Source organism: Protopterus annectens, chromosome 10.part0, assembly GCF_019279795.1.
Source record: "Protopterus annectens isolate FY-2018-M chromosome 10.part0, PAN1.0, whole genome shotgun sequence".
Classification (NCBI taxonomy): domain Eukaryota; kingdom Metazoa; phylum Chordata; order Ceratodontiformes; family Protopteridae; genus Protopterus; species Protopterus annectens.
Window position 1 is genome coordinate 781445970 of NC_056744.1, and position 144179 is coordinate 781590148.

A 144179-nucleotide genomic window follows, 5' to 3' on the forward strand; every position below is an offset into this window, starting at 1 on the left:
CGACACAATCCCTCACTCAGGAATCATAGATAGACTCACTAAACTAGGCATAAATCCCTATTTCATAAGATGGGTTGCCAAATGGCAAACTGATAGAACCCACACTGTGAAAGTAGTGGACTCCAATTCTGACTACCGACCAGTTGCAAGTGGTGCCCCGCAGGAATCAATCCTAGGTCCTCTCCTGTTTGGCATCTACTTCTCTGACGTTCAAGCCAACACAAAGTGACTCTGGCAGACCAAGTTCGCAGATGATTGCAAAGTGGGAGTCATTATTGATTCTCCAACTGATGTAGACATTCTACAAAAAGGCCTCACTGACACCAATGGCTGGTGCCAGAACCATGCCCTTAAGCTCAATGCCAAAAAGTGCACTGTCATTCCCTTTGGGAAAAATTCAGAGAACATGAACTACCACAAAGGCGGTAGCCCACTAAACACCGAAGGTGTGATAAGAGACCTGGGAACATAGGCTGACAGCAACCTCTCCTTTGATAACCACATTGCCACTGTAGTCAGAAAGTCCTTCTATGTGGCACATCTCATTACAAAAGGTTTCTCATCCAGGAAGAAAGAGGTCATAATCCCTCTCTACTCGTCCCTCATTAGACATATTATAGAATGCAATGCCTCATTTGGTATGTACCTCACTAGACACCTACAACAACTGGAAAGGCTACAAAAATACCTCACTAAGAGGATCTTAGGCCTTAGACACATGCCCTATATGGACAGACTCAAAAAACTCCAGCTATACTCTGTCTCTTATCACCTACTTAGAGGTGATCTCTGCTTGACCTACAAAGCCATGTCTGACCCAGAGTTGCTAGATATGCTACACCTAAAGAAATCCCAATCCCTCCGTGCCACACGTTCCAGGGACCTAAACCTCATTACCACAATAAACAGAACATGCTGGAGGGACAGGTTCCTAACCCAGAGACTTCCCATACTCTAGAACAAACTTCCCATTCATGTCAAGCAAAGCACTTCACTGGCCCTCTTTAAGAGAAATCTTGACGAGTGGATGTGCAATAGGAAGTTCATCCTGGGGATCACTTCTGTGACCTTGCTTGACTGGGGCACTGGAAACTAACTTTGGGTGGCATGATGCCAGGGAATCTTCTTGGGCTAGGATTATATAGGCTCCAGGGCCATTAGCCTAGTACACACCTATGAACCTATGGACATATAGGATAAAGGTGTGAGGCCTGTGGGACAGACCAAAACACACAAATGTCCGAGATGTTAACTAATCCATGCTATAGAACAACAATACCACGGTGATGTGGTACATAAATAAACCAACAGGGGCACCATGTCTTACCCCCTGTGCAGGCTAGCTGTGATGGTTTGGGAGTTAGCTCTAAAACACTGTATAACCCTACCAGCATCTGACACATTGTCAGGGCAAAATGTAGTTGCAGACAAGCTGAGCAGGACCAAGACAGAACCTCATGAATGGACATTGAATGAGGGTGTCTTTCAGGAATAGATCCAGTTATGCAGAGCACCATAGATAGATCTGTCTACCTCCTTTCAAAACAGACAACTAAGTACATTCTGCACCAGGACTCCTTGAAGGCAGGCATAGAAAACAGATGCATTTTCATTCCTATGGTCGGGAATGTCCTTGTATGCATTTCCACCCTTTCCACTTATATCCAGGCTCATTCAGAAGATTCAGAAGGAATCTCCAGAAATTATTGTGGTGACCCCCTTCTATCCCTGGCAACAATGATTCTTCTTTCTTATGGAATTTGCCAGGGCAATTACCATAATCTCTCTCTCACAGACTAGATCTACTCACACAGAGGGAGTTTAATAACAACTTCAACTGACTGCCTGGATAATTCAGTTTGTAATCTTTTTTTGGGCACTTTTTTTTCATGAGAACATGCAGCAGATATAAAGGAGGCAAGAAATCCTGCTACTTGAAAATCTTATATTAACCACCGGAGAGGAATTTCTAGTTGGTGCTTTACCTATAACCAGGGCCCTATCTGTGTCTATTATCTCTGGTTCTCAATCATTTGTGTGAATTAGTATCCTTTGCCAAGGGGGTATTTATTAGCCATTTCAGCATGCCTACCCGTGTGTCCTCCACTTCATTTCAGACATTGCTCAAGCTGTTCTTCAAAGAGGGTTTTCTGTCAATATGCAAGGTCAGCTGTTATTCAGGTGACACTTACTTGGGATCTGGACTTTTTGTTGGGAAAGTTATTTCAGTCTATGTTTAAACCAGTTATTCTCTCTGCTTCTGGTTCAATTTTTGGTAGACTAACTGGTTTAGTGTTCTTCATCTGCAGAAGCGTATCTGGCTTGCAGTCATTGATGTTGGGTTAATTCTTATGCTTTTCCATGCATATAAGGCTATCCATAGAAAACAATCTCCCATATATGCCCTTACTACTTTCAGTGTATACCTTGAATCTAGCCATCTATCTTCCTTATTTCTTTCATAATTTGAATAACAGGGTGAATAGAGTCTGTATACTTTGGTCATGCTTCTGCAACTCAGATGTGATCTTGGCAGTATTACGTCCCTTATGAAAGCTATGCAGCTGTGGAATTCCTAGTATTAGACTGGAAAAAGGGTATCCTGTGTCAGTTCAGACAATTCCAGTTGGTTGTTCTTTACTGTGTCTTTTCTTGTTATTCCCATCATGGTAAAATATTTCCAGGCAGAATTTATTCCTTTTTTAGGTCTAGGACTGGCTTTGCTGGGAAAATTCTCCAGGGGCTCCAGGAACATTATCCTTCCTCCCTCAGGCTGGATAAGTTTTGGTAATCAATTCAATAGCTAGAGGTTTCTGCAGCACTGAGAATGATGAACATAGTATACTTGTGTAAGTTGCATGTCCAACAGTGGATGTTTATATTCCTCACTGCTGCAGTGGCCTCACCCACCCTCTATACTGGTGGCGCACCACGTCCGGCCCTGGGGCCAAATCCGGCCCTCAACCCAACACTGTCTGGCCCCAAAGAGTAACCAAAAATGTTTTAAAAAAGTGAAAAAAATGCTGCGCCTTACTCCAGTCACAAAACTTTCCAGCACGTGATTACTTACCAAATTGACTGCAGTTGTGCACACCTCTAATTTTAGCTGCAGAAGTAACTATTCTTTGTTGTTAATAACTTGTAGTCTGTAAACTGTAGTAAGTTTCTGCAAGAGATTGTAATAAGTCATGGCTGCAAGCCAGAAGAAAGTTAAATGCAAAGTTGATGTAGAAAACAGACAATTTCATGACTTCTGTCTTAAGTAAAAATGCCTGTCACCTGTACCTATTGGTAACTCATAATGACTTACTATGTTCTGAGGTGGCCCGCAGATGCATTAAGAATTCGTGTAGTGGCTTTCCCACAAAAAGGTTGTGCACCACTGCTCTATACCCTACTGTACATAGTTTGTTGGGGGAATAAAAAGTTATATGTTTATATCTTTCTGGGGTTTCAGGATGAGTAAGCATTCTCTTTTATTCTGGGAAATAAAGTCCTGAGGTTGTCTACACTCAGACTGCTGATTTTGCATAAAGGGGCTGGCCAATAATCAGTCAGAATGTAGATGTGGGAGGGAGCCAGTGTTATTTGAAGACTGGCCAGTTGTATCCTGGATATAACACAAATTGCCAAAGAGTGAGGAATGTGTTTATCTACTGTTATGATAAGTGCAACTTACGCAATTCAACTTTCTCTAATAAAGCTGGAGGAAAGGCTTCATGGCTTTGAATTAACTGTACCCCTGTCAGCCAAAGCCTCAAAAACAAGAAACAGACCAGTTATAAAAGTGGGAATCTCTCAAAACTCTGACAAAGGAAAGCAGCTAACATTGCAAAGTTAGTTAATGACCATTGTAATAAGAAGATAAATGCAATTAGTGATCCCAGGAAGAAATCCAACTTGTCACAAGATGAATATCATGAAGAAAATTGCTGCTATATTGGACTATCCCAATTTTAAAGATTTCCACAGTGCCTGTTTGTTACTTTGTCAGTTGTTGTATTACTTTTTGATGGAACAAAAGCTTAAAGAATGACCATATCATTATATTATCAATAGTAAGAACCAAACCAAAAGGAAGACGGCTATGGCTACTTCACAAACAACAATTAATCCAACCAAAAAATGTGAAGAATAGTCCCCACAGAGTACGCTTTCCAGTTTACTTTTGGGGTCATTCCAGTTGCTGCAGGTGTCGGGTAAGGTACATCCCAAATGGGGCATTGTATTCAATTATGGGCCTGATGAAGGATGAGTAAAGGGGCACAATGACCTCCCTTGATCTAGATGTGAATCCCTTCATGATAAGGTAGGCTATATAGAAGGTCTTTCTAACCACTTTGGCAACATGATTGTCGAAGGAGAGATTGTTATCTACTTGGGTCCCCAAATCCCTAATTACTTCTTCCGTACTTAATGGATTACCACCTATGTGGTAATTTGTGGGCACTTTGTTTTTTCCAAAGGGGATGACTATGTACTTTTTGGCATTTAGTTTTAGGTCATGGCTTTGGCACCAGTTATCTGTCTCTGTGAGACCCCTTTGGAGGATGCTTGTGTCAGTTGGCGAGTCGATTATAGCACCCAGTTTGCAGTCATCTGCGAACTTGGTCAGCCATAGTCCTCCTGTGTTAGCCTGTACCTCTGAGAAATATATACCGAACAAGAGAGGTCCCAGGACTGAGCCTTGTGGGATGCCACTTGTAACTGGTTTAGAGTCAGACATGGCACCTGCAATTCTGACCATGTGGGTTCTATCCCTGAGCCAGTTTGCAATCTATCTTGTGACATAGGGGTTGATATTTAAGCTGATGAGCTTATTTATGATGCCCGAGTGGGGTATTGTGTCGGAGGCTTTTGTGAGGTCCAGGTAGGCTGTGTGGACTACCTTCCCTTCATCTATGGCCTTGGTGACTGTTTCAAAGAAGTCAACCAGGTTCAAGAGGCAAGATCTGCCATTAGCAAAGCCGAACTGGGTAGGATCCAGTGTTTGGAGGTTCCCAATGTCTTTGTTTATGAGTTCCTTGATGATATGCTCCATAGCTTTGCAGACCAGGCTAGTCAGGCTTATAGGGCGATAGTTCCCGGGGTCTGTTGTGGCACCACTTTTGTGGAATGGGACCACTGTTGCTGTACGCCATTCCTTGGGTACATATCCTGCAGTAAGGCTGAGATTGAACAGAGATTTTATGTGAGGGTTCAGTTCTTCTTGGAACTCATGTAAGACACAGCCTGGGACACCGTCCGGTCCCATTGATGCTGTGTTTTTTACTTTGGAGAGGGCAGCTCTCACCTGTGCATCTGTGATGTCAGTGAGGCTACACTCTGTTGGGATAGACAGTTGCTTTTTTGGGGGGAAGGGGGGAGAAGTTTGCACTGAACCTGTCTGCCAAGATGTTGGCAATGTCTGTGGGTTCAGAGTATTTTTTGTCATTTTGCACTAACTCCGAGCATATCTGGGAGTTGCTACCCAGGTTCCTGACATAACTAAAGAAGGCCTTGTGATTATCTTTAGCGTTTTGTGCAACTTTTCTTTCAAAGCTGATCTTAGATGATTTTATGAGGGATTGTAGTTTTTTGCTAGTACTGACCAGAGATGCCTTCCCTTTTTGGGATTTTACTCTATCATGTAGTAGCTTCCTCATTCTGTTGTATAGCTTATTTATGGCTGGGGTCCACCAGACAGGTCTTCTGCCTTTGGAGGAATGAGTTTTAGTTTTATTTGGGATAGCACGATCCATGCATTCATGTAGGTGTACATAGAATGCGTTAGTAAAGGATTCTGTAGTTTGGGCCATATTTTCCACTGGCCCGGGGGTTTTGAAGGATTCCACCTCTGTTTTGAGAAGTGTGAAGTCTGCTTTTGAGAGGTTCTTCACCGTGATTTCATTTGCTGGAGGTGGGGACGGGATATCGGTGTCCAGTGAGATTAGTTTATGGTCAGATCTTACCAAAGAGGGGTATACCTCTGGTATGGAACATAGATTCCCCATGTTGGTGATGATCAGGTCCAATATGTTTTCCCCTCTTGTGGGAGTGGTGACCAGTTGTTCCATAGCATTTGAATTTATAAATTCTAGGAACCGTTGGGCGAAGATGTTGGGGCTTGAGTAGTGCCCCCAGTCTATGTTTGGGTAGTTGAAGTCACCCAATATAATGGTGTTTGGAGAGACCTTCATATTCTCCAGTGTTCTCAGGAAAGCCGAGTGGGGTTCCTGAGTTTGGGAGGGTGGTCTGTAGCAGGCTACAATCTGAAAGGCAGTTTTACCCACTGTTAGTTGCACATGGATGGTCTCCAATGCTTCATGCAGTGCCACTAAGCTGGAGGTGTGGGTTCCTTTGATGAATATGGATACTCCCCCTCCTTTTGTGGTTTGGTCTGAGTTTTGGGGCCGAAATGCATGGTATGAGGTATAACCTGGTAGTGCTGGGGTGCTCATGGGAGCCTTGAACCAGGTTTCTGTTACTGCACATATATCGATATTCTCCATACTGAAGAGGGCCTAGAGTGCGTGAATCTTGAGGTTTAGACTTCTGGCATTGAACAGCATTACCCTTAGTTTCTTTTTCCTTGTGTTGTTTATGGAGGTGGGTTTGTCTTTTGAGCCTTGCCTAAAAAAGGCACTATGGGGGTGGCAAGAGCCTTAGCCAGTATTCAAAAGCCCAGGGGTGACAGGTGCAAGCTGTCCCTAGCAAAGCAACGTGGCTTGTCGAGCATGCCATCCCAGGCTGACAGACACTGGATCCCCCTCGAATGACACCAATACTTTAACCAATTGTTAAAACTGATCATTTTGTCTTTGTACTGTGGCATCATTCTTGGTGAGGGTAAGATGCTACTCAAGGTCAGGGTCATACCGGCCTGGGCTACATGATCAGAGAGCTCCTCTATGTCTCTTTTCATTGTAGTCCAGGGAGGTACGTATCCGGTCATTCACACCAGCATGGACAATGACAGAGTCATATTTGTACTTGCTTTGGAGTGACCTGAGTGCTTGTGTTACGTGGCAGATCCTGGCACCCAACAGGCAGCTTACAGTGACCTTCTCCTTGTTCAGCCTGGTGAGTGGGACGTCAGTGTGTCTGACAATAGAGTCACCTATTACAAGTGTATTAGGTGTGTTGTTTAGCCTTAAGGGCTGTGACTGTGTGGCACACACTGACTTTGTGAACTATGTGATACGTGGGTATTGTTTTGGGGTAGCAGCTGCTTGGATGTCTGCTTTGGAGGTCTTTGCTGTTTGGGCAGATTTTTATTTAGAGCCTCCGATTATGTTTTTGTGTGTTTATGGGTTTGGTTTGCTTTTGCGATAGGTCTATGTGAGACTGGCTTTGTGGTGTGTGTGGTTACCTTCTCCTCCTGACTGACTGTGCCAGTCCTGGGTTGAGAGAGCTCAACCTCCAGTTTGACTATATAGTTGCATCTCTCACATATATTGGAGCTTGTTGGAAGGAGGAGGAGGGGGTGGTCTGTGTACATAAGGCAGTTGTAACATTGCCTCAAGATTCCCAGATTCACCAACTGGACTGGAGAGTATACCCGAAACTGACCTTTGGACATGTCAGGATAGTATAAGGAACTACTTTTAGACTGATCAGAAAGAACCTATAGGGAGTCAAGTACTTAAAAAGAGTATAAGAGGGTGTAGTGCTTAAGTTTATTGGTGATTTACTATAAGATTACTTATCAGAGCAAGTGCAAGGCTTGAAATGAAGATAGAGTGCTTCCTTAGAGATTTAGATCAGTTCTAAGGAAAAAAGTGATGAGTAGACTTTATGGAGCCAGTAATAGTTTAAACCTGTTTAAGCAGCGCTGCCCGATGCTGCGCTATGCGCAAAATCGCTCAAACCCATGCTAAAGCAGGTTTTTAAGCAGGGGACTTGAAAGAGCTAGGAATTAGCCCAAAACGGCCAATAAATAACTTGTTTCTGGGCTGAGACCACTCCTTCAGGGACAGATAGGCTGCTCAAAGCTCCCCACTCCCACTGGTGAACAGAGAAGCTTCCTCCTATCCAAGTAAGGAAATGGGCAACACAGGAACCAGGTACTAAAGTCCGGATTCCAGCAAACCTGAAATCAGGACTATTCTAATTAGAAAAGGCGGGAAAGAAGAATATTTTTTTTTTCTTTTTTAAGGACAGATAGCAGGAAACACAGTAAAATGCTTAACACAGGCTAGCGCACTTGAGTGAGCAGCCTCTACAATCAAACTAAACAACAAACAAATGATTTTTGAGTGCAGGTAGCAAAAACTGCAAAAACAAGCTTTTCTAATTAACACAGCAGTTTCAGACTCGCTTTTCAGTGAGAACAAGCAATCGCAAGAGTAAAGGCAGTAGAAAATACTTATATCAAGTAGCAGTCACTCTTTTACATCTCTCTGCTGCTAGCACCACTCTGCAAGACCACGAGGAGCTTTTGCTGAGTAGGAACAAGCACAAAAACCACGCCAAGCGGGTTTTTAAGCAGGGGACTTGAAAGAGCTAGGAATTAGCCCAAAATAGCCAATAAACAACTTGTTTCTGGGTTGAGACCACTCCTTCAGGGACAGATAGGCTGCTCAAAGCTCCCCACTCCCACTGGTGAACAGAGAAGCTTCCCCCTATCCAAGTAAGGAAATGGGCAACACAGGAACCTTGTACTAAAGTCCGGATTCCAGCAAACCTGAAATCAGGACTATTCTAGTTAGAAAAGGCGGGAAAGAAGGATATATTTTTTTCTTTTTTAAGGACAGATAGCAGGAAACACAGTAAAATGCTTAACACAGGCTAGTCCACTTGAGTGAGCAGCCTCTACAATAAAATTAAACAACGAACAAATGATTTTCAAGTGCAGGTAGCAAAAATTGCAAAAACAAGTTTTTCTAATTAACACAGCAGTTTCAGACTCGCTTTTCAGCGAGAACAAGCAATCGCAAGAGTAAAGGCAGTAGAAAATACTTATATCAAGTAGCAGTCACTCTTTTATGTCCCTCTGTTGCTAACACCACTCTGCAGGACCATGAGGAGCTTTTGCTGAGTTAAATTAAATTCTGCTATATCCAGCCTCCTTACACCTGCAGTTAAACTCTTCCTAACTAAAGGACTATTTCTCCACCAGTCTGAATGTCCTTCCTAGCTTATTATATGTTTATAGGTGAATACTAGGCTTACTGCCCTCTGAGGTCAGAATCAAACTCTGTACCTTGTGTCTAAGAAGTAAAGACTATTACCATTATGCCACTCCTCCCCCATTTGTTTTCTCATCTAGTTCTAACTTACTTCAAATATATGTTAACAAAGGGAGTAAGCTATCCTTCCACTAATTATGAGCACAAATGTATGAGTCTGATAAGGAGCAACATTTATTTTACTTATTTGTCTTATGCTGACCAGGCTAATCCCACTTGACTTTTTTCAGGAGAGACCAAAGGTGATATTTATACTACTAGGTAATTTGGCCAGGGCAGCAGGAAACTTCCACTGCTATTTTCAATAGATGCCATGGGATATTTTGCATTCATCTGAGCTATTACCATGTCAAGCTGGAACCTTGGTCTAACATCTCACACACTCAAGAGTGCAGCAGCCCTTTATACCACACTACAGTTTCAGCAATCTATCTATCTGGTATGGGAATAGAACCCACAACCTTCTGCACTAAAGACAAGTGTGTTGCTTGTTACACCACTGACACAGTTCTTCCTTTAACTAGAAGTTTATCCGTATAACATGCAGTACAGCTTGCAAACTTCCAAACATAAACTTCTGCCTTATACTTACTAAAACTAAATGTCTGCCTACATGTTAATGAAACTATTAGGAAACATCATTTTCTTCATCTTTATCATCATCACCAATAATCATCAATACCATCATCAATCATTAATTAATAATCATCAATCAATCAATCAATCAATCAATCATCAGTTAATCTCCTTATTCTCCACAGCATTCACTTTACTGGTATTAAAGCCTTCAGTGTTCTTAACCCATGGTTATGCAACTTTCTCCTCACCACAACCAAGTCTTTCAGAAGCTCAACTCCTTTTTCATAATTCTTGTCTTAAAAACAAGACAACATGGGCTTGGTATAGTCAAAGCTAACTATGTCAGGAGAAGCAGTTGATTCTGTTACTACTCAACACACTGTGTAGCTGTCCGTGTTTTATACTGTATGTTACTAACACTAATTTATTACTATTTTCTATGTATACCCATCAACTCTGCTACCAGTTTGCCAACAGATAAAACTAAACAGATTTTTCAGACTGTGTCATGCAGAACAGGTCTATTAAATGGAATATGTAACTCTTCTACAAAACCTACATAGAGCTATCACCCACTCCTAGCTTTAAGCAGTTCCTGGGTAGCTGTGCTTGATACAAAGTATCTCTCCAATGAGACTACAGTGCCTTTGTTTCTATCTTGTACTGCTGAAAGTCAGACAGCATTAAGACAGTTATCTCCCAGTAATGCATTTGCCTCCAAGGAACAAGAAACTCCTGTTAAGACTCACAATTTTATTTTTTCATATTTTTATATTAATTTTGCCTTAAGTAGCTGATTTCATTTTGTCTGTCCCTATACAACTACTTAACATTTCCAATGTTTTTACTTCAGGTAGTTTTATAAATAATATTGAACATAAGATTGCCTTCTGTTCCTCTTTTGGAAGGACTCCATTTATTTGTGCAGTAGTGTCCTGTATTAGAACATTAAAAAGACACATCTTCTGATTATTTTAGCAAGAAACATTTTAGGTATTTCTCTAATTGTTGCATAAAGTATGGTTTCATATTTGAAGCCTTTTTATATAATAGAACAGAACAGACATGATTAAAATTCTACAACAGTGAGATCTTTGATTTGTAATGCTATAAAATACAATAATTTATATCAGTTATGGTATAGCTTGAATAGCAAAATCTCATGTTTATGGAAACAATCCCACATTTCCCATCTGAAGAGACAGAATACTATGAACAGATGAAACACTGATTTAATTTATGCCTTGCTGTACTGTAACAACATCTAATTAGGGCTGAGTCCAATGCAAACAAACACATTTTACGAATTCCTCATCCTTCTCTGTGAAACATGGAGTGGTGGCAACCTTTCACTGCAACTGGGCTGTATGGATCCCCTCATGCTAGACAAGCATTGTAGACTATGATAAAACACCGTGTGTATCACCAAAACCCACCACCATTGTGCACATGCACACACACACACACACACACACACACACACACACACACACACACACACACACACACACACACACACACACACACACCAAGATATGAGTATAATAACATGGCAATGTTTATATTTTTACTTCAGAAAGGTGGAAATGTCTTATCTGTGATCTCAGTGGAAAACATTCAAGATGAGATGAGTATCTTAAGATGTGTGCTTGCTAGCATATCTATGTCACTTAGTGTCACCTAGCATGAATCTACAACAGGTGTGGGCACATTAAACAAGTTAATTGTTTTTTAGTGAAAGTCCACTGATATCAGCTGATGACTTCAGTTTTACAACATTTTTTCTTAACAAAATGTTTCATCTCCCCACAAGACTATTCAGATGGGTACTGAAAATACTTTTAGAAACAGCTGAAATACAGGGATTTAAGTATAATTCAAAATATGCAGTTCACAACCCTTGTAGATAATACTGTTACCTTTCAGAAACACACTGACACGATCACCTATAAAGTACTGTAGCAATTTAAAATTTGTCGTCTGACTTAAAGTCTGAAAAAGAAAAAAAAGATCACCAGCAAAGGAAACTTTGTGGCGAGCAACACTCTTAAATGTGTCTGATTTTCACAGAGGTCTGTAAGTTTGCCTCACATGTCTGCTCTGTCGTTATTAATTTTGTGAGAGACATGTGAGAACTGTAGTAAACAATTGCATCCTTATAGTCACAGCTTTTTCCCCTTCTTTCAGAAAATGCATATTTATTCAGGTCCTCTTACTTACTATTGCCCACTCTTCAGGCGGTTTATAACGTTTAAATATTCAGCAGTGAACACATACACTACAAGAGAACTTTGAACCCATACATTATAAGAGAATGACAATCAGACAATTGTTAGACAATTTTAAATCACATTCACATTGAAAAAATGCCAGAAGACAAAAACATTTCAGTCATTTTTATGTAAAACATACAATATTATATGCTGAAAAAAGTATCCACTCATTTTGCACTGGGCATTTTTCCTTCTGCCACCAACTTACTAATAACAGTATTATTCTAAATGCTACAATCACCATAATGATAAAGATTACATACACGAGCACTTCAACTTGTATTTATGTATTTTATTTGTACTTGTTAACTTGGCTAGTGAAGTGGTCCTTGGATCATTTCCAGGCACAACCCGGATGCACATTCAATAACATAGGATCCACACAGTTCAATATTATAGCACAAAATTATATAAAAGACACACTTTTATTTCATGGCAAAGAGTTTGTATTGCATACAAGTAAAATTGCTCAAGTTTTTAACAAAGAATGCATAAACTTACTTACAGTATACCTATTTTATTGTTAAAGAGTTTACAACAGGATTCTTCAGGAGTATGTTCATACATGAGAAATTTTCACAGTGAGATAAGATATAGTCTGGCATACATTCAGAATATAAACTCTGCAAAGTGAGTCATTTATTTATTTATTTGTAACTTGGTTAACTAAGTAAGTGTACTACTTTGTGGATCCCTTTAAGGCATGACCAGGCCATAAGTCACTGAAAGACATTATTTAAAATTTGGAAACAACAACTCAGCATGCATTATTTACAGAAGTTGGTGAACAATATCTCATCAGAAAAAAATGCAGTCGTCATACAAGAAGGAGCTGTGAGGGTGTGTAAGACTGTATCTTATGCCAGTAAATGATGTGACTGCTGAAGATGTTGGATGCAAGCAATTGTTACAAAAATAATGAAAAAATCTTTGCATACAGGCATTATACATTTGAAGTATGGTGTGGTAGCTATTACTGGTTAAACAGAAAAGACTGATAATGCTGAACACAACATTCTAAGAAATAAGGATGTCCGGTCTATATGGATGGAAGATTAGAAGAATGCAAGGCAGTCATAACAGATGGATAATTACTTTTTGATTATACTGAAGGAAAGAAGTAGGTGAGTTAGAGTCCAATGTGGAAAATAAAGATTAGAAAAAGGCATGTTCAGAGGAAAAATCAAGACGTAGGTCTAAAGAGTAGATATGTAGGGGTTGTACATGCATTCATAGGTTTTTATAGGTTATTATTAAGAATGTCCTTGACCAGTATTAGGAGGTTAGCCATGACTGTCAAAGCATTGGCACTGACCCTTGCATGATTTAGCTGTTCTGATGAGTTAAATGTTGTAATGTCCATGGGTAGCTTGCTCTAATGTTCTAACGCAGCTCTGACAAAAGATATTTTGGCAATGATGATGATGTATGGCGGCCTACTCAGGATCATTGTCAGCACTTCTAAGGGAACATAACGTTTTTCTGAAGTGGAGGAAATTCTATGATGCCACAAGTATGCAGTGGAACATGATTGTAGTATACTATGAATTTAGGAAAATATAAATGAAACAGAGTTGTAGCAAGGGGGAGGGGCTTAGGATGCAAGGGGATAAATGCTTGGAAGGGACAGAATAGGATGTGGACTGGATGAAAGGAAAACCTATGAAAAGGTGAAGTTTAGAGTATTTGATGAAAAGGAGGGAGACTATAAGATACTCTTAATATATTCAAAAACATTGACACATTTGTCTTTGTGCATCAACATCATGGGGCTTTGATATGTCAAACTGCTCCAAGAACAGAAATCAGTCACAGACCTAAGGAACAATTACAAATTCCACAGAGACAGCACCCTAACATTACAGAGTTAAGTGCTGACATTACTGGTAGATTTGCACGTTTTTTTTATGGGTATATTATACTTGGAGAATAGGACTTCCCTATGTGGAAAGCAGGCTGTAGTATGTAGTGTATTAGAAACATTAGTAACAGACTTGTGGAAATAAAAGTGTGGACTTTGTTGGGGAGGTTCCCATTCAAAGAAAATCATTTGGTGTTTGCAAAATGCATATCTACCCATTTCTTATGTTTATGTATCACATTCATAACTTCATTGGTTTTGAACCTACTGCTTTTGTGGAAAAGCTGTTTCATGTGCTTATCACATTTCTTTTGAGCAAGTAAAAATGTTGCTTCACGCTGTCCTTGTAACTTCACACTTTGCTTCTCTTTGCTTTTCTACATATCAATCCTTGTCTTAGAACATTAATACTTTTTAGAGCAGTTCTATCATGTCTATGAGGAAATAATAGCAAAGACATTTTTTTTTACAGTAGGGCAATAACAGGCTTATATTACCTCTGTAAGTAGTACATACTTATGTTTTGTTGCAGCTTAGAGTTATTGGATCCAGGAACTGGAGGATTCTGAGCCTCAGGAATAAAGACCCAGCTAGAGTTGCTATTTGCATCAATTAGCTGGGCACAGGCAGCACATTTGTTCTGATTTATGACTGGAAATCAGTCATGTGTTAGCCATGACACTGAGGGAAGCAACATATATCAGGAACAGCTTTAAAGGAACAAGATTGCCCTTCAAAATCATTCATTAAAAAAACTTTCTGTGAAGATAATGCTAGAAGGCTAATGCTCTTGTAAAGGCCTAAAAGCCTACCTGTAGGAACATCCAGGTAAAAATCTAGGCATCTAATCAGCATATAATTTCAGTATCAAATATCATATAACCATTCCCGCTTTCAGTAGAAATGTCGGGTACTACACAGAGACACGTTTAAAAAACAGAGGGTGACAAAAATGAAGAAGAAATATAAACACATTATCAAATGCCTTCTATGGGCACCTTCAAGAATGCATGGATCATGCAATCCCAAATAAAACCAAGACCCATTCCCCCAAAGGCAGGCGACCGGTCTGGTGGACCCCAGCCATAAACAAATTTTACAACAGAAGGAGGAAGCTACTACATGACAGAGCAAAATCCCTAAAAGGAAAGGCATCTCTAATCAGTACTAGCAAAAAACTACGATCACTCATAAAATCATCCAAGGCCAACTTTGAGAGAAAAATCGCAAATGACACAAAAGACAATCACAAGGCCTTCTTTAGCTATGTTAGAAACCTGGGTGGAAACTCCCAGATATGCTCAGAGTTAGTCCAAAATGACACAAAATACACTGAACCCACTGACATTGCCAACATTCTGGCGGACAGGTTCAGTGCAAATTTCTCCTCCCCCTCCCCCAAAAGGAGAAATAACTATCCCAGCAGAGTGTAGCCTCCCTAACATCTCAGATGCCCAGGTGAGAGCCGCCCTCTCTAAAGCTAAAAACACAGCATCAATGGGACCGGATGGTGTCCCGGGCTGTGTGCTACATGAACTCAAAGAGGAACTAAACCCACACATAAGGCTGCTGTTTAATCTTAGCCTTACCACAGGATACGTACTCCAAAGAGTGGAGTACGGCAACAGTGGTCCCACTTCACAAAGGCGGTGCTTCTACGGACCCTGGAAATTACCGCCCCATAAGCCTGACGAGCCTGGTCTGCAAAGCTATGGAGAGGATCATTATGGAACTCATAAACAAAGACATTGGGGACCTACAGACATTGGATCCTACCCAATTTGGCTTTGTCAAGGGCAGATCCTGCCTTCTGAACTTGGTCGACTTTTTTGAACAGTCACTAAGGCCATTGATGAGGGTAAGGCAGTTCACACAGCCTACCTTGACCTTGCAAAAGCCTTTGACACAATACCCCACTCGGGCATCATAGACAAACTCACCAGCTTAAATGTAAACCCATATGTCACAAGATGGGTTGCAAACTGGCTCAAGGACAGAACCCACAAGGTCAGAGTTGCTGGAGCTATGTCAGACTCTAAGCCAGTCACAAGCGGTGTCCCACAGGGCTCAGTCCTGGGACCCCTCTTGTTCGGCATTTATTTTTCCGAGGTACAGGCAAACATAGGAGGATTGTGGCTGACAAAGTTCGCAGATGACTGCAAACTGGGCGCCATAATTGATACTCCAGCGGACACAAACATCCTTCAGAGAGGCCTCATAGAAATGGATAATTGGTGCCAGAGCCATGGCCTTAAGCTAAACGCCAAAAAATGTATAGTCATACCCTTTGGGAAAAACAAGGTACCGACAAATTACCACATAGGCGGTAATCCATTAAGTACGGAAGAGGTAATCAGGGACCTAGGGACCCAGGTTGACAGTAATCTCTCATTTGACACTCACATTGCCAAAGTGGTTAGGAAGACCTTCTATATTGCCCACCTTATCATGAAGGGTTTCACATCTAGATCAAGAGAGGTCATTGTGCCCCTGTACTCTTCTCTTATCAGGCCAATGATTGAGTACAATGCCCCATTTGGGATGTATCTCACCCGACACCTGCAGCAGTTGGAAAGACCCCAAAAGTTCCTCACCAAGAGGATAAAGGGTCTTAAACATATGTCATATGCTGCCCGACTCTATTCAGTCGCATACCGCCTACTCAGTGGTGATCTGTGCCTGACGTACAAGGCCATGTCCAATCCTGAATTAATGGACATGCTCCACCTCAGAAAATCCAAATCCATCAGAGCCACGAGAACAAGTGACTTAAACCTCAACACAGAAATAAATAGAACGTGCTGGAGGGACAGATTCATAACCCAGAGGCTCCCTACACTCTGGAACAGAATCCCAGTCCATGTTAGGCAGAGCCCCTCACTGACTCTATTCAAGAGAAATCTCGACGAGTGGATGGGAGATCGTAGGTTTACCCCGGGGGTCATCTCTTTGTCACTACTAGACAGAGGCATAGTAAACTAAACCCTAAAAGGGCATAGTATTCTCATCCTAAGGGGTGGTGTAAGCCACATACACTCTGGCTAGGCTTATAAATGCCCTAGGGCAGATAGCCTAGTACGAACCTATGAACCTATGAACCTAATCAAAGAGATGGTGTAAAATCTGTAGACTTTAATTATTTATTTTACATTTGTTTACTGGGAAAGTCCTACTGGATACACGTCCTTTTTCAGCGGAGGCCAGGGTAGAAAAACTCCAAATTAACAAGAAATACAAAGTACAACACTGAGAAGAGTACAGACATTAGTAAAGTACAAACAATAATAACAAAATGAAATCTTGAGAAAAGTACAGAATTGATTAGAGTACAGAACTGACTTCAGTACCTAAAAACATTTGCATTTGTAGAAGTCTTTAACAATGGTTTAGTTAGTATTTTACATTGATATGTGTATTTAATGAACTGTTTCGCAAAATTGTACCACACAAAATTATTCATTTTTGTCTCAAAAAAGGGAGTTGTAAGATGTGATAGCTTCAAAATCACATGTTATAAGCCGATTTAGAAAATCACACGTCAAAATAGGGACATACCTCAAAAAACAGGGACATCCTAAATCAGGCTTTGAGAGGTCTACCTACAAGAATTACTTTTGTGGTTACAATAGATCACAGTTCAGTATGTAAACAAGGGAACAGAGCATACTTGTCTGTCAGAAACAAGTAGCCCGCATCACAGATCCACTTTGCTTGTATGGTAGAGTGCTGGTTAACAGGAACAATTAGTAAACTTATAGTACCTCAACCCCCTGCAGATTATCTCCACAGATGCATGCATCAAGACTCAAAATCAGGCCTAATAAGAATGAGTCTGTCGTGCTGGATGGACAAAGATTAATATCCAGTGTGAACGAAAACAACAAGAAGGACTGGAACGAGCATGAGTAAACAAGGACTGGAATGAGCATGAGTAAACAAGGACTGGAACGAGCATGAGTAAACAAGGACTGGAACGAGCATGAGTAAACAAGGACTGGAACGAGTATGAGTAAACAAGGACTGGAACGAGTATGAGTAAACAAGAACTGGAACGAGCATGAGTAAACAAGGACTGGAACGAGTATGAGTAAACAAGGACTGGAACGAGTATGAGTAAACAAGGACTGGAACGAGTATGAGTAAACAAGGACTGGAACGAGTATGAGTAAACAAGGACTGGAACAAGCATGAGTAAACACCTGCAATTCAATTGCCGATTTTCTGTCATATAAGAAAAAAATGTTAACATAAAGTAGCATAAAACTTCAAAAATAAGAGGCTACTTAGTTAGGACAAACTAACTCTAGATTAAATCATTAGAAGCTAGAAAAAGTATAGCAGGGCACACCAGCATAAACATGGGGCGACTTGTTCTACTAGCAATAATGGGGTAGTATGTTAAAGAGGCAGTCCCAGCCCAGTATAAGAACCTATTCGTGCTACCCATATGGATAAAGCTTAAAAAAGAAAGAAATTTATCAGAATAATCTTGCTGGCAGTAGCCAGAAGAAGGTTCATTTTACTGAGAAGAGACTAAAACCAAGGGATAGAGCAAGTAGTCAGAAAGTGGGGGGAGATGAAATACAGTAATATGAAGGAAAGAAAGAAAGAATAACAATAAAGAGTGAATGTACACATGTCAAGGATGCAAGTCAGGAAGAATCAGCATATCAGGGCAGAAAATTAAAATGAAATGATACAATGAAGACATAGCAAGTACAGTAAATAAGTGATATTGCTACATCTAGATCATAAAAAATAACAGAGACACACCCAGAACTGTTGTGTGGCAAGTAGAGAAAACAGGAACACAAAGACTAGAAAGTAAGAAGTTGGTAAAATGTTTATTTCTGGCTAAAAATAAAACTGTCTGGTACAGGAATGTTTGCTGCTAGGGAACAAGCAAGCAAGACCAAATCGCTGGTGAGAAGCTATTTAGTACTCATGTTGATATGGACACAAGCATGTATGTTTACGGATAATGTTGGTACAATTTAACTGTTTCAAACAACCCTAGCAAGAAATGATAGCTGTATAAAATGACCTGTAATCTCTACAGATTTAGATCTCAACTGTCACTGATCTTGCAGAAAATCCCTGATTTTGCTTCATATTGTTGCCTGTCCCTTGGACAGTTTTTGACTTTATGGTAAATCATTAAGATTGCAGTCAGTCAACGACAGACATTAGATTTTCATATTTTTCTCATTCAAAAATTGTATGTTCATGTAAAACCAATTACCCTATTAGGTTTTTAAGTAAATTAGAGTAATATTTAAAAAAAATGTCCCTGATTTTTTTTTTTTTCTTTCATTATTTTATGACTTTGCCCCTGAATCTTAAGCAAAGAAGTTAAGAGCTATGTTGGAAGTAAAACAAGCACATTAAGTTGGGAGAAATAATGGAATTTCTTTGCAAAACATATGAAAGCTGTGCAGATATTCTACAAAGATTGTGAATCTTTATATTTAGAACTGCAAAGTAACAGAAAGAATTAGACAAAGAACAAAAACCTTTCCTGATGGTATTATGCAATTTTCTTCAGCAGAATATATTGTAATAAGAGAGGAATTCAGTGTGTAACAGGACATATTTTATGAAATGTAAATTTAAGGGAAAAACAAACAGCTGCAATAGTTACTTACCTGTAAAGTAATGCTACAATGTTGAAATATATGCCCGGTGGTATGGCATATAAAAAATAAAGTTCTGGGTATGACCTAGATGACATGAGGTTGATCCATAGACCGGGTCATGGAGAAGCTGGGTGGGGCAGGGTTGGAAAAGTGGCAGGTGCTAGTGGGCCTATTTTGGGGCAAGGACAGTGTTGCAGTTGATTGCTTGCCACCAGTATGTGTGGGCTTGTTGGCAACCAAGATATAGCTAAGAACCAGAGATGTTGGCTGGGCACTCAAAGGGTGGTGATTTTAACTCAATCTGCATATGCATGGGAACATGTCTATGCAAGCATGAGAGTAGGATGTCCTTCTGGAGATGTAGATGCTGATGTCAGCCAGTGGGGGGGGGGGGTTTAGGGCTTAATTAGAAATAGCTGAGCCATCCAAATTAATGAAGACATTTGGCTATGCCCTAAACATTCCACAAAAAGTTGCAACAACTGGTGCTGCCACAAGGAGATAGTTGATAGTCAGCATGGCCTACTTTGTTGGTTGTTAGTCAGGGTGGTCTAGGAAGTATGCAGTCCCATAGAAGGCTGATGGTCCTTGTAAGGCCATAGCACGTAGCAGCCTTCTTTGATATGTGGATAATGGCTCCCTCTAGTTAATTCTTAACCTGGGCCAGTGGGCACATTGCCACCAAGAGAAAATGCATGGGCTAATACTTATGGGGGTGCTGATGGTCATAAGATGGGAAGTCAAAAACCACCTACAAAAATGATCCACTGTAACAGAAACAAAGTAAAAGCTTGCAGTGAAAATGTTGCCAAAGATTAAATAAAATGGTTAAACTGCGAAACATGTATAGTTGTCTATTGTCCATTTTCATTTATGGGGACCTTGTGGATGTCTCTGCATCTTCCTTCTCTCTAGAATATACTAAAGACAAAAAAAATACAAAAATGGAGTATACTTGCAAAGCTTTATGCTACATGTTAGCACTTTAATTTACAACTTTAAGGAAATTTATCAGACAGCCATACAGTTCAAATAAACCTTAAACATTGCAAGTGTTGCACATTACTTTAAATTAGTCATTCACATGAACAGCTGAGTCATCTGTTTATATCAAATTCTGAATATATATTTTACTGGAAGTTTAACTGATGCCCAGAAGTGATTTCGAATGATGGCATAATACACTTATATTGTTTGAAGAGAAGCAATGAAGTATGCTAAATTTCCTAGTGTATTACATTTCTAAAGGCAAGAATAAAAGGAAGAGCTGGCAAAAATCCATCCTGATGGCATTCAGAGACCAGGATAAAACCTTAGAGACCTTTGGAGAAAAGATACAGTAGCAATAGCAATTCTTATCACGATACTGTTTATCTATTTGTGTTTATTAAACAGGGTAAAACACCATTCCATATGGACCTATCTCAGATTCAGCCTGGGAGCACTGGATGGTTAAGTAATTTACTCAGTGTTAAACAGAAGGCTAATGGAGACTGAGGAATCAAACTCTGGACTACAGGAAGCAGCTTATTAACAGCTGATAGCTGTAATGTTTTGAGCTAACTGTATTGCATTTCATTGCAAATGTATGTTTACCTTAACCGGATTATATTAGTAATTAACAATTTGCCACAACATGTTTGTAAAAAAGTGACTGCAATTTATGTGGGAATTTGTCTAATAGTGTTAATCATTGCAGTGGTACTCCAGATGAAGCATATGATAAAAAAAAACTTGTCTCATGATATATACAGAATCTTTTGCTTAGTTATATTCTAGGTACATCATCAAAAATTAGTATAATGTTCCTTTAGCATCGCACTGGACTGGACTGCAAAGGTTTGTGTAAAATCATGTTGATTGGTAGCTATTAGCAAATAAATGTGGAGTGAGTGAGAGAATGTAAAGTAAGTGTTGCTGCCAAAGAGTTTGTCCCAGCAGATTTGTAAACTAGGTGTGAATGTAAATTGTTTTGCTCATTTTTTTTACATTTTAAATGTGTATTAATGTACACTGCTCCGGTTATTTAAATGTCAAGTACATAGCCCCCCAATAATCTAACTCTAACCCTAGTCTCTAACCGTAATCTCAAGCCTCACTCATTAATCCTAACCCTAAAACTCCTATACCCTCCCTAACCATAACTACAAGCAATGCACCCTAAAACAAATTTCTTTGATGGACTGAGGTTAGGGTTAGGGACCACGTGAGAATTTCTGGGTTAGAATCAGGAGTTTGTGAAGGCTATGTATAGAGTTTGTAGGAGCAAGCTTGTGGGAGGTCAGGCACTTGCCATTTAAATATCTAGAACATTGTGCACTGATACCCATTTGGAATGCACTGGAACAAGAGCTTCGGTGGCAGCTCATAATTTATTAATGCAGCCTGATTCGATTCAGTAATTAAATCACTGGGATTGCTTGGTATTATCCACTTCTTGACAAATATCTATTACATATGCATTCATGTCACTTTGGTGCATGGAGAGATAGTGAATGTGGACACAGATTGGTAGTGCATATCTACAGGGCACTAAAGGTGCATTATGTTCAAAAGTCTATGTATATTGTTAGTGCATCTTAATCCATGCCATCAGTGCACCTCAAAACTACAAAATTGAAACGAAGTCTGATATATTTAGACTAATCACTAAAAAAACAAAGTAAAACTTCATACACTACACGTGCAAAACACAGGCAACTCAAATCTACATTTAGTCTTACAAGGAAAGCTTTATAAAATAAAAAAGATCAAACAGGGACTGCATTGTCCATTCACCATCATCATCCTCATTAACCTCTTTTTCCCCATTTTCTACATTGGACTTGTATGTCATATTAGCTGTCAGTGCCTTTCCTGAGTCTAAGCCATTCTCATACCTTCTTTGGCAGTCATCCCTGACTGCTATAGATTTTCTTTTAGCGCAGCCCATCTCTTTGCTGAGCATCCTTGTTTTCTCTTCTTCTTCACATGTCTCTCAAATCTCCCTCACCAAAGTCTCTTCTGCCTTCCTGGAAATGTGCTTGAACCACCACAAACTATTCTGACTATTCTCTTTGAATAATCAGATTATATGGAGGTCTGGTTTATATAACGCATGCAATAATTTGTACTGAATCATTAAAGAATTAATTTCAAGAACATAAAGTCATGCATCGTGAAACTTATTCTCCAAAGCTGTAGCACAAGATAGTTCAAGCACATCCCCATGTATCCATATTTAGCGAAGATAAAATAGTCAAAATTTTATTCTCTTTTTTTTTACAACATGCAGATTCTTACTATCTTTGCCTATGACTAAGATAACCTTCTCCTTTCCATTATGTCTATAAATGATTAATATGAATACAATATTTATTATTAAATTTATGAGAAAATACTTCATTTTATTTATAGTTAACATCATTGCACAAACTATGTTCCATTTTAACTATCAAAATTATTTATTGCCAATGTCCAAGACCATGTCAGGTGTAAGTAAACTAGTCTGCAGAATACACAACACATGCATATCTCTCAAATATAATTTAATGAAATTCAGACGTGAATCAAGATAATCAAATTTTAGATTCACATAGCCAATAACTTAATCGATTGTCACTAAACAAATTCAGCCTACTTGCCTAGCCTAAAACCTATTTCTAACAGCCAAACTTTCCAAAACATCCAAACAAAAACATTGAAATGCATACAGCTGTTTATCTCCAAATTGTAGTCCTCAAAAACATAGTGAACAAATCATATACTGCTAAACTAGTCATTGTAAAATGAATGAAACACTTTTCACTCCCAGTTGCACCAGTTTGGTCAACAGAATTGATTTTATACTTGCTGTGATGGGCAAGACGGCAAGCAGGAAAAGCAGAAGGGGGAGACATGTATGTCCCCAAAGCAGGACACTGTATGTGAGGGGATGAGCTTTTACAGGGATACACAGAACTATATGGCCACATTCTATTAAGAAACTGTACATGATGAAGCAGGCACTGACACGCACCTTCGCATTTGTTAATATATATGCTAACCCTCATTGACTCCACAGGGCTCTTTTCCATCATGCATGAAACTGCAGTGAACTTCATGCTCCCATGCCATTGTAGTCTTGGTACGTCATCATGGGAAGTGTGCTTCAAAAGGCTCACTGAAATGTGCCTTTGCCATGTAGTTTCAGACCCTGATTTCTCTGGAGCTTCACAGCATCTTTTATAGCTAAAATCCAAAACACCAAAAACTAGGAAAAACGCCACTCAAGAGACACCTGGTTGACAAGACTTCACAATTTATTGAGCGCTTTCATCAGTGAGTGCACATAGATTTCTTCAGAATAAGGAAGTATGACTATCACTTCCTTTTGAAATCATAAAATCACATGACAAGATCACATGACAAGTTACATAATACAAGTTTAAGATTTTAAAATTTCAAAAGGCTCCACACTTTTTTAAACCATTTTACTTTATTTTAACATACCCCAAAATTATACAAACGTGTTATTTAAAAATGTATTTAAAATCTGAATGTAAACACTTGAATAAATGTATATGTATATACACTCCCCACACACACATAGAGTTGGAGAGTTAATGCCACCACGACCCCGGGACTAAATGACATGGTATAAATTTCTAGTTATTTAAAGTTAAAAGCAGGTACCATGTGTAGTAACCTATTATCATTAGGTACTAAAAAACAAAATGTTTCTCAACATTTTGGGTGGAAGAAAAATAGATAAATAATAAATAACAATAATAAAAAACAAGAAATAAAAACTAAGGAAACCATGTGTGAATGGGTGCTATGTATTTGACTCCAAACAGTAACATTATTGTTGATATTATTGGTTCTATGTATAAACATAAATACATGAAACTTTTTAGTATAGAAGATTTTAGAAATGCAATGTTTTGTTATAAAAATGTGTAGGGGTGTGAGCACACATATTGTGTGTGTGTGTGTGTGTGTGTGTGTGCGTGCGTGCGTGTGTGTGTGTGTGTGTGTGTGTGTGTGTGTGTGTGTGTGTGTGTGTGTGTGTGTGTATGTGTATATATACATATACATTTATGCAAGTGTTTACATTCAGATTTTAAATACATTTTTCAATAAAATGTTTGTATAATTTTGAGCCATGTTAAAATATGGTAACATGGTTTTAAAAAGTGTGGAGCCTTTTGAAATTTTAAAATCTTAAACTTTGTATTCTGCAACTTGTCATGTGATTTTGTGATTTGAAAAGGAAGTGATAGTGCATACTTCCTTATTCTGAAAAAGTCTATGTGCACTCACTGACGAAAGCGCTCAATAAATTGTGAAGTCTTGTCAACCAGGTGTCTCTTGAGTGGCGTTGTTCCATCTTTTATAGTTTAAAGGCTTGTGAGGTGGCCAGCAGGCACCAAACAGAACATTTTTTGACTAATCCGGCTAAATTGGCCTCAGGGTTTTCTTAGGATACTTTACAGATCTTCAACATCATTGCAATATTTCTTACTGTGTTTCTTATAGTTTTACAATGATAATGTCTTATATAATCATATACAGAAGCATTGATTGCTTAACACAAAGGGACCCAGGTTGTTGAAAAGAGGCTATGAATACATTTTGACGTGTAGATGACATAGGAATCATCTATCATTATAACCTTACAGGGCATACCTAAAAATATTTAAATCCACAAAAGTCAAAATGATAGATGTCGACTTAAAATAATGAAAAATGTTGACTTAAAATAATCACCAAAAAGAAATCAATGGCATTACTTGAATGTGCCAAGAAAAAACTTTGGAGCAAGCAAGTAAAAATGAATGAATTTTACATGTTGGCCATTTGGGTTTAGATGTTTTATTGTGCAAGACTGCAGTAATACTGTTGTTGTGGAATAAGTCCTTTCTGTGGTACTGTGCAATCTTGGAATTAGTATATTTAATTACTGGGTGATGTAGAAGGTGCAGTGCACTTGCCCACCTGTAAAAACATTGTTTTTTTATTTGCAATCTCCAGTGTTTCATCTTGGAACGTGCAAATAATGCCTTATTTTTTTGTTGTTGTTTATTTTAAGTTAGCATTTTTCATGTTGATTTGTTGTTTTAAATATTTTTAGGTAGATTTACATACACACGCACATGTTTTTGTGTTTGTGTCTGTGTTTCTTTTCTCTCTCTCTCTCAAACGCACACACACACACACACACACACACACACACACACACACACACACACACACGCACACACACACGCACTGAGTACCTTTTGGCAGTGGTTGCTTTCTTTCATGCAATACTTAACTTTACTGATTATTTTGACTTTATCCCCAGTTTTAACATGCTTGATTACTTCGCATCCCCTACACGTGCAACAAGAACCGTTTATGATGTCTTGCATATGATCTATTGCTACACAGTAATGATCATCATTAAAAATTATTTTACATGCAAAAGGGGCACTCTTCTTTTTCTGTGTTCACATTTCAGTGACTGAGTTCACTGCTGCTGTAAAGTATATGTCTCTTTATTGACGATCAGCATTAAATGTTATTAGAGTCATTGAACCACTGATAGCTGTAAATATATAGCTATAGCCAACCTGCTAGCAGACAGGTTCAGTGAAAACTTCACCTCTCTGTCCCCCATCAGTTAATCAGAACATCCTAAGCACCTGCACCCCTCCCCTTATCTCTAGGGAGCAAGTCATCACTACCCTCTCAAAGGCAAAAAATACAGCCTCCATGGGAATCAATAACATCCCAGGCTGCATCCTACATGAACTCAGGCATGAACTTGCAGCACCATTAGGCAACCTATTCAACCAAAGCCTGAGTACCGGCTTCATCCAGCTGAGTGGAGGACAGCCACTGTCATCCCTTTGCACAAAGGTAGAGCTTCTACTGATCCAGTAAATTATAGACCCATCAGCCTAACTAGCCTGATCTGCACGGCTATGGAGCGGATTATTATAGACCTCATTAACAAGGACATTGGCAGCTTCCAAACACTCAATCCCACAAAGATTGCTTTTGTTAAAGGGAGGTCATGCCTGATAAATTTGGTTGACTTCTTTGAGACAGTCACCAAAGTCATGGATGAAGGGAAGATGGTGCACACTGCCTACCTTGACCTGGCCAAAGCCTTCAGTACTATTCCCCACTCGGGTATAATAGATAAACTCCCTCAACTGGGCATCAATCCATATATCCCCAGATGGGTGGCAAACTGGCTCACCTAGTCAAAATAGGGGAAGCCACCTCAAGCAGTCGACCCATTATGAGTGATGTACCCCAGGGATTGGTCTTGGGGCCTTTGTTGTTTATGGTATACTTTTCTGAGGTGCAGGCCAAAACCAGTGGGCTATGGCTGACCAAGTTTGCAGATGAGTGCAGGCTGGACACTATCAATTCCCTAGTGATGTAGACATCCTCCAAGAGAGTCTCACCTGAACAAATGAGTGGTGCCAGAAACATGGCCTCAGGCTGAATGCCAAAAATGCATTATCATCCCCTATGGGGAGAGTGACATCCCCAGAAATTATCACATTAATAACAAGGTCCAAAACACACAATCAGTCATGAGGGACTTGAGCATCCAGGTTGATAGCAAACTGACTTTTGACCACCATATTGCCTCCATTGTACTGAAAGCTTTTTACATGGCCCACCTCATTAGTAAGGGTATCTCATTCAGGGACAAGGCAGTCATAACATTCCAGTATTCTTCCCTTAAAAGACCCATTATTGAGTGCAATGCCTCTTTCAACGTCTACCTCACAAAGCACATGCAGCAGCTGGAGAGACCACAGAGGCTCCTCACCAGGAGAATCCAGGGCCTCAAACATCTACCCTACACAGATAGGCTAAATGCCCTGTCCCTATACTCAGTCTCCTACAGACTCCTCAGAGGTGACCTCTGTCTGGCATACAAAGCAATCTCAGACCCTGGCTTGATAGGACTGCTGCATATCCACAACTCAAGCTCCACTTGAGTAATCCGCATGCGTGACTCAACCCAGTCTGTGACATCAATAGGACTTGTGGCATGACAGATTTATGTCCCAGAGACTCCCCTTTCTGTGGAATAGACTCCTGCTCCACATCAAGCAGAGTACATCATTAACCCTTTTTAAGTGCAACCTGGATAACTGGATGGGGAACAGAAAATACACCACTGGGATTCCACCTGTGTCCCTGCTGGACAGGGGCATCGGGTGCTGACTGGTCAGAACATGGGCTAAATTCTTGGCTAGGCTTGTAAGGGCCTTAGGGCCAATAGCCTAGTAACTTCCTATGATCCTGCGATATCCTATGATTCTATCATCTATGTACAACATAGGATTTATCAAGCATTATGGAATGATATTTCAGAAAAAAAAGATAAAACAAGAGTTTTTCACCATAGGCATTTACGCATAACAATTACTTTTCAGACCAAAGTTTTAACCCCCCATTTACAAGATTTGTGTCAGCAAAAATTAAGTTAATTTGTAAACTGAATTCTCAGATGACATGCTTCTGTTGTGCAGGATATTAAGTCTACTGAAACAAAATACCTATCTCCTGAGATACCTTGGTAAACATATCTGTGAGTGGTGATGGAGCAATCCTGAATGAGGAATTTACATCCTGTAACATAGATCTGTATCTCCTGAGATACCTTGGTATACATATCTGTGAGTGGTGATGGAGCAATCCTGAATGAGGAATTTACATCCTGTAACATAGATCTGTATCTCCTGAGATACCTTGGTATACATATCTGTGAGTGGTGATGGAGCAATCCTGAATGAGGAATTTACATCCTGTAACATAGATCTGTATGTCTGAAGTATGTAGCAGTATTCCATCACATGGAATTATTTGACCAAATGTATTAGTACTGACTCATAATCTCTGAATGTGAGAGTGTGTTGCTGTGTATGAAGCTAACAAATTACAATGCAGAGATGAAATTCAAGTACAGAGATAAAATACTTCAATGACTATTATCCATGGAGTACACTGAAATCATTTTCCACTTAAAAATGAATGCAATACTATTTATGTGTTGTTACTGATAATAACAGTGAGTGCATAACAATACAAAATGTTGGCATAAGTAGAGTACCGTAATTTAGAAATTATTACTCTAGGGTTGAGTATGTTTTTAGACACCTTGCTAGAATGTGAATTCTTAGATGGATAAACCATCCAATTATTACTTGAATTTGTGAGGATTGTCTTGGACAATATATTTTTTTATATTTTGAGGGAGAAATATATCAACAGTTTAAGGGTGTGGCAATGGGCGCACCCGGTGCACCCATATATGCTACTATATATTTTTTAGCTTTTAAAAAAAGCCATATTTTTAATTCTAAATTTCTAAGATACATGAAAAAATATTTAAGATATTTGGACAATATCTTTATTTTATGGACTAGACCAATACATTTGGTCAAAGAATTCATAAAATTCTTGCATAATTGTATACATTTTTTTTAAATTTACTTATAATTTTAAATCAGATACTATTAATTATTTGGATATTCAGATTGAGAAAACCAAGGCAGGTTTTAAAACACGAGTATACAGAAAACCAACTTTTAGCAGTTCATATTTATGTTGTAATAGTACACACCCATTCTAACTCAAACATAATCCTCCCAAAGGGAATGTATTAGGGTGCCAAGGATGACTTTATTTATTTTATTTATTTATTTATTTTATTTTACATTTGTTGACCGGGCTAGTCTAGCTGGATATATGTCCATTTTCAGTAGAGGCCCGGGGAGATAAGCTCCAAAGTTTAAAATGAATTTACATTAAAGAAATACATGAAAATAAAAGAGTAAAAGAAAGCATTATAACTGGAGGCATAGTTATAAAGTGTAAAAATGCAATACTTATAACATAAATGGTAAAAATATTGTGACAAAAATATTGTTACAAGTGACATTCTGTGAGAATACTAGCATAATGTACAGTAATAAGAGGATAAAGGAAATTAAGAGGAACTTAGCAGTTATGTAAGTACATCTAGTGGTATTCCATGTGGAAATAATAATTATAAAAAAAAACACACTTTTTTTTTTTATATAAAGATAGTAGGAAGGAGAAATAGGTCAGTGGATGTAAATAAGAAGTAGATTTTGGGTTTTAAGGTATAGATTTTAGTCAGGTGTCAAGGAGCTAGAGTTAGTCAGGATTAGTACAGGGGCACAGCCATTGTGATTTGAGGTAGAGCTTAAGTCTCTTTTTAAAGAGAGATTTTGAGGGAATAGTAGAAAGTTCAGGGGGAAGCAGGTTCCAGTGTTTTCCAACAGTATTAGAATAAAGAGAATCTCCAGCCTTGTTGTTTGCTTTGTCAATATTTACAAGAAGTTTGTGTGCGGATCTTAGGGACTTTAGGTTATGGTAGGGGTAAATAAGAGTAGATAGTATAGGTGGACTTCAGGTACAGGTACGCAGTACCTAGAAAAAGATGCACACCTTAAGGCAAATGTTCTATGATAGAGCTTATCCAGATAATATGATTTTAAAAATAATAAGTGAAGTGACCAATGATAGAAGCAACAAATACGAACCCTTATATGGTAGAAAGAGGGATACAACAAAGAATACAATTAGAGGTGACAGTAGCTATGATGCAGTTTGAGCGGTTATTTATAATGAAAGGTCCAAAAACATAAAAAAAGTCATTAGAAGCAATTGGAAGTTCTTGGAAGGCAATAAGGAATGTTTGGATAACATTAATATGGAACCTGTTTTTATAAATAAAACCTTAGGAAATTTCAAACATATTTTAGAAGGGAAAGAAAGAATAACAACATGAAAAATAATGGGTCTAATATACGTGAATGGGTCTAATATGTGTGGTGGCTGTAAACGGTGTCCCAATATAAATGTTGAAAATGTTGTTATTTTGAATAATGGTCTACGTTCTAAGGTATTTTTCAAGTTGGGCAACTGTGGAACTGTGGGTTTAGTTTACCTGGTAACATGTAATGGCTGTGACACATTCTACATAGGGAAGACAGAGAGATCCCTATAAAAGTGAATTTATGAACATTTTTATTATGGTAAGAGAAAGAATTTTAATAATTCTTTAGCCAAATATGTAAATACCTATACCAATTAAAAAAAATTGTTTGATATTATAGATATTGTTGAAGTTAACCCAAGGAGTGGTATTTGGGAACAACTTATCTAACACAGAGAATTGCTCCAGCAATTAAGACTAAGAGCTGATAGAGCCCCAGGGCTTAATGAAACTATATCCTTACAGTCAGCACTTATGTTCTGAGCAGACAAATTGTGAAAGGTTACCATTTTGATTAATTTATTTGTGGTTACTGAGAATTTTACATTTTCCACTATTAAGTTGATTCTTAGGTTTTATAAGTTTACATTGTACTATTTATTTATTATTTTATTGTGGACGATATTATTCAATACTGCATTTTTATTACATGTTTTAAATAGAGTGTATTTTAAGCATTTCCTAGGAATGTTAAATCTAGTTCACTTTTGAGAACTGTATCTTTAAATGTGTAAATACATGAGATTCAATTAAGGAATAAGTTATATGAGAGAACCAGCTGATTTTTAAACTGTTTCTATTAAAGTCTCCTGAAAGAGACAAAAGAGCTTAAACTGTATAATAAAATGTTAATGTTTTTACATCATTCTCAAGTGTTAAGCTTTCTCCATACTGATTTGGATTTGGTTCTCAGTTGTTTTTTCTGTATGAGTCCATATTGATTGGTTATACAGATCAATTGTACAATGCACTCAAGCTGGAAAAAAGTCCAGGTTGTGCCAGTGAATAAGATTGTTGATAGCCTTCCTGTAAGCTCCCTTTTCAAACTTTAATAATGCGTAATCAGCAAAAAATGTATACCTTATTTACAGGGAGCACTTCTGCTGCTGCTACCAGAATGCTACTATGTTTTACAAGAGTGAAATGATACTGACACTTGATTTATGAAGATCACCATTCACATCTTGAATAAGTTGGTCAAAGCTTAATATGTCCAAGGCCTTTAGTGCTGTTACTCATGACCTCCTGATTTACATAATGGCTAAAGGATACAGGACTGAATGAAATGGGATGGTTTCTGGACTATTTACAAGGCAGTATTCAAGATATGAAACTACTGAGTCCGTTATCTCAAACTGCTTACATCAAGCTTAAGGTCCTCTCCTTTAACTATATCTGTGAATGAGATATGGGTGCATTGTCAGTATGCTACCAAAATGCAGTATACAGGTCACATTGTGCAGATAGGATTAGTCACTTACTCAGATGTGTGAGTTGTCTTTCGGCTTATCCCGGTTTGGGGTCGCCACAGCGGAACTCCGGTCCGCTAATGTTTGGTAGTGGATTTTTACATGCCGAGTTATCAGCCCTGACGCACAACCTTCAACAAAGGCATGCCCATTCACGCATGCCTCCACACAGAAGACGCTCTAGCTGAGAATCGAACGGGACAACATCTTGCTGTGAGGTGAAAACGCTACTGCAGCACCACTACCGCGGGTCTAGTCACTTACTCAGATGACTAGTGCTATATCCACAGCTGCATCATCATAACAGCTCAAAGTGGCAACTGGCTATGCTTCACTGAGTGCTTCACATTTGCAGGTCAGAATATTGGCATACCTGCAAGTTGTGTTTCATCCAAATTCAGTGAAACCTGAAGAAACAGTGAGTCAGGTGTTGCACTGCCTGCTAGTGACTACTCTTTCAATGAAGTAAAGCAATCACAGAATAAAAAAGTAAGAGGAGTAGGGTGGTCAATGTCTATCCATGAGGAGTACAAGGGGCTTATATCCCTGCAAAAAAATACTTTGTGTCACATTTGCTCATACACTGACAGACCTGAGTTCATGCTTTATGCAAATGTGTATAATGGAACTGTCATTACATGATCTTGAGTATGAGCCAATGTGATGCATGCAGATTGCATAGGGCCTTAAAGGGACAAATGCAAGAACTCCAGAATGTCTTTAGTAGGTCATAATAATAATAGTTATCTCAAAACAACCCAATGCTAAAACCTGGGAAGACCAACGTGTGGCCTTCAGTGGTACTGAACTTTCTACAAAAGAGATGTAGTAGAAATGATACCAAACTTTAATTAAATACCTTAGCTTTCATCCTGACAAACAATGGAACAGCTCATCTTGGTATCAAAGCTCTCCAGTAGTTGGTCTTGCTCTGCTGTATCAAGTGTTACCATACCCTGAGACAAATTTACATGTTGCAAACAGGGTATTTGGTTCTGCCTGTGTTATCATTGTCAGTCCTAAAACACTGGAATATTCTTTTTGAAATGCTAAATAGCAGCCTTTCCCTGTTTGCTTTGGAAATGAAAAGATCTTTGAATCATTGTAAGACTTAAATCCACTGGGCTAATTGACTGATACATCATGCTTCCTGTAGGCATATGGTTTGCTTAATTCATGACACATGCCTGTCAGAGATGCTCACTCCTCTGATATGGCTCTAAGATGCAATCAAAAATAAAACTTTATCACCTGTCATTGATTCTGGAACACATTACCAAATTATATCCTCCTGTGCATTTCACATGCTTTCTCTTGAACAATACACCAGAAAAATACATGTTCATATTTTAGTAATATAAACTGGTGTGCACATGTCCATGCACAAATGCTTTTGTGTGGGCATGCATGTGTTTGCATACTTGCTCATGTGTGCCTGTTATGTGTATATGTGTGTACATGCTTACACTTGTGTGCATATGTACGCATGAATGCATGTGTGTGTATATGTGCCTGTATATTTGCACACTTGTGCACATGTGGGTGTGCACATGCAGTCAAGTTAAAATGTGATTCCAGGCATTGTGTGTGTGTGTGTGTGTGTGTGTGTGTGTGTGTGTGTGTGTGTGTGTGTGTGTGTGTGTGTGTGTGTGTGTGTGTGTGTGTGTGTGTGTGTGTGTGTGTGTGTGTGTGTGTGTGTGTGTGTGTGTGTGTGTGTTATGATGTATAATAAGGAGACATTCAAACCTTCCAAACAGTACACTACCTGATTGTTCCACACATTCAAGGTTACACTTTTGAGTTATCACTTTTATCCCTTCTTTTCTTTCTGTTCCTTCTCCTACACTTCTTCCCCATACATTCACAATTCTTTCTGTGTTACAGTAGATGCAGACCTGGTAGTCTTCTCAGCAGTAATGAAGACATCATCTATTTAAATTGAAACTACAAGCCTATTTACTTTATGTCATCTACTATGTGTGTGTGTGTGTGTGTGTGTGTGTGTGTGTGTGTGTGTGTGTGTGTCGCGTGCATGTGTATGTCTCCCCTTGCAACCATGCATGTAAATATAAAACCACAATATGTATACATTATCAAACAGTATTTAGTCAATGTGAGATTAATCAACTAAGCTACATTTCACCAAACTCCATTTAGTCAACCACTAAACAGTGCAATAAAACTACTTGTTCCCACTGCAAGATCCATGGTAGAGCCTTTTCTGGTGAGTCAGCATTTTGTGATTTGCTAGAACAAGGTTGATATTTGGAAGTTCAACTTACTGGCATTGAAATACCTATATATATATATATATATATATATATATATATATATATATATATACACACACACATAAATAAAATGGAATACATTCAAATCAGCTAAAGTCGAGTCGAAGCACAGAAAACTGAAGAAATAAGCTTGAAACATGGAATGTTAAATACACCCCAAACAAAAACACATACACCACCAAGGAAAACAGCTCCCACCTCCAGAAAGGAAGCAAACAGCTGCAGCACTCTCTAAGTAGTAAAATCAGTTCAATTTATTCATCAAATCTAAACAAGCTGTTTTCTTTGGTGGTGTATGTGTTTTTGTAGATGTTTTCCTTGGCGGTGTACATGTTTTTGTATTCACTGGTTGTTTTGTTGTACACCTACAGTTTCTTTGGACTAATGTTGAATACATGGCAAACAGCTTCTATGTAGAGGGACAAATACCCCCTGTACTCCATATCCTCCTGCTAATTATATAAATACCAATTACAAGATTGGACTACAGTGGTGGAAGGGCAAAAAAGCAATTCCAGCTGCATTGAGATCTTATACAACATGCCTCAGGCTTTTTAGTGCTTCTAACTAAGCCAGTAGCACATGGCTTCAGCATTCTCTGTTTTGACCATATTTCTTCAATCTTTCATACTAAATTCAATCTTCTGAATATAGTCTATGTATAAGTGTGTGTGTGTGTGTGTGTGTGTGTGTGTGTGTGTGTGTGTGTGTGTGTGTGTGTGTGTATATATATATATATATATATATATATATATATATTTATATTTAAATGGGATCCGCACTCTTTATCGAATGGCAGTTCCACCGAATGTGAAACGGCCGAGCATACTTTCGCAAAAGTGCTTTTTGCCAAAAAAGCACTTTTGCAAAAGTGTGCTTAAATAAGGATGAAAATGTGGGGAGATGGCTGTTGTTGTGAGATCATAGCACAGTGGGGATAAGGGAATATTCCCTTTTCCTCATTGTAGTGCAATTTTGGAGTGAGAATATTAAAGTGGGGGGTGTGGGGGGTGCAGGGGGGCTTGCCCCCCTGTGTAAATGTGAGTATTGTGTTTGTTTTTTTTTTATAGTTTTTTAACACACTTTAGCGAAAGTGCTTTTTCGGTGAAAAGCATTTTGCTAAAGTGTGTTCAGCCGAAGTGGTTTCGGTTGTTTGAGCTTTCTCTCAATAGTACAAGATCCATTTAAATATACATACATAGATATATATAGATATATATATGTATATATATATATATATATATATATATATATATATATATATATATATAGATATAGATATTACAGGGTACCTAAAATGATTGAAACAACATAAGATCAAAAGTAAAAAGACTGACAGAAAGAGTGAGAAGTATTAAGACTGACATTGAAAAAGACTGACAAAATTAAACTTATACTAGAGAGGGGTTTATGGCCTTTCCCCACTGCTGTGCAACCTCAGAGTTGATATATATAATTAGCATGAGTGTGGGGGGTGCAGGAGTGTTTGCCTCCCTGCAAAAACATTGAAAAATGTGTTTCAACATGGTCAGATTTTTCATTGGTTTTCCATGTACTTAGATTTTGTTACAGAGTCCTCTAATACACTTCCACCATATCATTCAGTAGGTCTGTCCCCACCCCGTGAAGTGTAGGTTATTTTTTGTGAACATTGGTTTTGTCAAATTTTTGTTTTACTGAATGCCCATTTTGCTGAAAGAGGTAATTGGGTTTGTATTAGGCATGGGAATATTAGGGTTGGAGTAAGGGCCATGGTAAGGTGATGGAGCTAGTGCTGTATGCCTGCGTGTGTTTGTGTGTGTGTGTGTGTGTGTGTGTGTGTGTGTGTGTGTGTGTGTGTGTGTGTGTGTGTGTGTGTGTGTGTGTGTGTGTGTGTGTGTGTGTGTGTGTGTGTGTGTGTGTGTGTGTGTGGTCATGTGCATGTGTGTGTGTGCATGTGTGTGTGTTTGTATGTAGTGTGCATTCAATCTGTCTTGTGTAATGGTGGTGTTATAAAATTATTTTTCCTAAGGTAAGGTAATGGGATAAGGTTTACACTCATTACTTTGGTAATGCTGAAGGGGCTAAGTACCGTTCCCCACCTTAGTAATGTGTGCTGTACCTACTCCTAAACCTGTCCATAACCCTGAATGAAACCCTACACTTACCTTGGAAAAAACCTTTCTGCAGTACTGCCACTATTCAAACAAACTATCTGAATATTGTGGTAGGGTTTTGGTTTACAAATCACAAAAAGGAAACTGCTTTCTTTTGTGACCTTTTGTACATTCAGTATTTGAATATTCAGTAATTTTAATGTTCAAAATGTTTTTATCAATCTTATAATTTTGACAGTCTGACATTTTTTCGTATCACCTTTCAGCTTTTTGCTTTCCGACTATCTCATTCATCACTTGGTCTTCCAGCTCCTCCTATCACTCATGGACTTTTTCCAAAACAGAGCTAGGACTTGCATGGATTTTAAGGGCATCCTGGGAACAGGTCTGGCCTTAGCAACTATAGTGTCCAGTGTGAGACATCTTGGTGGTCCCATAAGTCACATCCCACTCATCAATCAACTCCACTCTTACACCTTATGCCATAACCCTCTCTTTCCCCAAGCCCCAGACATTCTCTGCAGCCTACTGGAATTGTTCTTATTTTAGATTAGGTATTAAGACTACAGACACTTCTATGAGTGTGTATACTTCAGACATATACTTGAAATCAAATACATGAATAAATACCAAAATAATAGCTGAATTGTCATCCTCTGCCCTCTCAGATTCTTAGCAAGAGTCAGACACAAAAAAAACAAGATCTAGAACATATTTTAAACATTGCCCTTATATACTTAGAATACTGATAATATATGAAACAGCATATAACTGCTCTGTCTTCTAGTAGGATTGTGGGATACTGCACAAAAACACACACTTAAAAAACTGACAGTGACAAATCTGGTATAAAAATATACATTTCATGATGTTCTTATTGCAAGATGACATCATTGCAGAAACACACCAAAATGCATGCACTTTTACAGAATAATTTGTGGGACATAATTATGTCTTAACTGGTATAACAACAGGAAATATAAATAAAATAAAAAATTAGCTGTCCCTGTCATTGTCTCAACAAACTGTGCAACACAAACAGCACAATATCCACTGTAACAACATGATTAAACAAACAAAAAAAATACATCAGATATGATCAGTAGGATAAGAAAGAAGCAGAGACCCTAACCAAGTTGGCTATCACTGACTCCAAGGTGATTTGTACTGGTAGGTGCACAATGAGGAGCTGTAAGGGAGCTATCCTCCCTTTCAATGGTGATGCACTTCTCTGCACCTTGCCTTTTATGTTAACTAGATAATATAGCTTTTGTCTGACTCCAAATCTTCACCAGAGGCCAACAGTGAGTATGCTCCCAAGCATTCCTCCACCTCTGAGAATCTCCTGTCCCACATTGGCTTCTTCAGCAATTGTCCATTAGCTGAACTTGGGACATAATCAGTGCTTCATCCCTCTGTGCAACAGAGCTGACAAGATGTCGTTTTTCTTACCATAGTCTGCAGTCGCTGTGTTTCAAATGAACCATCTCAAGAAGAAACTGACTCAAAAATAAACAAATTTTACTTTCCTTAAATCTGCCAAACCTACTTAATGGAATTACTATATTACTTGAAAAAAAATCACTCACTACACTCATGTTATCTCTGTTATACCGTTTACGCTTTTCACATTACTATCAGTGGATGTTGGGGAAATTCTGTATTGTATTTTATATTGGTTAACATGTTGGCACACTGATTAATATTTAACATTTATTGCTAAGATTTTCTTTCTAGATCTTCAATGAAAATGCACTATGCCTAACTGAACATTTCCTGGTACGATACATTAAAATAAAGGAAAACACTGGCACATAATTGTTGTAGTGGGGCTATTATACCACGGTGAGAACTGAATACTGACCATCTAGGTCACACTGCTTTGCACAGTGGTTATTCACATGGGTATCAGCTTGCAAAAGAATGGGTAAAACAAAAGTCTGCATCTATTATTGCAGCTAAAAGTGAATTTAGTCACATTCATCATATTCTGCTCAGGTCAACATCTACTTCACACATCATTGATTAACAAACTTAAATTAAAACTTTCACTGTTTGTTAAACCAGCAAACAACTGGCACCAGACCAAGCACCAAAACCAAATTAACTAGTTGCTTAACCATTTTAAAGCCTAGAATGATTTATGATTAGCTGAACGGCCAAATCTGAACAAATGTTGAACACTGAAACTTCCACTTCAGTGATACAATAATAATTTGTTGTATACAGTCTGCTTTTATCCTTTTAATGAGGTATGCAATGTGCAGTCAGCATAATAGTTTATCATATCCTTTGTATCATTGCAAGTAGAAGCTGTTACCTGCCTGACAGTTTGACACACAAGTGGTGATGTCAACAGGAAGGGCGTTGGAGGACATTTAGCAGCAATATATTATCAGATTTTTGACTTCCACAATTACACTGTCTTGGCTGCTGGTCTGCCTGTTATCTCGTCTAGCTGTACGCTCTGGCTCCCTGTCTGCTTTGTAGTCATAGCTAAACTATGACCTCGTCAATCCTCAATGGCACTCTCATTTGGAGGTGCTTTTATTATTAAAAAGATAATGCAAAATCTGGAAAGCAAAATGATGCATAAACTGTGATTGCCTCTGAACTTGTTCACATCGCTCTCAGTCACTAACCTAGATATTTTATCTGATCTGCCACTCATAATTCTGTTATTAAGTATCACTAATCTCTCCTCTCAGCTCATTGGCTGTAGCCTACTGTGCTCTGCTTGTGTGATATTTACTGATTAGACTGTATACAAAAAGTGTCCATAGTGAGTTCTTCTTCTTCCTGTTTCGGCTTTTCCTGTTTAGGGGTTGCCACAGCAGATCACCTTGTCCACTCATGATTGGCAGTCGAGTTTTATGGTGTCGAGTTGCCAGCCTGGCACCCAACCTTCCACAGAAGGTACACATACGTACACACTCACACCTAGGGCCAATTTAGAGTGTCCAATCAACCTGCAGCATGTCTTTGGGATGTGGGAGGAAAGCGGAGCACCCAGAGGAAACCACACAACCACAGGGAGGACATGCAGACTCCGCACAGAAGGCACCCCAGCCGAGGATCGAACCAGAGAACCTCTTGCTGTGAGGCGGCAACACTAACCGCTGCACCACCATGGCCGAATCTTATTTAAACTAATCAGTATTTCTTGACAGTCTCTAACTCAAAACTGAAAATTAGTATTTACAGCTAAAAGCAGTACAATTGAGAGGTATTCTAAGAGCAGTAATTGTAGTGACAAGCACAAGGGCCCCATAACTGCAGGGCCCTATTGCATGTAATTGTCCCAATCTGCTTAAGGCTGGCCCTGCCTTGAGTGTTGTGATGATGACTGCTTCTGCAGGGGGAGTTAATAATAATAATAATGATCTACTTTCTTTAACCATCCCTCCCCTATATTTGTCTAATAAGTCCGAGGACATCTACTCATTATGGACCAGGCCTCTCTTCAGAGACCACCTTAGACAAACACCCTTTCCAAGGGATGGGAAGACTGATCCTTCCCTGCCAGTGCCTCCAATACCAAGGTCGCTAATAAAACCCAGTCCACCTGGGCTAAAGTTAGAGATTTATCCCTCCACACCCTGAAGCTGGCCTTGACATTTTGACATTCTGAACAACTGCACTATAATCTTGTTTATGTGTCTATATATATATATATATATATATATATATATATATATATATATATACACACACACACACACACACACACACACACACACACACACATGTATATTTTGTGTGTGTGTGTGTGTGTGTGTGTGTGTATATATATATATATATATATATCTATATATATATATATATATATTAAATGTATAGATATATATATATATATATATATATATATATAAAAATACATACACACACATATATATTAAATGTATATGTGTATATATATATATATATATATATATATATATATATATATATATATATAAATAAAATGGTTTACTATCAAATGCCTGAAAGTTAGTTTACTGTAATTCAGATGGTCGAGGGTACAGGTGCAAAATTTGAAAATCCCGAGTTAATATTACGTTGCCTCTGGAATGTCAAGACACAGTGTGCATTCATGGTTTTGAGTGTCGCTGTTTACAACTGCATCACACTACAGTGGGAACTGAAAATATTACTCTTTTCCTCACTGTAGTGCGATCTTGGAGTTGGAATATATAATTAGCAGGGGTGTGAGGGGTGCAGCCCTCCACATGGGGGTTCACCATGTAAAATGTGTGTAGGATATCTCCAGACATCAAGTTAAGTTGGGTAATGTCAATAATGTAGACTTCGACATTACCGCATTCAATGGTATGAGGAAACGATGGTGTAATTTTCATTCATTCAGTTTGCGTAAGTCATTACTCAGTGAACAGATTTCCAGAATTTTGATAGTAAACTGTATATAATATCTATATATATATATATATATATATATATATATATATATATATACACACAAACACACGCACACACACATATATATATATATATATATATATATATATATATATATATATATATATATATACATATATACTAAATAAGTGTTTTTCGTAGTGGGGGCAAGCCCACAAGGACTTCACATCCCTTGCTAAATACTGCTTTATACTAAGCCTGAGACTGCATGATCCCTGGGGAGGGGTCATTTTCTCTTTCCCCAGGATCGTAGTTTATTGCACAGCTGTCGAAAATAGACTGTTTTGACCAAAGGAAGTCGACCATAAGCAAACTGATCTTAGCCACAACCAACCAAACTGATGTGAACCACATATAGATTGATATATATATATATATATATATTGTAGTATATTAATGCATCAAAGTCTACACGTTTATAAAATAATCAGGTTTATTGTAAAATGAGACAGAAGTCAGTGGTACGGACTTTTCTCAGGCAAACAAGTGCACCAAAGAAAATTAATGTTTGCACTTATAACTGAGGAAAATCACACAAAGTACAGATTTTCTTTTAATGTCTCATAGTCCCATAACCAAACGAGTGCAGTCTCTCACACAAAGTCTGGTAATTCCCTTTTTACAGGAATTACTGTCCACAGCATGTGGATACCTCCAGGAGGGAATCACAAGATCATAGGAGAATACTAGGCTAACAGAACTAATGGCTGTTTCTTAGCCTACCCATGCTTCCCAGAAATATTTAAAAGATGTTGGTCCTTTAGGTGTTGTGCATGTGTGTGGGGAGGTGCAGGGGGATATATAAACTTAAGCATGAGTGTTCAAGTTTTTGCACATTTCCTCTCTCTAAAAGAGACATAGGTACCAGCCCTAGGATAAATTTGTCATTCCCCATCCACTGAATCAAGTTTTGCTTGAATAAATGTAGGGGAAAACCTTGCTTCACATGGATGGGAAACCTGTTTTAGAAAAGGGGTATCCCCTGAGATAGGTACCTGTCCCTCCAGCATGTCCTATTTATGTTGCAGGTGAGGTTTAGGTTCCTGGATTGGGTGTTTCTGATGCTATTTGTTTTGTGGATATGCAACAGATTCATTAAGGCTGGATAGCTGGACATTTTGAGGCCAGATAAAGGTCACCTGTCAACAGCCTGTAGGAGACTGAATATAAAGTCAAGGCTTTGAAATAGTTCTTATAGGACTTTTTTTTTAACCATGTACTCTTTTTTGAGGGGAACCAGTGTGGATGCTCTAGTTGCTGCATATGCTTGGTAAGATGCATGCCGAATGGGGCATTGTACTCAGTGACTGGTCTTTTCATGGCCGAAAGATGACGTCTTTGGTACTGTGTGTCATACCTTTGCTTATATATTGTGCAACATAGAATGATTTCCTTACTGCTATAGACGCATAATGGTCAAAGGCCAAGTTGCTATCACCATACTTTCCCAATCCCAGACTACAGGGTCTACTCTTAGGGGTGTATTATCACTGTAGCAATATGTGGGGGTGGCTGACTTACTGAAATATATTCTTATGTACTTCTTTGCATTGAGTTTAAGGCCATGACTTCTGCACCAATTCTTAGTCTGTGTGAGGCCTTCTTGGTGAATATTTGTGTCTTGGATGGATTTAATGACTGCATTTAATTTCTAATTGTCTGCAAACTTGATCAGCCAGAGGCCTTTGACATTAGCTTTGGCTTCAGAGAAGTAGATGCCAAACAGGAGCAGCCCTTACACTGAGTCCTGAGACACTCCACTAGTGACTAGCCTTTTTGTGAAGGTAGACTCCCCTATCCTAACTTCTTAGGTCCTGTCTGTGAGTATGTTGGCTAGTCAGTGTGTGACACAGGAGTTAATACCTATTTCATTGAGCTTATTTTCAGTACCTGGGTGGGGTATTGTGTCAAATGCTTTGGCCAAGAAAATGCAGGCAGTGTGCACCACTTTGCACTCATCCGTTGTTTTGGTTACCTTCACGAAGAAGTCCACCAAACTGGGCAGGCATGGTCTTCCCTTGAAGAAACCAGACTGAGTTGGATCTACTGTGTTTAGTTTTTCTATGCTGTCATTTAACCCATTCATGATTATTCTTTGCATGGCTTTACACAGTAGACTAGTCAGACTTATGGGTTGATAGTTTCCTGATAAGCTGAATGGCCCACTGTTGTGCAGCAAGGTAACTGTTGCAATCCTCCATTCATTTGGCACAAAGTTAGTTCAGACGCTATGGTTAAATATTGATGCTACTGGACCCAATACTTCATATTTAATGCTATTAAAAAGGCATCTTGGAATATTATTGGGGCCCATCAATACAGTGTTCTTGGTCTTGCAGAGTGCCTTGAAGTCCTGTTCCATAGTGGTGGTTAAGTGCGTTATGGCTGTGGGTGTTTCCTTAGAGGTGCCTTGGGGGTAGGGGGGTAAAACTGGAACTAAATTTGTCAGGTCAGTAGATTTGGTATATCTTCCATCTCAATACAGATGGCTGTGTTTCCAATTAATGCAGTACATTGTTGTGTATTACCTTTTAGGTTGAAAATAATGCTGAAGAAAGCTTTGTGATTGTTCTTGTTCCATGAGGCTATTTTTACCTCATATTTGGCTTTGGTAGACTTGATAAACTCCTGAGTTACTTGTTCTGATTGGTAGATTCATAGGTTCATAGGTAAGTACTGGGATAGCTGCCATTGTGGGACATTTTAAGTCTAGCCAGTTTTAATGTTTGTGCTCGAAATAACCTATATCGTTTGGTTATAGACTGGCCTTACCCATGCCATGACTGATTATTATATATTTCCCCTAATAAGAATTACTGTATTCATGCCATTGATTTGATGTCATCTATATATGATGATATACATGATGATATGATGAAGTTTTTACCTTGTTGGGCATTGCAATTCCTAATTTTCACCATGATTTTCTTCCTGTTGTTGTCCAGCATATTGATATTTGGATTCTATTAAGCCTAGTCATGCCTCCCAAATCTCTGACAAGTTTTGGTACCCTTGATAAGTGTAAACAGGGGCTTGGGAGATGAAACATTTACAAGTGGGTCTGGGAGATGAACCATTTAGAGGCTGCCTGTGTCCAGTAGAGACATAAGTGTCAAACCATGATGAATTTTTTGTTCCTCATCCAGTTATCCAAGTTACACTTGAATTGGGTTATGGAGGAGCTTGTTCCAGAGAAAGGGTAGTCTCTGTGATAAATACCTGTCTCTCTAGCAGTGCCTGTTTATATTACAGGCAAAGTTTAAGTCTCTAGAATGGGTAATTCTGGTGCTGTTCATTTTGCGGCTATGCAGGTGGTCCATTAAGGTGAGGTCTGACAATGCCTTGAATGCCAGGCATAGATCTCCCCTCAACAGCCTGTAAGAGACAGAATACAGGCTTAGGGCTTTGATGAGATCTGCACAGGACATATTAGTTACACCCTGTATTCTTTTAGTGAGTAACCTCTGTAGATGTTCTAACTGATGGATGTGTCTGATTAAGTACATACCAAAGGTGGCATTGTACTCATTGACAGGTCTGATGAATGCTGAATACAGTGGAACAATGATTTCCTTGGACTTAGATGCCATACCTTTGTTTATAAGTTGTACAGCATAGAGGGATTTCCTCAGTACTATAGACACTTCATGGTCAAATGCTAGATTACTATGTATGTGTGTCCACAATGACTACTGGGTCAGCTCTTAGGGGTGTGTTGTCAATATGATACTTACCAGGGGTAGATGACTTCCCAAAGGACACTGTTATGCATTTCTTGACATTCAGTGTCCATAGCTCTGACACAGGTTATTTGTCTGTGTCAGCCCTTCCTGTCAAACACATTTGGTGTCATATAGGATTCCAGTTAACAGGATGTATAGCATATATAAATATATCTATATCTGGTTTAAAAGCCCAAGTTGCACTTGTTTCCCACCTTTCCTGTAACCAGTCTAGACCAGATACAGATTTGCTGTATTCAGGACTGTTTGTAAGCTCCTGAGAGGTGCCAAAGTCTGCTCTTCAATTTTTCCCTTAGATCTGCTAGTTCTCCCCTCTCTTGTACTTTTACTAGCTTATGAGTCTAGCACTTTACCATACCGGACTTCTTGTAGCACACAAAAGTGCTACCAGCACTAAACGTTCTACAAGGAAACAGCTCCAGTACTTCTTATTAATTCCCACCCCTCCAGGCATATCTAAAGGTCAGTTCCCTGTGCTTACTCCTATTAACCTGGTGAACTTGGGTATCCTGAGGCAATGTAGCAACTGCCTTATGTACACTGACAACCCTCTCCTCTTACCTCCCAACATTCAGACTTGCGGGAGATGCACTTATATATCCAAACTGTAAGCCATGCGCTCTCCAGCCAAGACCAGAATAGCTGGTCAAGAGGAGAAGGTCAACACTTGCACCACACCACATGGAACACATAGCCCTCCAGAATAGACACCAGCACTGCTTTCACATAAAAACACAAGTACACACCCACCTTTGTGAAAGCTCTCAATAAAAATCTACCCAAACAGCAGAGACCTCCAAGCAGCAGAAACACACTCCACCACTACAACACAACACTAATCATGAGACACATAACTCTCCTAAACAACCAAAGCCCCTAAGGCAAAAGCCCAGCACACTAGTCATAGGTGACTCGATAGTGAGGTACACTGATGTCCCACTCACTAGGTTGAATAAGGAGAAAGTAACAATCAGCTGCCTGTCAGGTGCCAGGATCTGCCATATAACACATGCACTTAGGTCCCCAAACAACAGGTACAAATATGACTCTGTCATTGTACATGTGGGTGTGAATGACCTGAGATGTACCTCCCTGTACTACATGAAAAGAGACATGGAGGAGCTCTCAGATTATGTAGTCCAGGTGGCTATGACCCTAGCCTTGAGCAGCATCCTACCATCACCCAGAATGATGCCACAGTATAAGCAGAAAATGATTGATTTCAACAATTGTCTAAGTTTCTGGTGTCATTCTAAGGGGATCCAGTATCTGTCTGCCTGGGATGATATGATTGACAGACCTCAATGCTTTGCCAGAGATGGCCTGCATCTGTCACCCCTGGGCTTCCGGATACTGGCCAAGACTCTTGCCACCCCTATAGTGCCTTTTTTAGGCAGTGTTTCAAAGACCAATTTTCCATCGTAACAGCTATAAACAAATGCAATCTGAGGGTCATGCTGCTCAATGCTAGAAGTCTAAATCTCAAAATGCACTTGCTCAAAACACTCCTTAAAATGGAGAACATCGACATCTGTGCTGTAACAGAGACCTGGTTCAAGGCAGCAGAAAGCAACCCTGCACAACCAGGCTATAACTCATTCCACACCTTTCGGCCTCAGAACTTGGACTAAAGCTCCAAAGGTGGTGGTGTTTTCATATTCATAAAGGATGTGCACACCTCCAGACTGGTAGCCCAACATAATGCATCAGAGATACTTCAGGTGCAGCTAACATTGGGTAAGACAGCAATTCAGGTTGTATCCTGTTATAGGTCCTCAACCATGTCCCCAAGACACTCACTCCACGTTCCTAAGCACCCTGAAGAATATTAGGGTCCAACCTATCACACTCATACTGAGTGACTTCAACTACCACTCCATTAACTGGGAAAACTACTCATGTAGTACCAATACACTTTCCCAATGTTTTCTGGAATTCATTAATTCCAATGCCCTAGACCAGCTCGTTCTTACCCCAACTAGAGGTAGGAACATCCTTGACCTGGTCATTACTAACATGGGCGTCCGTTGCTCTACACCAATAGTCACCTCCTCCCTGGTTAGATCCCACCACAAACTAATCACCTTGGAAATCCACATCCCCCCTGCAAAGGTAACCACCATGAAAAACTTCTCCAAAGCTAACTTTGGGCCCCTGAGAATAGAGGTGGCTAACTTCACGGCACCCATGCAAATGGAGAATAGATGCATGACCATCAAATCGTACATCAATGCACTGTAGGAACACGTACACAAATGCATGGATCTCGCCATACTCAATAGAACCAAGACACTGTCCTTCGAAAAAAAAGAAGCCAATCTGGTGGTCCCCTGCCATAAACAAACTCTACAACAGAAGGAGGAAACTGATGCGGAATAAGGTGAAGTCCCAAGACTGGAAAAACTCCCTTATCAGCCTCAACAGAAAGTTGAGATCCCTCATCAAATCCTCTAAAGCTAGCTATGAAAACAGAATTGCAGCAGATAGTAAAGACAACCACAAGGCCTTCTATAGTTATGTAAAGAACCTCCATGGCAATACCCAGATTTGCTCTGAGCTACTGCACAATGGTATCTCCAATACCGAGCCAACAGATATTGCCAATATACTGGCCGACAGATTCAGTGCCAGTTCCCCCCCCCCAAGAACCAATCACAATACCAGTAGATTGCCAGGCACCCAGTATTACTGCTGCACATGTTAAAACAGCACTGTCCAAGGCCAAGAATACAGCCTCTATGGGACCTGACAACATCCTTGGCTGTGTTCTACATGAACTACAGAGTGAACTGGCACCTCACCTGTGTGCCCTGTTCAATCACAGCCTTATTTCAGGCTTTGTCCCTACCAAATGGCACACTGCTACAGTCATCCCTCTCCACAAAGGAGGAGTGACTACAGACCCTGGGAACTATCGCCCCATTAGCCTGATAAGTCTGATATGCAAAGCTATGAAATGCATCATCATGGACCTAATATACAAGGATATAGGGAATCTCCAAACTCTGGATCCCACACAGTTTGGTTTTGTGAAGGGTAGACCATGCCTGCTCAAATCGGTCGAATTTTCTGAGTTAGTCATCAGAGCTGTGGATGAAGGCAAGGTGGTTCATACAGCCTACCTTGATCTGGCCAAGGCCTTTGATACCATTCCCCACTCAGGAATCATAGAAAAACTCACTAAGATGGGCATCAACCCCTATATCATTAGGTGGTTTGCAAACTGGCTCACAGATAGAACCACAGTGTGAAGGTAGCTGACTCCCAAGTCAGACTGCTGACCAGTCACGAGTGGAGTCCCATAGGGATCAGTCCTGGGTCCTCTCCTGTTTGGTATCTACTTCTCAGAAGTCCAGTCAAACATGTAGGGACTCTGGCTGACAAAGTTGGGAGCTATTTTTAACTCCCCAAGTGATGTTGATATCCTACAGAAAGGCCTCACTGAGACCAACAGCTGGTGTCAGAACCATGGCCTTAAGCTCAATGCCCAAAAATATATCATCGTCCCCTTTGGGAAAAACCCAATTCCCATGAACTACCACATCGATAGTAGTCCACTGAAAACAGAAGGCGTTATAAGAGATCTGGGAACACAGATTGACAGCAATCTCTCTTTTGACCACCACACTGCCACTGTGGTCAAAGTCCTTCTATGTGGCACATCTCATTATTAAGGGTTTTACATCCAGGAAGAAAGAGATTATTGTCTCCCTCTACTCTTTCCTCATTAGGCCAATCATTGAGTACAATACCCCATATGGCATGTACCTCACTAGTCACCTGCAACAACTGGAGAGGCCGCAAAAGTACCTCACAAAGAGGATCCTAGGCCTTAAACACTTGTCCTATATGGACAGACTCAAAAAACTGCAACTATTCTCTGTCTTATATTGCCTACTTACAGGTGATCTCTGCTTGACTTATAAAGCCATGTCTGACCCAGCTCTGTTAGAAATGCTACATCTAAAGAAATTCCAATCCCTCTGCACAACACGCTCCAGAGACCGCAACCTCATTACCACAATTGACAGAGCGTGCTGGAGGGACAGGTTCATAACCCAAAGACTGCTCATGCTATGGAATAGACTTCCCATACATGTCAAACAGAGCACCTCACTGGCTCTCTTCAAGAGAAATCTTGACGAGTGGATGGGAAATAGAAAATTTACCCCGGGGATTACTCCAGTGTCTCTACTCGACAGAGGCACTGGAAACTAAGTTCGGGTGGCAGGATGCCAGGGTAATCTTATGGGCTAGGCTTGTAAAGGCTCCAGGGTCATTAGCCTGATACATACCTATGAACCTATATATATATGTTTACTATTGAAACCTTGAAGCTGCATAGGTTGACCGGTCAAATGATCGACCCGAAATCATCAATCTGGAACATGAGAATTGCAGCCAGGTTGAAACTGAATACATCGACACCCATAGTTTAATGTATTCGACATAGCACAATACAAAATAAACGTTCTGTAAACTGCAGAACCAACAACGAGTGAAGAACGCTATTATTGGATATGATGTCACTGGTATTAGAACATAATTATATACAGTATGAGGGTGAATTTTTCAGGCAAACCAGAGGTGTAGCTATGGGAGCAGCATGTGCTCCCATATACGCTAATCTGGTTATGCTAGACTGGGAGGAAACTAAGGTGTTTAGAAGTGAATATATGAAATACATCAAATATTATTCTTGATACCTGGATGATATTTACATTTTATGGGATGGTAGTACAACATTACTGGATCAATTTCTTGATTATTTAAATCAGAGTAGCAACTATCTAAAATTCACTTCATCCAGTAACTATCAAGGTATCCCTTATCTAGACACTTATGTCTCCAAAGGAGAAACAGGTATCAAATCAAGAATTTACAGGAAAAACACATTCTCTAATAGTTACTCAGAATTCACCAGTAACCATCCACGGAATAAATTTACCAACATCTATAAAGGGAAAATTATACTGTATATGCTGATATGTTAGTGGAAGTGGCATTTATCACAGCATTGTTCAAGGACAGAGGGTATGATGTCAAAATGATGGCTAAAGTCAAACAATCATAAAAGAATGGGGACGTAGGTACAAGCCCCTGTTGGGATACAATCATGAGTATGCGACTAATGCTGGTAAAACTGATCACATCCTTGTTGAAAGTGTATCATATGGTAGAAGGTGTGTTTTGGAGTATGGACCATATATAGGGAAAGTAAAGAAAATCCTGATTGACAATTGGAACATCATTTTAATTGATCAGGATTTAGCCAAAATTCTAGGGACTGGACCACAGTTTGTGTTTAAGATGGGACAAAATATAAAAAATTACCTAGAGAGAGGTAATTGGAATACAGTTTCCCATAATACACATACTAAGAAATGTGGAAACTGTAAACAATGTTTTACAATTTTTCAGGAAAGTAGCATAGTGTTAGAGAATACAAATAGAACTAAAATTAGATTCAAACAGGGAAATTGTAATACTAGAATGATTATATACTTGGCAAAATGTATGGTCTGCTCTGGATTTTACATCAGAAAAGCAGAAAGGAAATTCAACAAGCGCATTTACGCACATTTATACAGCATTAAAATCAAAGATGAAAAAAATGCATTGTATAGACACACAAAGAAGTGTGGTGACAGGCACTTTTTCAATTTCGCAATAGTGGACAGTGTCCAAATAGATCCTGGGGGGGTCGGGGGGCTACAAAAGATTGTTGGCATACAAAGAATACTGGTGGCAAATATATTCCGATTCTTCCACCCCACCAGGATTAAATGATGTTATTTCCATTAAACCCCTGTTAGCAATGGAATGAATGTATACTATTATTTTAATACTATATGTAGGTACATTTAGTGTGATGTACGGCATATTAATTGTAAGGTATTTATTTTATTTTATTTTTTCCTATTCGTATTTAATTTTATACATATAGGAACAGTATACATATTTCTTACATATATATATGAGCAGTTTCTATATGAGGAGGTATTAATAAGAGTAGTTTATAATATGTAACTTGTAGAGTGCAAGTTCTTTTATCAGCAACACATATATTTTTATAGTGGTTTTTCACATTATAGGATTTATTCAAAGCAGTATTCATATATTGGAATGTTAAGTTTTTTATTTAATTTATATTTGCACATGCATTGTGGCATCATTTTGGGCTTTGCAGACATGCCTAGCATTATATTTTAGTATTTCAGATTCTTGTGTTTTTGTTTTAATGTACTAATTTTATGTTGTTTTACAACAAATGTCATATGTCTTTAAATGTAACATTTTTCATACAGCGCTTTTGGCGCCAAATTGTCTATATAAATGCGCAAAGGTCCGTTTATCAGAGTTCTGATAAAGCTTGCCGTGGAGCAAGTGAAAGTGCTTAACCGTTGGATATTTTACTGTTGATTTTGTTCAATAAAATAATTTTTATGTCAGCGGACCTTTGCTGAGATTTTTTCTGATTTGAGCTGCTGGCTAAAGGGATTTCAGCGTCTCAAGACACAGAGGCAATAAACGTTCTTTACTCGTTTATTCGACATAGCAGGAGGTGAAGTCAGTCACCCATGCTATGCAGCTTACTATATTGTGACATTCCATAGTCAACAGTACGTATATTTTATTAATTTGCAGGAGGCAAGCCCCTTTGCGCCCCTCCACACCCTCTGCAAATTATATATACTTACCAACTCCAAGATTGCACTACAGTGACAAAATGGGTTAATTCCCTGTTCCTCACTGAACCCTGCTCTCTACTCAAACTTATGAACGTAAATACTCAAACTACACTACCCATTCAATGCGGTGTAGTCAATATATTTGTGTTTGCAAAACTGCCCAGTGGAAAACTGCATTTCGACAGTGTCACTCTCGATCGAATGCAGTTCGCAATGATGAATGCAAACCTATACATATACACATATATAGATATGTATGTATAAACTCAAGGATAAAAAGGATATGGAAACAAAACAATCGGTAAAAACTGTAAGAAAAACTCAGCAAAGCTAGAGTTTTTACTGAGTGATACCTTAAACCTCCTGTGGTGGAGGCCCATGGAATATATGCAAATGACTCCTTAAGAATATCAAGTGTTTCAGCTATATGGCTTCTGAATGTCCATGACTTTTTACTTTTTATGTCTTTATGGTTGCATTCAGGCCAATAACGGGATCCTTTGGGAAGTCATCCACCCCTGGTAACTATCATATTGACAACACACCAGTAAGAGTCTACCCAGTAGTCAGGAATGTGGGGACACATATAGACAGAAATTTAGCTTTTGACCATCACATGTCTACAGTAGTGATTGAATCACTCTATGCTGTGCAACTTATAAACAAAGGTTTGGCTTTTAGGTGCAAGGGAGTCATTTTATTGGCCTGAATGCAACCATAAAGATTTAAAAAGTAAAAATTCAAGGACATACATCCTGCACCATCGGAAAAAGGCTGCTCATAGCTTTGTCTAGTAGTTGGGTAATGACTCTCCTTGTAGTTGAAACACTTGATGTCATAAAGAGGTCATTTGCATATACCCCATGTGCCTCCACTCCCGGAGGTTTAAGGTATCATGTAGTGAAAACTCTAGCTTGGCTGGGTTTTTCTTGCAGTTTATATATATAGATAGGTAAATATATATATATATATATATATATATATATATATATATATATATATATATATATATATATATATATATATATATATATATATATATATATATATATATATATATATATATATATATAAATAAGTATATATTTGTATAAAGATGTGTCTACTATGATTCCTTGCCACTGCCTGCCTTAATATACTATTTCCCAGCTAAAACTGCTGGAAACCATTATAACACATGTAACATAGGGTAATACTGCCAGCCCAGCTAGCTTGAATTTTGTAAATAAGTATATATCATTTGAGAATATTAGTATAATCTGTATAGAAATGTAAGAAAAGGAGACACTGCCAGCCCAGCTATCTGGAATGTTGTAAATGATCATATGTCATTTGTGAATATCAACCTAATTCATATGCTTGTCTTACAAATGTATGGAAACTATTGTAATTGTGTGACTGTATATATTTTTAATAGTAGAAACTGGAACATACACAGCTTGCAGAACTTCAGGAAAATAAGTTGAAATTAAATTGTTTTATGAGTGTACTATAAAAGTTAATGAAGCAAGCAGACACGATGTCTAGAACTAGGGTGCTTTCTGCATTGTTTTTTAAGTGTTTTGTTGTTTTATGTCTTCTAGCAACCGCAAACATCTGAAGGCGATGGATTTTTCACAAGGAGATGTCACATGCCACAATGGGGGGAGGGTTGGCTTGGGATATTAAGTCAGGTGACAAGTGATGTCATCCAAGCTACCCCAGCAGTAATATTTGATATTAATTTAAGAACTATCTCAGAGAGAGACTGTGCATTTTGTATTTTGTCTATGACCTGGAAACATCCACTCATCATCATCATCATCTGCATTTGCCTTTGTAAGTAAGATTTAGGGCATAGTATCTATTTTAGCTATAGATAGGAATATAGTTAGTTTGGATGTTTTCTGTATTTATTTGAGACTGTCCGGCAATGTTGTTTTAACATATTTCCTATGATTTTGAACCCTGAAGATACTGTGTTTGTGTACTGAGTACTGTCTTGTTATTTTATTATTTATTATTAAATATATTTAAACCTTTATGGCTGATATTTGTGAGACATATTTAATCTGTTACAGTACTTGCATATGTATTTGGTGACACTCTGCTGGCCACTCCTAAATATCCTTGCTCTTGGTTAGACTACCATTTGGATTGATAGTAACATTACACAGTAGGATTGGACATCCTTTGGTAAGGGCCTTATAGAAGCTGATAAGGGTGTCTGGTGGCAGCTGGAACTACTTTATAGTCTGGGCAGAAGGCGTCATAGGTAGTAAACCTTTGCAAGCCTTTCCCAGGTGCATGTGTGTGTGTATAAATCAAACCTCAAAGTGTGTGTGTGTGTGTGTGTGTGTGTGTGTGTGTGTGTGTGTGTGTGTGTGTGTGTGTGTGTGTGTGTGTGTGTGTGTGTGTGTGTGTGTGTGTGTGTGTGTGTGTGTGTGTGTGTGCGTGTGTGTGTGTGTGTGTGTGTGTGTGTGTGTGTGTGTATGTGTGTGTGTGTGCTGGAGGTTTTGATTTGGCCACTCAGCTGAGATCTCAACCCTATAGCTGTGCCAGTGAGGAGTCTTATTGGGGATCTGGAGAAAGAGGGAGAAACCAGCCCCAGACTATCTGTGACCTCTATGTGCTCTTAAGTGAAATTGCACTTTACTGTGTGTGTACTTGTAATCCTCCCAGTGTGTATGTCCCCTAGCTGTTGCCAATGGTGAGGATTGAGGCTCCTTGATTACTGGGCCAGTGCAGGGGCATCACAACATGTATTTGTGACACTGCAGTAAATAAGAAAATTCACCACAATATAAAATTTATAAGAACATGGTTTTGCATGTGCACAAGCCTCCTACTCCACCTATGTGGTAGCAGTACCCCTTCTACCTCCCTTACTTTATTATTCTCACTCTGTGATTGCTAACCCTTGATTTATGTGTGATTTCTAAATCAGAAATTATCACTTATCTCACTCTCTCTCTCTAGGATGCTTTGAGATTGGAGGCCTTACGGAGTAATACACTTTAAACAAAAAAAAAAAAAAATCACTCCTGCAAGGAATGAAAAATGTCACATGAGCAAATGCCATTATAAGCAGTTATGCTAAGCGACTGTGATATGAAATATTATACTGGCATTTTACCATTTTAAGGAGGTGCATTTTCACCTAAGAACAGAATTTTAGGTAAAAAGATAAATTTTAAGTGAAGTATGAATTTCCTGATTTTGGGACATAGTTCAGAAAAGCAGTGCTTAGTACTATGAAGTTTATTTTGAAAAACTTGTAATATGGGTACAGAATGGCCAAGGTTTCTAAGGTTATAGATTGAGGAGTCTTGCTTTAGTCTAGAAGCTAGTAGAGGGAAAGTGTACTTTTGTGGTAGTTTAAACAATTGTGCTATGAGAAAGAGTCTGCACTGTGTTTACAGGAAGCCATTTTGATTTACAATGGTGTTCTTTTTCTCGTAAGTGTGTGATGAACCTGCATATTTTATTGGTGAACATTTGAACTTACACAATATTAATATAGAATTAGACAGCAGTTTACTACTTAACATCTTTACTGACAATTTATATATTATGAAGGCTTGGGTAGACTACCAAGTCATCAATCCAGTGGGTATGCAGTTTTGTTCTTCCTAAGGAAAAATTTTTTTGCTTTTTGACAAGTCCATGATATAAGTAAGAGTATGTCTTTCTTGCATAGAATGTCTAGAAAAGGTGGTAAGAAGTTAGTCTGAAGATTTCAAAGGTTTGCTTGTTTCCTCTGATAATAGGCACTGGAGGAGGTTATTTTGCAGAACGCTCTCCAGACATTTGAGGTGTATCTGGTTATAAATCATGTGGAGATTTCTTCATTGCTCAGTGAATCCTCCATTTTGGTTTCCTCTGATAATAGGCACTGAAGGAGGTTATTCAGCTGCACCCTTTCCAGATATTTGAGGTTTCTCTGGTTATAAAATATGTGGACATTTCTTCACGGAATCAGAACTGTTCGACCCCGGAGTGTTCACCCCCAATGCATTTCTATACAATTTCATGTATAAATTTATATGTATTTTATATGTGATTTTTTAGTGGACAGTTCGACCCCAGACTGCTTGACCCCAAATTTATTCTAGTAAGTACTTATCATTATGTTATTATTTAATGAATTATTCAGTAATAACACTGTTAATTTTTCATTGTAAATATATATATTTTTTTACTTTAATATTTTTATTTAATTTATTACATTGGTTAGTATAAATATAGCACAAACTTTTAGCATATAATAACTAGTGATATGTTTTAACATATTATGACTAGTGTTACTTTATAACATACTTTATAGCATATTTTTATACTAAATTAAACACATTTTTTTATTTTATATTATGTTGATATTTTAATCAATCTATTATGTATAAATACATTAAATGAAATCAATATGATGATGGGTTGGATATTTTAAGAAAGACTTTGCACACACACACACACACACACACACATATATATATATATATATATATATATATATATATATATATATATATATATATATTATATATGATTTTAATAGAAAAATGATTGGCAGTGTATGTGTAATTATGGATCTTGTACCTCACAATTTTTTTGTTCAAAGACCGACATTTTCAGCAAAAAAGAAATAGTTATGGACACAGTTGTAGTACTGATTTATGCAATTATTATTTAAATGTGTGGTGTTGAAAAACATTTTTAATTCTCCTTCAAGTAAGTACATACATGTGTAGTGTTGTTTTGTTGATGACTTTTCATTTTCTGGTCATTAAGGGAGTCACAACTAGAAGAATTTATAGAATATTTCTGTTTTACAACGGTTTGCTAACTAATCCGGATGTTCACAGCATTATCTAGTCCTGAGTTTCTGTTCATTGATTTATTGCATATATGTGTTTTTACATTTTTGTTTTGGGTTATATTTGTAGGAATACTTTATCTTTAATGCCTTAATTGTATTTTTATTGCTAATTTTATTTATTTTTATACAATGTTAATTGTACCGTTATACGGTAACTCCAGACTAGTTAGTGCTGGAAACGTCTGGATGGTATTGCTACTGCTTATCTCCTCCTTGTTTTTGCAGTTATTGTTTTTTTCTATATAATTCAACTAATTGCATTTTTTGTAAAGTAAGTCTAGTCGAAACACATAAATAGAAAAGAAAAAGACTGTCTAAACCAATTTTAAGAATGTTTAAACAGTCTTTCTTTTCTATTTATGCTTTGATGTGCTTCGGCTTCACTTACATTACTTTTTTTATTTGGGTCCAACCATCTGGGGTCAAAATGGTCGGGGGCAAATCATCCGGGGGTGAATAGGCTGAGTCCAAACGTCCTGTACCCCTCTGTGAATCCTCCATTTCTCCTTAACGTTCAAAGACCAGTACAGACTTTCTGAGTCTAGATGTTACATTTTCCATACAATTTTTCCTCCATACCTACCTGTAATCCTGGGGATTCTCCAAGTGGCAGGGGAAATAAACGGGTTTAAGATCAATATGAGAGGGCTAGTTGATGGTGGGAGAATCTCCAGGGGTACAGGTAGGTATGGAGGAAAAATAGTATGGAAAATGTGACTTGAAGGAGAAATGGAGGATTCACAAAGCAGTGAAGAAGGGTACAGGACGTTACATTTTCCATACTATTTTTCCTCCATACATACCAACAATCAACTTGCCCTCTCATATTGATCTTGAACCCATTCATTTCCCCTACCACTTGGAGAATCCCCAGTGCAGGGGCAATAATCAACAGGAGGGGCCAGCATACAGGCAGTCATAGAGGAGTTTCTATCCTTATTTCTATTGATTGGATCTAGCAATACAATCAATTAATGCATTTCTAATTAGGCCCTGACCCCACCTCTGGTTGATGTCAGGGTCACAGTGAGGGTGAACTATGTGTGAGCACTCCCGTCAGCCAGTAATGTGGGGTACCATCACCTCTCAGCAGCTGCAAATTTGTCTCTTGAAAGTCTTCACTTACACATAGAAAAGCAGCCAACCAGACTACGACCATCTCCCAGGGTAGCTGAGGCAGCATTAGCCTGTTGCTTCTACCCCTTCACCTGGCTTTTCTTGTAATCAAGCCATGATTTCAATTCAGATTGTCTGGGTTATAGCCTATGCCACAGAGATGGGCACTCTTGGTCTTATCTGATTATGTCTCTTCATTGATAAATCATTACTTTTGACCACTCTATAAGATGCATGTTCCCTGCAAGTCTCAGTTACTCCTGTGTCTAGATCCATTAATTGCCATAACTGTAGATGTGGTATGAAGAGGTAGGAATAAGTTCACCCTTGCCAGTGGTAAGAGTAATGCCTTTAGGCATTAAGCAGAGTAGCATCTAAACCTTTACAAGAATATTTATTTATTCCCATTTAACAGCAATGCAAAAAGGTCTTCTTCTCCAGATTTGGTTTAGCACCTGTCAAAGCAGAAACAGTAGAGGAATGGCCCTAGGCTACTTTTCATATTTTTCAAAATATATGAGAAAATGTTCAGTTTTCTCCTTTCAGTACACATTTACTTGTTTTTTATTCCCCGTGATTTTAAAAAACAATTCATGCCAGAACAATGTCAGAATTGTTCAAACTATCAGCATGTATATGAAGATGTCTTAGTGTTTTATTATTATACTAATGTAGTTCTTCTATCTAATTGTAGTGTGATACTTTTCTTAATAGTGGGAGATTTTCTCCCCGGGCCTCTACTGAAAAAGGACATGTATCCAGCTAGACTAGCCCGGTCAACAAATGTAAAATAAAATAAATAAAATAAAAATAAATGTCAGAAATTTCCATTGTTACTTATTTTTAGTTGGTTTGACTTCTTTGACACCTCAGGTGTATTTTATATCCTTGTCATTCAGCATTTTTCTGCTCTACGGTTAAATTATTTTTGTTGCTGAAGGAATTCATAGTTGTTTATTATTTGATAAATTTTGAATTGCAAGTGAGATTTCATTTAAGACTGAATGTGAAGCTTTCAAAAAGTGTAAATGCAGCCATAAAATGCGCCTGCAAGTCAGACATTCTTCATGTGTATATTGTTTGGGTGAAGAACATTTTTCTACTGTTTATGATATTTCTAAAGGAATCACTCCCACTACAGTTAGAAAGTTGTTGTTTTTCTTTCGGCTTTTCCTGGTTAGGGGTCGCCACAGCAGAACTCCGGTCTGCTAATGATTGGCAGTTGATTTTTACCGTGCCAAGATGCCAGCCCGACGCCCAACCTTCAACTAAGGCACGCCCATTCACACATGTCTTTTGAATGCCACTCAGCCGCAGAGAGGACATGCAGTCTGCACACAGAAGGCACTCCAGCCGAGAATTGAACGGGTGGACCACTTGCTGTGAGGCAACAATGCTACCACTGCACCACCACGGCTTCCACTACAGTTAGAAAGTAGAAGTTGATATTGTTTAGAACGAAGCAAGGTTCAGCACTCACCCCTGATTCACCTCAAGCTTTGCTTCTGCATTGCCTTCCTTGACTTCCCAGGCTAAACCAGATGTTGTTCAGAATAAGTCACACTAGCACAAAAAGAAACACAAGACTAAATGGGTTAAGTAATCTTCTCCAGCTCTTCAATGTAAAAAAAAAAAAAATGGAGGAAAAACGGACTTCTGCTCATTCACTGGCTACTGCTTCTCCATTGTCTTTAAGATTGTTTTAAGCTGAGTACAATTGAAAGTTTGCCTTCTTTATCAGACGTAGTAGGGCATGATATCATGCGGTCTAGATTATTGTTAGCAAGGTCTTTAATACAGATTGACTGTGAAGATCTGATGGAGACGTTTTTGAGTCCAGAAAACATGGTCTACTTTTTTATTTTCCTCAGGTCTTACAGCAGAGAGTCATATTTTCGGTTCCTATTATTTCTGCTAAATCTTCCAAAATGTAATCATCTATCTCCACGCAGGTGCTAGTTCCAAACAGGCCAGTGCTGAACCACCAGCCAACAGAGACAACATCTTCAGACCTGTTAATATCAGCTGTGATGTTAATATGAGGACTGTAACTTTCAATTTCTTCAATATTGACTTTACGCTCACTGTCAGTGGCTTTGACAGTGATGCTGTCAGCATATCCATGTGTTTTTGCTTTGGGATCAAGCTTTATCCCTTCAGGGTTGACCTCAGCATTGAGTTTACTGCTTATTTTAATACTAATCTCATAAGGGTTAGTCTTCAGGCCTTCAGGGCTGAGGTCCTTTATGTCAGGCTCTGGATCAATGTGTTTGTTCATCTCACAGTCAAGAGATCAGATGATTTGTGTAATCCTGGTGCTGATTCGATCAGTTTCAGTGCCATTTTCAGTTGGCTTCTATTACTTGCAGTGGAGGGTGATACCCTTAGCTTTGAGTGCTCTTTCAACATCACTGTCACCACCGATGTTACAAACTGTTCTACATATTTCACCCCTTGTGTCTGATCAAAATAAGCATCAAATGCAGACACTTCTTTACCTAGACCTCTGACCATCCAGAGCTGGATCCAGCACTAGGCAGCATAGGCATTTGCCTAGGGCCCTGTGGCTGGGGGAAGGGGGCCTACTCGGGCCATGAGGCTTAAACAATGGGAAAACAAAACCAATTCCAACTGTGAATGGAACCTGAATTCCAGAAAGGCAATGAACCAAGTCCAAAGCCACCACAAAACACTATTCAAGGTGATAGACTACACATTAGCTTTTTGTCTTCCGGTTAAAAGACTTCATCAGAATACCACCCATATCAGCAACCAGTTTATATATACACATATTAAATGTTGTTAGTAAATACAATAAAATAATTGGGTCAGAATTAATCATATCTTAAAGGCACATAAACATAAAACCATTAAAATGTCATTTTAAGTCCAGGCTTATGCTACTGAGGATCGCTTATCTGTGATGAATAATGGCCCGTTGCTTTGGAACACTACCTGGGTTTCATGATTTTTAGAAATTATTGTGACTGAGCTCATCAACGAAGTTTTAAGACCACTAGTTTCTCTATTTTTATATTTTTATTTTGTGTATGTTTTTAAAATGCCTCTCAACTGTCCAGATTTAGCCATATAAATTTGGCCTGTTTATCATACAATCTGTGATTTTCTGGCAATTCAAGGAGAATTTATTACATTGGTTGGTATAAATATAACACAAACTTTTAACATATAATAACTAGTGTAATGTTTTAACATATTATGATTAGTGTTACTTTATAACATACTTTATAGCATATTTTTATAATAAATTAAATGCATTTTTTTATTTTATATTATGTTGATATTTTCATCAATAAATTAAACGCATTTTTTATTTTATATTATGTTGATATTTTAATCAATCTATTATGTATAAATACATTAAATGAAATTAATATGATGATGGGTTGGATATTTTAAGAAAGATTTTGCACACACACACACACACACACACACATATATATATATATATATATATATATATATATATATATATTATATATGATTTTAATAGAAAAATGATTGGCAGTGTATGTGTAATTATGGGTCTTGTACCTCACAACTGTTTTGTTCAAAGACCGACATTTTCAGCAAAAAAGAAATAGTTATGGACACAGTTGTAGTACTGATTTATGCAATTATTATTTAAATGTGTGGTGTTGAAAAACATTTTTAATTCTCCTTCAAGTAAGTACATACATGTGTAGTGTTGTTTTGTTGATGACTTTTCATTTTCTGGTCATTAAGGGAGTCACAGCTAGAAGAATTTATAGAATATTTCTGTTTTACAACGGTTTGCTAACTAATCCGGATGTTCACAGCATTATCTAGTCCTGAGTTTCTGTTCATTGATTTATTGCATATATGTGTTTTTACATTTTTATTTTGGGTTATATTTGTAGGAATACTTTATTTTTAATGCCTTAATTGTATTTTTATTGCTAATTTTATTTATTTTTATACAATTTTAATTGTACCGTTATACGGTAACTCCAGATTAGTTAGTGCTGCAAACTTCTGGATGGTATTGCTACTGCTTATCTCCTCCTTGTTTTTGCAGTTATCGTTTTTTTTCTATATAATTCAACTAATTGCATTTTTTGTAAAGTAAGTCTAGTCGAAGCACATAAATAGAAAAGAAAAAGACTGTCTAAACCAATTTTAAGAATGTTTAAACAGTCTTTCTTTTCTATTTATGCTTTGATGTGCTTCGGCTTCACTTATATTACTTTTTTTATTTGGGTCCAACCATCTGGGGTCAAAATGGTTGGGGGCAAATCATCCGGGGGTGAATAGGCTGAGTCCAAACATCCTGTACCCCTCTGTAAAGCCTCCATTTCTCCTTAAAGTTCAAAGACCAGTACAGACTCTCTGAGTCTAGGTGTTACATTTTCCATACAATTTTTCCTCCATACCTACCTGTAATCCTGGGGATTCTCCAAGTGGCAGGGGAAATAAAGAGGGTTTAAGATCAATATGAGAGGGCTAGTTAATGGTGGTAGAATCCCCAGGGGTACAGGTAGGTATGGAGGAAAAATAGTATGGAAAATGTGACTTGAAGGAGAAATGGAGGATTGACAAAGCAGTGAAGAAGGGTACAGGACGTTACATTTTCCATACTATTTTTCCTCCATACCTACCAACAATCAACTAGCCCTCTCATATTGATCATGAACCTATTCATTTCCCCTGCCACTTGGAGAATCCCCAGTGCAGGGGCAACAATCAACAGGATGGGCCAGCATACAGGCAGTCATGGAGGAGTTTCTATCCTTATTTCTATTGATTGGATCTAGCAATACAATCAATGAATGCATTTCTAATTAGGCCCTGACCCCACCTCTGGTTGATGTCAAGGTCACAGTGAGGATGGACTATGTGTGAGCACTCCCGTCAGCCAGTAATGTGGGGTACCATCACCTCTCAGCAGCTGCAAATTTGTCTCTTGAAAGTCTTCACTTACACATAGAAAAGCAGCCAACCAGACTACGACCATCTCCCAGAGTAGCTGAGTCAGCATTAGCCTGTTGCTTCTACCCCTTCAACTGGCTTTTCTTGTATTCAAGCCATGATTTCAATTCAGATTGTCTGGGTTATAGCCTATGCCACAGAGATGGGCACTCTTGGTCTTATCTGATTATGTCTCTTCAGTGATAAATCATTACTTTTGACCACTCTATAAGATGCATGTTCCCTGCAAGTCGCAGGTACTCCTGTGTCTAGATCCATTAATTGCCATAACTGTAGATGTGGTATGAAGAGGTAGGAAGTTCACCCTTGCCAGTGGTAAGAGTAATGCCTTTAGGCATTAAGCAGAGTAGCATCTAAACCTTTACAAGAATATTTATTTATTCCCTTTTAACAACAATGCAAAAAGGTCTTCTTCTCCAAATTTATTTTAGCAACTGTCAAAGCAGAAACAGTAGAGGAATGGCCCTAAGCTACTTTTCATATTTTTCAAAATATATGAGAAAATGTTCTGTTTTCTCCTTTCAGTACACATTTACTTGTTTTTTATTCCCTGTGATTTTAAAAAAAAAATCATGTCAGAAATTTGCATTGTTACTTATTTTTAGTTGGTTTTACTTCTTTGAACTGGTTGTCTTTTACACCTCAGGTGTATTTTATATCCTATGTCATTCAGCATTGTTCTGCTCTATGGTTAGATTATTTTTGTTGCTGAAGGACTTCATAGTTGTTTATTATTTGATAAATTTTGAATTGCAAGTGAGATTTTATTTAAGACTGAATGTGAAGCTTTCAAAAAGTGTAAATGCAGCCATATAATGCTGCTGCAAGTCAGACATTCTTCATGTGTATATTGTTTGGGTGAAGAACATTTTTCTACTGTTTATGATATTTCTAAAGGAATCACTCCCACTACAGTTAGAAAGTTGTTGTTGTTTTTCTTTCGGCTTTTCCCGGTTAGGGGTCGCCACAGCAGAACTCCGATCTGCTCATTATTGGCAGTAGATTTTTACGGTGCCGAGGTGCCAGCCTGATGCCCAACCTTCAACGAAGGCACGCCCATTCATGCATGTCTTTCGAATGCCACTCGACCAGGGGTAGGACATGCAGATTCCACACAGAAGGCCCTCCAGATGAGAATCAAATGAGATAACCTCTTGCTGTGAGGTGACAACGCTACTGCTGCATCACTGCGGCTTCCACTACATTTAGAAAGTATAAGTTGATATTGTTTAGAATGAAGCAAGTTTCAGCACTCACCCCTGATTCACCTCAAGCTTTGCTTCTGCATTGCCTTCCTTGACTTCCCAGGCCAAACCAAATGTTGTTCAGAATAAGTCACACTAGCACAAAAAGAAACACAAGACTAAATGGGTTAAGTAATCTTCTCCAACTCTTCAATGTAAAAAAAAAAAAAAATGGAGGAAAAATGGACTTCTCTTCATTCACTGGCTTGTTTCTCCATTGTCTTTAAGATTGTTTTAAGCTGAGTACAATTGAAAGTTTGTCTTCTTTATCAGACTTAGTAGGGCATGATATCATGGGGTCTAGATTATTGTGAGCAAGGTCTTTAATACAGATTGACTGTGAAGAGCTGATGGAGACGTTGTTGAGTCCAGAAAACAAGGTTTACTTTTTTATTTTCCTCAGGTCTTACAGCAGAGAGTCATATTTTCTGTTCCTATTATTTCTGCTAAATCTTCCAAAATGTAATCATCTATCTCCACGCAGGTGCTAGTTCCAAGCAGGCCAGAGCTGAACCACCAGCCAACAGTGACAACATCTTCAGACCTGTCAACATCAGCTGTGATGTTAATATGAGGACTGTAACTTTTAATTTCTTCAATATTGACTTTACGCTCACTGTCAATGGCTTTGACAGTGACGCTGTCAGCATATCCATGTGTTTTTGCTTTGGGATCAAGCTTTATCCCTTCAGGGTTGACCTCAACATTGAGTTTATTGCTTGTTTTAATACGAATCTCATAAGGGTTAGTCTTCAGGCCTTCAGAGCTGAGGTCCTTTATGACAGACTCTGGATCAATGTGTTTGTTCATCTCACAGTCAAGAGATCAGATGATTTGTGTAATCCTGGTGCTGATTCGATCAGTTTCAGTGCCATTTTCAGTTGGCTTCTATTACTTGCAGTGGAGGGTGATACCCTTAGCTTTGAGTGCTCTTTCAACATCACTGTTACCACCAATGTTGCAGACTGTTCTGCATATTTCACCCCCTGTGTCTGATCAAAATAAGCATCAAATGCAGACACTTCTTTACCTAGACCTCTGACCATCCAGAGTTGGATCCAGCACTAGGCAACATAGGCATTTGCCTAGGGCCCTGTGGCTGGGGGAAGGGGGCCTACTCGGGCCATGAGGCTTAAACACTGGGAAAACAAAACCAGTTCCAACTGTGAGTGGAACCTGAATTCCAGAAAGGCAGTGAACCAAGTCCAAAGCCACCACAAAACACTATTTAAGCTGATAGACTGCACATTAGCTTTTTGTCTTCAGGTCAGAATACAAAACCACCCATATCAGCAACCAGTTTATATATACACATATTAAATGCAGTTAGTAAATCCAATAAAATAATTGGGCCAGAATTAATCATATCTTAAAGGTACATAAACATAAAACCATTAAAATGTCATTTTAAGTCCAGGCTTATGCTACTGAGGATCGCTTATATGTGATGAATAAAGGCCTCTTTATTTGGAACACTACCTGAGTTTCATGATTTTTGGAAATTATTGTGACTGAGCTCATCAACGAAGTTTTAAGACCACTAGTTTCTCTATTTTTATATTTTTATTTTGTGTATGTTTTTAAAATGCCTCTCAACTGTCCAGATGTAGCCACATAGATTTGGCCTGTTTATCATAAAATCTGTGTTTTTCTGGCAATTCAAGGAGGATTGAAGTCACTAAATAATGACATATATATGCGTTTGACTTCATATGCTTCATAAAATGCAGGATAACATAAATCCTGTTATTCTAGCAACTAAGATAATAAGAGCAATATTTAAAATGTATATTTTGGGACATTGTGTCCCCATTGTTTCAAGCTTTGTTCAGATTTCTTGCACTAAGAGGTTGAGAGGTATGTGTACCTTAACTGTCCAGATTTTTGCCTAATATTTTTGGCCTATTCCTCATAAAAGTTGTGGTTTTCTGGCAATTCACAGACAATTGAAGTCACTAAATAATGACATATATTGAGTTTCAGTATTCATATCCTTCAGAAAATGCATGCTAACACAAATCCTGTTATTCTAGCAACTTTCTATGTTTGTAAGAGCAATATTTAAAATCTGTCCCTATTTTTGGGCCTCGGTCCCCCTGTTATTTTAGCATTTGTCCAGATTTCTTGTGCTAAGAGGTTGAGAAGTATAAAGGTATGGTATGTAATGCCCTAGTTGGGGGGGGGGGGGGATTAGTCAACTGACTTGATCAGGCTTGACTCTGAAACTTGGTTAGAGGAGACAAGAGCCTGAATCCTCTATACCAACTGCCAGACTGCAGAAAGAATTGTGAGCTTCAGTGAAGACAAGAGGCCAAATCCTCTGCTCTAACTACTAAACCGTTGAATGAATTTTGAGCTTCAGTGGAGACAAGAACCTGAATCATCTACACCAACTACCAGACTGCTGACAGAATTGTGAGTTTGAGTTTCAGTACATTTTCAGGGAATTATGACTTTCAGTGCATTTTCAAGGGATTATGAGTTTCAGTACATTTTCATGGAATTGTGAGTTTCAAGGGAATATAAGTTAACTGGTTCTCATGCTATGTCTGTTTTCATGTGCAAATAACTCTTGTTTAGCAAATGGTAGGCATTGTTTGTGCTGTAGAATTGGATTTTACTCATACCATGTAGATGGAGTGCTGGAATTGCAGTGCCCTTCTGATTGCTGATTATTTGGTGCATTTTAAGGGGGATGGGGTTCTGAACTCCTGAGTGTTCCCTCCTTTGTAAGAGATGCCTATTAACTATGAACCTGTCAGTTTGTCAGTCATTCCTTATTCCAATATTACCAGCTTACCAATTTATTTTTAATGTAACATCAGCAACTTAATTCTTCAAGAGCAGCAGGCACTGAATTTGTAGATGAAACACTGAAATGTAAAGTTGTTTGCCAGTAGCAACCTCTTCATTAGTTACAGTTCTCTTTAATGTGGATATATTCAAATGACTTTTACTTTTGCAGAGACTGTGCTTATTGACTGATATTGGTGGATTGTAATAACAGATGTCTGAATGGCCTTTTATAGTTGAAATTTTCTGAAATGGGTAGTTTGTCATTATTGGTTCATCCATTTGGTTTTATTGCTTACTGACAGAATATTCAAAACTACAAATTTAAAACACACTCTAACAAGTGGTGCAGTATTATACAAAGAATATAATTTAATATGATCAGGAAGGTGAATTAATGAAGACATGCATGTATGCATGGCCCTAAAAATATGTGCAAGGAGCCTATGGTTTGAAAACAGCTCAAAGGTAAACTTAATTCCCCACTGGCCAGATGCATTTTCTTTGAATGTGAGTGTTAATGCCATTTCAATGAATGTGAGTTTCAAGGGCAGAGAAGTTTACTACTCATGCTAAGTCTATTTTCATTGTGAGACTGTACTGTTTGTTTAGCAAATGGCTATCAGTGTTTGTGATACATTATTTCAATATCTGTAATCATTGTAGAAGTAAATAAGAAAGCAGTATGCACACTGACAGGTTTGATCAGTGTTTATGGTAACTGTGGAGAAATAGCCAAGTAATGGAACACTGGAATGGCTGTGGCGGGGGCTGCTTTGGGGGGTAGGGGATTGCCACAGGAGCGTCTGTTTTGGGGGGTGATCTATTACTCTGCCTAGGGCCCCATTTGACCTTGATCTGGCTCTGGGTGCAAGGGAGCTTTAGCAAGACCATTCCCAGATATTTAGCCTAGTTATTTTTCCCTTATTATGGAGATTTCAACTACTTCACCATTAAGTGGGAAAACTACTCATGTACCAACTCCTTCACACAACGTTTTCTGGAATTCATAAACTCCAATGCCCTGGGTCAGCTTATCCACACCCCCACCAGGGGCAAAAATATCCTAGACCTAGTCATTACCAACATGAGTGACCGGTGTTCCACACCTGAAGTCAACTCCTCATTGGTCCGATCCAACCATAAGCTAATCACCCTTGATATCCACATCCTGCCCTCACCTCCCATTAAGAAAACCATGGTAAAAAATTTCTCCAAAGAGAGCTTCATGCTTCTTAAGACAGAAGTGTGAACTTCATGACACCCATGCAGATGGACAGTACAGTTACGACTGCTGAATCCTACACAAATGCACTCTATAAGCACTTACACAAGTGCATGGATTGTGCTATCCCAAACAGAACCAAGATGCTATCCTCCAAAAAAAGGAAGCCAATCTGGTGGTCCCCTGCCATAAACAAACTGTACAACAGAAAGAAGCAATTGTTGCAAAAGAGAGTAAAATCTCATGAGTGGAGGAGCTCCCTGGTCAGCCTCAGTAAGAAGCTGAGATCCCTTATAAGATCCTCCAAAGCTAGCTGAGAAAACAAAAACACCACTGATTCTAAGGACAACCACAAAGCATTCTATAGCTATGTCAAGAATCTCAATGGCAACACCCAGATCTGCTCTGAGTTACAGCACAACGGCACAAAAATTACAGAGCCAACTGATATTGCCAACATCCTGGCAGATAGGTTCAGTGCTAACTTTACTCCCCCCCCCCCCTAAAGGGCCCATATCTATACAGGAAGAATGCAGAGTCCCTGTAATCACAACTACGCATGTAAAAGCTGCACTCTCTAAAGCCAAAAACATAGCATCCATGGGACTGGACAACATCCCAGGCTGCATTTCACATGAACTTCAGAAGGAACTGGCTCCCCACCTAAGCACCATGTTCAATCATAGCCTCACATCAGGCTTTGTGCCTACTGAATGGCATACACCAACAGTTATCCCACTCAACAAAGGGGGTGCCACCACTGATCCCGGGAACTATCGCCCTATTAGCCTGACGAGCCTGGTCTGCAAGGCCATGGAACGTATCATCATAGAACTCATAAACAAAGACATTGGTAACCTCCAAACTCTGGATCCCACCCAGTTCGGGTTTGTGAAAGGCAGATCATACCTTCTGAACCTGATCGACTGTTTTGAGGCAGTCACCAAAGCCGTAGATAAGGGTAAGGTGGTTCACACAGCCTATCTTGACCTCGTCAAGGCTTTTGACACAATCTTCCATTTTGGAATTATAGCTAAACTCACTAAGCTAGGTATAAATCCCTACATCACAAGATGGGTTGCCAACTGGCTCACTGACAGAACCCACACTGTAAAAGTTGCACACTCCAAATCTGATCTCAAACCATTGACAAGTGGAGTACCACAGGGTTCCGTCCTGGGACCCCTCCTGTTTGGTATCTACTTCCCTGAAGTACAGGCTGACACAGAAGGCCTCTGGCTAATGAAGTTCGCAGATGACTGCAAACTAGGAACCATAGTTGAGTCCCCAAATGATGTGGAAATCCTACAGAAGGGCCTTGCTGAGACAGATGCCTGGTGTCAGAGCCATGGCCTCAAGCTCAATGCCAAAAAGTGCATTGTCATCCCCTTTGGTAAAAACTCTGTACCCATGAACTACTACATAGACAGCAGTCTACTTAACACTGAATGTGTGATAAGAGACCTTGGGACCCAGGTGGACAGTAGTCTGTCCTTTGATAGTCACATTGCCACAGTAGTCAGGAAGTCCTTCTACATGGCACACCTCATCATAAAAGGGTTCTCATCCAGGAAAAAATAGGTCATTGTTCCCCTCTACTCGACACTCATTAGACCCATTATAGAGTACAACGCCCCTTTTAGAATGTACCTCACAAGACATCTGCATCAGCTGGAAAGGCCACATAAGTACCTCACAACGAGGATTACTGGCCTCAAACAGATGCCCTACACTGACCATCACAAAAAACTCCAGCTTTACTCCATAGCATATCACCTACTCTGAGGTAATCTCTGCCTAACATATAAAGCTATGTCAAACACAGAGCTGTTGGACATGCTACACCTAAAGAAATCCCAGTCCCTCTGAGCTACACGGTCTAGGGACCTAAACCTTGTCACCACACTAAACAGGACATGCTGGAGGGATAGATTCCTGTCCCAGAGACTTCCCATATTCTGGAGCAGGCAACCCATCTATGTCAAGCAAAGTTCTTCATTAGCACTCTTCAAGAAAAATCTTGATGAGAGGATGGAAAATAGGAAATACACACTGGGGATCACTTCTGTGTCTCTGCTCGACAGTGGCACAGGAAAATAACTTTCTTGGGTGGCATAAGCCAGGGAAACTTGTTGTCGAGGCTTACATAGGCCCTTGGGCCGATAGCCTAGTACCTACCTGTGAACCTATTATCCTCAGCTCTATTATCTCTGAGGACTGGTAAGAAGCATATGTGAAAGAGGAAGTGCCCAGACTCTACTCTTCAGGTTCACCTTCCAGATATCAGTGACAAAGAGGGCAGAGATTCTCTCATCCGTCCTGTTAACTCCATGTTTGGGGAAGTAATTAAAATGATGAGGTAGATAGGTAGGGGAGTGGCCCATTGATCACACAACCTTTCTGCAAAGGATCCTGTAATAGGTTTTCTGATCCCTTCAGTCTTCCTTCTGGGTGGCTTCTCCCAAAGACAAAAATGGTTCATGTCATAGCTAGAGTTCTGCATGGGAGAACCCTGATGTTGGACACCTATAAGGCAACTGTACTGGAGATAGGGACTTAACATGTTATCGCTGCAGTTGTCCTTAAAAATGGACTCTGCAAAGTAATACTGGGTACTGTTCATCCACTGGATTAGGAATCAATATCCATGGACAGATTTGGGAAGTGCAGTTATGAGTCCTTAACTTTTCCCAGTGGGTGGTAAACTATCCTCTGTTATATGTTAAGATTTACTGTCTTTGTCACTATTTTCAATTCTTGCAGGTTGGGAGGTATCATGGGGCATTCTTTCAGAAGAAGATTGCATGTGCTTTTTGGACTTCCAAGATATCTACCTCCATGTGAATATTGCCATGAATGCCAGGAAGTTTCTCTGCCTTGTAGAAGCCAGTGATTACCTGTTCCAGACTCTGCCATCTGGTCATACCTCAGATCCCAGGGTGTACACCAGATGCATGTCAGTTGTTGCACCAGTCTAGGGGTTGCAAGGGATGAAGGTGTGTCTTTACCTGGATGACTGGATCCTAGCTGATCCCATATAGAACAGATTGATTTCTGATTTGGAGAATCTTCTCAATCTCTTCCAGTCTTTGGAAATTACAGGAAACTCTACAAAGTATCAGTTGGAGCCCTTTAAAATGCTGACAATTACTGGAAGCACCATGAACAGACTATCTTGCAGAGCTCATCTTCCCATGGGGAGGATACTTCCATTGTAAATCCTGGTCTTGCAAAGAGTTTGGTTTCAGCTACTGAAAACATTTTTATGTTTAAAGACATTGGCCTTATAGCAGTTGCCGTTTACATGAAAGCTCTTTGTTGTTGTTGCTTAGTCATTTAATCAAGCCCAACTCAACACTTTGTGCCCTCAAGGACTTTGTCATCTTTATCATACAAGGCCTGTCTGTCAAAGAATGTTTCTTTTAGTTCTTGTAAATTCATTTTCACTGCTTCTGTAATATTGTCTACCTATCTTAGCCGGTGTCTTCCCCTTCTACTTCTTCTTGCTTCAATCCTTGCAGCATCAGTGTTTTCTGTGGTGGACCCTCTCTTCACATTACATGGCCAAAGTATGCGAGTTTTAGTTTTACTATCAGACCTTCCAGTGAACAGTCTGGGTTTTTAAAGGTTTATAAGTACTTATTAGGCTATTAATTTTTGAGGATCTTAGAAAACCTAACTTTACACACTCCTATTGTAGTTTTAGACCTTCTGTTTTGCATACAAATAACACAAAGATGGGCTGAACAAGGATGTGTTGTGACATGTACACACTTGTCCTAACCATTAGGGACAAGGGTGCTAAACCTGCAGGTGAATTTGTGGATACTCATCCATTCATCCAAATTACATTTGAGTTGATTAAAAAAAGCACTATGCTTTACTTGGAATGAAAGATAGCTCAATACAAGCGGTATCCTATCCCTCCAACACGTTCTATTTATTTTGCAAAAGGCTGAGAACAGAATCTGTTGAATCTCTATATACAAGTCAGAGGTCACCTCCCCCTAGTCTGTATGATACTGAGAAAAAGGACAAGGCTTTGAGATGGTCTGCATAGTTTTTATGATTTAGGCCCTTGATTTTTTTTTTTTTACTGAAAAAACATTGTGTTCATTCTAGTTCTGACAATTTTATTTCCTTAAGTACTAACCAATTTGATCTTTTTGCTGTCCAAGGAATTCTCAAAAAAATTCTCCAACAGCACAGTTCAAAAGCATCCCTTTTTCAGTGCATAGCCTTACTATTCTATAGTATAGAAACTATAGACTGGACAGCGCAGTGGTGCAGCGGTAGCATTGTCACCTCACAGCAAGAGGTTCTCCGGTTCAATTCTCAGCTGGAGTGCCTTCTGTGCGGAGTCTGCATGTCCTCCCTGCATTCATGTGGGATTCCTCTGGGTGCTCTAGTTTCCTCCCACGTTTCAAAGACGTGCGTCTGGAGCATTTCTCTCTGGGCCGCTGCTGAAAATTGGCTTCGTTTCAAGTCAGACTTTCCCAGTTAACAAATGTTAAATAAATTAATATTTCAAATCTCACAGCCATATGTTATTACTGGGAAACCCACAGCATTGACTATAGAGACCTTTGTTGACAATATATATTTACTGTTTAAGCTGTTATCCAGATTTGCCATCGCTTTTCTGTCACAAAGCAAATGCCTTTAAATTTCATAGCTGCAGTCACTATCTGCAGAGATCTTTGAACTAAGGAAAATGAAATCTAAAACTGCCTCCACTTCTTCCATATATTTTTTTTCAAGAAGTCTTTATTGAACTTTAAAAGTTCAGTGAACCCATTAGGTAGATCCTATGACTTTACACATCAAGATTTCTAGGGCTTGCAGGTTGCATCACAAGTTGTGGCCTACAGGCCTAACTTAACTCTGGAAAGTCCATTCCAAGTCCTAATTCCTGTCCTGACAGTCATGATGGATACTTTTGCATGAGGGTGATGAGATCGTTAAGAGCAGACTTCACAAAGCATATTGCCACAGCTGAAGGCCAATTTGCACATTGGTGCACTAGAGATGAGGGCAGTCCTCCCAACCTGCAGGCCTTCAAGGACTCTGCCTGAAGATGTAGAGTCATGTACACCACTAACATGACTGCTGTTTGGTATGTAAATAAACAAGGAAGGACTAACTCCTTCCTCTTCTTTTGAACTATGGGGATATGTAAATAAGATATGTCAGAGAAACACTTTTTCACCAAACCACATTTCTGGAGAAGCCATTTTTTTTCTAGAAGACGTGTTCAGTCATTGCATGCTGCTATCTTGTGAGTGGTACCTCAGCACATCAGTGGTGTAGAAGATCTTCCATCACTAGCAGAATCCTTATTGCATCCTCCTTCCATACCTGATCAACACTAAGTGTAACAACTTCTTTTTACTGTTCTCACCAAGAAATATCCACTAAGACTACTTTACACTTTTCTCCCATTTCCACTTATTCTGACATTCATACAAAAAGCAAAATAGAACAAGGTATTCTCATAAGCTAGTTTTGACCTTGACAAGTTTATTTTCTTTGTGCTGGCCTGATTTTATAAAAAAGTGAATGCTTTTTGACCCATTCTTCCAGAAAGCCTCATTCACTCCATTTAGCTATGTACATGGTATCTCCAGTTTCAAGAACTCTTCACATCCCATGAGGCTAGTCCATATACTTATTTCGGACCTGAGGTCTAATACTAGGAAAACTTACAAGAGTAAGTGGAAACTTATTTCTATATTAGATATTGCAAAAAGTTTATATCATTTCACAGCTCCAGGTCTTTCAGTGCTAGACTATAGTTCTCAGATTTCTGTTGCAGAACTAAGCTATTCATTCATAAAATGCTCAGCTTGTTGACATTTCTAATTTTCATTAGGGTTCTAACCCTCCATCATTGGCATCTTTGAAAGTATGCAAAACCTTTTTCCAGACTTCCTTTCTTTATCCAGCCTCCCGTCAAATTTCTGCCCCTCCATGGGATTTGTACTTTGTTTCAGAAAAAATTACTTTTCCTTTTTTTGAAATAATACCTGCTGATGAGTAGAAACATTTATCTTGGCAAGTGTTGTTTCTGGTAGCCATTACTTCAGATAGATGAGCTTTTGAATTGTATGTGTTAGGTGTCAGCCATCCATAGTTTATTTTTCATAATGATTAGATTGTAAACAGACCCATCATTTATACCTAATGTGACCACTGAGGCAAACTCAAGACAGCCTCTCAACGTGTTTCATACTTTCCCAACTGTTTTAATAGAGATGAGCATTTACTACACTGTACGGATATCCACAGACAGCTTGTATTTTATGTGCACTGAACTAAATCTTCTTCTAAAAGGAAACTGGGATCTAAATTTTCTAAAATTTGTCTATCCAGATGGCTGGCTGACTGTATTAAAGTCTGTTATAAAAAGGAAAATGCTTTCCTTCAGACCGTATTGCTCTGTCCTTCAGGCCAATGGCTATGTGTCATTTATTTCCCTGATATGCATTTTAGATGATATTTGTACAGCAACTAGATGGGCTTCAGTAAATAATTGTGTAAGAAACTACAAGCTGTATTTTATATCTTGGTCAACATATTTCTTTGGGAAAATGTCAGGATTACATGGAGAATGCCTGACTATGTAGTATTTAGAGTCACTAACCAACATGAGATCCATTTCTACAAGGCCGCTTTCACTTGGCAAAGTGGAGGGCTTCATGAAACCTGCTTTCACCTCTGAGACCACTATTGGAAAATCAAATGGAATAAGATGATATGCATCAGGAATCAGCTGTGACTTGACTGATCTCTCCCTCAAGTTGGCTAGAATCAGCAGCATCCCCTGCAACACCTGACTCCATGCCCTTCTCAGCCACAAAGAGGCAACGTGAATGAGTTTCAGTCTTTCAATTGTGAGTTGTAAGATAAGATGTAGAATTAACATAAGTGCATACAGAAGCCTCTTGTATGACATGAGAGAGTGTATGTCTGCAGCTGCCCTTGCTCTGTAGAATCAGATAGATGAGGGGAGACTATGTTCTCCTGAATGACAAAAAAATGGTCTACAGAGCACACAGCTTCTTAATTTACAGCTCCAGGAGAGGACTGGAGACCCAGTTTAGAGCACCTGCCAGATTGTTTACCTGAATAGGTGTTTGAATTGCTGAGAGAAGGCTGCTCCTGCCTGTGGTTTAATGCTAGCTGAATTCTGCTTCCTTGCATAGGGGGTACAACCGTGTAACCCCTTGTTTGCATAGATTCTACAAGGCAGACTGTTGTCTGACTGACTTAGGAGAACATTTTGTAGTAGCTATTTCTCCTAGACCCTATAGTCAGGAAAACTGCTCTAAACTTTAACTGGTTGATATGAAACCCATACTCTAGGTTGGCTTCTCAGCTCAAAAATTAAGCATCCAAGTGAAGATCTGCAACAGGTCTGGCTGCAGAAAATGAATGCCAACAAGGAAATTGATGGGGAATATCTACCATTCCATGGCTTATCAATAACAGTCCAGCATATGATTGCTGTGTAGTCATTTACATCTTACTGTTTATTGTAAAACACCATTTTCAAACAAGTGAATAGAATCATGGCATCTGTAGCCACTGTCATCTTCAGAAGGTATAACACAGTGCAGGCCTGGACCACACTGCATGTCCACAGTGGTGCTATGATTATGACGTCTTGAGCCTTTTTCAGGGAGGAACAACTGACATTGGAGGATGTTCAACACCACTCCAGTGAAACCTTAATGTGATCCATGATCAAAGAGGAAAACTTTAAATTTATACTTATCTCACTGGGACTGTATCCAGGGGACTATCCCAAGGAGGGAAACCTTAAAAGAGAGTCCATTGACAGAGGAACAGTGGTCAGTCATCCATTTAATAAAACAACAAGAAACTATTTTTCTGCTATATTTCAGACATCATGGCCAACAACCTGGTGAAGGCTCTAAGTGCTGAATAAAGCCCCCATTACAATATTTTGTACTGGAAATGATGCATACACAGAGCAAACTACACTACACAGTGCCAGGAAAGACACCAAAGTTGATGAATTTCCTGGTTGCTCAACCCCAGTCTGGATTCTGGTTTGTGACTGCATTTTTTAAGCTCATCCTACCTTGGAGAACCATCACAAAAGTAGCAGTAGGTTCTAGATGTGGTCATCTTCAGCCATGTCTTAGAGCTAATCAGTCTTCTACTAGGAAGAGTTCTGCTGATGGATCAGTCCAATTCAAAGGAACTCTTGAGACAGGCGCAGAATATACTGCTCATACAGCTGTCCTGGTGTTGAAGAAAGGGTGAGGGCTTTACTCTCATCCTTTTATAATCTCAAAGGAAACAGACAATTTTCATCAAAAACACACTTAGCTTTGGCTTCAGCCCTGCTGACTAATGTATTACAACTGCAATGTTACATTAATGTCTAGCTGTCACTGATGATGCTCTTTTATACTATTGTAAGGCAAAGTTCAAAAAGATGACACCCTCAGCCAACACAAAGTGGGCTCCCAGATCATTTAGTATCCCTGATTAAAGTATTGTTAAAATCAATCAGGATGGAAATCTTACTGCCCTTCATATTAACATGGACTAAAGTGCTCTACTCTGCAGAACACTTCTGTGCTAAGTTACAGACATTGCATTAAAACTTATCATACATTGCTGCTTAAATACTATTGGTTTGTTTGAAATGACAAATTTAAAAAATCAGACGTGGAAGCACAGAAATCTTACAGTTAATGTACAGTGAAATAAAGTGCAGATGACCTAGTAAATGCATCAGATTGGAATGATCTGAAAAATACATGTTTTTCACAGAGGCCAGTGAAATAAAATTAAGAAAGACTTTAAAGCACATGATGCTTTGCTCATTAAGTTATGTACTATAATATAGTTTGTTCAAGTTTCAGAGGTAAATCATGCTACTGGCCTGCTGTGTTCTAGCCCTTCCATTTTATTTGTTTTATATATTTTTTTTCTTGTCTTTTTATTGCAAATTAAAATTGAACGTTTTCTCCCATTCTTGAAATTCAGCACAGGTTGCAGTTTTTACTGCATACACCTAGAGTTCTTACTTCTTTTCCACTAAAAAAAAATGAAAAGTTTAGCTGGGCTGATTATTGAAACAGCCTCGCATGTAGACATATTCACCCATACAGAATAAGACATGTACTCTGTCTTACCCATCTTTGTACCTTTGCAGGGTTTTTAGAAATGTCATCTCAATGAGGAATCATTGCCCGACTGCTAGACAACGCTAGAAGCAGCCTTTCCCAATAGTCCAGGATGTATAAGATTAATGGTCCCTCAGGTAGCCTGAAAACTAAAAGTGAAAGAATGCTTAGTAGTTTCTGTGCTTAATGACTTGTTGTGGATGGAATCTGACAGAACAAGGAAAGGAGTGAGTGCAGGAATAAAAAAATTATATGTTTTTGTTTTGTTGCTACATTTTTATTTAACAATAACTTTTGAATTTCTGCTTAACTGTGATCTCTGTAACAGATTCATTATGTTCATGTTGCCACTGTCTGCCAGACTTTAGGATGATATTTATTTTTTTATTATTTTAATATGAACGTTAGTGCATTTAATGATGTCTTCCTGGTCTATATTGATCATAGCTTGAAGGCTTTTGTGAAGACAAGTTTTCATTCTGTTTCCTTTGCATGAAGTCTAGCAATGCCAGAACATTGGGGGGCAGCAACAATGCCGTAAGTTTTCAAAAAAACAGTTAAAAATATTATTCTCTTTTATATAATACCTGGAAATGTATCTTATTAATTTCCTGACCTAAATACTAAGGTGACCTAATTACCATTTAAAAATCTTGTTTTAAAACAGTATTAAGGATTACTAGGATCTGTAGCAGTTCATATTACGGCTATGTGTGCATGCAAGTGTGTGTGTGTGTGTGTGTGTGTGTGTGTGTGTGTGTGTGTGTGTGTGTGTGTGTGTGTGTGTGTGTGTGTGTGTGTGTGTGTGTGTGTGTGTGTGTGTGTGTGTGTGTGCATGCAAGTGTGTGTGTGTGTGTGTGTGTGTGTGTGTGTGTGTGTGTGTGTGTGTGTGTGTGTGTGTTACAAACAGAGAGAGAGAGAGAGAAAGTTAGAGAGAAAAAGGGGAGATTACATTATCTAAACACTTAGCTACAATTAATAGTATGACATTTAAAAATTAAGGATTATATCGAAGTATAACTGTGTGATTGAAACTTATAGTATGAATGGACTGTTGAGGAGATTATGGCTATTAAAGGAATACAAGGTGCTGCTGACTTAACTTGGTAAATAGTATAGATTCATCATTTTTTTTAAGCTTATGTTCCAAAGTTTCCATAGAAAATCTTAGTAATATCACCAAATACTTGTGGGAGACTAACAATGTCCCCCATTAAGTAGAATATTTTGATTATGACCCTGGTGAAAATTTGGGATTATTCACTCCTGGGAACCTTCTTTTTTCTGGAAATGAATGAGGAATATTGTTATTAAACTCTCTTTTCTATTTATACCTGTGCCAGAGCACTGTGAAATCCAAGTAGACTGTGATATGCTTGTGCTTTATAATAAGGTGTAAATCTGGGTATGTCTGTATATAGGTGTATATGTAAATATGTATATATGTATGTATGTATGTATATTTTCATAGGTTGGTACTAGGCTATCGGCCCTATGGCCCATACAAGCCTAACCATAACAATTCCCTGGCTATTTCTTCCCAGAACATTTACTTCCCTGTATGATATGTATGTTTGATTGTATGTATCAATACGTGTTTTTGGCACATTCTTCTCTTTAAGATTATCAACCTCCTTTCCTATTGACATTGTTCAAGGAATCATAGGTATAAACTGAGTGTTTGAGCCAGACTTAAAGAAATCCCAATCCTTCAGAGCCACACACTCCAGGGATCTAAACCTTGTCATCACAATGAACAAAACATGCTGGAGGGATAGGTTCCTGACCCAGAGACTCCCCATACTCTGGAATAGACTGCCCATACATGTCAAGCAAAGCGCCTCATTGGCCCTCTTCAAAAGGAACCTTGATGATTGGATGGAAGATAGGAAATTCACCCTGGGGATCATGTCAGTCGCCCTGCTAGACAGGGGTCCAGGGAAGTAAATATTGTGGGAAGAAATCTCCAGGGAATTGTTATGGCTAGGCTTGCATAGGCCCTAGGGCCGATAGCCTAGTACCAACCTATGAACCTATGAACCTAAGATTTGCACCCACTAATGATGATACACTGCAGTATAAAGCAGACATGAATGCATAAATGGTGACAAGCTGTAGTGCTGAGCAGGTGTGTGTGTGTGTGTGTGTGTGTGTGTGTGTGTGTGTGTGTGTGTGTGTGTGTGTGTGTGTGTGTGTGTGTGATAAAGTACAAGGCTAGAGCATGCTGCAGATCAGGCAGTCTGAAGTAAAGCAATGGCCACAGGGTGGCTAGTGGGGATTTCGCAATACAAGTCAGTGCATGGTGGAACAGATTGTCAACAGGTGCCACGTGCTGCTAACCTGCATTATACTGCAAACACCTGCTGTCAACTGTCCAGCCACTGAGTTACTGGGTCCATGAAAGAGGGGAAAGGGGGATTATATGTCAGTAGGAAATGGGGGAATACAATAAGAAGAGGTGCATATAAAAGGGAAACATAAAGCCAAACATTTGGAATTAGAATCAGAGGAGAGACTGCAGTGTTTGGAGGCTGAAGAAAAGGGAAACAGATGGAATAAGAATCAGCAGAGGGACTGTGGTGTTTGGAGGCCAAACAAAATGAGAAGCAGCATCAACATGAGAGGGAGATGCTGACTCTTTGACAGGGTCATGGAGGTAATGGGGAAGGGAATAACCAAACCCCAGAAGCAATAAAAGTCAGTAAATTTATTCCACAGTTTACAGAGGGTGATAATTTTGATAGTTTTATTCATATATTTGAAAGAGTATGTAAACAGTATAATGTTGACCAAGGGCTCTGGATATGGTTCCTGACCCCCTTACTCCATGGTGAATCTGTAACTGCTGTTTCTAAATTGTCTGATAGTGATTGTTTAAACTATGATAAATTAAAACACTGTTTACTGGAGTGTTTTAAGTCAACACCTGAAGCTTACAGAAAAAAGTTTTGTGAGCATAGACACAAGGCAGATGAAAGTGTATGATTATACTGCTAAGTTAAGCACTTATTTTCATAGGTGGGTGAGTGGGTGTCATGCAACAACTTTTGAAGGCAGGCAGACCTTTTGGTGAGGGAACAAGCCCTTAGCACTTTGCCTGAGGACATGAGAATCTTGTTGGCAGACTGGGAGTGTAACTCTGCAGATGAGGTGCGGAAAAAGGGGATCTCTACTTAGCAAGTAAGTCATCGCTGCACAAGAAGGGGATACCCAGTGCTGCACATGGATATAAGGGAACCACCAGTAACAGGGGAAGCCACTAGTTCAGGCACATGGCCAGGATCAAGTGTTACATGTTTTAAATGCAACCAGTGGGGCCATGTTTTATATAGATGTCCATGGAAGCAAGGTGGGGAACAAGAGGTGGGGGATCCAGCTAGTGGGAATAACATTATTCCAGTGGTAAGTTGACTAGGGACAACAGGGGTACCAGACTATCACCGGAGTTTATACCCTATCTTAGTGGATGGAAAACAGGCCGCTGCTAAGAGAGACACATCCTCTGACATAACCATTGTGAAACCTGCAGTTTTTTAAAGAGGAGCAGTAATTGCTGGGAGAAGTCCATTACAGTCAGAGCTTTAGGAGGGACCCCATTCCAAATGACTTTGGCAAGGGCTCACCTTGACTAGGAGGATAGAAAAGGAAGCAAGCAAGTAAGTGTGTTTGAGGATATCCCTGAAGATGTCTTGCTAGGGAATGATTTGATAATGCAGTACATTGTGTGCATGCAGTTACACACAGTCAGGCTTGGAGACAGGCATGTGGGTCTGGTAGCCTGTGAGAGACATAGACACTTCACCTGACACCAGGACTGGTGAAGTGGCTATATCAGGGAGGGAGCTACCCTGTAGCATTGAGCCTGAAGGCAAGCCACAGCTGCTGGTAGGCACTGATGTTCCCTTGAACAGAGTGACTGCAAGGGCAGAGGTGAGTAGCAGTACTCAGGCTGACAGTGAGGCACCACTCTCAGAGGATACCAGACTTCCTGAGGAAAGGGAGCTGGGAAGGTTCACAAAGACAGAGTTGAGATAGGCTCAGCTTTCAGACTCTACACTGTGAGGCTTGTGGGAGGTAGCTAGGGAAGTGCCTAATTATCAAGGAAAAGGGGAGTCTGTATGCTGGATCAAGCTAACTGTCCAGAGAATGGACCCCTGAAGGAGGGCTAGAGGGTGAGGTAATACAGCAGTTGGTAGTGCCTACAGCCTATTATCTGGCACTTCTAGCTATAGCCCATGACATTCCTTTTGCAGGTCATATGGGCATAAAGCATACCAAAAGACATATTATGCAGAACTTTTATTGGCCTGGGATTGCAAGGGATGTAACAGGGTACTGCAAGACCTGTGAACAGTGCCAAAAAGTAGACAAGGCAGGAGACAAGGTCAAAGCTTCTTTGATGCCTTTGTCTATGACTGAGGAGACATTTTAGAGGGTAGCTATGGATATTGTGAGGCCTCTGATTACCAGTTCCACAGGGAAGAAGTATATCCTGGTGGTAGTAGATTATGCTATGAGATACCCTGAGGCCGTGGCACTGTACTCCATTGAGGCAGAGAAGGTAGCAAATGCTTTGTTAGAGATTTTCAGCAATGTAGGTTTTCTGAGAGAAATGCTGACTGACAGAGGTTCCAGTTTCATGTCAGACCTGCTGACTTGTCTGTGGGATCTCTGTGGGCTGAAGCACCTAAAAACCACCCCCTAGCACCCCCAAACTACTGGTCTTGTGGAGAGGTTAAACTTTGCACTAAAGACCATGCTACAGGCATTTGCAGGCCAGCTTAAGAGAGAGTGGGACATATATTTGCCCCATCTGCTGTTTGCATTCAGAGAGGTACCCCAGGAATCCAAAGGTTTTTCAACCTTTGAGTTGCTGTATGGGCAGGTGGTGAGGGGGCCTTTAGATTTGATTCATGATGAGTGGGAGGGTGAGGGTGAATCCCACAAGGAGTCTTTTGTGGCACATGTCCTAAACCTCAGGACAAGGCTTAGGGAGCTCATAGGCTTGGCCAAGGAGAGCCTGGCAGGGGTCCAGCAGCAGAAAAAGGTCTGATATGACATGAATGCTTGAGCCTGAGAGTATGCTCTGGGACAGTAGGTTATAGTGTTCATTCCTGTCAGATACAATAAGCTGCAGGCAGCTTGGGAGGGACCCTTCAAAGTGGTAAGGAAGGTCAGTGATGTTAACTACATGTTAAACATGCTAGGCAGGAGGCAGGGGCACAAATTGTACCATGTTAACATGATGAAGCCTTACCATGATAGGGAGGCCCTGGTGCAGAGTATTTGCAGTGGATAGCAGGAGGAGTCTGAGGGGATCTATGCCTACATCAAGCCAGCCAGCAAAATAAGGTGGAGCCTGGGGTTGCAGGCATATGACGTAACAGTGCAGCACCTTAGTGGGTCAACAATGCCAATTCAGATGGATTCTCAAGACAGAATATGGGTTAATGTATTCCCAGACAGGCTTATTCCTCTCAAGCAACATTTCTCCAGGGTCACTTAAGAAACTAGCTTGAGTCTTCAAAGGGGGGAGAGATGTGATGATATGAGGTATTGCCAACTATGCCAGGAGAAGTAGACCAGTGGATGTGTAACATATGCAGAGTTCTGAAAATAATTATATGTCATATGTATATCAAACTGATTTGTACAGATCCTTATGTTGAAAAATGTATTTGTAAAGCTGCTTGTGTTAAAAATATACCAACACTGTGTCCTGCTGGACAGAAAAAAGAAATACATCTGTATATCAGACTGTATTATAACTGTTAAAATTAATATTGTAACAGAGGATTCTGGAAGAGAAGAGGTTCATCTCAGTCCAGCTAACTTTGAAAAATAGCCAGAAATTAAATTAACTAGTAGGCCATAAAGATTGTACCCTACAGTTCTGATTGCAGACAGAGATGAAATGTCTGTGAAAACAAGGACTAGGAATCCTACTGTATTGTCCTTAGCAGTGAACTAATTGTTACCCTGGAAGAGTGGAAATGTTGAAATGGTTTTATGGTTTCCATATGCTATAACACATCTTAGCATAGCTCTATCTGTGTGTATGGTAATGCATATGTGCAAGATTATGGGTCAGTTTCTAGTATGGGAAGCAGAAGTCAGATGACCAGATTATGTGATGTAATTCTGTAATCTAGTACTGGAATTATGTTTTATGCTAGATGAGGCAGAAGTCTCAAAGCAGTCTGTTTTGGAAGCCTGACATAGAAGGATCACTTACTCATTTCTTCTTGCCTTGCTTTAGTAAGTAACCAGGGAATAGTAATTCTTTAGATCAGTCAGGAAAATATAGTCAGATTAGTTAAGTGCTGATTTTCTGTATATGTGTGAATCTATTCATCTGTGTTATTTAATATTTATTGAGCTGAAACTCTGGTGTTTATTGTAAATATATATTTAGTATTTTCATTGTTCTTTTATTATTCATATTAAATATATTTAAACTTTTCATTGTGGCTGGTCTTTTAGAGAATATTCTAACTTTTGAGAGTAGTTATATTTATTTGGTGACACTGTGGCAACTCCTGGAAGCCTTACTGCATTAGTCAAACACTACCATTTGCATTAATATGAATTTTACTCAGTATAATTGGCTTCTCTTGTAAGAGCCTTCATGTAGCTGGCTTTGTAGTGTCCTGGTGGCAGTATCTACCTTACAGTCTGGGCAAAAGGACATAGCTGGTAAATCTGTGCCAGCCTTTCCCAGGTGTGTGCATGTGTGTTTGTAAAAATCAAATCTCAAAGAGTGGGTGTGTGTCTCTTGGAGCAGGGACACAGAGCACTGATTTCAAAGAGAGGGTGGTAGAGGACATGACCTAGGACACTCAGCTGAGGTCTCAGCTCTATAGCTGTGCCAGTGGGGAGCATTACTGGAAGTCTGGACAGAGAGGAGGGAACCCAGACCTTGGAATGAGTGTGTTCCATGTGTGCTCTTAAGATAAATTATGCTTGGTGCAGAGAGCTGCATCTGGAAATACTGTGTGTTGTTTTAAGTGAACATCCCTCATCAGTGTCATTGGTGAGAATTCAGGCTCCTTGTTTAGTGGCCCAGAGTGGGGATGTCACACAGGATAGTAGGCTGATGCCAATATCTATAAAGGGTCTGACAATGATGCCATTGCCAAGACACTGATTAAATCACAGTCAGGTGACATACAAGTACTTTCTGTTTCCCTCCTTGGTGATCCTATACCAGTTGTACAGTGTGAAGGTGTGACCTCACCCACAACTAAACTACATGCTGTATAGAATGAGCATCCACCATTCCTGTCAGAGGAGGGGTTCTACAGTGACTGAGAACAGTCACACTGCTGCCTGTGTGTCAGCAATGGCAGAGGAGTAAGTAATGGCAGAGGAGTACATTGCATCCAACATGCATTTTCCTACCATACACCAATCTATCAGGTGATCCTTAAGCCATTCCATGACGCAGATGGACCTTGATATTTGGGAAGCACTACGGCTCAATCAGCAGACAGGCAGGACTATCATCTGAGCACAGTCTGCTGCTTCCCATGCAAAAAGTGGAGTTGATAAGTGTCATATGGCTTCTGTGAGGAATTCACTCCCTCATTGCCAGTGTATTGGTGAGACCACATTGGCTTGGGATAGTGTCATGCTATGACTCATGAAGACCGTAACTGTTTACAGGGATTCCATATCCACCACTGTGCATAAGATAGTGAGCTCCACATTCACTGCCTTGTCCTGTCCAGCATTGTTGTCAGTGGTTGGAGAGGTACATAGCCAAGTTGGTCATGTAGGTAGTGTATGGTCTACTCCACTGAGTCTACAGGATCACACTTCACCAACCTATATCATGGGTGGTGATGACTACCAGCCTATAGGAGCAGGACACCTTCTTAGTGGACTTGGTATGGGTCCTTTTTCCCAGTAATATGACAGCCCTCTCAAAGGAGGCCTGCATTACCACCACTACAAGTCAGCGCAGTATCTGCAAATCATGTTCACTTAGTGGGATTCCCACCCAGTCATGATCTTATAGTGCCACCTCACTGCCATCATAGGATATTGTCTATGACACAGTGTACCTCTTGCCATATGGCTATTGGCACCACTTTTGGTAACATGCCACCAAGGTTGTGTTGTCAGCCATGTGCCATTGTGTTCCTTGTCACCTGTGCAAATGTTGATGTTTGTGACACCCTGCACCCACACTCCTGTGTAATATACACTGAGATGTCTGTTAAACAGTATGACTCAGTCAAGAACTATCCCACATGGTCTTTAACTAACACAACATTGTATTGTCACCATATGATCTTCATTGGGACCAAAAAGATGGACTAGGTATCACCACTTCACCTGCACTGCCATGTAGTATGCAAGTCATTGCCAAGGGATGTGTTGTGCTGGTGGTAGCTCCCTGTCTCTCTCCCTCACTGCCATTGTTGGATGACAGTGGAGTCCTAGCTGTGACAGGGGGAGCTGTAATAGCTCTGAATGATCCCAGACTAGGTAGCTGGTCTGCCTGGTTCATGGCAACCATGGTGTGAACATTTTGCAGAAGGTGGCAGAGGTGCACTGCAGAGTACCCACAGGCATATTTAGGCAGAGGAACCATATGATCAATAGGCTGAACACATGCTCAATATTCCTGGTTGCACATGGGAGGTGTTATGCTGCAGTGTAGTGATGATGCATGGCTTCCTTTAGGCATCATTAACCAGTGTGTCATTGAGTGTCCTGCATCACCTGAAACATATTAGTAACATATGTAGTGCTTGAGACCTATGCAAACACTGTCTTTTATATATACATATATATTTGTATGTGTGTGTGTGTGTGTGTGTGTGTGTATGTGTATCTATTTTCTACAGTGCCTGCACTTACCAGCTAGGTGACCCTGCGCAATTTGTCTGTGAGAAAGTGGTGATATTGATGGGGTGTTTGCTATAAATGAGAATAACTGACACTACCAGAGTGCTACGCTGACATTTTGGTTAGCAATCCATCAGTCCCTGAGCATTGCACACTACCTTGCAGGTGATGACAAGGTAATCTTTTCTGTTGATATGCCATTATTCTCCAACATCAGGCAGTTCTTTATTGTCACATGTGCAATCTATAACACCCAGTGCTTCAGGGAGGCAGACAAAGTCATAGAAACCATGCACAGTGGTGGGTCTCCCCTGAGATGCTGATATGCTTATCCACACGTAGAAGTAATGTATCAAGAAACATTTAGGGTATTCTGCAGGATTATGCCTGAGATGCATCCAGTGTGACCTCTGTTTGTCTCTGAAAGGTTCCAGTAGCAAGTATGGCAAGAGACATTCATACCTTGATGTCCACCATTAAAGGATATAAATGCATTCCTCCTGTTCATTCTTGTGGATGATACATAGACTCTGAATTACAATCTGCTTTCCATGATAGCAATTTAGAACTTATTATGGTGATCGCCTAAGGTGCCATGCTTATTGTGATACATTGAAGCTGAAATACCTAGCAATATTTTTGACGCCTGCCAGACCTTGTACTGTTTAAAATGTGATTTACTTTGTGGTGGAGCTGAGCATTACCTGCCTGGGTCATCTGATGTTCCTGGCACATTTTCATCTTCACTTGAGGTGTGGTATTTATTTATTTATTTTTAGAGCAAAGAAACATTGCTCTAGAAATTAAATAAATAAACAGAAAATTAACACTTCTACAGGATTGGCAAGAATGTCCAGCACAGCGAAGCGGGTCATCACCTAGTTCACTCATGCATAAGTCCGTACTGGTTTTTACCTTCTAGAGACAAGGTATAGAGCTTGACTCTCACCTTAATTGAGGGAAATTGTCTGGGCTGAAAATGGTCCACAAAGCCAGCTAGTCTAGAACTTACAAGTCATTAGGAGACTACCCTACATGTGAATAAGGAGCATATGGCTGAGTACATATAGAACAGGAACATCTAAGTATACAAAGGTGCAATGAATGTACATCTATTCACAACAGTAGACCAAGAAGGCAGAAAAGAGGCGGGTTCCTATCACGTCATCGAACTTTTACAAGTTTGAACCACATATGGTCGAGACCATATGCTCGAATTTGTAAAAGTTTGAGCGTATGAATGGAAATCTCCATAGGCGGAGGTTTCCATTCACTTCAGTGTGGTGCGATCTCGGAGTTGGTATATTTAAGTAGCAGTGGGTATAGGAGGTGCAGGGGGCAGTTTATTTTGTTGTCCGTTGTGTTATTTTTTAGGTAGTCAAAGTTATGTAACTTCAAACATATGGGTTCAACCATTAGGTGTTCGAAGTTACGTAACTTCAACTATGTGATATAGACCCAAAGAGGAGACTTGCTCAAAAGGGTATACTGGAACAGATTAAAAACAGTCCACCAAAGGTATTATTGATATAGCACTTAGAAAAAGTACTTGGTACTACATTTGGAACAATAGATTAAAATGAATTCCACTGAAACTTTTACCCTTATATTACTTAGAAAATAAGTTATTAGCTTGGCACCTATAAAGCACTGGCAACCTGGAAATGAAGCATAACAGACAGGTTGTATGGGAACAGTCAGTAAGATAACAGATCAGAAGTGCTCTAGGAAGTTAAGAACCACTATTAGATGCATGAGAACAGAGTGCAATGGAGAAAGGTAGCATGCCTGTTGACATGCATGTATTGGTCAGAAACATGCAAGGGATGCAAAGCAACTTTAGTTTAGTAGTCCAGTGCATCTCTTTGACATTAGCAAATTATCTCAGATAGTTGTTATTAATGCTGCTGTCCATTGTGACTGAGAAGCAGTCACAATAGACAGTGAGGATTGGTATGATGGTTAAGACCTTTACCTTAGATACACAAAGTACAGGGTTTGATTCTCATCCCTAAAAGATAAATTATCTAAGTGTAAAATGGCTCACAAGGGTAACTAGCCTAGTTCTTTCCTGTGAACTATGAACAAAGAAATGGACAAGTATAAAGTGTGGTACAATTTAACGTCATTCTTAGTTGGCATAATGTTTAAAGTCTTCACCTCTCAGATACACGACAATGTAATGTAATAAAAGGAAATTAGTGCAAAAGGTTCATAACAGAAATTATTTGAGAAATAGTGACTGTGTGTATGCTGCAGAAGAAACATTATGCTGCAGGTGGCAACATAAAGTTGAATACCATAGAAATGCAAATAGCAGGGACAGTAGACTGCAGTCAGTCCACCAGTCATAGTAATGGCCATATATTCCAAAAATATATCTTATTGGATAAAAAGAAGCATCATAAAATATGTGTCTTCCTGACACATTAAGTGGTTTACTGGTGCTCATTTCCTGGACCAAGAAAAGACACCAGGCTAACACAGCTTCAGCAGATGTGCTGCTGCCCTAAGGTAGTCACCTGTGCTGAGGTTACTCATACTTATCTGCCTCCATATGCATTGCTGGGGGAGGGCAGTAATCCACAGGCAACATTTTTACAGAGAGCAGTACAGTTGTGTGGTCCAGCTTCTTGCACAACACATCCAGCAGCTCTGGTAAACCAGAAGTACGTGATCAGCAAAGGGACTGTAAATGCCTTTACTGCCCCTCAGTGTTGTTTTGTGTATGAGGCAGCTCACCTACAGACATAAGTATTGCAAATCCTTGTCCCATAACATCAAGGATGACCTAGCATACACCTCTCTGCAAACCAGCAAAATGGTGAGGCTGACATATTAATATTAGACATACTCTCCTCCAGTGTACTGAATACATCTAGAATATCACCTGAAGGGAGAAATGCAAATGTGGTTAACTTGTTAACCTGTAGATGACAGTCCAGGAACATTACAAGTCCACATCACTGCATCTGATAACATATATAATGGAAAAAAAATATCTGTGCATTATATGCTGCCCCTTGAAATCCATCAATATGTTATGCAGCACCAGTTCCATACCTTCTTCTTTTGTCATTGTGTGTAGTTCCTGTAAGGGGTGATAATATCCTGGACAAGGTGAAGATAAACTTAAAGAAAGCTTATAAGGCAGTGCAACTTCCACAAATGGGAAACTCTGACCATTATACCATCTTGCTATTGCCAGCTTACAAACCTGCACTGGATAGAGAGAAACCCACAAAGAAACAAATCAGGGTATGGCTATGGAGGCCCTCCAAGACTGCTTTGAAAGAACCAACTGGGATATGTTCAAGGAGGCAGCAACAGTGAATCAGCATCTGAACATTGATGAATACACTGAGGTAGTGATGGCATACATTTCAAACTGTGTTGATGCGGTAACAAATACCAAGAGTATCACTATTAGACCTAACCAGAAGCCATGGCTCACCCCTAAGGTATATGAGCTTCTGAAGGAGAGAAACAGCTTACAGGGCTAAGGACAAAGCAGCCCTAAGTGTAGCAAGAAGTAATCTGAGGAGGGGTATAAAGGAGGCTATGAGGAAGTATGGCAGAAAGGTACAGAGCCACTTTGAAGATATGAAGGATGCAAGGAGACCAAATGTCTGCCATTATTTTTAACTCAGTCTCTTTAAAAATTTGCTCTAATTTGCCAGAAAACCAAGGAGACTATGGAAAGGCACACAGGAGATCACTGACTACAAAATCAGGTCAGCACAATGTGAGGACAGTATCAAATTCCTGGACAGTTTGAACATCTTCTTTGGTAAATTTGAGGAAAGAAACAGGTTGGCAGTACAGGTACCCACTGATGAGAAGGATGCAGTACTCAGCCTCAGTACAGAGGAGGTGAGAAGAGAGCTAAGGAGAGTGAACCCCAGGAAGGTTGCTGACCCAGACAACATACTGGGCAAGGTGTTAAAAGGCTGTGCTAATCAACTATGCACAGTGCTCAAGGAAATATTTAACACTTCTCTTGCCATGGCAAAAGGACCCTCATGCTACAAGGAAGATAACATCATCCCTCTACCTAAGAAAACCACTCTTTCCAGCCCTGATGACTACAGACCAGTCGCTCTGACATCCATTGTTATGAAATGTTTTGAGTGGATAATCAAAAAGCATCTTTTGTCATGTCTACCTTCTGGTTTTGATCTTCTGTAGTTTGTGTATGAAGCTAACCGATCCACGGCTGATGCCGTATCAGTAACACTACACATCTCCCTTGAGTATTTAGAGGGCAAAGACTACTATGTGAGGATGGTGTTCATAGACTTCAGCTCTGCATTTAATATGGTGGTACCAATGCAGCTGATAGAAAAACTGGCACATCTGGGAATCAGTAAACATCTCTGTAACTGGATCCTGGACTTCCTGACTGAAAGACCACAGAAAGTGTGTTCAGGTAAAAACACATCAAAGTGCATCACGATTAACACCAGGGTTCCACAGGGATGTGTTCTCACCCCACTTTACTCACCATCCTGACCCACGACTGCTATGCTAAGACAAGTCCAACTATATCATCAAGTTTTTGATGACACCATAGTCATGGGGCTCATCACAAGTGAGGATGAAAGAGCGTAAAGAGAGGAGGTGGCATCTCTGATCAGTTGGTGCGAGGGGAACTGACTTGACCTGAATGCAAGCAAGACCAAAGAGATTATTATCAGCTTTAGGAAAAGGAGAACAAACCGCCCAGTGGTCAGGATCAATGGTGAGAGTATGGAGAGGGTTAAGAGTATGCAATTCCTGGGTCTACACATATTGGAGGATCTCTCATGGTCAGGAAACACCAGCCAACTGGTCAAGAAAGTGCAACAATGCCTCCACTTTTTAAAAAGGCTGAAAAAAGCTAAGCTTCCTCCTCATATTCTCTTCACCTTCTATAGAGGTACAATAGAGAGCATCCTCACCTGCAACTTCACAGTGTGGTTTGGAAGCTAAACAGTTACAGAAAGGAAAGCACTACAAAGAGTGGTGAGGGTTGCAGAGAAGGTAACAGGTTCCAGTCTTCCATCGGTACAACATCTTTATTCTGCAAGAAGCATCTGAAAGGCCACCACAATAATACAGTACAACACGCATCCTGCACACAGACTGTTTAAGCATCTGGCATTGGGCAGAAGATATCACAGCATCTTCTGCAGGACTACAAGGTTCAGTAACAGTTTCTACTTTGCAGTGATTATATTTCTGAACTCGGGCACTAGTCCCAGGGGTCTGGATACATAAGTACATTTTTATTTATTTGTACAATATATACTTACATATATTCCAAGTAGGTGCAATATTTATTTATTATATCCATGATCAGTATTAATTAACTCACTCAAGTGCAATATTAGACAAATAACTTAGGCATTTCAATCTGTAGTGTGTTTTGTTTGACTTCAAATAGGGTAGTTAATTTAACTCAGGGGAGGGCATTCTTTTCATATATGAGTGTTGGTAAATGTTTCTGCTCTTTCTTGCATGTATCGGGAGTAGTATTTTATTTGTTAGTTATGTTTATTTCTCTACTTATATGTGTTGTTTCACTTTCCTTTGTAATCTCAAGAATTGAGCTGATGCACAAAATTTCGTTTAGGCTACACGTATGTAGTTCTAAATGACAATATAGTTTACTTTGACTTTGACTTAGTGATTCCACGACTGTCTTATGTCAGGACTGGACCTTTTTGGAAGAGGAGAATAAATGTAAATGGCACATGCTGGGTGCCAGTGGTGCAATCCAGATGATCATGGATGGTGTACAGCTGGCAGCACATGGTCATCCAGATGAGGAAGGTGCCTTCCATCAAAAGGATTGAAAATCCAAGTATTAGTATATGCTTGGTGCTGAGGATGATGTTTGTTGTTCTTCCCTCATCCGTGGATTCATATACAAACAGTAATCTCTCATACTGCAGAGGCATATCATCCATGGTAACATCTACCAATGTTGGGAATGCATTCCTTTCCTGTGGATGCAGATGTTCTTCGTGTTTCATTGTTGCAGTCATCACATTTGGGTTATCCCTGCCAGGGTTGCCCTCGGCCGACCCGAATACCAGATACTTAGTATTTGTGTGTCAGTTGCTGTCGCTTGAGGACTGACGTCAGGTCATCAGTAGTGTAAAGTAAGGCAGCCGATGCTATTACATCCGTCTTTATTGCCGTGGAGCCCAAAGCAGAAGCAGTTCGCATGAGTGCCGGTCGGCCGCTACTTGAGTTTTCGTCTACCGAATTGAAGTTGAAGTCTTCCAAAGCTAAGTACCCCGTTGGGCTGCACTAACCGATGTCAGAAAAAGTTAATAATTGTCTCGCCTGTGGAAAGCAAATACCACACCGAGACTTCCACTCTTACTGTGTCACTTGTTTAGGTCCAGACCACGATGTCCCCCGTTGTTGCTTCTTTGCTTTGTTCAACACCAGAGCTATCCATCGTTGGGCCCTTATTGTAGCCATATATTTTCGCTTACAGTCCTCGAATTCCGATATGGCTTCGATAAGCCATCTGACAGCAGATCTTCCGAAAAGACATAAAGATAAAGACAGAAACAGACTGCACAGGTCCAAACCTACCAGTGATGCTTCTGTTAAGCTAGTCATCCATTCTCCGGTACTCAGTGAGGTGCTTTTGCAGCTCCTGATATACACTTCTGTTGATTCACAGGCCACTACCAAGACCCTTTTGGAGTCTGGTATGCCGCAAAACTGTTCTTTGACTAGGGATTCTGCGGTTGTCTCTACCTTGGATGGGTCTGGAGCTGCTGAGCAGGCACCGGCTTCCGAGGAAGTCCTTCATACTACCAAATCTCGACACAAACCAACATCTTCTTTCGCGACTACCATTCTTTCAAAAATGACTGAGTTTCTTAGGCCCAGGGTACAAACCACACCCAAGAAACTGACGACCCACTCTCAGGCGCCTGCTACTTTGCCTCAGTCTCAAATGCTTAAAATGGCGGAAGACCTTATCATGCTGATTAGGGGAAGCCAAGCTACCCCTGCCAAAAGGAAAAGAGGTCTGTCCCCTGTAGCTTTGTCTGAACAAGAGTCAGATGAATCGGATGCATCTGAATATGAAGACATGCAACCCCTCTCCACTTATGAGGATTCTGATGCAGAGAATTCCATTCCTTCAGCCTCTCCCCCAGAGTATTTTTCCTTTGGGGAAACCCTGCAGACTTTAAGGGAGCATTTCCAATTGGAGAGTCAGGACTACCCTCAGTCTAAAAAAAAGACATAGGGAATACCTAGATCTTCCACAACACAGACCCTTGGACATCCCCCCAGTCCTGGATGTTGTGGCGGATGTTTTCCTCAAATCCAACTTGACTCCTGATGCCCTTCCTCCAGCACCCAGAAAACCAGACAGATACTACAGAGTCCCTGATTCACACAAATATCTTTTTAAAAATCCTACAGTTGACCCTGAGGTCATGTCTCAAAGGCCAAAAGGGATTAAAACAACCTCTGCTAAGAATCCCATCCTCTCAGACAGGGATTCCCAAGCACTGGACAGATGGGGTAAAAAAAGTGTACACCTCAGCTACTCTTGCGATAAGGGCAGTAAATTGTCAGTTCCATATGCTGAAATTTCAGCAACACATCTTGGAACTCCTTAAACAAAAAATGTCTCCCTTTCCTGCTTGGGCAGAATCTAAAGATTTACAGAGTTAATGCATTCTGCAAGTCAAGTAACTAAACACATCTTGTACTGTGGTTTTGATGCCCTAGAAGCTTCTTGCAGGGCAGCAGTCACTGGATCTGTCAATAGAAAGCATGCATGGCTTAAGGAACAGCCCCTTCCAGACCATGTCAAATCTAAATTGTTGGATGCCCCCTTGCACAAAGATAACTTATTGGGTACTAAGGCAGAAGAGGTCTTAAAAAAGATGGAAGAAAAAGAAAAATCTATGCAAACAGTTAAGGATTTCTTGCAGGTCTAGACCCCTAGGTTCAGCAGGCATTGTCCCTACAAACACTGGTCCTTTCCTGCTCCCAGTAAACCAGCCCAGCCTAGGCCCTGTGGAAACTGACCCCCCCCCCCCAGACAGCAGCCACAGGGAATGCAGAGATCTAAGCAGTGGACTACCTCCACTTCAAAATCAGTGAGTTCTAAGCCACCCCCTTATGGTAAGAACTCACAATGACTCACCTCCTCCATCCCCTCCCTCTGCCCACCTTCACTTACCCCTAGGAGGAAAACCCTCCTTTCACTCAAGCACCTGGGCCACCATTACCAAGGACCCCTGGGTTATGAACTTTGTGTCTCAGGGATACAGATTTTCCTTCCACACCCTTCCAAACCCAAAAGGGTTCCCAGATCTACCACCAAATCAATGGGCAGAGGCTCAAAAGCAAATCCTTTCCCTGCTGTCTATGAGGGCAGTAGAGCACATTCCTGCAGAACAGATAGGCCAAGGTTTCTACTCCAGAATATTTCTGGTACCCAGAAAAGAGGGGACCTGGTGCCCCATCCTTGATCTATCCATTCTAAACACCTTCCGGGTGATCCCAAAATTCAAAACGCTCACCCTCCATTAGCTGCTACCCATGCTCTCCAAGGATGCTTGGCTAGCCACCCTAGATCTAAAAGAGGCCTACCTCCACATTCCTATCAGGAATCATGCAGGAAATATCTCTGCTTCAGGGCAGGATCTCAACACTTTCAGTTCTCTGTGCTTCCCTTTGGCTTATCTACTGCTCCTAGAGTTTTCACATAATGTCTGGCTCTGGCCATTGCCTTTTGCAGACAAAGAAATATTCAGATTTACCCATACTTAGACGACTGCCTTATTCAGGCAGACAGCCAGGAAAAGATGCTCAAGTACCTGGATTTTGTAAAGACCCTCCTAACCTCTCTAGGGTACACAATCAATGAAAAGAAATCCAAGCAGATGCCTACCCAAGGGATAATCTTCCTGGGATCAAGTCTGGACATAGCATCCCAGATGGCATACCTTACACCAGAGAAACAAATTTTCTGTCAACTGGCTCACTGACAGAACCCACACTGTAAAAGTTGCAGACTACAAATCTGACCTCAAAGCAGTGACAAGTGGAGTACCACAGGGTTCCATCCTGGGACCTCTCCTGTTTGGTATCTACTTCTCTGAAGTACAGGTTAACACAGAAGGCCTCTGGCTAATGAAGTTCGCAGATGACTGCAAACTAGGAGCCATAGTTAAGTCCCCAAAAGATGTGGACATCCTACAGAAGGGCCTCATTGAGACAGATGCCTGGTGTCAGAGCCATAGCCTCAAGCTCAGTGCCTAAAAGTGCAGTGTCATCCCCTTTGGTAAAAACTCTGTACCCATGAACTATCACATAGGCAGCAATCTACTTAACACCAAATGCATGATAAGAGACCTTGGGACCCAGGTGGACAGTAGTCTCTCCTTTGATAGTCACATCACCACAGTAGTCAGGAAGTCCTTCTAAGTGGCACACCTCATCATAAAAGGGTTCTCATCCAGGAATAAAGAGGTCATTGTTCCCCTCTACTCGTCACTCATTAGACCCATTATAGAGTACAACACCTCTTTTGGAATGTACCTCACAAGACATCTGCAGCAGCTGGAAAGGCCACAGATGTACCCCACAAAGAGGATTACTGGCCTCAAACAAATGCCCTACACTGACTGCCTCAAAAAACTCCAGCTTTACTCCGTAGCATATCGCCTACTCTGAGGTGATCTCTGCCTAACATATAAAGCTATGTCAAACCCAGAGCTGTTGGACATGCTACAACTAAAGAAATCCCAATCCCTCTGAGCTACATGCTCTAGGGACCTAAACCTTGTCACCACAATAAACAGGACACACTGGAGGGATAGATTCCTGTCCCAGAGATTTCCTATACTCTGGAACAAGCTACCCATCTATGTCAAGCAAAGTTCTTCATTAGCACTCTTCAAGAAAAATCTTGATGAGTGGATGGGAAATAGGAAATAAACCTCAGGGATCACTTCTGTGTCTGTGCTGGACAGTGGCACAGGAAAATAACTTTCTTGGGTGGCGTAAGCTATGGAACCTTGCTGGCTAGGCTTACGTAGGCCCTTGGGCCGATAGCCTAGTACCTACCTATGAACCTATGAACCTATGACAGCCTACTTCTCTCAACTAGCCACCAGGCCCCAGCTGACTCCAAGGAAGATCCTGCAAGCTCTAGGGGTTCATGACATCTTACATATTACTCATTCCATATGCCAAACTGCATATGAGGAAACTTCAATGGTACCTAAAGAGCCTTTGGTGTCAACACTCTCAAGACCTGGAAACTCTTCTACCTATAATTCCTTGCCTCAGAAAAAATGTTCTTTGGTGGGAAACAGCATGCTCCCTCAACAAGGGACTGCCTTTCTTCCCACCACACCAGCACAGACCCTCACCACAGATGCATCAGACTATGCTTGGGGTGCACACCAGGATGGCAGGTGCATACAGGGCCAATGGAGCCCACAGCAAATCCCTCTGCATATCAATCAAAAAGAGATGATGGCTGTGCAGCATGCCTTGATAGTTTTCAAGCCCCTTTTCTCTTCAAGGGCTCTCCTGATCAAAACAGACAACACCACTGTGATGTGGTACATCAACAAGCAGGGAGGGACACACTCCTACCCTCTATGCAGGTTGGCCATGACCCTTTGGCACACAGCCTCTGACATGCAACTACACCTGTTAGCACAATTCCTACCAGGCTCTCTCAACTCTCTGGCAGACCAATTAAGCAGAAATCTTCTGGACCTGCATGAGTGGCAACTCAACAGAAGTACTTTCACCCTAATAACTCAGAATTGGGGAACCCCAAAGGTCGACTTTTTGCCTCCCACACCAACCATCAGCTCATCAAATTCTGCACCAGGGAGCATCACTGCATGGCTTGGAAAGTGGATGCCCTGTCCTTCCCCTGGGTCAGTCTATCAGTCTATGCCTTTCCTACCCTACCTCTCATCCCCAGGGTATTGCTAAAAAATAAGGGAGGAAAAACAAAGGACCATTCTTATAGCTCCAGACTGGCCCCAGCAACACTGGTACCCCTTGCTGCACAGGCTGTCCCCACTGCCTCCATGGCATCTTCCTCAGATTCCAAACCTCCTGACCCAGAGGGTAGGGGAATTCATGCATCCGCAATTGCAGACACTCAATTTGGCAGCTTGGCTTATTCCCTAACCCCAAACCAATCTGCCAACCTCAGTAAACAGGTGTTGGATGTTATCCATGAGGCCAGATGCCCTAGCACCAAAATGTCTTATGCTGATAAATGGAAAAGGTTCTGCACCTGGATCCAGACTAAGGGAGCAAATATGGCACAGCCCTCCTTCCTTCTCATCCTGGATTACTTAGCTGACCTACTACACAGTGGCCTCTGTTTCTCCACTATAAAAATTCATGCCTCTGCTATTTCTGCTCATTTTCACACTGAGCAGCCCCTTTTCTCACACCCTTTGATCAAACAGTTCCAAAGAGGGGCTAACAACTTGAGGTCACCCAGAAGGGCACCAACACCAGCTTGGGACCTTAACTTTGTATTGCAAAAGCTCACCCTGCCTCCTTTCAAACCAACTTCTTCTGCAGGGCTACAATTTCTCTCCTGGAAAACAACATTCCTTCTGACCATCAGTTCAGCCGGAAGAGTCTCTGAGCTACAAGCACTCATGGCTGTGGAACCCTTCATCATCTTCCATGCAGACAGGGTATCCCTCAGAACTAACCCATCATTCATGCCCAAAGTGGTGACCAGTGTGGCTCTCAACCAATCCATTCATTTGCCCACCTTTTTTCCTAATTCCCAGAACAAGGGAGAAAGGATTCTTCACTCTCTAGATGTGCACAGACAGCTCAGATACTATCTGGACAGAACTAAGCCCTTCAGAAAGTCTGATCAATTGCTGGTTAGCTTTGCTTCAGGGGCATAAGGCAACGCCATCTCCAAGCAAACCATTTCCAAATGGATAGCACACTGCAGCCAATTCTGCTACAAACAAGATGGCAAGCCTCCCCCCAAAGGGTTCAGGACACACTCTACCAAAGCAGCCTCCACCTCTGCAGCTTTCCTCAGAGGAGTCCCCACCAGGGACATCCTGGAGGCTGCCACTTGGACATCTGTTCATACTTTTACCAAACATTACCACCTGCCTCTCTTCTCCAAATCCAGGGCAGGGTTTGTCTCTGCAGTCTTGCAGGGCATGCTAGCCAGCCCCTAGCTTCCTGGACTGCCTCCACCCTCCCTCAGCTTTGGGAATCAACCCAAGTGTGATGACTGCAACAGTGAAACACGAAGAACATAGTACAGTTGTGTACACTTAGCATAAATGTAGCTGTTCAAGTGTATTCACTGTTGCAGTCCTGGTTTCACTCCCTCCATCCCCCTTTCTCTTTTTTCTTCCTTGTTGTTCTCCTTTCCTTACAAGGGACATGTTGGTATTTATTTTCCACTGATGGGGTTCTACCACCAGAGCCTGGCCTCCTACTTTGGGAGCTCCTGACAGGTTACGGCAGGAAAAACTGATGTAATGGTGTTGGATGCCTTCCTTTATACCACTGACGACCTGACATCAGTCCTCAAGTGACAGCAACCGACACAGAAATACTAAGTCTCTGGTATTCAGGCCGGCCGAGGGCTACCCTGGCAGGGATAACCCAAATGTGATGACTGCAACAGTGACTACATTCGAACATCTACATTTATGGTAAGTGTACACAACTGTACTTTTTGTGGGGTGGCTTCTGATAATCTGATGTAGAGTTCTCTTTGTTTGCAAATGTAACTTGTCATCCAGAGAAGTCCCTGTAAAACATCATTGCACAAAAATTTCTAATGGATCTTGGGACACCACTGCCTCCATTTTTATTTTGCTGACAACTGTTGCTGTTGTACATACCCTTCATATAGCGAGTGGTGGTATACATTAATTTGTTTAAGTTACTTTCCATCTGACGTACATAGGGTGATTGCATGCACATGACACTTTTCTACCTTTATGAGTGGTCAGATGCATTATGTCCTGTTTTTGGTGCTTCTCTCTCTCTGTAGTAGGTAAAGTCATCTATATCCAGCATTGCCTTTTCTCACTGGCTGTTGCTTGTTTTAGATTAACCCACTCATCCATGGTGCATGGTCTTGGGCTCCACCATTAATCTCTTCTTGGGTCGGTCTTGTATCTGCCATCTCTGTTGTCTGTAGTACATCTGGAAAGGTACATCTTTATTGATATTTCCCCCCATGCTATTCTACAAGGTTTGTCCAAAGTTACAGAATTCTGCAGCTGTCAGATTAAATCTTATAGGAGGGAAAAACATCACAAAGAAAGTTTATTGAGATTCCAGGATATCAAGATACAGTTTCTAACATACAGTACAGTCTACTCTGTGAATATCAACTGAGCCAAAAAACAAGTACTAGACACACTCACAGAAGCTTTTTTATAGGGGAAATACATCTTCTAACTTGTATTTACTAACTCTAACCTCACATAACAGCAAAATAAAGTGGCAAGTAAGCTATATACAGTACAAATTCCCACTGCAAATTAGACCACTCATGTTTAATCACTGCCAGCATACTAACACCAGGAGTGATTAAACTGCATACTGCATGCAACATATTAATACGAGATATTGAAAAATGTAGCCTTACTAAAAACATATTATAATAAATGTCACATTCGATAAATCAGCACACTGTATCCCAAACTCTGCAACCTTCATTCTCGACAACTTTAAAAGATCCCAATCAACCACACTTGACTATGTTCACTCTTTTTACATTTCTGCATGTAGCACAGGGTAACAGTCTATTGTCTGAATAGTCAGACATTACATTTACATGTGGCTTTGCTCACTTGTAGAGAAAGTAAAAACAGGATATAAACACAGCAAAGCTAGGCACTGATATGGTTTGATACATTCATCTACATAATTGATTTATATGTGCATTTACTAAATATACTTAAATTAATGATGTAAGAAACATATAAACTGAGATGATCATTTTTATTGATTTTTGAATCAGAACTGAATATACATTAAGAACATCAGAAATGATCAAAGATAAAGACGCTGCAGATATTGCAGAACTCTGGCTGTATTTCAAACCTGGTTACAATGGAGACATTTATGCCCTACGTTTTTATTTAGTACAGTGCTAGAGGAGAAGTATTTTAGCCACCACTCTGATTATTTGTGCGAATGGATAAACGTATACCAGTACCCCTTAGAATGCTGTTACTGTTTTCTAGTGAAAGTGTAGATTTTTATCCACTGAGAAAGTTTAGCATAATTCTACCATCATTATGCACAAACAAAGGTGCACAAATGTATAACCTTGTTTAGAAACAAAAAATATTCTCTGCAGCAAAATGCTGTAATTAATTCACATCTTATGGATCAATAGGACAGTATAGTGGGATGGTTTCTTATTCCAACTTGTAGAATGCTATTCTGTAAAACTCTCCTCTGAAACGTGTTACACAATGTAGTCAGCTATGCTTCTGTCTCTGCATGTGAAAAATGCATGCAGGCAGAGCATCCAGTTAGCTGAAAGGCAGCATCATAAAATGCAGAAAACTCCTTGTGAGGAACAAAGTCGTGTGAATTGGTTACTGAAGTGTAGGTTTTTTTTGTTATTTTAGAGAGTTCAGTAAAAATGAAGGAAAAAAATAATATGCACATCAATTTCTTGTGCCTACAAATTGCTCAGTTGGTGCAGTTTGGTCAGTCCATGTGAGTGAAGTAAAACAAATGACTAATAAGCACAATGTTGCAAATATATTATGTGCTCATGATCCCTGTTTCCATTATTAGAATTAGTTATGCTCTTTTTCTGTAGCTTGCTTAATACAAGAGCAAAAATAATAGAAGGTCAGCATCAAGCAATTCTTTGTTGTGAAGTCTCTTCAGTTAACATCCCTGAAATGCTGTAGTCACGCACAAGGTTTTTTTTTAAAACACAAAACACACAGAGTAGATTTATAGAATAATGTTATATTTGATTACTGTATCAGTGTACTTGCTCAATAAGAGGAAACCATTCAGGAAATGTCCCCAAAACTGAAGTGACAAGTCCCTGAATATGTATGAATATTTTAAGCGGTACATTAAAGCAACTATGTATTGGTTTATGGGTAATAAGAACTGACCAGACATAGCTCATAGAAAAATCCAATATACAGAAGAAAGCTCTGAACATATGCCAAGAGGATGCATGCACATTAAACAGTGGTGATAATATATTCCTGTAAACACACCTGTGTATACACATAATTTAAAATAAGCAGTGGATATCAGAGACATGCAGATTAATGTTGCAGCAGGAACATACTAAATGACATTTTATTCAAGCTTTGTTTTTTTCTTGATAAAAAATGAATATGTAGAATTAAATCTATATTATACAGTATATACATCAGGTATCATGGATACAAATAACTCCAATTTCCAAAGTTCCTAAGCCCAATCCATTTCTGACTTTAGACATCATATTTTTTTCCAAGACTGGGCAGCCACGGTGGTGCAGTGGTTAGCATTGCCGCCTCACAGCAAGAGGTTCTCTGGTTCAATCCTTGGCTGGGGTGCCTTCTGTGCGGAGTCTGCATGTCCTCCCTGTGGTTGTGTGGGTTTCCTCTGGGTGCTCCGGTTTCCTCCCACATCCCAAAGACATACTGTAGGTGGATTGGACACTCTAAATTGGCCATAGGCATGAGTGCGTGTGTGTGTGTGCCTTCTGTGGAAGGTTGGGTGCTGGGCAGGCAGTTCGACACCGTAAAACTCCTCTGCCAATCATGAGCGGACAGGTGATCTGCTGTGGTGACACCTAACTGGGAAAAGCCGAAAGAAGAAGAAGAAGATATTTTTTCCAAGACTAGGCAAAATTCTAGAAAAAAGTCTACTTGAAAATGTCAACTTACCTGCAAACATGCATCATGCCTTCACCACACCACCATGGGTTCTGGGGCAAGAACCATGACAGCACTCTGCACTCTAGCTGATTACATTACTCTAAATATTGGCAAGGGCTACCTCTCTCGAGTTGTGTTCACTAGCCTAACTAGAGAATGGGATGTAGATAACTACTTCCTTGTTCTTAAAGCCCTCATAAATGCTAACTTCAGTCTAATTCTTCTATGTCAAAATCAATACCTCAAAATCAGAATATGCACCACTCTAAGAATCTCACAGAGATCAATCATTTCCCCATTTCTGTTTTTACTGTTCCTTAACCAACTTCTTGCTACAGTAGATCACAGCCGTCTTATCTTTTATGCAGATTACATACTGCTTTACAGAAACAGGCCAAATTCTTAAGCTATTGAACAGTTTCTTGGCAAGATCTATCCCTTTTGAATAGAAAACTTGGGAACACATACACAATGTTTTAATAAACTTCTGGCCCTGTTTGGTCCAGTTTGGTTTTAGTTCTTTTCTACCTTTTGTATTTACATTGGATGCTTGAACATGGCAACTGTTTGGATAACCTTTGAATAAGAAAAGAAAGATATATATCCAGAGCTGCACAGCCAGGATTTATTTTTTTTTCACCAGTGTGCGTCAACTTACCAGCACCATCCTGAATTGGAGAACCTTTTGAATAGAAAACAGAAGTCTTATTCTAAACACAACCAAAGCTAAGGCAATGATCTATGGGGTCCTCCACAAGCTCAAAACTGTCCCCACTGACTGTCAGATAGCCAGAAAGGAGAACAAACCAATAGAAACCAGCAATCACTTTTGCTACACATAAATATGATTAAGAGCCAAACCTTGACTTCTAATGTCATATAGAATGAAGGTTGCCTAACCTTGACTTTTAATGTCATATAGAATGAAGGCTGCTTAACCTTGACTTCTAATGTCATATAGAGTGAAGGCTGCCTAACCTTGACTTTTAATGTCATATAGAACAAAGGCTGCTTAACCTTGATTTCTAATGTCATATAGAATGAAGGCTGCCTAACCATGATTTCTAATGTCATATGGAATGAAGGCTAAGGTAAACAAATTCCTCTGCTGGGCATGATCAGTTTCTCACTTCTATGTTGCAGAAAAGAGAATTGACATAGGTAAAGGTCTAGTCCTCTCCCAGCTAGATTATTGGCTTCCTCTAGTAGCAGCTGTCTCCAGAAAAAAACAAACCTCACCACAAATAACTGCAGTGTAGGAATCTATTGCTTATTTATCATTGCTCCTTGTGCCATCCCTCTACTGTCATTACAAAGGCCATATGGCTCCCCGTACAACAGATATGTGACCTACCCCTTGATTCCCCACTGTACTAGTTACTAAAACTGAAATTCTTTATCTTCCAAGATAACAAACCTTCAATAAGACAATTTAAAAACAAAATAACATCTAAAGCCTTCAGTGCTCCCTCCAGTCATACTCCATTTTTCAAACTCTACCAAGGCAATCACAACTTCTTTTTACTTGCTATTCCCATATCCATCAGAATTATTAAAACTTGCTCTAAATTCAGAAACTCCCTCAAAAGTCACCTCCTTAAAATTGCTACTTGTAAATATTTCTTAAATCATCCAGCACAAACATCACTCACCACTGGAAGCTTACGATCTCAGCTTCATGAAGCTCTACACTGTTAACACTTCTTTCAACCTTTTCAGTCATTGACTTATTATATTATTTATTCTCTCTACAACCATCCTTTACCCTCTTCCTCTTCTCTACATCTCTTCCCTCCACCTATGCCTTTCCTTTTATGCTCCTTCAATGTACAAAGTATAAATTTCACAGCATTGTTTATTCTTAAACGTGTTTTAGACTCTAATGTTTAGCTGCATCTTGTACATGAAATTATTCAGTTGTACTTTCATTAAGTAATGAAATGATTTCTTAGCTTGCCTGCAGAACAGCAGCAGGAAATAATTTTGCAACAACTAAAGCAGTATCACTACCCATAGAGTTCAGTACAAATTACAAGTGATCTTTAGTCTGGAGGCTTGGCTCAAAGCTGCATAGCTAGCACAACTAGCAGAGAAACAATAACAGTTAAAGCAAGTTGCTGGGAACCTAAAATGCTTATGGATGTGAGCTTGTTCCACTTCCCTTTTTAATTATCATGATTTAAAGATACAACCAGACCCTGCACCATCTTACTCATCTGTGCTAACCCTAATCCGAACCCAACCCCTACCCCTGATCCTAACCCTAACTATAAAGCTGCACATTATGTTACTAAACCCCTTTCCCTAGCTGTACTAATCAAGGTAAAAAGACAAAGAACATCCACAAAATCAAACAGGCAGACACTAAATGTGTCCCCTTTCCTAACTGTAAACACTTGCACATACATACTACCAGTTGTAATGCAATCTCGTACATGTACATTTTCACAACACTATATAAACCTTGAATTCAATCAAATGTGATTCACACAATTGTACACTCACTCATTTGTGATGTCACTCAATTTCTGTCATTCATTTGTATGTTCCTGAATTATATTGATAACCAAATGAATGGCAATGAAATATAGTCAGAAATCAGTACTTATAACTTTGATTCTGAACTTTCTTTAGAAGTAAATCTATACAAGAGGAGGATCACAATTATTTTCATGACTGTCCTTGTATATAAGTAGAAATTAATCATAGGCACTATACAGCCTATAATTGCAAAGTACCTTGCCAAGTTAAGGGAAAACAGCTCTTGTACTCAACAAAAAATGCCAAACCAGGCATGTCCAAGGATCAGCTTCCGGAGATTTCTCCTGTCCACCTAGTGAATCTGGGCTTACTGGGGCAATGCAGCAATTGCCTCATGTACACAGACAACCCTCTCCTCCTACCACCCAACACTACAACCTGTGAGAGATGCACTTACATAACCAAACTGGAAGCAAAGCTCCCTCCAGCCAAGATTGTGCTAGACAGTCAAGAGGAGAAGGTTAACACCTACACTATACCTCAAGTAACACATAGCCCTTCAAAACCCACACCACCAACACCCACACATAGTAACACTAAACCCACATATGCGGAGGCCCTTAACATTAACCTGACCAAGCAACAAGGACCTCCAAAGCTGTTACGCAAACAAAACCAATCACAACCAAAGTGACACATAACTCAAAACATCAGTGTGCCACCCAACAACAGCCCCTAAGGCAAGACAACGTAACCAACACTTTAGTCATAGGTGACTCCATAGTCAGGCACACTGATGTCCCACTCACCAGACTGAACAAGGAGAAAATCACTGTCAGCTGCCTGTCAGGAGCCAGGATCCACCACATAATGCATGCACTCAAGTCACTCCACAACAAGTACAGATACAACTCTGTCATTGTCCATGTTGGAGTGAATGACTTGAGACTTACCTCCCTGGACTACCTGAAAAGAGACATGGAGGAGCTCTCGGATCATGTGGCCCCGACAGGTATGACCCTAGCCCTGAGTAGCATCCTGCTTCGCCCAGAATGATACCACTGTATAAGGGCAAAATGATAGACTTCAATAATTGGCTAAGCTTCTGGTGTCATTCAAAGGGGATCCAGTATCTGTCTCTTGGGATGACATGATCGACAAACCATGATGCTTTGCCAGAGATGGTCTGCATCTGTCGCCTCTGGGATTCAGGTTACTGGCTAAGGCTCTTGCGACACCCATAGTGCATTTTTAGGCAAGGCTCAAATGACAAAACTACTGCTGTAACAGATAAAAGCATGCAAAATCTGAAGGTAATGCTACTCAATGCTAGAAGTCTAAACCTCAAAATGCACTGTCTCGAGGCAGTAACTGAGACCTGGTTCAAGGCTCCCGAGAGCACCCCCACAATACCAGACTACAACTCTCACCACACTTTTTGGCCACAAAACCAGGACCAAAACACTAAAGGTGGTGGAGTGTTCATATTCACCAAGGATATTCACACCTCCAGGCTAGTTGCCCAACACAATGCATCTGAAATACTACAAGTGCAACTAACACTAGGTAAGACTGCAATCCAAATTGTAGCTGTCTACAGATCCCCCACCATGCCCCAAGATTCTCACTACACCTTTCTAAACATACTGGAAAATATTAAGATACAACCTAACACCCTAATACTGGGTTATTTCAACTACCCAGCCATTAATTGGGAAAATGACTCAGGTATCAACACCTTTGCCCAACGATTCTTGGAATTCATAAATTCCAATGCCCTGGATCAGCTAATCCATAGTCCCACCCGGGGCTCAAATATCCTTGACCTGGTCATTACCAAAATGGGAGATCAATGCTCCGCACCAGTGGTCATTTCCTCATTGGTCAGGCCTGACCATAAGCTAATCACCCTTGGCGTCCACATCCCACCCCCACCCTCCCAGTAGCAAAACCTCCATAAAAAAAACTTCTCCAAAGCCAACTTCATGCTACTCAAGTCAGAAGTGACAAATTTCACAACACCTATGCAGATGGTAACTGAAAGTTCGACTACCGAATCCTACACTAAGGCAGTGTGCAAACATATCCACACGTGCATAAATTGTGCCATTCCAAATAGAACCAATATGCTCTCCTCCAAAAAAAGGAAGCCAATCTAGTGGCAAGTTATACAACAGAAGGAAGAAACTGTTGCAGAAAAGAGAAAAATCCCAGGATACAAAAAACTCCCTTACCAGCCTCAGTAAGAATGTGAGATCCCTCCTAAAATCCTCCAAAGCTAGTTATGAAAATAAAATTGCCAAAGATTCTAAGGACAACCACAAGGCATTCTATAGTTTTGTCAAAAATCTAAATGGTAATGCTCAGATCTGCTCTGAGCTACAACAGAATGGCACTAAATATACTGATCCCAAGGATATTGCCAATATCCTGGCAGATCGATTAATTGCCAACTTCACCCCGTCTCACCCCATAAAGGGCCCATCTCAATACCAAAAGATTGCCAAATACCAGAAATCACGGCCACACAGGTAAAAAATGCACTTTTCAAAGCTAAGAATACAGCATCCATGGGACCAGACAACATCCCGGGCTGTGTACTACATGAACTTGCACCTCACCTAAGTGTCATGTTTAATCAAAGCCTCATCTCAGGCTTCGTGCCCAATGAGTGGCGCACAGCTACAGTTATCCCACTCCACAAGGGGGGATCCAACTTGGACCCCGGGAACTATCGTCTCATCAACCTGACGAGCCTGATCTACAAAGCCATGGAAAGCATTATCATGGAACTTATAAACAAAAACATTGGCAACCTTCAAACACTGGACCCCACCCAGTTTGGTTTCGTGAAGGGCCAGTCTTGTCTCCTCAACCTGACTGACTTCTTCAAATCAGTCTCCAGAGCCATGGACGAGGGTAAGACAGTCCACACAGCCTACCTGGACCTCACCAAGGCCTTCGACACCATCCCCCACTCTGGAATCATCGATAAACTTACTAAGCTGGGCATTAATCCCTAAATCACTCGAAGGGTCGCAAACTGGCTTACTGACAGAACCCACATTGTAAAAGTAGCCGACTCGAAATCCAGCTCCAGACAAGTGACAAGTGGAGTACAACAGGGTTCAGCCCTGGGACCGCCCTTGTTTGGCATCTACTTCTCCGAAGTACAGGCCAACACCAAGAGACTCTGGCTAATAAAGTTCGCAGGTGACTGCAAACTGGGAGCCATTATCGAATCCCCAAATGATGTGGATATTCTACAAAAGGGCCTTACAGAGACAGATGCTTGGTGCCAAAGCCATGGGTTCAAGCTCAATGCCAAGAAATGTATAGTTATCCCCTTTGGAAAAAGACATGTACCCATGAATTACCACATAAGTGACAGTACACAAAACACCGAAAGTGTGATAAGGGACTTAGGGACACAGGTGGACAGTGGTCTCATCTTCGATAACCTCATCACCACAACAGTCAGAAAATCCTTCACTAAGGGTTTTTCATCCAAAAAAAAGGAGATCATTGTCCCACTGTACTCATCCCTCATTAGACCCATTATAGAGTACAACGCCCTGTTTGGTATGTACCTCACAAGACACCTGCAACAGTTGGAAAGGCCGCATACATACCTCACTAAAGAATCACAGGCCTAAAGCAGATGCCTTCTGCTGACCATCTAAAAAAACTCCAGCTATACTCTGTCGCATATTGTCTACTCAGAGGCAATCTCTGCTTAACATACAAGGCCATGTCAAACCTAAAGCTGTTGGACATGCTACACTTAAAGAAATCCCAGCACCTCAGAGCCACGTGCTCCAGGGATCTAAACCTGGTCATCACAATGAACAAAACATGCTGGAGGGATAGGTTCCTGTCTCAGAGACTCACCATACTCTGGAATAGACTGCCCATACATGTCAAACAGAGTGCCTCTTTGGCCCTCTTCAAAAGGAACCTTGACGACTGGATGGGAGATAAGAAATTCACCCCGGAGATCACGTCAGTCACCCTGCTAGACAGGGGACCAGGGAAGTAAATGTCCTGGGTAGAAATAGCCGGGGAGCTATTATGGCTAGGCTTGTATAGACCCTAGGGCCGATAGCCTAGTACTAACCTATGAACCTAATAGATACACTCCAGTTTTGCATTTTACCATCTGTGGGTGACAGGGTCTAAGCACATAATTACTTCCTGTTGGGTGCTTGGCAGGTTGATAAATGTGTAATCTTACCATCTGCATCCATGACCCCCACTGCCTACTTCATAGGTTCATAGGTGTGTACTAGGCTAATGGCCCTGGGGCCTTTACAAGCCTAGCCATAAGATTACCCTGGCATAGTGCCACCCAACCTTAGTTCCCAGTGCCTCTGTCGAGTAGAGCCACTGGAGTTAACCCCGGGGTGAATTTTCTATTTCCCATCCACTCATCAAGATTTCTCTTGAAGAGGGTCAATGAGGTGCTCTGCTTGACATGTATGGGGAGTCTATTCCTTAGCATGGGCAGTCTCTGGGCTATGAATCTGTCCCTCCAGCATGTTCTGTTAATTGTGGTAATGAGGTTGAGGTCTCTGGAGCATGTGGTGTGGAGGAATTGGGATTTCCTTAGATGTAGCATTTCTAACAGAGCTGGGTCAGACATGGCTTTGTAAGTCAAGCAGAGATCGCCTCTAAGTAGGCAATATGAGACCGAGAGTAGTTGGAGTTTTTTGAGTCTTTCCATATAGGACAAGTGTTTAAGTCCTAGGATCCTCTTTGTGAGGTACTTTTGCGGCCTCTCCAGTTGTTGCAGGTGTCTAGTGAGGTACATGCCAAATAGGGCATTGTACTCGATGATTGGCCTAATGAGGGAAGAGTACAGGGAGACAATGACCTCTTTCTTCCTGATTGCAAAACCCTTAGTAATGAAATGTGCCACATAAAAGGACTTTCTGACCACAGTGGCAATGTGGTGATCAAAAGAGAGGTTGCTGTCAACCTGTGTTCCCAGATCTCTTATAACGCCTTCTGTGTTCAGTGGACTACCATCAATGTGGTAATTCATGGGAATTGGGTTTTTCCCAAAGGGGATGATGACATATTTTTTAGCATTGAGCTTAAGGCCATGGTTCTGACACCAGTCGTTGGTCTCAGTGAGGCCATTCTGTAGGATGTCAACATCACTTGGGGAGTTAATAATGGCTCCCAACTTACAATCGTCTGTGAATTTTGTCAGCCAGAGTCCCTTCACATTGGCCTGGACTTTAGAGAAGTAGATACCAAACATGAGAGGACCCAGGACTTAACCTTGTGGGACTCCACTCATGACTACTCAGCAGTCTGACTTGGAGTCAGCTACTTTCACACTGTGGGTTCTATCTGTGAGCCAATTTGCAACCCACCTAGTGATATAGGGGTTGATGCCTAGCTTAGTGAGTTTTTCTATGATTCCTGAGTGGGGAATGGTATTGAAAGCCTTGGCCAGATCAAGGTAGGCTGTATGAATCACCTTGCCTTCATCCACAGCTCTGGTGACTGACTCAAAGAAGTCGACAAAGTTGACCAGGCATGATCTACCCTTCACAAAACAAAACTGTGTGGGATTCAGAGTTTGGAGATTCCCTATATTCTTGATTATTAGGACCACGATGATGCATTCCATAGCTTTGCATATCAGGCTCATCAGGCTAATGGGATGATAGTTTCCATGGTCTGTAGTTGCTCCTCCTTTGTGGAGAGGGATGACTGTAGCAGTGCGCCATTCGTTAGGGACAAAGCCTGAGGTGAGGCTGTGATTGAACAGGTGAGGCACCGGTTCACTCTGTAGTTCATGTAGAACACAGCCAGGGATATTGTCAGATCCCATAGAAGCTGTATTCTTGGCCTTGGACAGTGCTGTTTTAACCTGTGCAGCAGTAATACTGGGTGCTTGGCAATCACTGTTATTGTGATTGATCCTTTGGGAGGGTAAAGTTGGCACTGAATCTGTCAGCCCGTATACTGGCAATATCTGTTGGCTCAGTATAGGAGGTACCATTGTGCAGTAGCTCAGAGCAAATCTGGGTATTGCTGTGGATATTCCTTACATAACTATAGAAGGCCTTGTGGTTGTCTTTACTATCTGCTGCAATTCTGTTTTCATAGCTCGCTTTAGAGGATTTGATGAGGGATTACAACTTTTTGTTGAGGCTGATAAGGGAGTTTTTCAGTCTTGGGACTTCACCTTATTCCGCATCAGTTTTCTCCTTCTGTTGTAGAGTTTGTTTATGGCAGGGGACCACCAGATTGGCTTCCTTTTTTTGGAGGAGAGTGTCTTGGTTCTATTGGGTATGGCGAGATCCATGCATTTGTTTACGTGTTCATACAGTGCATTAGTGTATGATTTGGCGGTCATACAACTATTCTCCATTTGCATGGGTGCCATGAAATTAGCCACCTCTGTTTTTAGGACCCCAAAGTTAGCTTTGGAGAAGTTTTTCATGGTGGTTACCTTTGCGGGGGGGGGGGGTGGATGTGAATTTCTAAGGTGATTAGTTTGTGGTCAGATCTAACCAGGGAGGAGCTGACTATTGGTGTAGAGCAACAGTCACCCATGTTAGTAATGACCAGGTCAAGGATGTTGCTACCTCTAGTGGGGGTAAGAACAAGCTAGTCCAGGGCATTGGAATGAATGAGCTCCAGGAAACGTTGGGCAAGTGTACTGGTACATGAGTAGTTTTCCCAGTTAATGGAGGGGTAGTTGAAGTCGCCTAGTAAAAGAATGTTAAGTTGGAACCTAATATTCTCCAGGGTGCTTAGGAATGTGGAGTGTGAGTCTTGGGACATGGTTGGGGACCTATAGCAGGCTATGACCTGAATCGCTGTCTTACCCAATGTTAGCTGCACCTGAAGTATCTCTGATGCATCGTGTTGGGCTAGCAATCTGGAGGTATGCGCATCCTTTATGAATATAGAAACACCACCACCTTTGGAGCTTCGGTCCAAGTTCTGTGGCCTAAAGGTGTGAAATGAGTTATAGCCTGGTAGTGTAGGGGTGCTTTCTGCTGCTTTGAACCAGGTCTCTGTTACAGCACAAATGCTGATGTTCACCATTTTAAGGAGTGCTTCAAGCGAGTGCATTTTGAGATTTAGACTTCTAGCATTGAGCAGCATGACCCTCAGTTTGCATTTGTTTGTAGCTGTTATGGTGGTAATTTGGTCTTTGGAACACTGCCTAAAAAAGGCACTATAGGGATGGCAAGAGCCTTGGCCAATATCCGGATGCCCAGGGGTGACAGATGCAGGCCATCTCTGGAAAAGCATTGAGGTCTGCCAATCTTGTCATCCCAGGCAGACAGATACTGGATCCCCTTAAATGACACTAGAAGCTTAGCCAGTTGTTGAAATCAATAATTTTCTGCTTGTACTGTGGTATCATTCTGGGTGATGGTAGGATGCTGCTCAGGACTGGGGTCATACCCACCTGGGATACATAATCCAACAGCTCCTCCATGTCTTTTTTCATGTAGTGCAGGGAGGTATGTCTCAGATCATTCACACCCACATGTACAATAACAGAGTCATATTCGTACCTGTTGTTGAGGGACCTGAGTGCGTGCATTATGTGACGGATCCTGACACCTGACAGGCAGCTGACTGTTACTTTCTCCTTATTCAATCAAGTGAGTGGGATATCAGTGTGCCTCACTATCGAGTCACCTATGACTAGTGTGTTGGGAATGCTTTTTTTGCCTTAGGGGCTTTGGTTGAGTGGCACACTGTTTAGGAGAGTTATGTGTCTCATGATTAGTGTTGTGTTATGATGGTCGAGTGCATTTCTGCTTTGGAGGTCTTTGCTGCTTGTGTTGACTTTTATTGAGAGCTTCCACAAAGATTAGTGTGTGGTTTGTGTTTTTATGTGAAGGCAGTGCTGGTGTGTGTTCTGGAGGGCTATGTGTTCCATGTGATGTGGTGCAAGTGTTGACCTTCTCCTCTTGATCAGCTATTCTGGTCTTGGCTGGAGAGTGTGGCTTCCAGTTTGGATATATAAGTACATCTCTCGCAAGTCTGAGTGTTGGGAGGTAAGAGGAGAGGGTTGTCAGTGTACATGAGGCAGTTGCTATATTGCCTCAGGATGCCCAAGTTCACCAGGTTAATAGGAGAAAGCACAGGGAACTGACCTTTAGACATGCCTGGAGGGGTGGTGATTGATAATAAGTACTGGACCTGTTTCATTGTAGAATGTATAGTGCTGGTAGCACTTTTGTGTGCTACAATAATTGCTACAAGAAGTCTGGTAAAGTGCTAGACTAATAAGCTAGTATAAGTGCAGGAGAGGAGAGAACTAGTAGATCTAAGGGACAAATTGAAGAGCAGACTTTGGCACCACTCAGGAGCTAAAAACAGTCCTGGATACAGCAAGTCTTTATCTGGACTAGACTAGTTACAGGAAAATTGGAAAACAAGTGCAAACATGGGCTTTTAAACCAGAATGTTGAGAGAGATGGAAAAACTGCCCAAACTGCCAATAAAATACAATTTCTGGGCCAGAAACCACTCCTGTTGTGGTAGATAGGTGACAGACAGTCCTGGATACAGCAAATCTGTATCTGGGCTAGACTGGTTACAGGAAAGGGGGGAAACAAGCGCAGGCATGGGCTTTTAAACCAGAGAGTTGAAAGAGATGGAAAAAACTGCCCAAACAGCCAATAATTACAATTCCTGGGCCAGAAACCACTGCTCCTGTGGTAGATAGGCTACATAGTACTTACCACTCCCACTGATAAGTTAGAAGGCTTCCCTCCAACACAGAAAGGCTTGGGGGGTTCAGGAGCTTACAAACAGTCCTAGATACTGCACATCTTTACCTGGACTAGACTAGTTACAGGAAAGGCAGGAAACATGGTTAGAATTTTTTAAGAGCCTAAGTGAGTTGGCCTTCTCAAATGTTCTCTGTGTATTAGGTAGAATGAGCTAATGACACTCAACTGGAAGGAGTGTCCCAGATCAAATTTACAGTATGGGTGGGCAACTGCAAAGCCACCCAGTATGGGTGGGAAGCTGTTACAGTGACTAGCTGTAGTCACTAAATGAAAGTTTTAAAGAGATAAAGGAGCAAGGAGACTCTAGAGAATGCTTCTAACTGCAAACAAATCAGTTATATGATATCTGACTAGAACACAGAAACCTCACAAAAAATCACAAATGCACAGAAAAGCATAGCTAGAGCACTCACAAACAGAAAATACAACTCTCAGTATAAAAAGCACTTTACATTTAAGTAATTCAGTAAAAATGCAATTAGAGTAATGAAACAGTATCTAGCAATGAAAAATACAGTTAAAACAGTATAAAACAGTACATAAATGCAGTGAAACAGTAATAAAAGCTTTATAACAGTGCAAAATGTAGTAGATTAGCTGTATAGCCCAATTATAAGTGTTAAAGATGTGCAATTCAGTGAAAGAAGTCTAAAAAATAACTTATTCTGGTCTTGCAATCTTAACGAATTTCTGCTTAGTCCCAGTGATGAATCATCAATTCCACAGCCTGGTAAATACAAGCACAGCCCCTACAGACACAGAGTTTATATACCAGAAAGGATGGAAGAATCTAGAAGCTCGAATTACTACTCAGTCCTACTAGCACCTGCTGTTACACCAATCACTCATGCTAGAGAAGGTCAGGAAACCCTGTTACTTTCAATAATAATGAAGGCAACACACTATCAGCAGAAGATGGGTGCCAGAATCACAAAAAACTCAACAAACAAAACTACCAAGCCTGGACAACAGCAGGCCTCTATTAAGATTACCTGAGTAGAACACAGAAACCTCACAATAAATGCACAGAAAGAGCACTCACAAATAGAAAATGCACGTCTCAGTATGAAAAAAGTAGTTTACAGTTTAGTAATTCAGTAAAAATGCAGTTACAGTAATGCACACTATTACAGCTACTTGCTGTAGCCACTAAATGAAAGTTTTAAACAGATAAAGGAGCAAGCAGACTCTAAAGAATGCTTTAACTGTAAACAAATCAGTTATATGATACCTGACTAGAACACAGAACCCTCACAAAAAAACACAAATGCACAGAAAAGCACTCACAAACAGAAAATACAACTATCAGTATGTAAAAGCAGTTTACAGTTAAGTAATTCATTAAAATGCAATTAGAGTAATGAAACAGTATCTAGCAGTGACATACTTATTCAGTAAACCATATATAGGCAGATAAAAATTAGTATATACCATATTAGTCTAACCTTCTGTAGTAGCTAACAATAAAATCCAGGTAAATTTGTTAAACTCATGTTAAGCCAAATGTTTGTATGTTTTTATTTGCATTGTGTCATATGTGAAAGTGGACTGAGAGAAGGTTTATACTATGGTTGTTTGGAGGACACTCATGTCTGCAGTTATGTCAAGCAAGTATGTACCCTACAGTCACACTGTCTGCCCATGCAGCAAAATAATAATTATCACCAATAAATTCCATACTCAGCATTATGCATGTGTATTACTTACACGCAAAAGTAAAATATGCTTCTTAAGATGTAAAGGCAAATATTTGGCCGCTTTTTTATAACTTGTCATGTGTGAGACTAAACTGAGCCCACATCTGTTTAACACAGTGGCTGGCAAACTGATGTAGGGATAATCTCAGCCATGTATGTCCATCTAACTGGTTACACAAAATACTAGTCATAATAAATAAAGACAAATGGTGGTGATTAAAACTTCAGCCATAGTCAACTTTCTGCATGGTTATCCATCTGGAGAAAATGAATTGTCATCTAAGTTATACTGTTTACATCATGTCATTTGTAAACATAGAACTATTTTACAATCAAACAAACAGCAGTCACAGTAGTATTTAAGAGGCTTGTAGAGCACTGAATGGTGTTTCAGTTAAATGGCTTAAGCTTGATGTGGTTGCTCTGTTTGATCTAAACTGAGAAGCAGTAACCTGGCCCATTTGTTTGGGTAGTTGGACTGATTGTGAGAACAAAGCATTGACTTGTTATGGAACTACAACATCGTTAGGTAAGTAAATTTTAGCAAGTATTTAACACCATTAAGCAAGTCAGTTTGATACTGCTTAAAATTTCAGTACAGAAAACTATTAAAAATTTTCAAGCATAAAGCAAACAACTGATAAAAGTGGTCAGAGCTGGACATCTAAAATGATTCATGATTTGATACCACCCCAGTAAGCCACAAATAGTAAACCAAGTCTAAGTCTAGTCTGAGAAGGATGGTAACAGATTTTCAACAAACACACTGCCATATTGGCATATGGGTAATAGTGCCCTGCTACACTATCTCTGGCAGTCTAATCAGAGACTACTCAGATCCTAGTCAGGGCTCCTCCTCCTGCCTGTCTATGGTTGTGATGGGCCAATCACCTGAGAGCACAGGGACTGTCTTTTAGATCCACAGAAAGGACCCTTTCAGTTTTCTATTTCCACAGTAAGAGAAGAATCTCTGAGAAGACTTCTTACATTGGATTTTCAGCTGCTGAGTTCAGATAAGAAGCCCTTTTGGGTTTTATTTCCTCCCTCTCCCTTTATCCTGTCAGTGCTTGAATAGTGTTTCTGCTGTTTTGACTTTTTTTTTTATTTTGGCATTTTTTATGCTTCTGTTTTTATTTTGACTAGCACAGTAAGACCTATGCTGTTCATTAAAAGCTGTATTTGGAAGCTGCTGGGGAACTTGCTGATTTTGCAATTGGGGTTATGATTATTTGAGGTGATTGAGCAGGATTACAGCATATTACATGATTCTTTTCCTTTAAATCATCATTTATGGCATCCATGATTCTTATAGTACCACACTGGCCCAGCTTCACATGAGGAAAATTCAATATTTCCCGAATTGTAGGACCAGTACCTATATTACCTGGAATCTCAGTTACTGGTGCTGACCTTCATCAGGCCAGATTTACAGTGATTGAGAGCACAGCTGGGTATCAATCCAGGATCTCCCTTCTTCCCTCCTGTTCAAATGCAATCTGTTCAGACAGATTGGTCTGACTTTGTCTGTGGAGCTGTGTGAGTGGGAGTTCAAGTGCAGGCCAGTTGGGGGCCCATGGATGCACAGAAGTGCATCAATATCAAGGAAATGTTAGCAGTGATCCATGCCTCAAAAGTCCTTCACCACCTATGGACTCCAGGTTCTCTTTTGGTAGTTACAGACAATACCACATTGATGTGGTATCTCAACAGACAAAGGGGTACAAAGTCATATCTTCTCTGTCGGTTGGCAGTGATGGCATGGTATCTGGCTTTACAGCATTCTCTGACTCTTCAGGTATCATACATTCGAGTAAAATGTGGCAGACAGTCTAAGCAGATCATGAGCAAACCCGCACGAGTGGCAGCTCAAGGCAATGGTGTTCCAGGATCTAGTACAGATGTGGGGAATACCTCAAACAGACCTGCTTGCCTTCTTTCAAAACAGACAACTGGAGAAATTATGTTCCCGTCATACTTGCATCAGTGGTTGGAGGACACATGCATTCTTGTTCCCTTGGATGGGAATGCTGTTGTATGTGTTTCCACCCTTTCTACTCATAGTTCTGAAGGCTCAGAAAGAAATGGCAAAGTTCATCATGGTGACCTCATATTCCCCCAGGCAGTCTCTTTTTTCCCTTATAACAGTACTAGCTGAGGGCAATTACTACAGACTTCATCACACTCTGGATTTGTTCACACAATTTCAGGAAAGACTGGCACACCCCCATTTGGAACAACTACAAATAACAGCCTAGATTACTCAATCTGGGCACCATTTAGTCACTTGTTTCATGATGATTTGCTGCAACTTTTAAAGGACACTAGAAAACCTGCTACTAAAAAAAAATGTTAAAAAATGGATGAGGCTTTCTAAGTGGTGCCTAAATGGGAACAGAGGATCCCTTGAGGTAAATATTCCTCTGGTCTTGAAATAGTTGTGAGCTACTTCAGAATGGCTTATTGTATGCATCCTTTAAGGTGCATTTAGCAACCATGTCTACTTTTCAGCAATGGATTCCACTTTCTTCTTCTCTTTTGGCAAAATGGTTCATGAAAGGAGTTTTGCATGAGACCATTATCTGCCACAGCCATATTTCTCCTTTGTGGGATATCAACTACATTATGGACAAAATTACCTTACCACCCTTTGAACCTGCCATTCAGGCTGGTCTGAACATATTAATGTTCTGCTTATTGCTCTGATATCTGCAAGGCAAGTCCCTGAGCTGGAAGGTCTCATGGGGGGACAGGAACTGGGTTATGTTACACACTAACTCTTCTTTAATGCCAAAAGCAGTCTCAGATTTCACTCTCAATCAGTCTGTCAGCATCTTGTGTTCTTCCCAGAACCAAAGAGTATGGGAGAGAGGATACTTCATATCTTGGATTTGCATTGGTAGTTCAGGTACTACCGTGACAAAATGAAAATCTTTCAGGAAGGCTGAAAGTTTTTTTATTTCCTACACAGGGGCAAAGAAGGGTCAACTTATCTCTACCCAAACCATCGCATACTGGTTGTCCTCTGGTATTGTTTTTTGTTACACTCACCATGACAAGGTGAATCCAGGTATGGGAACGGCATATTCCACTAGTACCTTTTCCTCTTCAGTGGCATATTGGAAAGGAGTCAACTCTAGAAGTATACTAGAGGCAGCAACTTAGTCCTCTGTTCACACCATTATGAAGCACTACAAGCTGAATGCCTTTTCTAAATCTAGAGCAGGCTTCACTAAGGGCATTCTTTAGGGAATCCTGGACCCTTATCCTTCCTTCTTCCAGGTTGGGTAAGCTTTGGGAATCTACTCATATGCCAGTAAGGCAGTGTTTGTTGAACATACTACAGTTGTGTATGTCCTACTTAACTGTAACAGTAGTTGTTTATAGAACACACCGCCTTACTGGCAGTACTCAGCCAGCATCCCACTTTGTACATAGTTTGGGGTTGGAGTTGCCACTGAGTTATGCTCAGTGACCTTTTTTGATATGTATGTGTGTGTGTGTGTGTGTGTGTGTGTGTGTGTGTGTGTGTGTGTGTGTGTGTGTGTGTGTGTGTGTGTGTGTGCACAAGCGCATGTGTGTCATTTGGTTTGAAACAGCAGATGGCATGCATTTTCATCTTCTCTTCATTCTGGAACACAGAAAATTGAAACATTCTTGTCTGTTGGTCTGAAAGGCAATCCTTGTGTTCTCAGTTGATTGGTCCATCACATCCACAGATAGGCAGGGGGGATTAGGTGAGCATTGGTAGACTGAAAGAGATAGGGTAGCAACACAGTACTACCCATATGCCAGTAAGGCAGTTTGTTTATTGAACATAGTGCAGCCGTGTAAGTCCTACTTACCTGTAAGAGTAGATATTAATAGAACACACTGCCTTACTCACTGTGCCCAACCACCATCCCACTTTTTGGTTGTACATAGTTTAGGGTTGGAGTTGCCATTGAGCTTTGCTCAGCAACCTTTTTTTGATATGTGTGTGTGTGTGTGTGTGTGTGTGTGTGTGTGTGTGTGTGTGTGTGTGTGTGTGTGTGTGTGTATACGCATGTGTGTGTGTGTGTGTGTGTGTGTGTGTGTGTGTGTGTGTATGTGTGTTAGTGCATATGTGTTTTTTGGTTTGAAACAGCAGATGGCTTGGATTTTCATCTTCTCTTCATTCTGGAACACAGAAAATTGAAAAGTTCTTGTCTGTGGGTCTGAAATGCAGTTCTTGTGCTCTCAGGTGATTGGTCCATCACACCCACAGACAGGCAGGGGGTAGGGCTCTGAGCATTGGTAGACTGACAGAGATAGGGTAGTAGGGCACTACAACCCATATGTCAGTAAGGCAGTTTGTTTGTTGAACATAGTACAGTTGAATAAATTCCACTTACCTGTAACAGTAGATACTTGCTGGCAATATCCTTCTACAATCCCCCTTTTTGTTGGGTGTATATAGTTGGTTGTAGGAGGTGCTGTTGAGTTCGGCTTCGCAAACATTTTTGGTGTGTCAGTGTGTGTCCGTGTGTGTTGTGTGTGTGTGTGTGCGTGTGTGTGTGTGTGCGTGTGTGTGTGTGTGTGTGTGTGTGTGTGTGTGTGTGTGTGTGTGTGTGTGTGTGTGTGTGTGTGTGTGTGTGTGTGTGTGTGGCATTTGTTATGGCTCAGTAGGTATTTGCAATGCTTTTGTTTCATCTGCTCTTCCTGACCCCAGAAAACTGTTAGGGTCCTGTCTGTGAGTGGGAATGGCTGTCCTGGTCCTGCCAAGTGATAGGTTCTTCATCCTCAGAGACAGGCAATGGGAGGAGATCTGAGCTTTGACAGACTGCCAGTGGGAGGGTAGCAGGGCACTAGAACTGATATGCCAGTAAGGCAGTGAGTTCTAAAAACATATATTGCTACAGGTAAGCAGGACTTAAGCAACTGAACTTTCTGCTGGACTGAATGCTGTAAAGCCCTCTGTTCAAGGAATTACAGAGGAAAATCAACTATAGAATTACATTGAGTGGATAACTAGTGTACAGCACACAGAGATGTTTCCCATATATTGCTTTACTCTACACAAAGCACACATATCATTTTTATTTGGCCTTGTGTCTGATTTAATGTTTTAGAAAAAAAATGAGAAGCATAGCTGACATGATCCTAAAAAAAATTTTGGGAACACTAAAAGTCCAATGACTTCTCCAAAGCTACAGAATGTCTTGAAACAGAAAAATAAAGATATTCTGAAAAAACGCCATTCTTAAAACTGAAGGAATAGCATTTGAGATTAGTACTTATGAGTTTAATATGACTTACAACATCACATACATGTTGTGCCTGAGATAATCAAATCCACAATTACCTTACCTGTTGATGATTCTATTACTTTTGCTGAAAAAGTGACTTTTTACTTTTTACTTAATTGGTGGTATTATTTGCCATGGTGGTACGGCGGTAGCATTGTTACCGCACAGTAAGATGTTCTCCCGTTCGATTCTCGGCTTGGCTTCGGAGTGCCTTCTGTGTGGAGTCTGCATGTCCTTCCCGCGGTTGGGTAGCGTTCAAAAGACATGCATGCATAAATGGGCATGCCTTCGTTGAAGGTTGGGCGTCAAGCTGGCACCTCGGCGTTTTGTAAAAAATCTCCTGCCAATCATTAGCGGACCGGAGTTCCACTGTGGCGACCCCTTACCAGGAAAAAGCCGAAAGACAAACAACATAGACATTTGCTATGAGTCAGATGATGTATCATTTGAGAAAGTAAAACTATTCACATTAAAACATGTTTTATTAAAAACTGCAAGCATTGTTACATCAATACAACCTAGTTAATGATAAGTTTCCTTTTCTTAATGAACATATAATTTGCTTCTCTATTACAAAGTTTGTTGAAATTTCTCTATTATATGTAAAATATCTAAAGTAGCTACACTCCAGCTGAGGTTGATTAGAAAATAAGAACAAGTTAAGAAGACCTTGCAGAAGTAAAATAAATAATAAACAGATGCAAGATGAATAGTTAGAATATAACACATAATAAATTATCTGCATCTAAACAGAAGATGAAATAGACCGTGATGTAAAGAAGTTTGTTTTAATAATACAGGAAACGTATTAATCATCACTAACCTTCATTTAACAATGCTTAGTAGCTATATGACGTTGCGTTATTAACATTATAAGAAAGCCTATAAGAAGTTTTATTTTTGCAGTGTTGGTAAAAAGTCAGCATTAATTTTAATGTAGTCACCTCACTTTCCCTTTATTGATTTGGTCATTCATACTTCTTGGTTCATAGGTTCATAAGATGGTACTAGGCTATTGGCCTGGAGGCCCTTATATGCCTACCCAACAATTTCGCCCATGATCCCTCAAAGTCAGCACCTGTTTCCCCTGTCCAGCAGGGATACAGGTGGGATCTCAGGGGTGCATTTTCTGTTTCCCATCCAGTCGTCCAGGTTCCTCTTAAAGAGGGCTAGAGAGGTACAAATAATATAGATAACAATGAATTCAGACTTTTAATCCTATAAAAATAAATGCAGTCCAACATTATCTATTCATCTTAACAAAATGTCCTTTAATAAATTTCACTGAGGTAACTGTGAAGCCCCTTAATGTTAACCTAAGAGAAATCTTTGTGAGCTTTTACTCTTACATCCAGCTTTTACTTGATTAGAAAAATATAGATGAACAAAAGATTAGAGTGTTGATGAATAACTATGCTCAAGCAGTCATTTACGCATTTTTATATACGTATTACACTGTCCCAAAGATTTTTAAACAAGTTGTTGGTTAACTAACATGTTTTTAAATACAAAACGAGAGACTTTCGGTTGGACTAAGATATACTCTAACTAGATATAAATGTCTGAGCCAGGCTATAGGCTCCTTTGATGTTCATTACTGTTGTTCACAGTACTTTCTAATATATGTGCACCAGTCTTTTGAAATGTACACATATATATATATATATATATATATATATATATATATATATATATATATATATATACCTGACAGAAATTTCAGGCAGCCCAATTGCCTGACAGTTCATTTGCCCGACAATTAAAAAAAGGCAAATAAAAGGTATATGTCCTTTTTCTCACAGTAGTGCGATCCTAGAATTAAAATGTATAGTAAGGGGGGGTGGGGGGTGCAGCCCCCCACATTGGGGGAAGTTGGGGGTGAAGCCCCCCACCTACTTTGGTTTTAGTGAACACTAAAACACCAACGTGGATAATATAAAGCCAATTATATATATATATATATATATATATATATATATATATATATATATATATATATATATTTATATATACGTATATTATAAAAGGGGAGCCCAAATTCCTTTTTACTTGTTTATTTTTGGATAACGTAATTACACTATTCATTTTTATTGACTCTAGCTATTAGAAAAAGATTTTGTACTTGTTTTAAACTCATTTGATCTCATATAGTAATTCATGTCAAAGATAGGAAACTCAACATATAGTATTATATATGTAACTTAAGATACTAATCGTTTCTCCTTTTTCCTCACTACATTTTAATAACTTAGTGGAAACTGTTCAATCAATTGTATGTTTACAGCACAAGTCTCTTTACTTGTACATTTTAGAGCTGACAGGTATGTTCATGATGGTCTGGGAAAGCAGTTTGATTGATTTTATCTCATCTTTCAAACTGGGATTTTTTTTAATTCCATGTATGTGTTGGGTAATTACATTATTTATTTCTCTATGTTTTAATATGATTATTTTGTTGTTTTTCTTTCTGCACTTAGGCTTGATTATAATATACTTCACATCATATTCAGTCATGATTCTTACAAACATGTCACTTAAACAATTCCAAGTTTGGAAGTCTCAACCTTTCTTTGAATGCTCTGAGATAATAAAATCAGTTATTACTGACCACTGGAGAAATTACTCATATAACTCACAATGTCTTTGTCTTTAGCTTCACTTAATATAAATGGCACCAATAATTCAAAGAAGGGGTCAAACCTTCTGAGATATCTTAACTTCAACAAACCACAAATAGTATTCCTACAGGAAACACATTCTAAAAATACAGAAAAGGATGTTTGGAAACCAAACACTTATACAATACTAGCTCATGCTTCATTTAAGTCTAAAAGGAGAGGAGTGATGATTATGGACGAAAAATATTATCTGCCCTGAAATATTATATAAGCATGAAGACCCCGAAGGACTACTAGCTATCACCATCCTGAAATTTAGTCATAGAATTTGGACTCTTGCTAACCTTTACTGGTTCCCAGGACTCGGTGCCTCAACTACTAAACAACATCTTATAGGTTCATTGGTGTGTACTAGGCTAATGGCCCTGGAGCCTTTACAAGCCTAGCCCATAGGATTACCCTGGCATCATGGCACCCGACCTTAGTTCCCAGTGCCTCTGTCAAGTAGAGCCACTGGAGTGATCCCCAGCGTGAATTTCCCATATAGTCATCTAGATTTCTCTTGAAGAGGGCCAGTGAGGTGCTCTGCTTGACATGTATGGAAAGTCTTTTCCATAGCATGGGCAGTCTTTGTGTTATGAACCTGTCTCTCCAGCATATTCTTTTGATTGTGGTAATGAGGTTGAGGTCTCTGTAGTGTGTGGTGTGGAGGGATTGGGATTTCTTTTGATGTAGCATTTCTAACAGAGCTTGGTCAGACATGGCTTTATAAGTCAAGCAGAGATCGCCTCTTAGTAGGCGATATGAGACAGAGAATAGTTGGAGTTTTTTGAGTCTGCCCATATAGGACAAGTGTTTAAGGCCTAGGATCCTCTTTGTGAGGTACTTTTGCAGCCTCTACAGTTGTTGCAGGTGTCTAGTGAGGTCCATGCCAAATGGGGCATTGTACTCGATGATTGACCTAATGAGGGAAGAGTAGAGGGAGACAATGACTGCTTTCTTCCTGGATGCAAAACCCTTAGTAATGAGATGTGCCACATAGAAGGACTTTCTGACCACAGTAGCAATGTGGTGTTCAAAAGAGAGGTTGCTGTCAAACTGTGTTCCCAGATCTCTTATAACACCTTCTGTGTTCAGTGGACTACCATCGATGTGGTAAATCATGGGAACTGGGTTTTTCCCAAAGGGGATGACGACACATTTTCTGGCATTGAGCTTAAGGCCGTAGTTCTGACACCAGTTGTTGGTCTCAGTGAAGCCTTTCTGTAGGATGTCAGCATCATTTGGAGAGTTAATAACAGCCCCCAACTTGCAATCCACTGTAAACTTTGTCAGCCAGAGACCCTTCATGTTGGCCTGGATTTCAGAGAAGTAAATACCAAACAGGAGAGGACCCAGGACCAAACCCTATGGGACTCCACTCATTATTGGTCAGTAGTCTGACTTAGAGTAAGCTTTCACACTGTGGGTTCTATCTGTGAGACATTTTGTAACCCACCTAGTGATATAGGGGTTGATGCCTAGCTTAGTGAGTTTTTCTATGATTCCTGAGTGGGGAATGGTATCAAAGGCCTTGGCCAGATCAAGGTAGACTGTATGAACCACCTTGCCTTCATCCACAGCTCTGGTAACTGACTCAAAGAAGTCGACCAAGTTGAGCAGACATGATCTACCCTTCACAAAACCAAACTGTGTGGGATTGCTTGGAGATTCCCTATATCCTTGTTTATTATGTCCATGATGATGTGTTCCATAGCTTTCCATATCAGACTCATTAGGCTAATGGGGTGATAGTTCCCAGGGACTGTAGTCGCTCCTTTATGAAGAGGGATGACTGTAGCAGTATGCCATTTGGTAGGGACAAAGCCTGAGGTGAGGCTGTGATTGAACAGGGCAAACACGTGAGGTGCTAGTTCACTCTGTACTTCATGTAGAGCACAATCAGGGATATTGCCAGGTCCCATAGAAGCTGTATTCCTGGCCTTGGACAGTGCTGTTTTAACATGTGCAGCAGTAATACTGGGTGCCTGGCAATCTACTGGTATTGTGATTGGCCCTCTGGGGGGGGTAAAGTTGGCACTGAATCTGTTGAACAGTATATTGGCAATATCTGTTGGCGCGGTATAGTAGGTACCATTGTGCAGAAGCTCAGAGCAAATCTGTATATTGCCATGGAGATTCCTTACATAACTATAGAAGGCCATGTGGTTGTCTTTACTATCTGCTACAATTCATATTGGCTTCCTTTTTTGGAGGAGAATGTCTTGGTTCTATTGGGAATGGCAAGATCCATGCATTTGATTATGTCTTCGTACAATGCATTGGTGTATGATTCGGCGGTCATGCAACTATTCTCCATTTGCATGGGTGCCGTGACGTTAGCCACCTCTGTTTTTAGGAGCTGAAAGTTAGCTTTGGAGAAGTTTTTCATGGTGGTTTCCTTTGCAGGGTGGGGTGGGAGGGATGTGGATATCCAAGGTGATTTGTTTGTGGTCAGATCTAACCAGGGAGGTCTTGACTATTGGTGTTGAGCAGCAGTTGCCCATGTTGGTAATGACCAGGAAAAGGATATTGCTACCGCTGGTGGGGGTAAGAATGAGCTGGTCCAGGGCATTGGAGTTAATGAATTTCAGGAAACATTGGGAAAGTGTATTGGTATATGAGTAGCTTTTCCAGTTAATGGAGGGGTAGTTGAAGTCACCCAGTATGAGGGTGTTAGGTTGGACCCTAATATTCTCCAGGCTGCTTAGGAACGTGGAGTGTGAGTCTTGGAACATGGTTGGGGACCTATAGCAGGCTACGACCTGAATCACTGTCTTACACAATGTTAGCTGCACCTGAAGTATCTCAGATGCTTTATGTTGGGCTACCAGTCTGAAGGTGTGCACATCCTTTATGAATATGGGAACACCACTGCCTTTGCAGCTTCGGTCCAAGTTCTGGGGCCGAAAGAAGTGGAATGAGTTGTAACCTGATAGTGCAGGGGTGCTTTCTGCTGCCTTGAACCAGTTCTCTGTTATGGCACAAATGTCGAGGTTCTCCATTTTAAGGAGTGCTTTGAGCGAGTGCATTTTGAGATTTAGACTTCTAGCATTGAGCAGCATGACCCTCAGATTGCATTTGTTTGTAGATGTTACAGTGGTAATTTGGTCTTTGGATCAATGTTATTGATAGTATATCAGAATGGTATCTGATTCTAGGGGTGATTTTAACAGCTTATTAGATAATTTTGATGCAACAAGTAGCAGTCTATTTAGACTAACACCCACTGCTAAAATTTTTAAGAAATGGATAAATTCCAATAATCTGTATGATACATATAACTCTAAAAATTAGAAATCACTCTGTTACATACTCACACACACACACACACACACACACACACACACACACACACACACACACACACACACACACACACACACACACACACACATATATATACACACTCACACACACAGACACACACACTGATCATAGATATAAAACTCAAACCAGAATAGATACAGTCCTTATAAAGCAAACCAAATCTTTATTGTCATTCAGACTGTATAACCAAAAAGTGAACAGCTGAATGAAATTACGTTCCTTCTAGCTCATTAATGCACAGCACAAGCCATTTCAACAAAAACACAGCACGTAAATCACATAAACAAATACAAACATATAACACAGAGTCCCAGCAACTGAACCTTCATCTCCACACCGGTAAGACCAGTCCAGCACCACCAATCCAATAAAACAGACATTCAAAGTCCGGATCAGCAAACATGCAAGCTGACACCAGTCCCCATCATCCGGCCTCTTCCAGGCCAACAACCACAGTCTTCATGATCACAATTTACATCCACCGTCCACTCCTACATGAACCTCATCTTCGCCAGCAGTGATCCAATCCCACTTCCACAAACCACTCAGATCCACCACAACACCATTCAGCACCCAGTCTCTGCCATCCACTCCACCTGGCTCTCTCCACACACAGGCCCGAACAGCCACTTTCAGGTCCGCCATTCCTCCATTCCAACCACTCTAAACCACCTGTGCAAATCCACCATCCAACCAATCCACTGACTTGACCTCTCTACACTCGACCAGTGGCCCAGAAAAGAATGGTCCATCTACCAAAAACAGCAACAGAACAAAAAATGGGAGCTGAAGAGGCCGCTGCTGTACAAGGCGCTGCCATCTTATGAAACAGTAAGCAGTTATCATCTCCACTGATATCTACAATGATGTTAACTCCAATGATTTAAAATTAAAGCTTACATCTTTTGCTATCCTTCCTTGTCCTTTATCAGACCATGATTGTCTTATGTAAGATATACAAATAGACTTCACAAAACTAAATACTATTACTAGAATTCCTGTCTATATCACCAAACTAAAAAAACTTTAAACCAATGGTTATTATCAGAAATAAAACTCTGAAACAAACATTATTATGGTTTGAGATCCTCTAGAAGCATATATTTATGGAAAAACTATTATCTGATATAAGAAAAAACTTAAGGAATGGGAATTGGAACTACAAAACCTACAATCTCAGTTAACCTCCTTGAGATCTAAGTCATCACAAATAAACTCAAATAATAAAAAAGAAACATGCAGAGAACAAACTAATATCTAGATATTTTGGCACACAAAACAAACATAGCACTAGAAAAAATGAAATTAAAATCTTATGCTGTTACTCCCAAAAACATGCACAATTTGTCATTAAGAGTAAAATTACATTCCAAGGCAAATAATATCTTAAAATTATTACATGAAGGTACTAATAAGACAGTTTCTGATATCAGAGATATATTAGAAGCCTTTAGATATCATTTCACCAAACATTATAACTCTGATAATATAAACAAAAACGTTACAGCCCAATAATTAATCACTTTAAGTTTGAATGCCATCCCAGAAAATCTTAGTACATCTCTTGAGAAATGAATAACTCTAAATGAAATCAAAAATAAAATCAAAAACCTTAAACCTAACAAAGCTCCCAGCATAGACGGCATCATAACAGAGATCTATAAGCTTTATCCAGATTCAATTATATCTTTACTTCATAAGACCCTGGTTGAAGTACAAACTAAAAATTTGATCCCTCCCTCTTGAAGATACTCCTTGATTACCCCTATTCTTAAATATTTTGCAGCTATGTAAATTGTATAGACCAATTTCCTTATTAAATAATGACTACAAAATCTTTATGTCTATATTTGTGGACAAAATAAAATTTGCACTTTCACATTTAGTTCATAATGACCAAACCGGGTTTATTCATAAAAGGCACACTCATGATAATTTCAAAAAAAATATTAACACTAATAGAATTCTTAAACAAAGAAAATGAAGAAGCCTTGTTGGTGAGTCTAGACACAGAAAAAGCATCTGACTCTGTAAACTGGGATTTTTTGTTTGAAACACTAAAAGCATTCTTGTTTCCAATAGCTTTCATCTCCATGATAAAGAGTATTTATAAAGATAATTTGGCATATTAGACCCCTTCACTTCAAAGTACATCCCCATAACCAAAGGCACCAAACAAGGTTTCCCTTTATCCCCAATATTATTTGCCTTTGTCATAGAAATATTATGTCATCAATAAGAAATAATCAAGAAATCAAAGGCATTAATATTTATAATCAATACAATTCTAATAAAACAGTGTTATTTTGCAGATGATATTCTGCTTATATTACCTAAGTCAAATCAAGAATTATTAAAACTAGACACAATAATAAAACACTTTCAAAAAATTTCAGGCCTCCACTTTAATAAGCAAAAATGTAAGCATATTACTCTTAATGACAAAGGGAAATTTCAGCTAGTTAACCAAAGCATTATTGGAGAACAAGTCAATACACTAAACTGCTTAGGGATAACCTTATGCAAAAACTTATAAAAAAATTATAAAAGCATAATATCTCAGGTAAATACATACATAAGTAGCTGGAACAATATGTTTCTTTCATTCGAAGACAGACTACAGTTGTTAAAATTTACTCTTTTTCCAAAAATGTTATATATTGTTCTGTCTCTAGACACCCATCCTGGGAATAATTATATTAAACTCATAAATAAAACTTTATTAAACTTCCTGTGGTACCCAAACAAAAATAGGATTGCATATACGCATCATATTAGATCTTAGGATGGTGGTGGTTTAAGATTCCCTGACTTGGAAACATATATCAAAGCATCATTACTTAAAAGCACAATAATTGGATTGACTCAAATTACAACTCAAATTGGAAAGATCTCCATAGTGCTATAATACAGAATGAAAACTCACTGTCATGTAAAATGCCTTCCAAACATCCCTCCAATATATTCTTGTTTCTTCTTAGTCACACTGTTCAATATAATATGATAAAACCCACAAAAGTAAACTATCTAAATAACATTATTAACAACTTTAGAAAATAATATACTCATCTGTAGATATCAGATCCTGGTTTGACCTAATAATCCCCGTTAAAATCACAAAAAACTTCCCAGATAAACTTCACATTAACATCTTTAATAAATGGGAAACTAAACATTTTATTTGTTGGAAACAATGTATTAAAGACTTGGAAACTTTACAATTTCAGCAAATTATGAAAGACTATCCCCCGGATTTACTAATCTTCCATGTAAGACTAGATTAGTCTTACACGGAAGCGCCAGTGTAAGAGTATGATGGCAGCGTGCCATGCATATTAATGAGGGTGCGCTGCCTCAACTCTAAAGCTTACACGGAGAGTGGACGAGTGTAGGGGGTGTGTCAGACTGCCGAGCAGTTCAAAAATCCACCCTCCCTGCAATGAAGAAATGCCGCAACTTCCAGTTACATTAGCGAGTCCGCTCACATGTGTACAATGTAACACTACACTCCCCCATATGTTAAACTTACAAAATTAAAAATAAAAATAATTTTTTTTCTTCCGATATAGCTGCCCATAGTTCCGTGGGTTTGTGCGGGTTTGCCAATTGCTTAGCTACAGTTAGCAGCTTAGACACCAGAAGAGGATAATAAGAAAAATATATGCAAATTAAGCAACATAGAGATAGCGTAGTGATTATAGCCTTTGCACAAAGAGGAGGCATTCCCAGTTCGACTCCTACTACTGCACGTTCCATTTTCTGTGGGAAATCTATATACAAAAATATTTCCTGAAATTTTTTATGTATAAGTTTTATAAAAAGCATTGAAATGTTAAATGTAGTAGTGAACGAATTTTATATATATATATATATATATATATATATATATATATATATATATATATATGAAGGTGAAATGGTTATGCATTCTGAGGCATGAGTACCCTATTTTAAGCAATATAAAGCACTGCTAAGCACATTTTACCAGTATTGAGCATATTTAAATATAATTGCACCTAGCTGCGCACCGCGCTAACCAGTGCAAACTGCAACGTCTTTGTGTGTAGTTGCACACCGCGCTAACTAGCGCAACCACAATGTCTTTGCACATAGCTGCGCACCGTGCTAACTAGCACAACGTCGGGCAACGTCGGACAAAGTCAGGCAAAGTTGAGCAAAGTTGGGTAAACATGCTCACACCTGCTTTACTGTTCCTTAACCAGTCATGTCTGCCCAGCAGCAAAATAAAAAGCAGTGACAGGGCTCGAACTCAGGATATTGTGCACTATAGTCACAGTACTTAACCACTAAGCCATGACAGCATTTCACAAACATGCACTTTCAACAGATACATATCTATCAAAGGAATTTTAAACATTGCCAACATCAGCTAAGCAGGCGTGCCTACAGCTGAGTTTTTCCAAAACTGACCAATCACAAATAAGTGTGGGAAATGAGGCATATTTAAGCTCCACAGGCGGGAATAATTACTATAACTGGTTGTAGCTTCCTTCTGCAGTCAGCATGGCTGGTGTTTGTGAAGGCACTCGATTTACAGCCCAACGCTGGGGCATCCAGGAGACCAAAATTATGGTTTGGCTCCTCGTCCACAAACATGAGGAAAGACCCCTGTGGGGCCAGTACCAGGGTACCCAATATAAAACAGAAGCCTGGAACAGTATTGCCCATGATCTCACCAGTGCCACTGGTGTTTCTCAGACTGGTGAGCAGGTCAGGCACCATTATTCTGACCTGAAGCGAGATAGGGGGGATGAACTGGACCAGTGGATCCAGGAATCCCGTACAATGCCTAATGCCCCAGTACTGAGTAAGTAGCCACTGTATTAAGTAGTTAAGAATTGCTATGCTTGTCTATACTATGGATAGGTATGCCTCAATATCACTGCATTTACTTCACAGCTGCAGGTGACCGGGCTATGAACCTGCAAGCCCATGAAGATAGGCTGCAAAGGCTGTGTCATGAGGCAGGTTAGTAATTATTCTGCATGTACAAAAGGTAAACAAAAGCTGTGTCAGTACGAAGAAATTTATTATAATCCAAGCCAATAGTAAGCGCTTTCATCTCTTATGCAAGAGACTTCTTCAGACTATGGCTTTACCATAAAAAATATGCTTTAAATACTACATTAATTAACATTTTAAATGTTTATGTAGTATTTAAAGCATATGTTTTTTATGGTAAAGCCATAGTTTGAAGAAGTCTCTTGCATAAGAGACGAAAGCACTTACTATTGGCTTGGATTATAATAAATTTCTTCGTACTGACACAGCTTTTGTTTACTGTTTGGATTTTTGGAGTTATTTGCTTGCTGCTTTTGTTGGAGTGTTTGACATTGTTGTAGCGTGTCAGTTATGGAGATTAGTACTGCTCCAGGAATGAGCTTTGCAGCTGTATCAGCAGGCTGTGTGTTAAACGATACCCCGAGTGGTTCATTTATTTTAAATGAAGAAGGGACAGTAAACCCGCTCATGAGAAACTATCACAGAGCTGGTTTCAGTAGTAATTGTGAAGAAGAGATTTTAAATGGTTGTTTAGCGCCTCCTGTTAATCCTTTCTATGTGGAAGGAAGTGTTTTGTGTGAAGGAACAACAAACTCTTCTTTTAATATTCAGGAATATTTTCACCTTTTAGAAAAAGATTTCTCTACATTGAAACGTCTTCAGTGGGACAGTTTATTCTTTGAAAATTGTTTGAAAGCAAAACAAGTGCTGAAAGGGCTAAGAATTAAAAATCTACCAGCAGGTAGAGAACTGCCTAAAATTCTCACAGAGAAATGGCTTGAAATTAATCAAAAGGCGGGGCTTCAGTACATGGAATTGCTTAGTGAAACTAATAACATTAAAATCAGAGATTTAACTGCCAAAGTGAAAACTAACTTCAGCGTGTTAAAAGACATTACTTCCTTAGAGAATTTTAACAGCAAGATGAGTATTATACAAGAGAATTTACTCAAACTCAATGAAGAGCTATGCCAGAAAAAAAACTAAGAAATTTTTCAGAGACCGGAATGAATATGCTGGGGGTGTGGCAGCGGCGTATGGGCTGAAGCTACAAAGTAATAGTGGTATGAAAGAATCCTATGGAGATGGTGCAGTAATAGAGGATGAGTTAAATGTTTTAAGAAGGTCTGAAAGACTAAATAATAAAACCAATGTGGCCAAAACTTTAAAGACAACCACTGTGAATGAAAGAATGGAATCCAGAGTTGGGCAAGGAATTAAAACAACGGAACAAGCAGTTAGACCAAAAACAAAGGAGGCCAACAAAACCAAACTGGCAGCAATGGAACCTCAGCAAAAAGGAAATGTAATAGCGTAAAACAATCAAGTTATTGATGTGTATCAAAGAATTGACAATCAAGTGAGATCGTGGGCTCAAGTGATGGCAGATGGAAGCAATGATAAATTTAATTATTCGAATAAACAGCAGTAACGGCCACAAAAAACTGGTATGGCAGAAAGGGTCCAGGGAAAAACTGGAACAGGAAACACCAATACTGGAAGACTTAGGTACTGTAAATTTCAAAATTATTAATCTACCTAGTAAAAAACTGTCTTATGGAGATTGTTGTGTGTTAAGTAAAGGGTAGAATTTCACAAAGAGCAAATAAGTTGGTGATGATCAACGAAATTAGAGATTATGTGAGGAAATTAAATTTGAGCATTTGACTTGGTGCACAAATGCAAGGTAATTGTGAAATGTATAAACCGAGTTGCTATAATCCACTGTTAATCAAATAATTAGAAATGTTCCTTAATGTATGTGAATTTCAGATGCTTGAAATGTTAGATAGTGATACGAATTTTAGATATTATAATCTAACAAAAAAAGAAAAAGAATGTTTAGATGCTTTAGTCAAGAATGAAGATGTTTTAATTTTTAAAGCTGACAAGGCTGGTTCTATGGTATTGATGGATAGAAATAAATATGAAAATAAAATGAAAGAAATGTTGCCTGACATAATTTTTTATAGACCTGTGAACATGTCAGAAGTAAGAAAGGGATTTTCATTAATTGATTCCTGTGTGGAAGAATGATTCTACACAGGAAGAATTGATGAGAAAACAAAAATAAATCTATCTAATAACAACCCAAAAATAAGTAGGATCTTTGGTATTCAAAAGATCCATAAAAACCTAGATTCCCCACCATTAAGACCCATAATGGTGAGTAGAAATAGCAAAACTGAAGGGATGTCAGTGTTTGTTGACAAGCATCTACAGAGGGTAGTACCAAGGGGTAAGCAGACCTCCCAACCGTTCCGAATTACTCGGTTTTTACCGAGTTTTGGGGTCCAAATGAAGGGGTGCCACAATTCCCGATTGGCACCCCTTCATTTCCGATTTTTCTTTTCTTTTTTAGAATTTACAGCCGAGCTGACGTCATCACGCGCGTGATGACGCCAGCACCATCAGGCTACCAGCCAGCCGGAAGTGAGCCCGCGGAGCTCGCATCGTCACTTCCGGCTGGCGGTTTTAACGGCGGAATGCGAGCCTATGGATTTCATGGCAGCAGCAAAGGGCCAGCATGCGAGCCCACGGATTTAATGGCAGCAGCAGCAGCAAAGGGGCCGGGATATAGCGGGGGAATGCGAGAACCGGGATTTATGGCGGCAAGTCCGGAAACAGAAGAGGCCGAGTACTACTACTCAGGGTAGGAGAGTGTGTGTGTCTGTGTGTGTCTGTGTGTGTGTGTGTGTGTGTGTGTGTGTGTGTGTGTGTGTGTGTGTGTGTGTGTGTGTGTGTGTGTAGCCTTTTCACCTGTTATTCTAGTGGTTAATTGGGATAATTTGCAGTCACTGTAATGTTATGGACACCAGGTTTTGTTTTTTTTTTTGCTTGTTTTAATAAACTGGGTGTTTTCAGAGAATTAGTGATGCTTGACTTTATTGTATAATGTATTATTAAAGACTTAAAAATAAAAAAGTGGGCATTCAGGACATTCAGAAGTTAATTTGTTGGAATGCTTGCCTTCTTTCAAGGAAGTTTAAGTTATTATACAGTAGACACTGGATTGACTGTGTTATCCTGTAGAAAACAAGTAATGTTTACTCATTTTTTAATTAATATCGTTTTGTAAGTTGCAGTGATTTCAGAGAAAGTAAAATAAATTGGTATCTGAACCTCCCACATGGGGATAAGTTGCTAACCCTGTTATTTCACTTTATGGGTTGTGTATTTCTGAGAAAGAGAAATTTTGTAGAGCAATTCTGTATAATTTTGAGCAATTAATATCATCATCTCTATTAAAGGGGAAAACTTTAAGATGACCAGTAGAAGTTATTACCTTATAAAAATAATGTTTTGGCTCTGAAATGCTCTGAGGGATGGGTGGTGCAGTGTAAACCTACAGAAGGGTATAGAGTGTATGTCATGAATTTAACACCAACCTATTACTAATAAATATTTGAAGCTAGTTGCCATGAAATATGAACTATAAAACTGCAAACGTTCATAAATGTGTGATTATACAAGGGGTATGACCTAAAATTCATATCTATTTTAAAGATTTCTCAGCTGTCTGCTTGGTAATTACAAACACTGAATTGTGTCAGTGATAAAAACAGCTCTGCTTCATAAGGCTTCTTTAACATATGGTGTCATAATAATTCAAAGTGATAAACTTTAAGGAGGTAAAGCCAGCAAAGAGGGATAATGTTTTGACATAATTTTTGTACTAATTCTCTTGAATAGTGTAACTTTTATTACTTAATGAGTTATGCATGCTCTTTGCGTGTACATTTTTTATGAGATTCACAATGGATTTCATTGTAGAAGTAAAGCAGTATGCACAGTGTTTATGGTAAATTGGGTGAAATAGCCATGTAATGGGATATTGGAATGGCTGCAGGGGGACTCTGGTGCCATATTTTGGTTGTCTGTTCTTCAGTTTGCATTTGAAAGTTGGCATCTCACAATTCCATTGGAGTGGGCGGGGTTAATTATGTATGCATATTTTATGTTAATCAGCGTACAGATTTTTACCTATTTTTCATGGGCCTTGTCCAGATTTTTGATGTTTCCAGGTTGAGAGGTATGGGGGTAAGACTTATATAAAAGATAGTTATGAGTGTATAAAAAAACTGGAAGAGATTCAGGTGTCTGATTCACATATATTGGTTACACTAGATATCAATTATTTGTATACCATGATTCCAAATAAAGAAGGAATGGAGACAGTAAGGGTAGAACTATTAGAATCTAAAGTGTTCTCCCCAAGTACAGTAGGGTTATTAATGGAGATGATTGATTTAGTTTTGAGCCATAATTATTTAGAGTTTTATGATCAAATACACGTCCAAACAAATGGTGTTGCGATGGGTGCTGCTCTAGCCCCTAGTTATGCTAATGTGTTTATGCAAGGTTGGGAAATAGCCAATATTTTAGAAAGTGAACACAGTAAACATATAGTCAAGATGTTAAGATTTATTGACGATGTCCTTGTAGTGTGGGATGGTACTATTAATGAGTTAAATAACTTTTTAAATTACATTAATAATGTTTGTTCCTATATAAAATTTACATATAGTTATAATGCAGATAAAATAATTTTTTTAGATCTGACAATATATAAATATGATAATAAATTAATTTCTAAGATTTATAAGAAAGATTTTCAAAATAATATGTATTTGCATTATTCTAGTTTGCATCTTAAAAGAACTAAAGTTAATAATGTTAAGGGACAACTTAAAAGGATTAGTAATTTAACTAAAGATGATGAATTGTTTGAGCTAGAAGCTTTAAATTTTTGTAAAAGGAAGGAAATAAGAGGATACCCTCAAGATGAAGTACAAATGTTGTTCATTGATAAATTAAGAGGAATAATATTGGAAATAATGTCAATACAAATGTTGGTGATAAAACACATAAAAATTATAGTACAGCATTAGCAATACAAAATAGTACAGATTTGAACACTGTAAAGAATATAGTGAGGAGAAACTGGGGAATTTTAAAAGGAAATAGAGAAATTATGGAGAAAATAGGGAATGAACCCAAGTTTGTACAGAAAAGGGCTAGAAACTTTAAAGATCTTTTTCAAAGTAAACTAAATAAAGTTAAAGAAGCTGAGGTAAGAAAAGGGATGGTTAAATGTTATAATTGTAACTATTGCCAATATTTATTTATTTATAGTGAATTATTAGTGGGGAAAACTTAGTAGTCCAAGTCCCAGGGAGGTTTACTTGTAAATCAAAAAATGTTATTTATTTATTGATGTGTTCAGAATGTAGATCATTTTATGTGGGAAGAACAAAGAGAGAACTATACAAAAGAATTTATGAACATAATTATGCTATTAGTAATGGAGATACAAAAAATGCTATGAGCAAACATTATTTTGATAAGAAATGTAAAATTAATTTTAAATGTATAGTTTGGAGACTGTGCATCAAAATATTAAGTCAGTAAATGTTGAAGAAGAACTAGGTTGGCTAGAATATTGTTGGCAAGTTAAACTAAATGCTTGTTTCCCTCCAGGTTTAAATAACAGGGAAGAGTTTGTAATGTATTTAAAAAGAAAGGGGTTGAAGCATTAATGTATTCATGGTTACTGTGCATGTTTATGTCACTGTGCTTTTAAATGTTAAATGGTGTTTTAAAATGCTAATTAATGTAGTATTTAAAGCATATGTTTTTTTATGGTAAAGCCATAGTCTGAAGAAGTCCCTTGCATAAGAGACAAAAGCGCTTACTATTGGCTTGGATTATAATAAATTTGTTCGTACTGACACAGCTTTTGTTTACTTTTTGGATTTTTAGATTTATTTGCATTCTGCATGTACTGTTATATAAAATAAATGAGAGAGCCTTCAAAAAGTCTTTTAACCCAATAAATAAAGGTATAATAATCCTTTAATAAATGTATGATTCATGGAGTGTGTCTGTGTCATTTTCTTTGATATGTTGTTGTACTGCTGCATTCTACAAATAGTAGTGTTGTATTAAGCAGTGTCAATGCACACTTGGGTAGGCTCATATAACGTGGATGAAGGTAGTGCCAGTAGCTTGTATGCAAATATACAGCCCTCAACTGTTGGTTCATGGCCAGCATGTACAGGTTAATCTGGCACATGAGTAGCTTGGTATTGTGTTCCCCAGAAATGTCAGTGTTCTGCCAGAAATGTAGGAAGCTGTTAACATATAACTGATACTTTCACCTGAACAGATCTAGATAATTATATGAAAGTAGAGCTGTCAGTGTACCATCTTAGCAGTAGTGTGTGTGAGCAACACTCAAAATATGTTGCAGTAACATCTGCATCTTGGACAGTTTGTATGTAAGATACAGCTCATGTATATAATGATCTATCAAAATCCAGTTGCATAATATAAGGACATTGGGTAGTGTAATAATACATGTAAGGGACAGTTTAAAAGAAAGTACATCTTTCCATGTATCTTGGGGTAGCATTTTGAGGGGTGAGTACATTTCTACACTGACAAGTGGGTACTGGAAGCAGCAGCATTAGGTCTGAGTACAAAATGTAAATCTCTGGCTACACCCCTGGATTCTGATATAAGAACTATACCAACCTTCTGTCTTAAACAATGATGTCCACACCAAACAAGGATGATCTCCATCTTGGAAAGCTGAAAGGGCCACACCTACATGAGTCAGCAATTTATAGTACTGGGTTGCTATGACAGTGATTACTGCAATTACTACACAGCAGGCTGCATGCAATTAGCAAATGGTGTGCACTAATTGGTGCAGAGGCCATCACATGTTCATGTGCAAATTCCTACAAAAGCAGGCTGCAATCTCTGCCAACAAACTCAATCACTCTATTGCAGAGACAGAGAGAGAGAGTGAGAGAGAAAAGGAAAAATAAAGATTACCAAATTATACAAAGGAAAGGTATGTGACACATATGTATTTACTGGCATGTAGTAGATGTTACTGAAGAATAGTCTACATAATGTGAAGCATTCATATGTGACAGCAGTACTTCTTTATGCACAGCTGTTCTGCTTAACTACTGCTATGGAAAATACTGTGTGTACCTGTGGGCAGTGGGACATACCTGTGAAATGTGTAGCTCAGCATTAAATGTCAAAGATCTGATCCATGTTATATGTGTTCTGTACAGTAGTGTGGCCAATGGCTGTTGGGGCGATTAGCATTGACATTATATAAACATGGGTGTGACAGAACAACACATACATGATAGTCATATTAAAGTGTAGCTTAGCATTGGCAACTGCTGTAGCAGTCTAGTATGCTTATCTAGCATCTGTTGCCATATATACCCCCCTAATGTTAGTCTGTGTTCATATGTGACACCTGTTTATGTTGCAGAAAGGCCCAACAGTTCAGCTGTGAGGTCCAGGGACTTATAACAGTGTGGACCATGTGTGTGTATGCCACACACATACGGAGAAATATATATGTGTCATATATATTCACATCTGTATATGTGCATAGAGCAGGGGACATATTGCAACTGTTTGCGAATGGGGAGATATATATGTTGGTGAAGGTTAGTATGCGCATATTTGTATGTAGGTTTTAGTGTGTGACAAACAAGACAGCATACAGTGCTGGTATATGACATGTGGTGGTTAAACACTGTGGGTGGTTTGTTCAGTTTGCAATGTTGAAGACATTAAGGCCTGCTAAAGCTACCTGGGCTGTGAACACCTTCAATGCATTTATCCCAACACTGTGCGATTTTATTACATTACTGTACACCTTACATCCTTTGTATAATTGATATTCTCACTATGAAAGGTGAAATGTATATATATATATATATATATATATATATATATATATATATATATATATGTATATATATATATATATATATATATATATATATATATATATATACATATATATATATATATATATATATATATATATATATATATATATATATATATATATATATTTATATATACTCATACACACCTACATCTACTTGTTGCAATACATTCTCTGTACTGTTGACCGACTGTGATGGTCAATATGTTTGTGAATATGTCAAAGATATGTATCTGTGGGATAGCTTAGTGGGAAACTGTTTATGTTATGGTATTATAGGTCCTTGCTTTGATCCTAGCAAAAGCTGTGTATTCTGTTGCTAGGCAGAACAAGTGCTATTGCATACAGTGTGATTAAGTCCCTTGGTTTTAACTAGGGTGTGTCATTGGAGGCTAAAGCACTACATCTGTGATTATTGATTGGTACCGATGTTGAATGTGCTGTGGTAGTGTTGTCGTCTCACAGTTAGACGATACACATTCGATTCTCAGTTAGAGCGTCTTCTGTGTGTCGACATGCGTGAATGGGCATTCCTTCGTTGAAGGTTGTGCGTTAGGCCCGGCAAGCCAGCACGTAAAAATCTGCTGCCAATCATTAGCGGACCAGAGTTCCACTGTGGCGACCCCTAACCGGGAAAAGCCGAAAGACAGAAGACCAATGTTGAATGCAAATCCTGTGTGTACTGTAGTACTAACTGAAGCTCTGGGCTTGTACAGCAAAGTATGGTGTATGTCCACATTGTTTGCATCCACTGTTTTGTGTGGTCCCTGTATTCATCACAGATTACATTTCTCAAGATTAAGGTTGTGTAAGTACTGACACACAGTACTGTATAGTACACACTGAAAGCTTATCTGGGTTGTCATACCTTTGTGTCCTGTAATTATGTCTGATGTGTGTGTGGGTATGTCAGTAACATGTCCTTTGACATATGTGTGGTAATGCATATAACTGCATATCTAGCAACATTCATAGTGTACTACAGCAATATGTGACCTATATTCCCAAATGTGCACATATTTTGGCCACGGGCTTGGCATTAACAAGTTGTGTGGTATAATAGTCATACATTTACTGGACCTTACACTGATTGTGATGGATAATATATTTCTTTACACATCAGCTTGATGTATATCTGCTGTGGCTAGGTCTTGCATTGTGTTACATACAGTGTACCAGGTACTCTTGTATAGTCTTATATAGTGATTTTATTTTGTTGCTGTGCAGAACATGGTTCATTAGGTAAAGCATGAGCAAGGCACTTTCAAGCAGTTGTGGGGTGAGCAGTGATAAGTGGCAGTTACAGTGTTTCACTCTCGGTTAGTTTATAGGTTGCTATATATGGCAGTTCAGTGATATCTGTACTGTATAATGTTAAATGTGCCATATGACTTGCTCAGACATATTTTTGTATTTATGTCTTCCAGGGATCATGGCCCACCACAGGAACCCATTTTACAGTAGGGCTGAAGATGATGTCATCAGTAGCAGTATGATTCAGCACTACCGTCTAATGTTTTCACGAACCAGACAGGACCTGCAGGAGCTTATTGCAATGTGGCAAGATCTTGTCCGCAAGGTCAAAGAGGTAGGCCTGCTTAACTGCACATATAAGCAGGTACGCCACCATTGCAGTGATCTTCTCAGACATGTCCGTCAGTGTGCCGCTGATGTACGTAGAGAACAGCTTGCAACCGGGGGTGGTGTTAATATGCACCCCCCCCTCACCAGAGTGGAGGAGCTGCTCATGATCCTAGTGGCACCTGCCCAACAACAAAAACAGCAGCAGACATACACCATGATGGAGGTTGGAGCCACTCAGCAAGCACACATGGAGCATGCAGGTAACATGGCATATCTGTAGACTACTGTTATCTGTATTGGTAGATCATGCATATTTGAGATGTGGAGTGTGTCGTTCAAAGATGTGGAGCCTGTTGTTGTGCAATACTGATCATTTGGAACATAATCTGTAGCCCTGTGAATATAAACTGTTGTACTGTAAGATTGCAAACACACAGTAGCAATGCCACAGTTGTGGCCACTGACAAACTGTCTCATCTCTATGTAGGTACCTCTGGGGTGACATCAAGGCAGTAGACAGATGCTGGTGAGTGTGTTCTACATTTATTATTGTAAATAAAAAGTGCATGTCATAGTTAAGGTGTAGGCCATGTACACATGTAACACACCTACCCATAATGCATGCTGTGCATGTTTGGTGTAAGAGCACACACATCTCACTAATGTGATTAGCTGCCTCAAACACATGCAATACCCAGACCATCTCAAACAAATGTGGCTAGACTGTAGATACTCAACATGCACATAACATACACATCTATGTCATACACAGAGCATTTTAACATGCTACACATAAAGGATTCCCAAACCCTCTGTAAAGACACACTCCAGTATTCAAAATCTCATCCACACATTACACATAATATACCTGAGGGGTAGAGGCCTATCCTGGGGTATTTATACACTCTGCAACACACTACACATTCATGTCAGAGAATGCTCCTTATTGGCCTTCTTACAAACTCACGTAACAACTGGTTGTGAATAAGGTAGTGCAGTTCTGGCACATCATGATTTGTGCTGGTTTGTGAAACATTTATAGCCTTGAGTGACCACCTGATGCTTCATGATGATGGCCTATGGTACTATACCCCATCCAGTTATTGTAACCACAGTACTACACATAGCTGTCATTGCTACACACCATAATGATGCGTGTGCACACATATGCACCTCTAAACAGTATGCATACCAATCACCATATGCACAACTGACACATATTGGGTATGTGTAGTGTTTAAATATGCAGTTGTGTTTTAGCATGCCATGTCATGCATGAGACTGGCATGTCCACAATATGATCTACACTCACCATAAATACCATACATTGGGTATGTGGCTGGATGGTATTCCATCAATTATCCATGCAACACGGATGATGTTGTATGAATACTCATCATGCATGTGCTAAACATGTGTACACAATTATTTGCTAAAGACACAGATGCTGTAATCAGCATTGGATACCTATCTGACACACAGATACACATCCAGAAATGGTATGTACACCTATGAGTTATGGTGCACAGTACATCACAGGGTTATGAATACCTGCACTGCAATGTTGTGGCCATGTATGCATTGTGTTCCAGGAGGAGGGCCATCACCTAATAACAAAACACATGCATCAAAGCCATGTATACTGTTAGTAACAAGGACTGACTACACTTGCACTGCATGCTGTTGAGCAACACATGTCCTGTTTTTCTTGTGATACTGTACCCCACTATCACCTGCTATTGTGTATGTTCTGTAATTGCTGGTGTTGTGTGTGTCTGCCTTCGGGAGGAGTGTAGTTTTATGTTTGTGCATGTGCACATGTATGCATGTGTGCATGTGTGCATGTGTGCATGTGGGTATGTGGGCATGTGTGCATGTCTGCATGTGGTCTGAAGTCATGTTCAGGCCTTAAAGTGTGTTTCCTGTTCTCCTCTCACAGGTGGCAAGGTGGGGCTGGTTCAGTACAGCAGGGAACCTGATGTCACTGAGACAGACAGTGATCATGAGGATAGGTGTGTTAAGGCACAGGCAGGTTTGTCAGGGTCTGTTGTTGGGCCACCAATTGACAGTACAAAAGTCTCCACCCCATCCATGCACACAGTCATACTGTATGTACATCCATCATCACCATTGCCCTTAGCTGAGGGACAGTGTACGGTTGGCACTGGCCAGGACAGTGTGGTATCTATGGCACATTATCAGGATACAGCAGCCATAGCTGGATGTCTGGAATGGTACCACATAGGAAGATGTACAGGGTTTCTCATCAGAGTACTGCTGGTCATCATGCCCCTGGCAGACGTGCCACACCTCTTTCTACCACACGCATGTTCCAGGCTGTCATGGAGGCACAGACACAAATGGAGCAGTACACCAGACAGGGGCTAAGGGCACAGAGGGCTCATTATACCTCTGTAAATGACAGTATCCGTGACCTAGCAGGTGCCATATGTAACTACACTGAGGTCATTGATAGATGTTGGGGTGAAACATTGGATGTCCTCCAAAATGTCATGTCCATGTTGTCAGGACAGTGCGGGACGGTTGAGACGTCGACGTGGATGTATGCCAGCAACATCACCAGCTGGAGGTCACAGTGGATGTCCAGCAAGCCACAGCTGCTCCCGTTGTACCAGTATCAGCCCCAACAATGTTGGGAGGGCTGTCCATAGACCATCCTAGCAGACCATGTGCACGTGGCTCTGGCCAGTCCCAGCAGGGACCTGGATCCAGTGGGCATTTGTCAACCTCTTCAGATAGTACCCAATCTGGATTACTACCTGATACTGTCTGTAGCACCCCTGCCAGGCACAGGTTTCGTATCCGTGGCCAGAGATGGTGATCTGTAAAGCCTGCCAGGTACAGTCTGTTATTGTCTTACAAATCCCCGTATATGGCAGCCACATGGTGGAACTGTGTGCATGCAGATGCACACACATAAACCAGAAACCTAGGGCAAACACATACCTGCACACATGACATCAACATCTGCCCATAACAGTACTCATGGCTCTCACACACACACTCTTACACACACATGCCGATTGTATGGCTCAGTGTAGGCCTCTGGCAAACCAACAACACACCCTGTGCATATGATGAAACCTGTGCCACCTCCTGTCATCTGTAACATTGATGGAGGAACAGGCTAAACATGGTGCTGATGCACAGGGTGACTTTAATAAAGTATAACAATGGTTGGATGTGTAGCATGTTGTCAGCAGTAAAGTGTAATTATCCTTGAAGGTGTAGCTGAGCAGGCATGATGCATTAAAGCTGTAATTAGCAATGTTGTATTGTTTTCACCAGTAACAATGTTGTATTGTTTTCACCAGTGTTTATTCCAATTGTGTTTTGTTTGCCCATGTGCCACTTGGCTGATGTGTGTAGTTGGGTCAGCATGCGTTACACAGTGGACAGTAAGTGTGAGGTGTGTGCAAAATACGTTTGCAGGTGTCCATTTGTGAACATGGTGGAGGTGCACTGTCTGCATGTACATGCATATTGGACACGTGGGCAGGGTGACATGCCCTGTATTGGCCAGTGTTAACACTCTGTAGTTTCTATTGGTGGCCAGTAAGCATTATACTACACACATTTTGGAACTTGAGTACGCATGTGTGTGTATGACACGGGTTGACACTGTGCTGTGGGTGATGCTGTTGTTGCTATCTGTCATTGGTTTGCATTACTAAGGTTAACACTGTCCCAGCTGCATAATCCTTTCGTAATGCACACTGTTCACCTACAGGGTTGCATGGACCGTGCTATCACAAACACAAGAAATTCTCACTTATACAGTAAAAGTGCATTAGTCTCATGGACCCCTGCCATAAACTAAATATATAATAGAAGGTGTGAAGTTGTACCAAAAAAGAGTTACATACCAAGAAGGGATAACCTCTCTGGTCAGTATCATTGGGAAAATACAAGCCCTCATTAAACATACAAGGCAGGCTCCAAAATACAAAATGGCATGGATTCCAAAGACAAGACTAAAGCTTTCTTTAGTGTTGTTCATAATCTACAGGGGAAATCTCAGATCGGGTCACAAAGTACACTTATCTGACTGACATTACCAATTTCCTCTCAGACAGTTTGAATGCGGATTTCACCACCCTGTCGTTACACAAGGGCCACATTTCCAGACCTGAAGAATGTAAAACTTGATGATTCACAGACACACTAGTTAAAACATCTCTTTATCAAATTCCAAACCACAGTGGCAATGGTAATGGACAGTGTCTCTGGCTGTGTTATACACAAGCTGACATATGAAGTCACCACTCACCTAAACACTCTGTCCAGATGCAGCCTCTATACAGGTTACATACTTGTGGAATGACGCATGGTAATGGTATTCACAGTCCGCAAGGGTTGAGCTACAACGTCTTCTTCTTCTCCTTTCGGATGCTCCCATTAGGGGTC